The following is a 142,064-nucleotide window of genomic DNA, read 5'->3' on the forward strand; positions in this document are numbered from 1 at the left end:
ACTCCTTTAATCCCAGCACTCAGGAGTCAGAGGCAGCTGGATCTGTGAGTTCAAGGCCAGCCTGATCTACTGAGGAAGTTCCAGGACAGCCAGTGCTACATGGAGAAACCCTGTCTTGAAAAACAAAAACAAAACAAAAAATAATGGTATAAGAAATTAAAAGTGAGCTTGTTTCAAAATGTCATATTACTAAATGTTCAATTACTATAAACATATCTTATTCTGAGAGATATCTCCACACTTATCACCTTAAAATAGAGACATAGTAAGCATTCAGATATGCCTGCTTTAAATTACCTTTTTTTATCCTGTAAACATATTGTGTTTGCGTTAGTCACCCCAGCTACTACTTGGAAGTTCAAATGATGTTAATTATTCCTTGAACTGTAATTTAACCTCTCCTAAGAGCAAGCATTGTTTCCACTGTTATTTGACCAGGGCTAGCCTAACATTTGGTAAGGAGTTCCCAAGCTTTCTTGAGTTACCAGTTTCAGTTAACTCTTGGAAACACTAGTTACTTTTAGTGGCTTTATTTTAGTAATATTCAAATCTGGATACATTTGAGGAGATAGAGTTAAAAATTTAAAAACCTGGCACATGCCTTTAATCCCAGCACTTGGGAGGCAGAGGCAGGTGGACTGCTGTGAGTTCAAGGCCAGCCTGGTCTACAAAGCAAGTCCAGGACAGCCAAGGCTACACAGAGAGACCCTGTCTCAAAACAAAAAACAAAAAATTTAAAAAAAAACACACACAAAGGCTAGCTTTACAAGTTACGTTTCAAATAGTAAATGAGGTATGTAATACACTGAGGTTAGTGTAGCAGCAATTGTTCAGAGGTCAGAGGTCAGCCCAGTAGTAGCATTGTTACTGACACTTTAAAAGCCAATGCCTTCCAAAGTGAGGCCTGAAATGAATCATACCTATTTGCACTTACAGAAAGGCCTTATTATTTGAAGTTAGGATGAGATATTTTCATCAGAGGGCTGGGGACACTGTGTGCTCAGGAGGCATGAACAAGGAGTTCAATAAAGGCCTCTGGTCCCCCCATTTCCCAGGACTAGAAAATAAAAACCAAACCAAACCAACCAAACAAAACAAAAACAAAAAACAAACAAACAAAAAAAAATCAGAAACCACCTTGAACTAATAAAGGATTAATGAAAAAGTAATATAACGGATACTGTCCAGGTAAAACTCGTGTAAAAAGTTACTTTAAAACCTTTAAACTGGCTGGGCTCGGTGGTGAACGCCTGTAATCCCAACACTGGGAAGGCAGAGGCAGAAGCAGAGGCAGGTGGATCTCTGAGTTCAAGGCCAGCCTGGTCTACAAAGCAAGTCCAGGTAGCCAGGCAGGGCTGTTACACAAAGAAACCTTGTCTCCAAAAAACAAAAACAACAACCCCCCCTCAAAAAAAAAAAAAAGCCTTTAATCCTAGCACTTGCAAGACAGAAGTGGGTGGATTTCTATGAGTTTTGAATAGTTCCAGGACTGTCTTTAAGTTATATTATTCTAAAAATACACCTAACAAAGGGCCCAGTATTAAAGTGAAAGTATAGCTTCTAAAACTCACTAGTATTTTAAAAATAACATGAAGCAGCCAGGCACAATGGACACACCTGTAATCCCAGCACTCAGGGAGGCAGAGGCAGGTAGATCTCGTGAGTTCAAGGCCAGCCTGGTTCACAAGGTGAGTCCAGGACAGCCAAGGCTACACAGAGAAACCCTGTCTTGGAAAAAAAAAAAAAAGCAAATTTTTGTGTTAGGAAGATACTGATATATGTCTGTGTTGTTAAAACTGCATTTTCAAATCAAGTACTAAACGTCTCCCAAGTTCCTCTTTTTTAAAGGTATTCTTTAAAGATTTATTTATTATGTATACTGTGCTCTTAACCTCTGAGCCATCTCTCCAGCCTCCGTCTCAAGTTCCTCTTAAAGAAACTTCTAAATGTAATTCCATTACAAACTAAAAACCAAATGGCTCAGCAAGTAAAGGCACTTGCTACCAACCTGAAAACCTGAATTCAGCCCTGGGGACACACACGGTGAGGAGAACCACTCACCTAAGTTGTCCATCCCCTCTCCCACCCCCAAAATAAACCCCAAATATGTTAAAAAAATTTTTTTGAATGGTAGTGATTTGAAACAGGTATTGCAAACGCTCCAAGATCTTCAAATAAGAAAAGGAACCACCTTCCCCAGTAGAGACAACTGCCAAACATTCAGGTTCTTACAGAGCCCGCCCTGAGCGCAGACAGTTGAGCTCTTTATAGGAAATGAAAACAGGCTTGACTAGACTGGGACTCAACATTAAATCACGTTAAACTTGCCTTTGGGCTCTTGTTTTAGGAACCCGCACCTCACAAAGTGCAGGTTTCCATACCCCCTTTGGCTATGACAACTAGATGCTGTCTTTTTTTTCACTCTAGAGAAAAACTATTTTACACAGGACTCTGCAATACTCTCATACTTTCCTGCAGCTAGGTTTGTTGTTGTTTTAAGCTTAAAGACTAAAGCCAGGTGTAGGAGTTTAGATTCACTTAAAGACCCCCATCGGGTTTCTCCATGCTAAAGGCAGGGAGTAGTTTACCAAGACTCTTCACCCTTTAAGTTGTTGGTGATTCGAGGCAGGAGCTTCATTCGAGACTTAGAGAAAATTGGATTAGATAAATTTCACACCATACTGACTTCTCAAAGACTATGAGTGAAACATGGGAAGAAAAAATTGAAAACTCCAGACGCAATTTTGAGATCAATTTCAGCTTTACTTTAAGTTCGCATTTAAGTGTTTACAGAATATACCTGTCTTTAAAATTACTGCAATGTTTACTTTAATCTCAAAGTACTACATAAAAATAAACAACTCCAGCTTCTCTGGATCGTAGTGTAACCACGCTTCCCAAGGACAGGTGTGCAAACATCAGGTTTCTCATTTCCAGCAAACCGCCACGTGCAAACTAAGCTTAACCAAAAAAACCCCACGCTCAAATCAGCAATCAATATAAGAGAAACCTCATTTTCCCCCAAATCAAACTTTAGAACCAACCTTTTATAACTAAACTAAGTTGTTGCACCTTTCCTTTCATTATGTATGCACCACGCTAAAGACTTCCAACAATAGATCTTACTTGGCACAAGGAATCTCAAAGAAACCAAAACAAAAGGGAGAAAAAGGAAAAAAGAAAGAAAAGAAAAGAAAGGAAAAGAGGTTTACGCGGACTCCAGGGCAAGCCTAGTCCACTTCCTCGATGGTGGGTCCTCCGGAGGAGCCGCCACCGCCGCCGCCGCCAGGACCGCCTTGGTAAAGCTTGCTGATGATTGGGTTGCACACTTTCTCCAGCTCTCTCTGCTTGTGTTCGTATTCATCTTTTTCTGCCATCTGGTTTCGGTCAAGCCAGTTGATCACTTCCTGGCACTTGTCGAGAATCTTGTTTTTGTCCTGCTCGCTAATCTTGCCCCTCAGTTTCTCGTCTTCCACGGTCTGCTTGATGTTGTAGGTATAGGACTCGACCGCGTTTTTGGCTGCCACGCGATCGCGATTCGCCTCGTCTTCCGATTTGTAACGCTCTGCCTCCTGCACCATACGGTCAATGTCGTCCTTGCTCAGACGACCCTTGTCGTTGGTGATAGTGATTTTATTCTCTTTCCCGGTGCTCTTGTCGGCAGCAGTGACGTTGAGGATGCCGTTGGCATCGATGTCGAAGGTGACCTCGATCTGGGGGACCCCACGGGGTGCTGGGGGAATCCCAGTCAGGTCGAACTTGCCCAAGAGGTTATTGTCCTTGGTCATGGCCCGTTCGCCCTCATACACTTGCACCAGCACGCTGCTCTGGTTGTCTGAGTAGGTAGTGAAGGTCTGCGTCTGTTTGGTGGGGATCGTGGTGTTTCTCTTGATGAGTGGGGTCATGACACCGCCAGCTGTTTCGATGCCAAGCGACAATGGCGTCACGTCGAGTAACAGCAGATCCTGCACGTTCTCCGACTTGTCGCCGATGAGGATAGCCGCCTGCACAGCGGCGCCATAGGCCACAGCCTCGTCGGGATTGATGCTCTTGTTCAGCTCCTTGCCGTTGAAGAAATCCTGCAGGAGCTTCTGGATCTTGGGGATGCGGGTGGACCCGCCCACCAGCACTATCTCCTGGATCTGGCCTTTATCTAGCTTGGCATCCCGCAGTGCCTTTTCCACCGGCTCCAGGGTCCCTCGGAAGAGATCGGCGTTGAGCTCCTCGAAGCGGGCGCGGGTGATGGACGTATAGAAATCCACGCCCTCGTAGAGCGAGTCGATCTCGATGCTGGCCTGCGTGGACGAGCTCAGGGTGCGCTTGGCGCGCTCGCAGGCGGTGCGCAGCCGGCGCACGGCGCGCTTGTTGGGCCCGATGTCCTTCTTGTGTTTCCGCTTGAACTCCTCCGCCAGGTGGCTGACCATACGGTTGTCGAAGTCTTCGCCACCCAGGTGGGTGTCCCCGGCCGTGGACTTCACCTCAAAGATGCCGTCCTCAATGGTCAGGATGGACACATCGAAGGTGCCACCGCCCAGGTCAAAGATGAGCACGTTCTTCTCGCCACCCGCGCAGCCCTTCTTATCCAGGCCGTAGGCGATGGCCGCTGCCGTGGGCTCGTTGATGATGCGCAATACATTGAGGCCCGTGATGGTGCCCGCGTCCTTGGTGGCCTGGCGCTGCGAGTCGTTGAAATAGGCCGGGACAGTGATGACCGCGCTCTGCACTTTGCCCCCCAGGTAGGCTTCGGCGATCTCTTTCATCTTCGTGAGGACCATGGAGGAAATCTCCTCCGGGAAGAAGGTCTTCATCTCCCCTTTATATTCCACCTGCACTTTGGGCTTCCCACCCTCGCTCACCACTCGGAAGGGCCAGTGCTTCATGTCTGACTGCACCGTGGCGTCCTCGAACTTTCGTCCGATCAGCCTCTTGGCGTCGAAGATGGTATTGGTGGGGTTCATGGCCACTTGGTTCTTGGCCGCGTCGCCGATGAGGCGCTCGGTGTCAGTGAAAGCCACGTAGCTGGGGGTGGTTCGGTTACCCTGGTCGTTGGCGATGATCTCCACCTTGCCATGTTGGAAGACCCCCACGCACGAGTAGGTGGTGCCCAGGTCGATGCCGATAGCCGGGCCGCGGGCGGACATCCTGACTGAAGAACACAGGCAAAAGCGACGTTAAGACCAGAGAGTCCGGAGAGGCAATCCGGGACCTCACCCAACGGTCGCCTCACACAACTCCCCACGAGCGCGACTCGGTCTCCGGGATCCCTCTGCTGGCCTCCTGGTTCTTATAGTCGCCCCAGAGCCAATCCGCCCCTCCCCCGCCCCGCACCCCCCTCCCCGGGACCGCCCGCTCCAACCCGTCCAGCGCCCCCACAGGCTTGCCTGGTCGGAGTGACCAGCCGGTGATCCAACAGATAGCTAGTTGGGCGAGGGGCGGGACTCTGGCCCGGGACAGGGAGACCGAGGGGCGGCCGTTATGCAAATGAACCCCGCCCAGGGCCTCCAGCCGCTTTGGGGCGTTAGGCTCGCGCCTAGGGAGCCTGGGTATAAGCCCCCTTTCCCGCTTGCTTTGTCTTTTCTAAAGTGTGATTCGTTAACATCTTTCAGATTGGCAGGTCACATACCCAATGAGTAACGCAGAGGCCGAGGGCGGCGGGGCGGAGCGGAGCGGGGCGGGGCGGGGCACACGGAAGGGAAGCTGGCCTCTCGAAAGGTCTAAGCACGGTTCGGTGCCAGGTTCCGCCTCTGACCCAGCTCCTGGGGAGCGAATTCTTTCTGGGGCGGTTGCATGGAATAAAGAACGGCTGGGATGGGCTCTCGTCTTCCCCGCCCCTGCCGTTTCAGCATTGGGGACCGGGGCTGGCCACGGGGCGTGGGGGGGGGTGTCTGTGAAGTTGGGTAGTTGCGAGGTTTTCCTCGCGCGTCTTGGGTGGGGGTGCGCGGCGAGGGGAGCCTGTGCCGTGCTTACCCGGGAGGCCGGAGGCTTCCCGCGCTGCGCGAGAGGTCACGGCCCCGCTGTCCGGCCTTCGCCCAAGCTTCTCCCTCCTTCTCCCTCTGCTTTACTTGTTTTTGTTTTTTGTTTTTTTTGTTTTTTTTTTGTTTTGTTTTGTTTTGTTTTTCCTTTCAAGCGTCCTAATCGGCAGTTTTGACTTCTGGGCCATACAGTGAAATAAACCAGTGTCACCCTCTGACTCCCATCCCCGCACACGTGAACCTTTTAGGAGCTAGTCACTTTGCGGCCGAGCTCAGCTGGATGAGATTGTCTTTTTCCCTACGAAGAAGTTAGGTTGGCAGCGCAGACGTGTGAGAGGAGGTAGCTGAAAAAGGCTCTTGTTTAGCCGGGATATGAGAATAATTCTGGAAAGTGCTCTAGCACCAGCGGGTGGGCAGAAGCTGACTCTTGTAAAAAGACTCCTGGGGGAAACCGGAGACTGTAATATAGAGCCACAGCCTCACCTTAGGGATGGGAAGCTGAGGACAGTCTTCGCCGGTAAACTTTGACAGGTGCCTACTATGACATGAAAAGAAAAAAAGGAAATGGTGGCTCCTTAGGCTATTGTGTGAGAAGGGGGTGATCATAATTCGAAACAATTTCTGGGAGAAGGTCCAGTGAGAACACAGGGCAGGCAGGGGCACACACAGCCCCAGGGAGAATGTCAGAGTGCATTCCTGAGGAGGTGACTGCCTAACTTCTGCCCAGAAGTATAAGAAAGGAATTCTTCTTTTTTTTTTTAATATTTTTTAAATTTACCTTTATTTATGTGCATTGGTGTTTTGCTTGCATGTATGTTTATATGAGAATGTCAGATCTTAGAGTTATAAACACTTGTTAGCTGCCATGTGGGTGCTAGGATTTGAACCTGGGTCCTTTGGAAGAGTGGTTAAGAGTGCTCTTAACCACTGAGTCATCTCTCTAGCCCCAAGAAAGGAATTGTTTGTTTGTTTGTTTGTTTGTTTTTCGAGACATGGTCTCTCTGTGTTAGCCTTGGCTATCCTGGACTCGCTTTGTAGATCAGGCTGGCCTCGAACTCACAGCGATCCACCCGCCTCTGCCTCCCAAGTGCTGGGATTAAAGGCGTGAGCCACCATGCCCGGCTAAGAAAGGAATTCTTTATCCACGTTGAGGTGTTGGAGTGCGGGCAGCGACGAGCGCAGATGAGTTCGTAACTGAAGCCTGGGTCAGGATATGGCCTTCAGTTTTTCGTGCTGTTGGGATTGTTTGTCTTCGAAGCTTCAGGAAAGAACCACCCGTTTGAAATTGGCTAGTAAGTTTTTGCGTGAGACAGTAACGGAGAATTTTTGTGTGTGAGAAACACAAAAGCTGTCTGTATCCAAAAGGTAATGTTGACAGAATTCTATAAAAATTTTAACAGATTAAAAAAAATTTTTTTTCCAACTGTGGTGGTGGGGTGTGTGCAATGTGGTCCAAAAGCCTGCGGAGGCTGGCGTTGTTGGAGCCCCTAGAGGTGGGGTGCTCCTCAGCTGCCTGACACAGGTGCCAGAAATTGAACCCCAGTCCTCTGGTAGAGCAGTAAGTGCTCTTAACCAGCTGGAGAGAGTCATCTCTCCAGTTCAGAATTCTATAAAATTTAATCAGGAAAATTTACAGATTCTTTTAAGGTTTTTTAGTATAATTTATTTAGACTACATCTGAATTGTTATCCCCTCGCTTGGATCTTCCCATTCCCACCCTCCCTTCCTCTCCCGCCCTCTTCCCCTGCCCGAGACCTCTGACAGAAGACAACGTCTTTCCCCATCATAGGACCACAGCCTATTAGGTCTCATCCGGATAGCCTGCTTCCCCTTCCTCTGTGTGCCTTCGGGCCTCCCCACCAAGAGAAAGTGATGGAACTGGGGGCTCTAGAGTTTATGACAGAGGCGGTCCCTGCTCTTCCCACAACCAGAGAAAATGAGCTGACCATTGGCTAGATCTGGACAGGGGGGGTCTTAGGGTTGCTGCATGCATTGCCTTTGCTTGGTACATCTTTTTCCCCCCCTATTCTTATTTGTAGTTTTTAAAATACACTTTCCCTTACCAACTACAATTCTCTATTTTCTCTGAAAGAAATTGAAGAAATGTTTGCAATAGGAAAAGAAAAGATCAGCCCAGGCACGGTGGTATATGCTTATATACCAAGCAGGTGGCGTGGGGGAGGGGGGAAGAGGGGGAGGGAGAGGATGGTGCTGAAGAGACAGCTCAGCAGTTGAGTACTAAGTGGTATTGCAGGGCCCTGGGTTCAGTTCCCAGCGCACACATGGTAGCTCACAACCACCGTTTACTCCAGTTCTAGGGAATGTTACCCTTTTCTGATGTCCTTGAGCTCTTGTGCTCAAGGGTACATAACTCACAAAGACAAACACACATATACATAAAATAAACGTTAGGCAAGCACATGGTACACATACATGCAGACAAAACACCTTTATTGTATTCTTATTATAAATAATATATTTTTAAAGGAATCTGGAGAGATTCTCAGCAAGTATGAGGACTTGCTCTTGTAGAGGACCAGGGTTTGCTTCGCAGCATCCACCGGGGCCTACCAACCACCTGTTCCTTCAATTCTAAAGGATCCAGCGCCCTCTTCTGGCCTCTGACAACACTGCACTTTCCGTAGACCTTAAGCAAAACAAGACTGAGTGCTGTCAGGCCCAAACCCCTCCCGTCCAGAGACCCTCAGAGCCTCAAAGGAAGAGGTTCATTTGTGAAGTAACCATGTCCTATCTATGCAGTCATTGCAGACAAAACTTGCAGCCTTCCATCACAATCATCTTTGACAATTTTCTGAGATGTGTGTGTGTGGGGGGGAGGGGGTTGTATGTTTGTTTTGTTGAAACAAGGTTTCTCTGTGTAACCCTAGCAGACCTGTAAACCACACAGGCTTTGAATTATACCTGCGTTTTTATTGGCTATATTTTTCTGCTTTCACTTTTCACCTGATAAATTGATGTTTACGTTTCATACTGTACGGGTACCTTGAACCTTCCCCATAGAGATACAGTAGCAGCACTTTTATGTGAAGCTTCTTCAGCCATAGAACACTGGCATATATCCCTCTTGTTGATATCTTTTACCTTTCCCTTGTTTGTATTATGCTTTAAAACACATTTTTCCTTTTTGATCATTATAATTCAGAATTCATTAAAAACTCAGTTCAGGTGGGTGCATTGGCACACACCTAATCTCAGCACTGAGGACAAAGAAGCAGGAAGATTACTGTATAGTGAGTTCCAGGCCAGCATGAGCTATAGATTGAAACAGCAAACCCAAAGTAAATACACAATTAAAACCACAGTCCATTATAAATTATTACATCAACAGTGTTCTGACATATATATGTGCCAGTGCCACAGAGGCCACAGAGGGCACTGGGTCTCCTGAAGCTGGGATGAGTAGTAGTCACAGGCTAGTGGAGGGAACTGAATCATATCTTCTGGAAATGAAGTCTGCAAATGCTCTGAACTGCTGAGCCATCTTTCCAGCCCTGTTTCCAAGAGTCTCAGTGACACAGCAAATACTCCTTGATATAATTAAGTGAAAATGAAGATACTCGACATCTGTATGCTTTTTACCTTTTTATTCTTTGTGTGTGTGTGTGTGTTTGCACTCATGCCAGTGTGCCACCATACACGCACCTGAATGCATGCCCATTCATTTGCACAAGTCAGAGAACGGTGAAAACTGTCTTTCTCTAGCACTCCCCTCCACTCCTTCGAGACAGGCTGTCTTGCTGAAGCTTTTGGTTGTTTGTGCAGGCTAGAAGCCAGCGAGTCCCAAAACTGTCCCTCTGTGACACCTATCCAGAGCTGGAGTTACAGCTGTGTGCGCTGTGCACCCATCCTGTTATATGCGTGCTGAGATCTGAGCAAATCTCTGGGACTTTTTTATGTTTTTCTTCTATTTGCCTTTGAGGTTTTTTTTTTTTTTTTTAGACTCTGTGTTTCTCTGTGTAGCCCTGGCTGTCTTGGAAGTAGCTCTGTAGACCAGGCTGTCCTCGAACTCAGGGATCCACTTGCCTGTTTCCCAACTGCTGGGATTAAAGGTGTGTGGCACCACTGCCAGCAAACTGTGGTATTCTTGATTATACAGCAACTGTTCTTAACCAATGGACTATCTTACTAGCTCCAACTTTTGTATCTTATTCTATTAGTAGAATAATTCTATATATATGAAAACTATACCAGACTTTAGATGGCAGGGTTACTAGTAATTTTATTTTTATTATGTTTTTACAATGACCTTTTTTTATTATTATTATTTTCTTTCTTTCTTTTTTTTTTTTTTAAAACAGGGTCTTACGTAGCCTGGGCTGACTTCAAAGAAGACCTCAAACTCCTGATTCTCTTGCCTTACCTCCCAAGTGCTAAGACTATAAGCATGTGCCAACATGCCCAGTTTATTCATATAACGATCAAATTCGGGCCTTCATGGATGCTAGGCAAGCTCTCTGTCAATGAAACTACCTCCCCAGCACCCACAGTTGATTTTTAAAATGCCAATTAACATTTGACTGAAACAAAATTCATCAGTCCCATTGCTTACATATAAACTAGTACTGATTTCCAACAGGTAAAATCTCTGACTACCAGATCATACATACATACTAGTCTGTTTTAAAAATATTTTTCAATCCAAAGACTAAATTGTCATAGCTTGGTCAAAGAATCAAAAGCTTAAAAAAAAAAAAAAAGTCAAGAGCTTTAACATACCGTAAACACTTTTCAGTTAATCCCCAGTACGCAGAGGAGTTTCTGTAACACAGTAGGAATTCCTAGCCTGGTGGGCTTTGGTTTTTGCCTTGGTGTTGGGGACTGAACCCAAGGTTTCAGTCACACAAAGCATGTAATGCCCCTAATCTCTGGGCTACATCCCCAGCCCATTCATTGTTTATTACATACTACCCAAGGCACAGTATTTCAATCCCAAAACAACTTCATGTTCCTCCCGGGTAAGAAGGAAATCCTCTTACATGGTTCTGTATTAAATAACATTGCAGAGGCTAACAGTTGAGACAGGTCCACATCTGAAAGCATCTGCACTAGACATCTAGAGCCAACATGAGTCTAAGTCGGTGTGTGCATGAGTGTATCCATGTGTGTACACCAGTGTTAGCTGGTAGTAGTGGACAAACCTAAATTGTCCTGAGCCCTTTTAATCCTACCAGGTATAACTTTCCTTAGGGTTGGGATTGCTTTGAATAGGCCTGAAGAGAGAGAGAAAAAATGAGCAACAGCTTCTAATTTGAGGATAGCTAAGCAGATTGGAGTTCAACTAATGTTTATATTTAAGGTCTCTAATAATAGTACCATTTTGTAATTCTCTGAAGTGCTTCCACCTTGTGACAGGGTCTTACTACTTGGCACTGGCTGGCCTTAATCCTCCTGTCCCAAGTGTGCTTGGTGGTGGTGGTGGTGTTTTCCCCCCTCACACATATTTACTGTGTGAGCACACATGCACATGTGTCCTGATGCATACGGACATCAGAGGACAACTTGAGAGAGTTGGTGTTCACAGTTCTGGGCGGCAAACTCAGGTCTTCAAGCATGCTAGCAAGTGCCTTAATCTGCCTAAAGTGCCTGATCTTAAAATCGTTCTCCAGTTCCCTCTCCCTAGAGAGAGAAGAAAATCACCACTTGTTTTCTTTACCTCTTAAAAATGTTGTCTTGTTTGGTATGTTGATGTAAACCTGTAATTCCAGAACTCTGAAGGCAGAGGCAGGAAGACCACCACCAGTTTAGGGCAGCCTGGGCTACAGAGTGAGACCCTGTCTCAAAAAACAACCAACCAACCCAACCACAACAACAACAACCCAACAAAACAAAGCTTAGTGTTTTTTATTATTTATTTTATGTGTACAAATGCTCTATCTGCATGTACATCTGCATGCCAGAAGAGGGTACCAGATCTCATTATAGATGTTGTGAGCCACCATGTGATTGCTGGGAATTGAACTCAGGACCTCTGGAAGAGCAGCTAGTGCTCTTAACTATTGGGCCATCTCTCCAGGCCTGAAGCTTACTGTTACGTTACAACTAAACTGAAGATACATAGGAAGATGGGCTAGGAGACGGGCATGTCCCGAGTGAACAGCTAAGACCTGTACCCAGGAGAGATGCTTTCCAAGAGCGGGAGAGAGATGACAGGAAGCTGCAGGCAATTTGCACTGAATCATGTTACTTGGGGGACAGTCTTAAACAATTTAGCAAAGTGAGGCTGCCCTTGGAAGGGACAAGCAGATCAAACGCTCCATTGTTGTCAGCACATAAAAAATCCCTTACCTGAAAATAAGCAAAGCAAATTATACCAGATAAGTTATTTCTTTGAATAGTAAGCTATTTTGAGTAAGTAAGTCTCTGAAAAAGCTAATACTCTCATCTAATTTTTATATGTAATTATTTTGTTTCAGGAATAAACCTAATTTGTTTCCATAATTGCCACGAAACAGTATTCTTAAATCATTCTTCTGTATTAAAAACAAGCAAACAAACAAACAAACAAAAACCGGATTCACAATAAAATTTTAGCTATTTTCTTCCGGCCACACATGACCACCTCTGATGACACCAGAGGAAGGGAGGAGTTGGTAACTTATCCGACTAATTGTGCTTTAAAACAATCAGGTTGCAAAACAATGCGATACAAATGAAAGTAATATGCAGACAGTTTAACTTCTGAATGTAGAGGAGGAAATTTTATTAGGTAAAAGCAATAGATTTTGAAATATTAACAAAAAATAACTATGTAATCCAAAAATTCCATTTAAAATTAACATACAGAAAATAATCACATTATAATATGCACTTATGCCACTTGTAATTATTGTAATTCTTTACACTTGTAGTTAGTACAGTCAAAAATTCAAACCACTTTTTAAAAAAGTAAATCTAGTGTGATAAAAAAAATGTAGTCAAAAATTGTTTAATCACTTCCACCTTGATCTGGTTTCTTTAATTACTGGGAGGTTTTCTGTTTTCTATGTATTTTTAGAAGCCTGCAGTTCTGTATGCTTATGTTCCCCAAAGAGACTAACTCTGGTGGGTGTTTAAACTCTAACATCTGTCCAGACTTTTTGTCTTAAAGCAGTGATATATTTGGAATGTTTTGTCTGTTTGAGATAGGGTCTCATGTAGCCGAGGCTGGCTTTGAATTCCCTCTATAGCCAAGGCTGGCCTTGAACCTTTCTTGACCCTCCCGAGTCCACCTCCCAAGGGCTAAGATTACAAGCATACATCTCCAAGCCTGGCTTCCATCGTTGGACTCTTTGGTGGATTTCTCTTTTCTTTTCTCCTCTATCCCCATTATCCACAATGGCGGATTCTTTCTATGATTTTTCAGCCAGCTAGTTTCTAGAATGAGTATTCAAGTTATTACTAACTTAAAGTTAGGATTTTCTTCTTTTTTTAATTAAAAAAATTTTTTAAAAAAAGACAAGGTCTCATTGTATAGCCTTGGCTAGCCTGGAACTCATTTCATAGACCAAGATGGCACTGAATTTTTTTTTTTTTTTTTGGTCTTTTGAGACAGGGTTTCTCTGTGTAGCCTTGGCTGTCCTGGACTCGCTCTGTAGACCAGGCTGGCCTCGAACTCACAGCGATCCGCCTGCCTCTGCCTCCCGAGTGCTGGGATTAAAGGCGTGCACCACCACCAGTAGTCTAGCATGCCCGGCTCAGCACTGAATTTATAGAGATCAGCCTACCTCTCCCAAGTACTGGGACTAAAGGTGTGCGCCAATCACACTTTTCATGTCTCAAGACAGGTTTCTTTGTGTAATGTATTAAAATATTTGAAAAAAATTGCATAAACCAAAGTAAGAACTTAACCATTTGATATTACATACACACAAAAACAAAGAAGCCGTAAGGAATCAGCCACATAGTTACAAAAAGTAAAAGGAAGTATATTCACAATAAGGAGATAATACGGGTACAAGATTCATACAGTTAAAGAGTGATGTGCAGCAAAGCATTGGTAGTCACAGCCAGACTCAAATCTCACTACATAATCTCCTCAGGAAAGGTTTTTATAAACACATTATCATTTCATTTAGTACTTTGTCTTGAAATGTGATGAGCATGGCAGAATACACTGATTCTGAGATTAACACATGTATTCTACATTGTGGATTCACATTGATAAGTTCAGAAGATGGTGTAATGTATGATTAGTGAGGATCTACCACTACTATTCATAAACAAGTGTGTGACTGGTAGAGTGAGGAAACAGGGGGGCTAGTGTTACATTTCTGTAACAGCTACATTATCTGGTCTTGGATTTCCTTTTTCTGTACCCATTTCTTTTTACTTATACTCTACAGATATTTTTAGTACCCTTTTAAATTGCTTAACTACATTTCATAATATATAAGCTATAATTCTGGTTATTTTTAGTTTAGAATGGTATGTGTCTATGGCAATATGCAATTATCTCCCATTATAATTTATGTACAGTAGTCTAGCAAGCCCTTTATTCTAGAAGGGAACTGTGACAATACATGGCATAAAGTTTCATTTTAGTGTAGCTTTGATCACTGATATCACATGACTTTTACAGTCACTTTTCTTTAGCAGATTTTCCATAAGTACTAGGAGAGTCACCGTGAATCAGTTTTGTTACAACAAAGTGATTCCAAAGTGATCTTTATTGAGTTTCCTTGGATCTTTGCCACTGGAACTTTGGGGATGATGATGTTTGTCAGGAAGACAGAAAAGATGGTGCCACATCAGAGTGATTTCCTGGGTCTGCACTTAAAGATTATCTGTTGTAGAATGATTCTTCCCCATGTCCTCTCCATATTCAGATCTGTCACTTCTCCAGAGGCTTAGAAAGCCCTATTGCACCACTGCCACACAGAAAAAGACAAAACTCAAGAAAAATAGTACCACAAGTCAGCTGCTCTACAAGACAACATTATGGTTCTTAGGTCAGAATATTTTAGCTTTGGCACAGAGTAGGGACAAGAGAACAGCTCCTAGAACTTGAATTTACTTCTCAAATGTATACCTTTCAAGTATAAATGTTTTTTTTGTTTTTGTTTTGTTGTTGTTTGTTTGCCTGGCTTTTCGAGACAGGGTTTCTCTGTGTAGTCTTGGCTGTCCTGGACTCGCTTTGTAGGCCAGGCTGGCCTTGAACTCACAGTGATCCACCTGCCTCTGCCTCCCGAGTGCTGGGATTGAAGACATATAAAGTATTATTACTGGCATAATTCTTCAAATACAAGCACCCTTTGTTTTTATTACTCATATGATTTAAGGAATGGGTCGGTACACAAGTGCAGCATAAAATGGGATGTCAGACAAGTGAGAGTGCGGAGGGGAAGTGCTTCCCTTCAAGTAAATAGTTGACAGTGTGTTGGTTAACGACAAATGCCTGACTGACATACAGATGTGAATTTAAGTTCATGCTTGCTTTAGTCTTCAGCCATCACACAAACACTACTTTCTTCAAATATTAAGTGTACACTCTGCAAAATGAAAACCAAGTACAAATACAGCCAGGAATAGTCCTTGGTCTGTAACTCTACTAACTGTCCTCCTGATACTGGGCAGAGTGATATTTTCACAGGAATGTTTTGCCCTAATACTTATAGCCTAAAAAAAAAAAAAAATCCCTTAAAATATTCCCCCATTAGGGAACAAAGCATTTGGAGGAAAAGGTGATTTTCTTTCTCTTTTCTTTTTCTTTCTTTCTTTTTTTTTTTTTTTTTTTTTTGTTGTTGTTGTTGTTTTCGAGACAGGGTTTCTCTGTGTAGCCTTGGCTGTCCTGGACTCCCTTTGTAGACCAGGCTGGCCTCGAACTCAGAGATCCGTCTGCTTCTCCCTCACGATGCTGGGATTAAAGGCATGTGCCACCACTGCCCAATTTAAAGGCAATTTTCATAATCTGAGTGCTTAAATTTGTGTCACCAGAAACAGCACTGCGGCTGTGCACGCATGCTTGTGTCCGAGCACTGCGGCTGTGCACGCATGCTTGTGTCCGAGCACTGCGGCTGTGCACGCATGCTTGTGTACGAGCACTGCGGCTGTGCACGCATGCTTGTGTCCGAGCACTTGGGAAGTGGAGGCAGTAGGATCAGGAGTTCAGGCCTCTGTCTTGATAGAGTGAACAAACAAGTATAAACTACTGATTTAAAGAGAATAAAAACAACATTCTTCTAAGCATGGCTTAAAGGTTGTATAAACTCTAGTCCTTTTTCAAATAGGTCATTATAGCCTATTATGCTTTTTTTTTTTTTTTTGAGATAGGGTTTTTCTATGTAGCTCTGGCTGACCTTGAACTCAGAGATCCTCCTGCCTCTGCCTCCCAAGTGTGGAAATTAAAGGCACGTTGCTACCATGACCAATTTTTTTGTTTTTTTGTTTTTTAATGCATTTCCTCACCTTCCTCAGGTGCTAGTCTTTCCTATGCTTTTGTACTTAGCACACTGACACATTCGAATGAAACCAAGCACTGATCTGTGTGGGCTTTGACACAAAGAAAATCATTACAAATTGCTTCAGTGATTTTGTTCTCCTGGATACAAGAAAGTTAAAGACTTAAACTCAATACTAACTTCAGTTATGTATATTCGTACATATGAATGCTAGTACTAAATTGGTTCAAAATTAGTACAGATTTATAAGTTGGTACTGTTCTTTGGTTAATTTCTATTTACTAATTGTCACTGATAGACACAAACATGAAAACCCTTGTTTTTGCCTTTGCCAGCATATAAACATAGAAAGAGCTAAATTTCATGTTTTTATTGAGACTATACTCATTACCAAGTAATATGTCCTAGGATTTGACAGAGAGCAGTGACGAGTGAGCTGACTAAATAGTACATTGGCACCAGTCACAGAACCTTCTCCAGTCTTCTTTTACTTTTAAAATGTCATTAACATATGGTAGCTAAGTTATTAAAGTGGGGTGTTTAGCATAGAATCTGCCAAACATTAAATAATAGCTGCCTGTTGTTCTCCTTAAAGCATCATTTAACGTGTGTGTATGTGTGTGTGTGTGTATGTGTGTGTGTGTGTATGTGTGTGTGTATGTGTGTGTGTGTGTGTATGTGTGTGTGTATGTGTGTGTGTGTATGTGTATGTGTGTGTGTGTGTATGTGTGTGTATGTGTGTATGTGTGTGTGTGTGTGTATGTGTGTGTGTATGTGTGTGTGTGTGTGTGTGTGTGTGTGTGTGTGTGTAGTGCTGCTAGGGTGAGTAGTTGTGAAGCTGTCACTTGCTGGGTTCCTGGGTCATCTTTCACTTCTGTAAGTAAGACTGCCTTTGAGGAGCTTGCCTAGAATTCTAGATATTTTTATAAATGGGATTAGGCATTGTAAGAGTAACCAATTTTTGTTTTTAAGCAGGTTCCTTTAGCAAAGCAACCAAACTATACCAATGGGGGTGGGAAATGTTTGCTGGCCAAAGAAATGAGTTTCTTATCCACATCTACTGAGGCAAAAGGAGGAAACTGGTTATTCTGTTATTTTGCCTTTTTTTTCTTGGGGAGATATGCTCAAGCAATCTGATTTCAACTCATTAGCTCTGTAACCAATGAGGAAATAGAGGTTGGTGGAGAGATCAAAACACAAAGAACAGGAACAGTGGACGGAAGGGAAGGGAAGCCCCAGACACAGACATGTACAATCTGAATCCAAACTGACTTTCATCTGATTACTGGATTTTAAGTTTAAATGAAGCAAAAATCAAAACACTGCTCAGTGTTTCATATTTACGTCTAAACCAACACTGTGAATAGCTCATTCAAATCAAGTTTGCTTTCTACTCTCACAGTCTCACCAGGGGTTGTCCCTTAGGTGCCCACTGCTACCAGCCACCTTACCAGGCATCGGAGATGACAGATGACCAAGCACAGCCGCACATGATCTTTCTATGTGGCTTATGCTGAAAAGGCACTTCTTTGTAGATGGAACAGATCTTCATTATTAAGGAAAAGAATGCGGCCCAAATCAAAGATTAAGCTCAAGTCCCAGGTCTAATGTATACTCTATGTATAGTTTAGGAGATGTTAGTTTGTCTCTTAATCTTTGTGGAAAATCAGTATACTTACCTCAAAGGGGATAAGGCTTAATTAAAAGTGTGTGTGCAAAACACCTGAGGCTAGAGTGCTGAAGGAACATATGCTGGGACTACTATAGACAGGCTATGGCCGTCCTAATCTGGGATGTAATGTCAAATCCTTAGTTTCCTAGGGCATGCAGGAGCACACCTAGTTTATTAAGCCTCAGCCACCAAGCACTAAGGACAGGACTCTACAGATAAGCTCCCCTCAGTTTCCACTATTCTGCAATCTAGTTCATGGACGAGAACTGGCGTTTTATCATTGGGAAGCACTTATACAGAAAAAGAGAATGGCGAACAAAGTTGAGGAACTCATCAAAACAGATGTTGCGGTGAGGGGGGAGGTGGGGGAGGCTTTTTCTCTCTCTCTCTTTTTTTTTTTTAAACAGGGTTTCTCTTTGTGTGGCTGTGGTTGTCTCTATAGACCAGGCTGGCCCAAAGATCTGTTTGTTTGTTTTTTTCTTTTCTTTTTTCTTTTTTTTGGTTGGTTTTTCTAGACAGGGTTTCTCTGTGTAGCCTTGGCTGTCGTGGACTCGCTTTGTAGATCAGGCTGGTCTCAAGTCTTCTTTTCTTTTTTTATAGAATATTTATTTATTATTTATATAGTATTTTGCCTGCAAATGTACAGAAGAGGGCACCAGATCTCATTATAGATGGTTGTGAGCCACCATGTGGTTGCTGGGCATTGAACTCTGGACCTTCGGAAGAGCAGTCAGTCTTCTTAACCTCTGAGCCATCTCTCTCCAGCCCTAGTCGTCTTTTTAAAAAAAAAGCACTTTTGACAGGTTATCACCTGGACCAGGCTGGCCTTGAGGTTTGTTTTTGTTTTTTGAGACAGGGTTTCTCTGTGTAGCCTTGACTGTCCTGGACTCACTTTGTAGACCAGGCTATCCTTGAGCTCACAGAGCCTATCTCTGTCTCCTGACTACTGGGATTACAGGCGTGTGCCACCGTGCCCAGCCTTGAGTTAATGCTCCCGGCTCAACTTCCCAAATGCTGGGTTTACACATGTGGCATCATATCCAGCTCTTAAGATATGATAAATCCAATTCAAATTAGCTACATGTACATGTACACACTCAGGTCTTCTTCTTTCGGTGCTGATATATCTTTTGTTAACAATGATAGGCTTTACTTTTCAATATTCAACTATTACACTAGTTCTTAGGAAAATTTTTCAGAGATCTAGTAAATACAGAGTTTCAAGCACATCTTTGGCATGCTCACAATCACTATCCCATTGGGTGTTTCAGTTACAGTAAGATTAGCCTAATCAAATGACTTAAAGCCTACAACTCCCACGTAGTGATTTATGCTCAAATTTATATCATGCTCTTTATTTTCTGAGACAGGTTTCTCTGTGTAACCCTGGCTGTCCCCCTGCCTAGGCTCATGCTCCTATTTTTGCTTCATTCGTTTTCAAGCCCATTATTCTTGTCTTAATAAGCTGTCCTTATTAGCAACGTTCATTTTTCCGAGACAGGGTCTAACTATGTAAAAACCAGCATAGCCCAGAACTCAAGTGGTAGCCCTGAACCCAGCCTAGCTGCTTGCATCCTGGGACTACAGGTATAAACGACCAGTTTAAATCTGCCAGCACAGCACCCTTCTGTAATCCTTCCTTCTAATTTGATTTTTGCTTAGAGTCAAACTGTTTATTACTTTATATTCAAACACTAAACCATGTTTCCCATGTGGGTCATTTCTCTGAAAATTTTCACTTTAAAAATATGAGAAATTAGCCAGGCGTGCTGGTGCACGCTTTTAATCCCAGCACTCGGGAGGCAGAGGCAGGTGGATCTCTTTAAGTTTGAAGCCAGCACGGTCTATAAAGAGTCTAGGACAGCCAAGATAACACAGAGAAACCCTGTCTCGGAAAAACAAAACAAAAACAAACCCACAAAACCTAAAAACAAAAAACCATGAGAAATTGGACTGGAGAAGATGGGTCAGAGGTTAAGAACACTGACTGCTCTTCCAGAGGTCCTGAGTTCAATTCCCAGCAACCACATGGTGGCTCACAACCATCTGTAATGTGATCTGATGCCTGCAGGCATAGATGTGGGCAGAGCACTATATACATAATAAATAGATAAAACTGTGTGTGCAAAAACCCCTGAGTATATAGAGTGCAGAAGGAACAGATGCCGGGACTACAGAGAGCCCTGCTATGGTCAGGCTATGGGCTTCCTAATCTGGGATGTAAATGTCAAATTCTTAGTTTTCTAGCAAGTGCGCTAACACATCTTGTTTACAGCCTCAGCAACCAAGCACTAAGGACAGATATGATCCCGTCAGTTTCCACTATTCTGCAATCTAGCTAAGAAATGAACTGGGTATGGTGGTGTACTACTGTAATCCCAGCATTCCCAAAGGTGGCTAAAGAACAGACTTCCATTCCAACCTTTAGGCTACCAAGCAAGACCCTGCCTCAAACAAACAAACAAACAAACAAACCCAAAGAACCTGAGAGAAGACCAGAAGCTGAATACTTTAGCTCACATCTGTAATTCCTGATGGGAGGCTGAGGCAGAGGACAGCATTATCGTGGGGCCAGCCTGGGTTAGGCAATGAGTCACAAACCCTGCCTGGGCTGCAAGGGAAAAAGGTTAAAACAAGTTGAGTCCTAGTCCTCTGCTGCTTTGCTTTTACTTTATAAAGTTCTGAGGTCCAGTCTTTATGAAATAATTTTGGATCCATGTAGTAGTGTTGCCCTTGTTAGAAACAGATTATTTCTCCAGGATTTTTCCTGTTTCCAAAAGGGAAAACTCCAGTACACGGCTCAGGGGCAGAACAGCTGCCCAGCATGTTGAGGCTCTGCGCTTGATCTGGAGGACCAGGAGGGCAAATCCAATTAGGGTGTTCACTGTTACTAAGAAATTCCCAAAAGGGCCCTTCAAACAAAAACTGTATCACTAACAGTGGGAAAAGGACACCCCTCTAATTTCCCTTTTCCTATTCAGATCTGGAAATCTGGATCCTAAAAGTGTGACTAGCAAAGCAGAAGCAGCAGGCAGGGCCCAGCCCTGAGTCAGTGCAGCAGCAACACCAGAGGGGGCAGCGCCTTCCAGCCCCAGCCCAGGCAGCAAGGCGAGAGGGAGGGAGGGAGGGAGGGAGGGAGGGAGGGAGGGAGGGAGGGAGGGAGGGGAACCGGTGATGCTTTTCATCCCCCTTAATTTTACTAGCTAAGCACCTTTACCTGAACCCTGTCTTGTTAAAGAAAATTGTACCTTGTACATTCTGTGCTACCCTGTAGCTTAATTCCCCCCAAAACATGTATACTATATAGTATGAAATAGAAACCATCATCAAACATGGCTTTTTGAAACAGCATCACAGTTGGGTAAAGTTATGTTTATATATTTGCTTATTTGTTAGTTAGCAGATGCTAAAACACTGCATTAAATCTCTCTTCTTCACAAGGGGATTCCTTCTTCAAAGAGGGGAACTATTTAGAAAATGCCTTTAACTGTGGGAAAGCCTTTGCTACAGAAATTGATAGGAAGTGACCCCAAAGGAAGTGAGGTCCCCTCGGACACTACAGAATCTGAACATTTCATTTCAACTCACGTTCTCTCTTTGATGTCTAGTTTTGTTAGAGAACATCTATTTATCAGGCTCTCATTAATAATCTAGAAATACATTTTATGTTTCATTTTCAGTTTTAAATACTTGTTGAATGATTACACCCAAGACTTTTCTAGCCTCTTCTGTTAACCATGTGAGCACTGAAAAACAATTCTCAAGATCTCTTTTGTGCCTCTTCTCGGGTCACGTCCCAGCTCTGTCCTGGCTCCCGAGCTATCCTGTCGAACACTTGAACACACGCCCAGAGAGCTCCAGGCTCACACTGCGCTCTAGGACTGTCACCTAACCCTGCACTAGCCAACTCGGCTCTCAGTTCTCTGGGCAACTGGTGCTTTTATGCAAACAGCATGTGAAAAGATGATTTGCATAGCCTAAAAATATCATGAGAGCAAAAAAGAGCCATGCTTTTAAACTGCTGTCCACAATCAAAGCCGTACTTTTAAATATAGACGCTAACTGAAATCCCTTTCAGTATAAGAAGGGTGTTCAAGTAATTCACATTAAAAGGCATTCTATTCGGCAGATATGTTTATTGGTGGGTTATTTTCCCAGTGTTTTAGTTCACATGTAATTGGCATAGGATAGACCCTGTCAACATCAACTAACAACAGGATAACTTTACCTGGAAAGTTATAAGCTGTTTCTACTTATATGCTGTGATTACTTTCTAGTCCTCAAGTCTTGTGTCTTTTACAGAAAATGACATAGAGCATAGCAAATAAACTGCAATTTGCCACAACACATTTCCTCCAAATCTTATTGTAAAACGCAACACACTTTTGTGCACTCTACTTTTATAGAACAACCAGATTTATAATTGATTTCTTTATTTTATTAGAATTATCAATATACATGGCAGCTTTTTCAAATCTCAGTTCCAAAGTAATTTTAAAAATGAAAAATCATTTTTCTTTAGATGTCATATTCCTAAAAAGCTATTAAATTCTATTTATAAACAAAATAATTGATAAGCTAACACACTTTAGAAATCAGAATATTTTTAAATTAAAATATTTTAATGAATACAAGATGTCTTTTTAATTAACTATCATAGTTAAATTCATTATCACAAAACAAAATGGCTTATCCCCACTAATTTTTCAAGTGAGGGAAAGTCATTGGGATTTACACTTAATATAAGTTTAAAATGTGATTATTAAATGATAATATTTTATCAATTATAGGAAATGTTCATTTATAGGAATTTCCTTAGGTCCATCAATCTCAGGCCAAGCTTGAGCCCATGTCGACCTTAAAGGTCAGATTCAGTGCACCTCACTTGCCTAATAAGTTTGTCAATTTAAGAATATAGATTTCATTGATAAGGGAGAACAAACCATAGATACCCCACTATACAACTGACAAAAGGCCAAAGCCCCCCAAACACCCACCACCACAAAAAGAAAAAAAAAAAGCTAAAAATGAATAGGAATAGTTTTAAATAGTTACTAAAAAATTCTTTAAAAATTTAAGCAGGAATGGTCAATGATCCTGGGTTTAAAATATCATAGGATAACCTTAAGATGAAAGTACATAGAAATAGTGAAGTCATTACCTTATTGATTAAAAAAAAACCCCAAAACTAGTTTAATAGTTATTGAAGGGATAACAGCCACTTATAGTCTACATTGAAAAGTAATTTTAATGTAGTTAAGAAAACTAGGAACAAAGAATGTTCTCAAAAGCAACAAAAATGATAAACACTTAATGCCTAGATATACTTAAGGTCCTAAACAAAATGTTAAAAAGTAAAAGGGCCTTGAAAAAAATTTCAACACTTCTTATAAAATCAGTTTCTAAATAGCTCATATCCTTTTGCTTTGGTGTTCTGCCTAGCAACTAAACATCCCGCACAGTAGAAAACCCCTCAGGTTCTTTTCAAATGCTTGGCATTATAATGTGATCTCATATCTTTCCTCAAATTAAACTTTGCTCCACATATTCCACACGTATACAGGTGAACATCCATATGCTGCTCCAATTGTTCGTTATTGGGGAATATCTGGAAGCAGACCTGGCATATCGTCTCACCAGCAGACAGATGAGAAATCATATGCCGTACATGGTCATGTTTTCGGAAGTTTCCTTGATCACAAATGGAACAGACATACCTGGCCATGCCTTTGTGCATGTCATTGTGCAGGCGCAACTGCCGCTCTCTTAAAAACTGCTTTCCACATGTCTGACAGACAAACTGCTTCTCCTTAGTATGAACAGTATAGTGTTCTCTCAGATGACACCGCTGATAAAATCCCTTTCCACACAGATTACAGAAATGTTTCCGTCTGTGATCTCTTTCATTTTCTTCCATGATGGCACTCTTAAACATTTCTTGGTCTAGGCAGCTAGACATATGTTCAACCACTAAATTTTCAGTTTCGAAGCGCTGGCCACAATTAGGACATCGAAAGGGACAGGCAGAGTGTTTAAATAACTGTTTCTTCTGGATGCTGTTAATTTGGTAATGATTGTCCCTGAAGTCATCTAGCATGTCCACAAACATGTCTCTGATCTCAGACTGCTCATCGGCGTTCTCTTCCATGTCCATCTTCTCGTCCGCGGTCCCCAGCCCATTCAGTGTCAGGTCCTGAGGCTCTCCGCATCTCTGAGCGTGTTCCTGAAGCTGCCTGCCCTTAACAAGTATCTGTCCACACTTGCCACACGCACAGATGTTTTCGATGTGTTTGGCTAAGTAATGGGATGACAGGTCCTCCTCGGTTATCGTGAGTCCGCACAACTCACAGGAAGCATTTTCAGTGTCCTCTTGTATGGGGCTGCTGTTGTTAGCGGGCCTCATGTTCTCTAAACCGCCTCTTTCATCCACGCCTATGGACATGCGGGGTTTTAGGGTTTTCCTACCAGTTTTCTTAATGCCGACATCTTCCTCAACATAGTATCTATAGAACGGCTCTTCAGGTTCGTCTTCTAACTCGTCATTGTCGGTGGATTCATTGCAGTCCTTGTCAGTAACTTTAATGATGTTAAAGTCTTTCATCTCATCCGTAGGAATATCTTCTGGCTCCATCTTGATAATAATTCTTTTCGTCTCAGCAGCTCTACTTTTTTCTTCGCCAGCTATTCCAGGCTCCACTGTGCCTTTTCTGCTTCCAGTGGTCGAAGCTGAATCATCAGGTGCCTGGCCGGCGTCTTCTCTGTACTTGTCTGTCTGTGCAGAGAACGCTTTAGAAGAATCCTTCCCACCATGCTCGGCTTTGACGTTACTATCTTTCCCATCTCTAGTATCTACCACCCGGTGGTACGCTCTGGCTGTGCTTTGGTACGAGTGTCTGTTAGTACAGGTCAGCACGTGCTCGTCCAGCAGCTTTTCACAGCTGAAGCCAAATCCACAACTGTCACAGGTAAAACTCCGTCCAAAGCGCCGGGACACGCGTTCTTTCGGAGCAGATAATTTGGACACAGAACTTTTTTTACACACATCAAACAGTGGCTCAGGAAAGTTGGCTAACTGTAAAGACTCTTCATCCGGCTCTCTGTTGTGTGGTGTGTTCACCGTTGAGCTGGGCTCTGCACACCACCTGTTGGCCTCGCTGCCATTTCGAGCCACTGTGTCTTCATACATTCTTACCCCGAAGATCATCTTGCTGTTTTGTTGGCTGGAAGCAGAAGACGAACATTTTGAACTGGAACAGTCCGAGTCCTGTATGTCTTCTAAGCAGTCGGGGACATTGTACAGCTGTAGGTAGTTCATCGCCACCTTGAACTGCTCAAAACTGGAAGGAGCGGTCATAATCTTTCCTAAATACATGAACTGCAAAATGAGATCAAAACACTCAGCGCTTATTTTCATGTTGCTGAGATTCAGCTGTGCAGTACTGTGCTGATGGTTCATGAAAAACATCCTAAAATAGGAGCTGCAGGCAGCCAAGACGGCTTTGTGTGCTTGGAAGTAAATGTCGTCGATAGCGATGCAGCAGTCGCAGAGGAAGCCCCACTCTCTTTGGTTGTTTAGCTGCTGGAGGACATAGCTGCTGTGACTGGGCTTGGCCATCTTCTGTTGATCAGACCTACGTGACACAAAAACATGACAGCCAGGTTTCATAAACACACTGAGAAAAGGGATACTTTTAGCACGATTTTTGACTTACATAATTTTGCTATTACAATCAATCATCTTTTACATTTGAAGATGAAAACACCTAACCATTTATTCAGTCTTCTCATTGAACAAAAGGCATCAAAAGCAAAGCCCTTAATATTTTTTAAGTTAAAAACCAAACCCAAGCTAGTTCACTGGTGGAGTGCTTGTCTGAGACAGCAAGAGGGCCAGGGTCTGACACACCTGCTCTCAGGAGTCAGAGGCAACCAGGTCTATATAGTTCAGGTCAGCCAAGGCTACTTAGTTATACTTTGAATCAATCAATCAATCAATCAATCAGGAAGCATGAGGACCCCCCCCCAGAAACCAGATGTTTAAAAAGATGGGCATGGGGCAGACCCATGAGGCTGACAGGCAGCCCACATAGGCAAAAAGTAGCTCTAAAACTTTTCTAGTAGTATTCAAGAGAATACCAAGTACGTTTATTTCTCTTTGCTTTTATCTTTCTTCACAGATCAACTCTGGCTCACATACCTGCTGGTCCATGAAACCCGCTATATACAGGCACATACTGCCCCCTATTTCCCTACCTAAACGCTAACAGATTGGGGGTGGGGGGGGAGATGCTGACTGTGAAATAAATGGAGAAGCTACTGTATCTCCTGGAAGCCAAGTCAAGTGTTTCAAGAAGGTAATAAATTTCAAACCTGTGTCTTGGATGTCCACAACTAAGCTGAGGACATGCCTAAGTACAAAAGCAATGTATGTTCAAAGACATCATTCATGTTGTCGATAAGAGCTAACTACACTAAGGTTAATTTACTAGCCTTTAAGATATATTGATAAAGAAGCCTGGAGAGATGGCAGAGCAGCTAAGAGCACTTGTTACTCTTTACATCACAACCAGATTTACATAAAACAAATCTACACAATAATACGACGGAATGCAAAAAGTAAGAAAGTACACACGTTGACCCATGCCCATTTTAGGTCACTAGTCATTCCCCTGTAGGATTCACAGAAACTTTTAATGAAAAAATAAAGAGACGGAAGCAAAAAGGACCAAAAGTTCTGAAAAAGGCTTCCTGGCATTAACCGGTGGGAACGGAAACAAACCTAGTGATGCCAACACAGAGCAGAGAAGAAGCTGCGTGAGGCAGTGCAGCTCAGCAGGCAGAGCCGAGTCCTGCCCTCCCATCCTGCACTATCCTCCCATCCTCCCATCCTGCAACCTGCTTACTATCACTTGCCCCAGTATTAAGGTGGGAATAACAATGACTTACATACAAAACACAAGGGACCACAAAGCTAACGTGTAAAATGTGATGTGATAATTAGCGGAAATAATACTGGCTGCGGTAGTAACGGTGGCGATGCTTGTTGAAGCACAGGAGGCAAGTCTAACTAGATAACTTCAAGTTTCCTTCCAAGTAAAAGCCAAATGACAGAGTCAAAAATTCCCCTTCTAGGGAAGCAGGCTATTCAGATGAGACCTGAAAGGCTGTGGTCATAAGGTGGGGGAGGAGGTCCCCTTCTGCCAGAGGTCTAGGGGAGGGGAAAGGGTGAAAAGTGTGGGGGGGGGGGGAGAAAGGGAAGATACAAGTGAGGAGATAACAATCAGGGTGTAATCTGAATAAATTATTTAAAAATAAAAAAACAAGTAAATGCTACTCCCATCTTAAAGAAACAAACAAAAATTCCTCGTCTTTTTTTTTTTTTTTTTTTTTTTTTTTTGCAGGGGGAGTAGGAGTTTCAAGACAGAGTTTCTCTGTGTAGTCTTGACTGTCTTGGACTCACTTTGTAGATCAGGCTGGTCTCAAACTCACAGAGCTCCACCTGCCTCTGCCTCCTGAATGCTGGGATTAAAGGCATGCACCACCATGCTGGGCCTAAAATTCCCCTTCTTAGCTTTAAAAAAAAAAAAAAAGTCAGCTACTAACCAAAATGAATATAAACAAACAGAAAGCCAACTACATACATATGAGGCTATAATCAGTATTCAATTAGCTACAATTCACATACTCTATGTTAACCTAAACAAGCACCACTACAATTAATACAGCACATTTATTCATTCAATAAATCAGTAACTGGAACCGGTACTGAGACCAGCAGAGGTGTCCCAAGGCCCAAGGACACAAGGAGTTTTCTTCTCTAGATTATGGGTTCCGCTCAGCATGTAATCAGGAAGAGCCTGCACTACAGAAGGCAGCTGGCTGTGGTGGATGCAAACCCTGTGTGTCTGGCATTCCTGCCTTCCCTCCCTACTGTGAGACACATAAAGTTGCCGGGTGTGGTGGCGCATTCCTTAAATTCTAGCACTTGAGAGGCAGAGACAGGAGGATCCCTGAGTTTTAGGCTAGCCCAGTCGAAACAGTTCCAGGACAGCCAGGGTTCCTCAGGGAAACGCTGTCTCAACCCCACTCCACTCCCTCCCTTCAAATTGTATAAACCATTTACTTTTGGTTGGTTAGTTTTTTTGTTTTGTTTGCTTGGTTTTTTGAGACAGGCTTTCTCTGTGTAGCCTTGATTGTCCTGGACTCGCTTTGTAGACCAGGCTGGCTCAAACTCACAACTACCTGCCTCTGCCTCTGCCTCTGGAGTGCTGGGATTAAAGGCGTATGCCACCAAGCCTGGCAAACCATCTACCTTGATTAAATACCTCCATTCAAATTCCAAAAAGGTTGCTTTCCTTTCATTTTCTTATGTATAACATAAACAATATTGGGGCTGGTGAGATGGCTCAGTGGCTCAGAACACGTGCTTTTGCAGAGAACCTGGGTTCCATTTCTATTACTCGCATGGTGGTGCACAGCTGCTTGTCTGTAACTCTAGTTCCAGGGGAGCTGAGGATCAGACCTCAGTAGGCACATGGTGTACAAACATACATAAAGGGAAAACACTCATGCACACAAATAGTAAAATAAATCTAAAAGAAACGTTCCTGGGTGTGACTCTAATCCCAGCCCTGGGAGGCAGATGGGGAGATCCCTGAGTTCCACACAAGCCTGGTCTACTTGGTGAATTCCAGGCCAGTCAAGGCTACACAATGAGATCCTGTTTTGTGTGTCGAAACAAACAAAAATGTCACCAAAATTTAGTAAACTTTATATTATGTAGCTTATTAGGAGGTTTATTTACATGAAGAGTCCTTCCATTTCACCTGTGATTAAAATCTGTGACTGTATTTGTTTGTGTTACCAGCTCTCACTGGAAGAACACGTTTATCACAGCTGGTAGCTGGGCTGGGACAGAAAGTAAAACCCTCAACTTGGATCCAAATGTCTGACACCCAGGTCAGTACTCCAATGATAAAGAGGCAGCGATCTTATACTACACTTGAACATTGCTTTGAAAATGTTTGCCAGCTTATTTTAAAAGTAAAAAATGGTCACGAAACACATCAACTGTATTAAGCAATTCAGACAGCCATAAACCTAGAGCATAGATTTTTAGCCTAAGTCTGAGAGTCTTATTTTATATAAAAAGCAAACATCTAGGACCATTAAACACTCTATCAGGATACAGTTAGCGGCGGTAAGCAAGGTCCTGGGACTACAGACAAGGACTCCTTTACCTCCTAGGGCACTGGCTAGTGGTCTTCTGTGAAGACCATCAACTAAGTACTGGAGTTCAGGTGCCTAAGTGCCGAGCCTTATCTGAACGATAGCTGTAATGTAGTTTTATCTATCTTTATCGATATGCTCCCTAAGTAAGGATACTAAGGAAGTGCTTTTGGTTTTTTTTTTTGTTGTTGTTGTTTTTTAAATTTTCGAGACAGGGTCTCTCTGTGTAGCCTTGGCTGTCCTGGAGTCACTTTGTAGACCAGGCTGGCCTCGAACTCAGAGCGATCTGCCTGCCTCTACCTCCTGAGTGCTGGAATTACAGATGTGCGCCACCACGCCCAGCTTTTTTTTTTTTTCAAAGACAGGGACTAAGGTAGCCTAGGCTGGCCTCAAAGTCAATTTGTAGTAGAGAATGACCTCGAACTTCTGATCCTCCTCCCTCTACCTCCCAAGCCCCGGAATTACAGGTCTGCATCCCCATGCCTGGTCTACTAAGTGCTTGGGACAGAACCCTGGGCTTCCTGCATGCTAGGTCAGCACTCTTGTCAACACATTATAGGAAATTTTTACTATAAAGCATAGTAAAATTTAAGGAATGATTTTTCTCTATGGCTAAATCTCTTATATGGCAAATAAGCTTTTGCCTGATTACATTAGGGTCTGTAAATATGTACATAAAGCACTGGTAACATGCACCTTTAATCTCAACAGTTCCATACTGCAGAGCTATAAAGGGACAGAGACAGTTGTGGGAATAATCAGTTGCAGAGATTCCTCAAGATAAAGGTTTTACTTTGAGCCATTTAAGTGACAAATGCAAAAAACAAAACAAAACAAAAAAAACAAAAAACAAAAAAAAACCCCTAGGCATTCTGGCTATTAAATTCAGTACTTAGTACAGGAAGTTCTGAATTTATAATTGGATAATGTTCCAAAACTTATTTTTAAGTTATTTGGAGCCTGCAACACACATTCCCATAGAAACAATGCTATAAATGGTGGCTCAGTTTTGTGCTCACACCCAAAAGTCTGTTTGAGCATCATGTGTCCTGATGCTGTTAGTGCCGCGCGTGTTGTTAGCACTCACTGGTCTAAGGAGCAGGGTGGTACAGTAATGACCTCTATACGGGGCCCTCAAGGACAGGGACAATACTTAAAGGCCTTTGTGTTCCTGTACCCAGCACAGTCTTCCCACATGGCTGGCACTTAGCACGTGTTTGTTAAGTGAAACAGAAAAGAAAAAAAAAATGTCCTGGAAACTGGCACTGCTAGGCATGGGTACCAGTTCTACCCGCTCAGTAGCTCCCAGGGAGCCTTTCCACCCTTGAGTCCCACCCCCTTCTCAACTATCCCACTCAGCCAAGCGCTCTTGCATAAACCAGCAACGACAATGCTGTTGGCAATCCAACCTTCAAGTTAATGTCATCTTACTGAATACAATTTATAAAATTTCATGAAAAATCAAGCTCGACTTACTACTTTGCAGATCAGAAAGCAAACTGAGGCTCTAAGGCAGTGGTTCACAAACCTTCCTAACGCCGCGACCCTATAATACAGTTGATGCTGTGGCCAACCCGCCCCCAACCACGAAAGTCTTTCCATTGCTACTTCCCAGGTGTAATTTTGCTATGTTAATGAATCGTAAATACCCGGATGTGCAGAGTATCTGTGACCCCTGTGAAAGGGCGAGGGTCACGGGGTGAGAAAACTGCTCTAAGAGGTAAGTTCAGTCACATCTAGTTTCAGCGGCTGCCAGTGTAAGACCTAGGTCTCCATCCTAGCCAGGCTCTTCCCATAACTAAGAGCGCTTGTGACAGTGCCACCTGACTTCTCCTCATCAATAAGCCTCGCCCAATGCAGGGACTGCTGCTCTTTTGTGGCTTGTGGCTTGTCTGTTTCTGTTCCCCTGGTCAAGCCAACAGCTGTCGCTTCTAAAGTATGCTGATCTGCCGTCCACCATTTTAACCTCTTATATGCTGTGAAACTGGACAAAAAAAACTCAGTGACACCATCTACATCATTTAATCTTTTGAGGACCTGGGCAACCCAACTACTTTCTTTGGCTTCATGGCAGGACAATGGATAATAATTGCTATGAGCCATTTCTGTAGCTCAACTGGATTCCAGGTCTAGAAAAGGAATCCATCTACACAGAAGGCAGAGGGAAGAAAATGGAGTTTTGAACTGTTTCTTCTGGTACAAAAGGCAAGGTATTTATACCTCCATTTTAATCCTCTATCTGAGAGGCAGTACCGCCACTCGCTGAACACCAGAGGGCACTGTAGGCACCTTTGACCTACAAGCCACAGCAGAGAGCTGGTCCCCTCAGCATATGGTGTTTGTATTGTCAGGGTTTGTTTTGTACGACTTTTACTTATTCCAAAGTACCTGCCTTGTGCACTCACACTGCTATGATAGTGAGCAACTCCAATCGAAGGCAGCCGTCAGCTTGGTCTTTATTTTAGAAGGTAAGTAATGAGTAAAAGCTGCGACCGCCCTGCCAGGGGAGCTCCCCACACTGATTACTCATTTCCCTGCCTTCAGCAGAGCCTGGAAGTTGAATAACGTAAACCGTTTCCAGCTCGGCAGCCCCAGCAGTTTCTGTTTAGTTCTAACCAAAAACGGAGAAAACACCAAAAGTTCCTTGGAGAAAGGGTCTAACTATGTAGATTAGTCTGGCCTCCAAGAAATCAGCCTGCCTCTGCATGGGCCAGCCAGGAAAACTTCAAATTTGTATCTAATTAAAATAAATGAAAACCAATAAGAAGAATCAGTTTAAAAAAAAAGTATCCATTCTAAACACAATTCCATTATTAAATCTCTTAAGATTCCACACCTCCCCCATCACAAAACACTTGGAACCATTTTTGGGGAATCCTTTCTGACCCAGGATGAGGCAGGCACCTCTCTTCTGAACTGTAAAAGCCTGTACTTGAACCTCAGGGGGACAAATGGCAGATGATCTAAACTGGAGGTTGTACGAGTCAGTCACTCTTGGTTTACGGTATGTTCCTTGAGATCAACGTGTCACATTAGTCATTATCACAACCCCTGGCCTCTAGTAGTTGCTTGACATTTAATCGGTTTTTCAAGGAATAAATGTTGAAGTGGGCAAGATTTTTTTCTTATGGCTGTCACTGAAACTCATACAGTTGTTGACAACTCATAGGGTCCTTTCCACACATTAGCTAGCAGATTCTCACAACATCCTGACCCTGAGATAGGTCTTAAACTATCCTTATTTGTTTACTTATTTTGTTAGTTAGTTTTTCAAGACAGGGTTTCTCTATGTGGCCTTTGGCTGTCCTGTATTCACTTTGTAGACAAGGCTGGGCTCGAACTCACAGAGATCCGCCTGCCTCCTTATTTTGTGATGAAGAAAACAGGTGTTAACTACTCATCGTGTAAACAGAAGCTGGGGCTCACACTCTTAACTCTTGATTCAAAATGCAGCGTTTCAGTTTCTGGGATCCACACAGACCTTTCTGGGTATGATTATTAAGTGCCCCACCCCCACCCCCTGGAACACTCTAAGCCTCCCACAGTCACATTTTCCACCATTGTAAAAGCCCCCATCGTTCCTGCACTATCTTATCTAGCAGGCAGGCAGAACGCACCCTCCACCCCTATCTGCCTTTCCATCTGCTGGCCACCCGTGCCCACCACCACCGGCGGCAAGTTCACGTGGCAAGAAGCTCTTCAGTTCTTAAAAATGACAACATGCATCTCACATGAAACCGAAAGAAAATATAATTAGTTATTTTTCTTTTTGACAGGGTCTCACTGTGTAGCTGGCCTTGAACCCACAGAAATCTACTTGTCTCTGCCTTCTGAGTGTTGGGATTAAAGTCATGCACCATGCACCCCCCCACACCCTCCCATCCTTTGATTTTTTTTAATACCCAGCATTATATTTTGTAGTGCTGAACCTAGGGCCCCAGGCATCATAGGCATGCACTCCACCACTAAGTTATATCTTCAGCCTTCAAATAAGATTTTGAGAACAATTTATATTCACATAGCAGTGTTTTTAAAAAAGTATGTCCTCAACACCCTCAAGTGACTGTGATTAAATCTGTATGTGCTGTTTGAGCTTTATTAGAAAACTAACTTCGCAGCTCATCCTTCTTTAAATCAGCAGGCTAAGTCACTCTGTAACGACAACAGAACAAAATATCAAGGTACTCAGAAACTTAAAGAGTTAAAGATGCTCAGTGTTATTGCTGGGCGTGCTGGTTCACACCTTTAATCCCAGCACTGGGGAGGAGGAGGCAGAGGCAGGCAGATCTCTGTGAGTTAGATAAACCAGCCTGGTCTACAAAGCGAGTAATCCAGGACAGCCACGGCTACACAGAAAAACCCTGTCTCGAAAAACCAAAAGATGCTCAATGTGGGCAAAATTCAGGCCAGAGTCCTCGCCCCCCCCCCCCACTGTCACTCCTTCCCATGCCAGCACTTAAAACAACAGTGTCATTAATGCCCATTGTCCTTCTAATTTCCTTCCTATCATCCAATTTTTCTTGCAGCTTTGGATGCTGATCACAAGGAACCCACACCATCACAAAAGGCTCAGGGATATCTTGGCCCTGGTCTTTGTGGCCAGTGTATCCACTCATTTTCAGTGGGAAACCAGAAAACTCTCTCTACACAGGAAGGGCTTATTTTAATGAGCTTAGTTTGCATAAAGCAATCAGATAATGGGCTGCAACATTTGCAAAAGGCTAGAAAAAGCCGGCCAAGGTAAACTTCATGAGGACTACTCTAAAACGGCAGCCCTACTAAACATAAAAATTTTCAGGTTACTAAATTACAGAATATGACATCAGCTCAATGCAAAAAAACCCTCTCTTTCCCTCTACCTGGCAATTCTCAAGGAGTTATGAAATGCACCAGCCTAGAACAGGGACAGGCCAGGGTGAGGTGCACACCACAAGATGCTCAGATGTTTTTAAACAAGGAATTGATTGTTCACAGTGATTATCTCTGTAGTACAGGTTGAATTTTTATAAAGAGCACACACTTTTATCATTGAAAAGGCATTTCCACCTTGAGGGAAAACCGACATAAATAACTTAACTAGGCTCACATAAAAACATATGAATGAACAGCAAAGCATTCCCCTGTTTTATTACCTGAGACACTGCCACAAGAAACTATCAAAAAATACTAGAGTCCAAAGTGAACTTTAAGCAGATGTTTTACATATTTAATGTCCCCCATGACAACAAACTACAGCCTCAATGTACTTTTTTGCATTTTGGGGGTCTTGCATTTTGGGGGTGGGGGGAGGGATGGAGACAGGGCTTCTCTTGTAGTCCTGGACTCGCTTTGTAGACCAGCCCAGCCTGGAACTTACAGAGATCTGTCTGCCTCTGCCTCCCGAGTGCTGGGATCAAAGGTGTGCCCTACCATACCCCAATTACTTTTTTTTTTTTTTTTGTATTTCTAATACAAAATTTTTGGGTGTCCCTCCCTTTTAGGCAATGGTCTAGACCGAGTTCTGGCCAGAGAAGAACAGCCTTTTAAAAAAAGGAAAAAAAAAATAGAAAGAAAAAAGTCAGCAACGTTTTTTTCCTGAATGGTGTTGCAAGGAACACTGGACACTCTGAAAAAGGCCCATAACTGTACCAGAAACGGACAAAAGTGGAGAATGAGGAAGCAGATGGTACATTCTGCAGCTACCACGAAATCAAAACACAAGGTCATGAGCAGGCTTGGCAGCAGACGCCTTTACTCCTAGCACTGTGGACACAGAGATGGGCACATCTCTTAAGTGTTCGAGGCCAAGCCTGGCCTAGAGTTGTAGGTTAGCCAATCAGGGTTACATAGTGAGACCGATTCACAAAAACAAAAAACCCACAAGGTCAAAAGCCTGGTGTGGCGGCACAGCCTGTTATTGCAGGCAGGACTGAACCGAACAGTAAGAGCCTAGCTCTAGAAAACAAAACCAAACCCACCCATCATGGTGGCGCACGCCTTTACTCCCACACTGGGGGGCACAGTTGGGTGGATCTCAGCATTTAAGGCCAACCCCATCTACAGTGAGTTCCAGGATATCCAGGAACTCTGTCTTGAAACACACACACACACACACACACACACACACACACACACACACACACACACACACACACACGGTCAAGAAGCTGTGCTCACGCCCTGGCTAAAACTGGCTTCTCTTTTCTGCCAGTGATGCCCCACACTGGTGCAAACAGCGGGCATTATGTTGGAAACTGGAAGGACGGCTCAACCAGCTTTTGCTGAGCATCATGAATACCGAGAGGCTTTTGTTTTACTTTTTATTTCTAATTAAGGGGGGGGGGTATGTGCACATGAGGGCAGTTGCCCTAGAGTCCAGAGGACAGTATAGCCGTCCTCTGGAACTGAAGTTACTGATTGGTATGGGTGCTGGGAGTCAAACTCAGTTCCTCTAGAAGGAAAGCAAGTGCCCTTAACCATGAGACTCTTCAGCCTCCAGTTTTGCCTTTTGGGGGGGAAAAAAGTGTCTTGCTATGTAGGCCAGGGCCAGGTTAGCCTGAAACTCCTGGTCCAGCCTCTGGGCTCTAAGTGCTGGGATTATACTCACGCACAACCACACCCTGTAAAACTTTGTATATGAAGAAAGCATGTACTTAAAGCGAATGTAAGTGGCTGTAACACAACACTCTATCTCGGAATTTCTACTTACTAACCTTTGGAAAGGCATTTCGCCCTGTCTACTCTAGTTCCATCTATTTCTTCAAGAGGAAGAAACCCCATGTGGCTCCTAATGCCACTCAGTATGACTGAGACTTCAGGAGATAACCACAGCAACGGATTCAAAAGGGAAGTTTTACGGTTCTGGGCAACCGACCAGACATCCATCTTTAAGGCTTCAGCCTCCAGCACTTCCACTCTCCCCATTTCCCCGGATCACATCCATTTGAAGTGACAAAATTCCAGAGAATCTCTTTTTTATACCCTTTAAAAAAAAAAGCCACGGTTGCCTTTAAGCTGCCATAAGAACTACATCGTTTCCCCAAATCTGCTTCAAGGTGCTTCAAACTTCGGCTCAAGAAATTAATTTTAAGTGGTTTTGGAGAGCTTCAGAACACAAACCAGGTGTGGAGGCTCACGCCTAATCACAGAGGAATTTAAGATTTCCTGAGGCAAGAATATTATGTCCTAGTGATCCTGGGCTACCTAGCAAGACCTTGTTTCAAAAATGTAAAAAAAAAAAAAAAAAAGCTTGGAACGCTTTGTGGATTCCAGTGTCAAAGGGAAAAATGTTGCCGCAGCGATGCATACTGTACGGAAATACATTCTGACCAGTGGAGAATCTATGTGTACCTTCACAGGGACACTAGATGTAGGAACATGATTACACACACATACAATACTCTGTCCCCAGAAAACAAGGACTTTCATTAACCTGTTCCCGAAGCGTCCGAGTTGGAAAATGTCTTGTCAACCCCTCCGATCACGTGGACGGGTGGCTCAGGTGGAAAGGGAGCCTGGGAGCGGCGGCTGAGCTCAGACCCACGCCTGCACGCTTCAGCCGCAAGGACTCTCGACCGCCACCACCCAACTCACACGCTCACCGCCTCTACCAGAACTTCTACTGGTTAAGCGCCCACCACTGGAGGGAAAAAAAAAAAAAGGCACTTTCTCCTCAGGACTCGGGGAGGAAAAAAAAAATCTCATACGCGGAAAAAAGATCCCCAAACCCACGAGACCTACCACTTTGGACCCGAACAAAAAGCGTGTGTGCGGACGAGAGGGGGTGGGAAAGAGCGAAGCAGGAATCCGCGCGGCCCAGCCGCCTCCTCCCTCGGAGCGCGCCCAAGTCTGCGGCCTCCGGCTCCGGGACGCTCCCCTCCCACCGGCCGCCCAAGCGCAGCTGGAAGTTAGCGAAGCGCGCTTTGGGCCCGTCAATCAAGCGCAGCCTCCCGCCTCCCTCTCCCCTCCCCCCCCCCTCCACACAAAATAAAATAAAGGGAAAAGAAGTAATTTGGGAAGTCGTCTGAAGAGGGGCTTTCGTCCCAGATCCGGGGAGGCCACGCGCACCGGAGCCGGCACCGAGCAAGCGGCTCAGCAGTCCCCCGCCACCGGCTCCTCGTCGCGCGCTCTCCACGCTCCGGCTCCCCGCACCGGTCGACACCGCGGCGGCCACGCACTCTGCCAGGCCCATGGCCCGGCCCCGATCAAAGTTGCGCAAATAGCCCCGACGACTGGCAGATACTCACCGGGCGCTGTGGGACGCGCGGCTGCGGAGGTTTTAGGGAGTTTTAAGGCTTGCGGGGCCGCGGGGAAGGCGGGCGGAGGCGAGGGGCCGCCGGCTGCAGTTGACGGCGCGCGGTGCTCGGCTGGGCTGCGCCGAGACACTCCGGCTCTGCCAGGGACTGCGCTGCAACAAAGGACTTCCGCTGCCGCACAGCCGCGCCTGCCGCACCGCACTGAGCCGGCCCCGCTTACGCGGCGACTCCGGGTCTGCCCACCAGTTCGCCGCGGCGTCCGCCAGCCTTCCCCTCCCTCTCGCCCGCCCACCCACTCCGCCGCTGGCGGCTAGGGGCACCCGCGGTCGCCTGTTGGTTGCAACAAGTTTCTGCGTCGGGGCGAGGAGGCTGGCACTGCCCGCAGCGCGGGCGCCCGGGCGGCGGCTTGGGCAGCACTCTAGCCCCTCTCCCCTGGGGTCCGCTTAGCCCTCCTCCTGTTTGCACAGCTGGACACCACTGGGAGCTTCCCGACTCCCCCTCCCCCGGCCCCCCAGCTGGATGCTGCTCGCCCTCTGCCCAGATGTCAGACCCCTGCCCCGCAGGGTCCCGCAGTTAGGCCCGCCCTCGCGCTCCACCCTGGACGCTTTGGGGACGCTGACACACTGGTCCCGTCCCGCCTAAAGCTTGTCCGCTCGGGGTCATCCGTTCCCCGTGCCCTCTCGCCCCTCCTCGCGTGGGCCCGTCCGCCTCTGGCCTGAGTCACTTCCCCCGCCATACCCCGCCCGGTCCTCGTCCCTCCCTGGCTCCCGCCGCGTAGGGCTGCCTGCCCCGCGCCCTTATCCCCCTGCCACCCTATACGCGGGAGCATCCTTGCCCGTCCCCACCCTGGGCCGAGGGGGGCACTCGTGCTTTTGCACACGCGGGGAGGGGGGTGGGAAAGTCCCGGGTCACGCGGAGGCGTGTGGGGAGCCTGTGACGCTCAAGCTTGTCCCCACACTTCCGCCTCCAGTCACGACTGGGGACCGTGGCACAAGCGCTCGAAGCGCGGGGCCGACCCCCGCCTGGCCACTCGGGCAGGCGCGCACGTACGCAGGCACGCACGCAGGCACGCACACCACCAGCTCGGGTGCTGCCGGCTCCCCTAGCAGCCCCGTCACGTGGGCCGGGCGCGGGAAGCCGCGCGAGAGCAGCCCGCCGGGTGCGTGAGCGGGCCGCTGCCGCGTGCTGTGCGCCGCGCGGGAGCCCGCCCCTCCCGCACGGAGAAGCCCGCCCGCCGCCGCGGCGGAGTCTGGGTAAGCAACGCGGCCCTGCCCCTGTGGGCTGCTCCGGGCTCAGTCCCTCCCGCCGCGAGCCGCCCGGGCGGCGGCTGCAGCTGCACCGGTCGCGGGACAGATGCAAGTAGCTGGGGAGAGGGGTGTTTTTTTGGTCCGTTGGAGATGTCAGTCAGGGCCCAGGAGGAAATTGGCAACGGCGAGCGAGTGCTGGGCGCGCGGTGCCCGGAGCCGTCCTTGGCCGTGGGCCGCCGGGGCCTATCGCGGGCGGGATGGCGCGCGAGGGCGCCGCACAGCCTTGGATCCCGTCCCGATGCTGACCCGGCTCAGAAGCCCCAATCCGCCTGTGGCAGCTAGGACCCGGGCGGCCGCGCCAGGCCTACGACTCTAGCTAGTGGGCGGGTATCCAGATCAGGCTTCGCTGTCGCCACTTGTCCCTTTCCCCATTCCAATTTGTGAGTACCCAGTTTTTAGGGCAAGTAGCCCCCAACCCTAATAATTCTTTTTTTCTCCCACGGATTTTATCTTAGCCAGATGGTTTTTCTTTTTGAATTCTGCCTACATCTTATCACTGTCTCCCTAGCACTCATTTGGAGAAATCAAGCCGTTATCAGTTGCTTAGGCAACGCACAGCGCTGTACCTGGAACCCGATAGCAGCCAGTGTTGTGTTCTGTAAATTAACTCCCATATCCCTGGAGCAAGTCCTTTCAAAGCTACAGAGCTGTTGATTGACAGGATTAAAGTACATCTTAGAATCTGGGTTTCCAGAGCCGAAAAGGACCTTTAGGTAACATCAAGTTCATCCCGCTCCCTCATTTCACAGATGACACCCAGCCGAAGGAGCATAGTGTGTCTTGATCAGGATTCTGCGTGTTTCGTAGTTCGGCTTTAGGGCTGCAGACACTTTTGCCACGGAACTCGATATTGTGCCAGTTCATCCTGCTTGGTGCAGTGTATCCACCAGAAGTGATGACACTTGGCTTACAGGACTTCTGGGGTTGATTGAGAAGTCAGTGGTGGCCATTGTGATGGCTCTAGGGAGTAGTAGAGAGGGCAGTGTTTCTGGGTGAGCACAGTGTATTTTGGGGCCAAAAGCTCACTTCCCTTTCCACACCCCCAAACACCTGGTCAGCCTTGTACTTGCAGGGCGAGGCATTGGCCCATTTCTCTTTTGTTTTAGAGACTTAGAGCCTGGCTATTATAGTTCAGGGTAGTGTAGAACTAGAGATGGGTCTCACATCAGGTTCCTCGGCGCAGGGACCACGGGTGTGTGCCACCTTGTCTGCCCACTTGTTTCCTCTTTAGGCTTAGGCATCATTCCTTTAGCAACCTAGATATGTTTTAGTTTAAGAGTAAACCCCCACTAGCCAACAGTGGGATAGACATGAAATAGTTCAGATGGCTAGGATGCAGTCAGGATGCAGGGAAAGGTCAGGGGTGGTCAGCAAGAAGTGCCCCTCCACACACATTTGTTCTCAGTACTGTAATAAGCATCTCCTTTTTGTTTGTTTGCTTAGCTCCAAAGAGTTTCCGCTCAGGTCTGGTTGCTTAGTTTTATGTGCTGGCCTTCCCCAGCTGTTCTCATAGGTGAAGTCCCTAAAAAGGTAGTATGGTCTCCTTGTTGCAAATATGTTTTAAGCCTGCAGAAATACACCAGAGAGATACCTGACTGTGGCGATGAGATAGTTAGTGTACAGAGGAATGTAGGCCTAGATCACTCATCTTCCGGGTCCAGCCGGTGCTCTCTCGCACATTCTATCTTGCTCCCAAGTCAAGCCGGGAAGGGGATGAGAGAGTTGCCTGTGGCTGATTTATTGGCGCCTGTGGTTGCCCGGAGAGGCAAGGCAGGACTTTCAGCTGCCCTCTATGCCTTACAAAGTGGAGCTGTGTACTTCCACCCTATCTCCTGAGGGGAATGCAAAGGAGCCAGACTGTCTAGCTGAGGAGGAGGGGCCCAAGTGGCTTGGCAGTAAAGCATCCTGACCGTGGCTGCGCTGCTGGGAAGCGTTGCATAATGCCTTCCCTACCACTGACCCGAAGTGATTTATTCCTCACAAGCTGTAGGTGGTGTTTGACCAGCGTGTCCATTTTTGAAGAAACAGGAGTTGGAGGGCTGTACCATTGCAGAGTTCCCTTAGAAAAGCCGTACAGGTGCTCTTGATGACTGGTAAAGGACCGCACCACTTCCTGTGCCCCTTTCTGCTTATTTATTCCACAGAGCATGTGAGCCTCAGTGCTTTGAGAGATGGCCAAAAAGAAAGTCCTGCTGCAGTTGATAGTTAGCCCGGCTGTGGAGTTAGATCCTCTCCTTTCCACCTCATGCCATCACTTAGGGCTCCTCAGCCAAATGTTTTCCTTCAGGCTGGCGAGATGGTTCATCAGTTAAGAGCTCTTACGTGCTTGTAGACGGCCCAGGTTTGGTTCCCAGCACCCATGTGGTGGTTAACAACTTTCTGTAACTCCAGTTCCCGGGGATCTGATTTCCTCCTGCTTGTCACAGGCCCCTGCACCCATATGTACCTGAAGTCATGCAAGTACACACATACAATGTGTTTTGCCAGGCATGGTAGCACACACCTTTTTGTTTTTCGAGACAGGGTTTCTCTGTGTGGCCCTGGCTGTCCTGGACTCACTTTGTAGACCAGGCTGGCTCCGAACTCAAAGAGATCTGCCTGCCTCTGCCTCCCTGAGTGCTGGAATTAAAGGTGTGCCGCACAATGTCCGGCTTGCTTATATTCCTTAAACTACCAAAGTTTTTAGTTTAAAGTCACATTTATAGTAATTGTTGATATTTGTCTATAATCAATACAATTCTTTGGATATGTATGAAATAGTTTTCTTTTTTCTTTTTTTTCTTTCTTTTTTCTCCCCCCCCCTCCCCCAGACATGGTTTCTCTGTGTAGCTTTGGCTGTCCTAGTCTCGCTTTGTAGACCGGACTGGCCTTGAGCTCACAGTGATTTTCCTGCTTCTGCCTCCCGAGTGCTGGAATTAAAGGCGTGGGCCACCATGCCTGACAGTTTTAGTTTTCTTACTTAGTATATGTGCATCTGCCTGTGTATATGGATACTACAGATGTGCGGTACCATGGGGAGAAAAGAGTTGCAAGTGGTTGTGAGTTGCCTAATGTGGGTGCTGGGAACTGAACCCACGTCCTCAGCAGGAGCAGTGATGCTCTAACTGGTGAACCATCTCTTCAGCCCCTTGAAATCACTTTATAAACAAGTATAAACTTGTTCCATGTACTTAGTTTGTACTAATGCAGAGTCATTGTAATCTAGAAAGTAAATCAGGTTTTGTAGTCTGTAAAATACCAAGTGCCCTGTTAAGAGTGTGAAATGTTCTTTTGGGCTGCCTTAGGCTTTTGTTGTTGTTTCCATTTTGTTTTGTAAGCTGTCTCTGCCTCCCAAGTGCTGGGATTAAAGGTGTCTGTTAGAGTCTCCTGGGAAGTTCTTTTTGGTTTTGTTAAAAAAAAAAAAGAAGAAGAACAAGAAGAAGGCCTTCAGGGTCAGAGAGTCCATGTGCTTGAGCTGAGCTGAGCTGTGAGATGGCTCAGCAGGTGACAGTGTTTGCCAGGTGAGCCAGATGACAGGTCCTTAGAACCCCTACGAAAGGAAAGAAGTGATTCTGTAAAGTTGTGATCCGATATCACGTACGTGCTGTAGCATATGTGGATTTGTACTCACACAGATCATACACACACAATAAAGGTTTTTACGTTTGTGTGTGTGTTTAGCCTGCATGTAAAGTCTGTACCATGTGTGTATAATGCCCATGGAAGCCATAAGGCAGCATTGAATCTCATGGGGCTGGAGTTGTGGACCATTAGCTGCCATTTAAATGTTGGAAATCAAACCCAGGTCCTCTTTAAAAGCAGCCAGTGCTGAGCCATCTCTCTGACCCCAATAATACAGGTTTATTATTTATTTTCAAAATTGAGTGCTTAGGGGACAACTTTGAGATCAATTCTTCTACTGCCTTGTGGGATATGGGGACTGGACACAGGTCATCAGGTTTATGTACAAAAGCCTCCATCCACTGAGCTGTCTCCAGTCAAAGTCCCAGAGCTCAGCCCTTTCTGTAGGTTACTCTGTGGGCGGGACTTGAGCATCCTTCCAGCTCTGCATAGCCTGTACTGTGCAGTCAGTGATAGGTTCCACTGTTCCAGGAGGAAGTTATGTCTGTAAGCATTCATTCTTGCTGGGATCCCACCATTCAGGAGTGTGAGGCAAGAGAACATGGAGTTCAAGGTCAGCCTGGGCTAGTAGTAAACTCCAGGTCAGTGCAGGGCGTGTAGTGAGGCCTTGTCTCACAAATAAAACCAGATAAGTGCATTCATCCCTTAGACAATCAAACGTCACACATCCACAGTCCTCTAAAAATGACTACCATTTTACACATACCAAGTTACAGTCGCCGTAGAAAGCCTTTTGTCACATAGCACTAGAGGTTTTTTTAACCTTTGTATTTATAGCGATGAGTAAGTAGCTCAAAAAAGCTTGACCTTCCTCTGCCAACTTTCCTATCTTTTAATGATAATTGATTATAAAGTCAGTTACAGATTGCTACAGTGTGAGAGAATGAAGACCTGCGTAGTCTAGGGCGTCCCACCGCTGCTGGTCTCAGAGTGCAGTCCAGCCCAGGAGATTTTCCTAAAAAGTCTAAGGCACTGACTATCCTGCTAACTGAATTATAAAGTAGTGTAAACTGGTTTTTATCTAGTTTGAACTAATCTACTACAATCTAGAAAGTACTAAGGCTTTTATAGTCTCCTAGCTGTCAGCACTGAGCCTGTTGTTGTAAACATTACTTTGGGGTGAGGTGTGATGCTTGAATGGGGAGGGTTGGGGTGAATATGATAAAAAATACCTTGTACGCATATATGAAATTCTCAAAAAATAAAATGTTAAAAATACTAATTTGTTAATAAAAAATTTTTAAAGTTTTAAAACTCTTTGCTTCCTAAAATAAATAATAAAGGGTAAATTATTTTTCTGCAGCCTATTTTACCTTTTTTTTTTTTTTTTTTTTTTTAAGCTAAGCCCAGGCCAGATAGCCTTGAACTCATTGTGCATAGCCCTGGCTACCGTTGAGTTTGCAGCAATCCTCCTACTCTAGCAAGTACTGAGACTACAAGCGTGTAAGGCCGTGTTTGACTTTCTACAAGATTTTAGTTTTGTTGTTGTTTTTTAAAGACTTATTTATGTGTTATAATGTATACAGTGTTCTGTCTACATATACACCCGCAGGCCAGAAGAGAGGATCAGATCACATTACAGATGGTTGTGAACCACCAAGTGGTTGTTGGGAATTGAACTCAGGACCCTTGGAAAAGCAGGTGGCGCTCTTTACCATTAAGCTATCTCTCCAGCCCCTGTTTTTTTGTTTTGTTTTGTTTTTGTTTTTTAAAATTACTTTGGTATGTGGGTGCTTGCCTGCATGTATGTCTTGTCGTACATGTATGACTGAAAATTGAGTTGGCAGTAGGGTTAGCAGTAGATGGTTCTGTTTCTATGCTTTGGTGGCTGAGACAGGGGTAACTTTATTGCTGGAAGGAAAAAAAAGGGCAAAACACAGACCAAGCAAAGTGAGGGGCTATCCAAGAAATGGTATATTGGGGTGATGTATACATACTGATTTTGTTTGTTAGGGGTTTTTTGTTTGTTTGTTTGTTTTTTGAGACAAGGTTTCTCTGTGTAGTCTTGGCTGTCCTGGAACTCATTAAATAGACCAGGCTGGCCTCAGAGAGCCTCCTATCTCTGCCTCCCAAGGGCTGGGATTAAAGGTGTGTGCCACCCCCACCTGGTTTATACTCTGATTCTTGTCACCGCTGAACTGGACATCTTTACAGCAGCCTCCAAACAGCTTACCTAGGGCCAGAAACCATGGATTTCAGTTGCTGCCTGTGATTGAGGGGGTAGAACTTGGGAGTGTTAAGTTCAGCCAGCTTAACTATAAAAACAAAAAACATCACTCTTTGGAGGAATGGTACTAAATCCAGAGTCTCTTACGTTAATCATATTTTATTTTAGTGTATGAGTTCTTTATATATGTGTGTGTGTGCGCACACCCTGTGTATGCCTGGTGTTTATGGGATCCAGAAGAGGAAGAGGACACCCAATTTCCTGGAACTAGAGTTAGAGAAGGTTATGGGTCGCCCTGTGGGTGCTGGGAACTGAACCCAAGTCTTTTACAGGAGCAGTAAGTTCTTCAGTCACCAAGCCATCTCTCTAGTCCCTACTCAGAGATCTTAGGATACAGATGACTAGACATGAGGGGAAAAAATGAAGACCCCACAATGATACAAAAGTTAGTAGTTCAAAGATATAAGATAAGGTTGTAAAGCCAGGCACGGTGGTGCAAGCCTCTAGCCCCAGCACTGGGGAGGCAGAGGCAGGAGGATTGCTATCAGTTCGAGGCCAACCTGGTCTAGAGTCCGGGACAGCCAAGGCTACATGGAGAAATCTTGTCTTCAAAAACAAAAACAAAAATGGTTGTAAGCAGCCGGGCGTGGTGGCGCATGCCTTTAATCCCAGCACTCGGGAGGCAGAGGCAGGCGGATCCCTGTGAGTTCGAGGCCAGCCTGGTCTACAAAGCGAGTCCAGGACAGCCAAGGCTACACAGAGAGACCCTGTCTTGAAAAACCACAAAAAAAAAAAAAAAAAAAAAAAAAAAAGGAATGGCACCAAAGCCTAAGAGGGCATGGCTGCCGGCTTGTGATTCAGCGCCTTCCTGAGAAATTCTGGCATAGATAAAGGAAGGGTTACATGCTTGGAGAAAAGTGAAGCAAGAATTGAACAAATTTTCAACCTGACCAGAAAAGATCTGGAATCTCATGGAGTGGGTTTAACCAATTAGAAAAGACAGGCATCAGTGACTTCAAAGGATACGTTAGTGGGAACTAAAGTAGAAAGAAGCTCTTGTGTATGGCGGTTCCTTACACAGTTCAATCCTCTTAGTAGTTCAGGTACCCTTTCCCTTTCCATGTGGACTGACTGCAGAGCTGTGAGTTAAATGCTCAGACAGCCATCCTCGGTCATCTCTGCGGTTGCAAAGAGATCCAGCTAACTCCCAGGTTTTCTTGAGCTTGCCTTTGGCTCTCAGAGGGCTCGCTTCTGCCCAGAGCTCCTCCTTGGAGCTACAGCGCCTCAGTGCCCCACCTCCCCTGACTCTGCTTGCCTTATGTTGTCTATTCTGAACGGTCCCTTTAGTCAGAAAGCTTGCCTTAGCCATCCATTCCCTGCACTTGTGGGAGTCACATGCCCTCCTCTCACAAGATTCTTGCCTTTTCCTCACCTCCTTTGCCTCCCAGCTCAGTTCTGGTGTTTTCCTGTTTTGTTTTTGTTAATTGTATCTTTTCTGTCTTGCAAGTTTCGATAGTGGAGAATGAATCAGGGTGCTTATGCATGCAGGACAAGTCTTCTACCATCATCTAAACTCTTTAAGAAAATATTTTTAAGCTGGGTGCGGTGGTGCATGCCTGGGGAGGCAGAGGCAGGAGGATTGCTGTGAGTTTGAGGCCAGTTGGTCTACAGAATGAGGCTACACAGAGAACCTCCCTGTCCCTGGCATGCCCCCCCCCCCTCCGCAGGCACACACACAATTTTTTTCTTTTTTGACACAAGGTCTAAATTTCCCAAATTGGTCTTAAGCTTATGCTCTATCTCAGGATTTGTGACATGAGTTCCTTGGCATCCAGGGTAGCTTTGATTACAGCATCGCCTGTGCCACCAGGCCCACCTCATACTTAGCTTGTTAATTTTTTTTCCTCTTAATTTGGTTTCACCGTATAGCTCTATACGAATTTAGAAACTTCAGTCCTGTCATTTCAAAGGCCTCCTCCCTCTGCCTCTGCTCCTTCTAGAGCAGTCTTTACTCATCACCAAACATTTCTACTTCCTTTTCCTGGAGTAGACACTTTGAACTCACTGAAACCTGCCCTACTGAGCCAGTTCCTGTGGCTAGCTCTGGTGTTTTACCTTTTTTATCAACACCCAGAACATGGCAGTTACACTGAAAATAAGTGGCATTGTCTAGTAACCCAACCTGGAGTTCTGAGACTCACCTTTAACATGCAGTCTGTGGTTCACTGCATCCGGTCTGCTGCCAAGCTGTGCCGGTTCTGTGTGGTACAGCTCTTGTGTTCTCCCTTTATTCCCACCGCCATTGCATGGTTTCTAGTGGGCTCTTTGACTGACAGACCTAGTGATGGTATGGTCTAGTACTTACTGAACACTTACTATGGACGCCACTGTCAAATTTATATACCCTTTTGTCCCCCCACCCTACATTCTCATAATACTCTCAGCCTATGTAGTTCAGGCTGGCTTTGTGTTCCAGACCTTTCTGCCTCAGTCTCCTGAGTGCTTACAGGTGTGTGTCACCATGTCTGTCTTCCTATGATACCTTCAGGAAAATACTGCCATCATCCATATTCTGTAAGTGAAACTGAGGCCCAGAGAAGTGAATGTCCTGTCAAGATTATAAAGCTAGTTAGTGGCAGAGCTGAAATTCTTCAAGTAGTTGGGTTTCATAGTCCACGCTTTCAGTTCTATACTTTTCTCCCTGCCACAGAATAAGTAACAGACAGCACTGTTCCCACACAAGCATCTTACATAGCTCTTTTCAAACAGTGTTGGGGTGCCTTCAAGTACAACTGTGGCATACTTTGTATCCTCAGTGAACTGGGCCTGGTATTTTCTTCTGTTTACTCTTTTTCCCCCTGCCTCTTTATACCAGATTGAATTCTTCTGACATCAAAATATGCACACCCCTTTCAGTAATGTTACTCAGTTTTATCTCTGTCTGCCTGTTGAAGTAAGACCAGGTTGAATGTCTTACTTTCACTGTCTTCTCCGTACTTATCTCCAGCCATTCTGGTGACACTTTAACATTTTCAATTTGTAATATAATTATTATTTTGTGTTTTATCTTCTTGCTTAGCCTTATACTTGATTTTAGCATTTGTGTCTTTTTTTTTTTTTTTGTAGCTTAGTACGACATACTTTTTATGTGTGTGTTTCAATGAGTTATCTGCTGAGGAAGTGAAATTTTTAACTGTTACTCAGCCCATTAACCACAAGACCTTTGTATTGTAGCTTTGTGTGTGCCATTTTTCATGTCTGTAAGGTTTAATAGCTGGTTATGCCAATAGACCATATATATAGGAAAACCTGGTGAAAATACCTATGATCCAAGAATTTGGTGAAGTTTTTTGTGAAGCATTTTTTTTAACAGCTGATTGAGATATTCCACTTTGAGCCATTTTATTGACTTTAAAGTGTCTTTGTATGCTGAAACTTCAGATACAGGGCTTAAAAACAAAAACAAAAAATACTCCTTGCTGGCATGGTGGCACATTCCAGCACTCAGGGAGGCAGAGTCAGGCGGATCACAATGCAGACAAGCCTGGTCTATAAAATTGAGTCCAGGACAGCTAAGGCTACACAGAGAAATTTGAAAACAACAACAAATTAAAAAACAAACAAACAAACAACTTGTAAATTGATGTTTTAGAACCAAATGTGGTGATTGTAAGTAGTAACTTTTGGTCAAAACAACCTCTCTGAGTAAGACCTACAGTTTACAGTTTTATTTCAAAGGATAGGCTAAAGTTTCTGTAGCTTCTGCTTAATTATTTCGGTGATACTGAAAGTTTTGTTTTGTTGTATGAAATGAGGGAAGGCCAGCAAGATGGCTCAGTATCCAAAGGCATTTGCTGTCCAGGTCTGATGGCTTGGGCATGAGCCCTGAGCCCACACAGCAGAGAGAGCACCAGCGCCCACAGCACTGTGCTCTGACCTTCATACACACACCCTGGCTGCATGCCCACACACATGCAGAGTAATAGTAACAATATACACACCCTGGCTGCAGAGTAATAGTAATAATAGCAAGTTTTTAAGTGGGATGACTTAGCAGTAAAGCTGCTTACCGCCAAGCCTGACAGCCTAAATTTGAACCCCTGGACCTTTGTGGTAGAATTATAGAACTGTGACACTTCTGCAAGTTGTCATCTTATCTCTGCACATGCCCCATGACATTTTTGTGTACACACACACACACACACACACACACACACACACACACACACTGTAGCTTACTTAGTGTTTGCGTATGTGCATGAGTGGCGTGGAGGCCAGAAGCTGTAGGTAGAGGCATTTAGTAAGACACCTGGTGTGTGATGTCAGTGCTGGGATCTGAAATCTGCTCTTCACAGTTGAGCAAGACGCACTCTTAACTGCTGAGCCACCTCACCAGCCCTATGATAATGTTTTAAATGTAAGTAAGATGATGGAGAGTTGGGGTTTTGTTTTACTGGAGGCTGAATGGAGACATTAGTAAATAAGTATGGAATAAGAGTAATACATGAGGGCTCTGGGGAGCTCACGTAGCAATTAAGAACATCTGTTACTCTTGCAGAAGACCTGGGTTTGCTTTCCATCACCCACACAATAACTTAGAACCATTTTTAACTCCAGTTCCATATAATTAATGGCAACACCTTCTTTCCTCTGCCCTTCCCCCACCCTACCCCCGTTTTGTTCTTTTGAGACAGGGTTTCTCTCTGTGTAACCTGTCCTGGACTCACTTTGTAGACCAAGCTGGCCTCAAACTCACAGAGATCTGCCTTCTGCCTCCTGAGTGCTGGGATTAAAGGCATATGACACCACGCCTTGCTTCTTCTGGCCTTTGTTGGCACTGCATGCATGTTGTGCACAGACATAAATGCATGCAAAACACCCATCCATACACATTTTTAAAAATTCTTTTAAAAAATGTATTCACTCAGGAGGCAGAGGCAGGCAGATCTCTGTGAGTTCAAGGCCAGCCTGGTCTACAAAGAGTGTTCCAGGACAGCCAGGGCTATCACACAGAGAAACCCTGTCTTGAAAAAAAAAAAAAAAAAGCCAGGCGGTGGTGGTGCACGCCTTTATTCCCAGCACAGAGACAGGCGGATTGCTGTGAGTTCGAAGCCAGCCTGGTCCACAAAGTGGGTCAAGGCAACACAGAGAAATCCTGTCTCGAAAAAAACCCCAACAAAACAAAAAATGTATTTATTTATCACATATACAGTGTTCTGCCTGCATGTGTGCCTGCACACCAGAAGAGGGCACCAGATCTCATTATAGATGGTTGTGAGCCACCACGTGGTTGCTGGGAATTGAACTAAGGAGCTCTGGAAGAACAGCCAGTCCACTTAATCTCTAAGCCATCTATCTCTTCAGCCCTCCACATAAAAATTTCTTAAAGTGAGTGAGATCACTTGTCCTGCTCTTGCAGAGAACCCGTGTTTGATTCCTAGCACCAACACAAAGTGACTCCCAGTGACCTGTAACTCCATCTTCTGGGGATCTAACATCTGCACTCATGTCCAGTGTCCACACACAGACACATGATGGGGGGGGGGCTTTCTTAAAGTAGTATCTGAGTATAGAGTTAAAAGAATCAAGTTACGGAGTTCCTGAAGTTAATTATTTGAAAAATAAAACTTGTAAATAATACTACCCTTCAGTCAAGGGTATAGTCCTACATAGGAGGAATATAATGATATAAATAAGAAAGTGAAAACACTGAAGTCAGGATGGTTGTTGTATTTAGAAGCAAGGTAGGTAGAGGGTGAAATGAGGAACATGCCAAGGAGTTTCTACCATGTGTGTAATGGTTATTTCCTGTGTTGGCAGTGGGGGGTAGGCTTATTTTTTATTTCTTTTTTCTTTTTTGGTTTTTTGAGACAGGATTTCTCTGTGTAGCCTTGACTGTCCTGGAACTCACTCTGTAGACTGACCAGGCTGGCCTCAAACTTGAAGAGACCCGCCTGCCTCTGCCTCTCGAGTGCTGGGATTTTTTTTTTTTTTTTTTTTTTGGTTTTTCGAGACAGGGTTTCTCTGTGTCTATCCTGGACTTGCTTTGTAGACCAGGCTGGCCTTGAACTCACAGTGATCCATGTGCCTCTGCCTCCTGAGTGCTGGGATTAAAGGCGTGGGGCCACCACACCTGGCTCCTTTATGTAGTATTATACTGTTTTTTTCTTCTTATAAATACATTTTAGAAATTATGTTGTACCAATATATATATTTTAATAAAAACAGGTCCTTTTGTCAGCAGTAATATTATTGTCATTATGTTATATTTTGAACTTCATTTGCTAATACATATATTGCTTTTGTTGTATAGCATCTGCTAACCAATAGGAAATCCAAATTTTCCCTAATTCCTATTTGCAAATATTCCTAAAGCTTCCCGTGGAGGTTTTTATCTGTGGCCCTTCTCTGTGTCCCTCTAGTTTGTGAGTCATGTTCCTTTTTAGGGAATATGGGGAGGAAGAATTGGGCTTTGGAGCTGGGGTTTGACCCCTCTGTTTCTGCCCCTTACTAGTGGTGTGGTCTTGGGTGTTTGTCATGCAGTCCTTAGTCTGTAAAGGGAACTTAGTATTCCTTTGCTTGTGAAGTTAAAGTGCCTAACACATAGGAAGCACTGTGAAGTATTTTTATTGTCTTATTGATTGCTCACCTGTCTGCTACTCTAATCTCCTGAAGGTTAGCTCTACCCTCCACCACTGACCTCCTTAGACCTTCGTCTGTCTGGTTACCAAAGAAGCCTCATTGTCATTTTCAAAATCTGCTCTTTCAAAGGATGTCCTCAGCGCTACCCACTGAACTTCAGTTGCCTTCTCCCCAAAGCACCATGGCTGTTTGCGTGGCTAGAGCAGAGCTGGTGGTGAAATATAGCCTCCCCGCTGCCTGAGACTGACTTCCTGTGTCCTTGTTGTTCATGGTCACGTCGTCTGTCTTGACCACGACTGGCTTGCATATCCTCATGCAGGATTTCCCCCTTGAGGCTCATGTGCCATGTTTCCCTTTTCTTTTCTTGGAGAATCTGTATCCAGGTGTGTGTGAGATCAGGGTGTAGATTTTTTCTTGTGAGCTCCCAGGCCCCATGTAAATCTGGGTATGCATGGCTTGACATCTGTGACTGCTAAGACCCACAAATATTTTATGACAACCAGGAGGTCAGTGTCTCCTAAATGCCAGAGGATCTCTGAAGAAAGTGGCAGTTCTAGTCCAGGTAGGATGCCCAGCAGCTGGAGAGATGGCTTAGGCTCACAGCCAGGTAGGATGCCCAGCAGCTGGAGAGATGGCTTAGGCTCACAGCCAGGTAGGATGCCCATCAGCTGGAGAGACAGCTTAGGCTCACAGCCAGGTAGGATGCCCTGTTGTTCCCACTTAAAACTAACATTTGAGTGGCACTTTCCATTACAACCTGGTTTTCGCTTAAGCTATCTCAGTCTGAGCCACACATCACTATCTCACTCCTTCTCCGCAGTTCAGAAGCAGCGTTAGCGACACGATCACGAGATGCTGTGGCGCTCAGCAGCAGGGTGCTTGCCTGCTGTAGATGACGCCTTGGGCTCATCTCTAGAACCATAAGCAAAGTAACTGTGGGGCTTGCCTGGCATGTGCAAGGCCCTAGGTTTGGTCAAATACGTGCGTACACACACACACACACACACACACACACACACACACACACACACACACACATAAAAGGTTGAACATTTCTTTACTCATGTATTACTCATACAAATTACCTTCTTCCTTGGTTAAAGAAAAAAAAGACTATCTTACTGTTCAGTAGAGTTTATTTCAGTTGTCGTAATTTAGGGCCTTAATGTTAGATAGGGAGTGAAGTTAACAGTGCTAATCTCATATAAAGTTAGGCTTTAAGCCAGGTGGTGGCGCACGCCTTTAATTCCAGCACTTGGGAGGCAGAGGCAGGTGAAACTCTGTGAGTTTGAGGCCAGCCTGATCTACAAAGCGAGTCCAGGACAGCCAAGGCTGCACAGAGAAACCCTGTCTCAAAAAACAAAAAACAAAAAACAAAAAAAACAAAAAAAATTAGGCTTTAATGTTCTAGTTTTGTGTGAATTGTAACTGGTTTTGTGTATAAGTGTGTGTGTGTCTGTGTGTGTATACATACGTACATATGTATGTGTATATGTGTATATAAATATCTATATATCCCAAACATATGTATATTTATGTTGGTTTTTCTCAGAGCCGCAATGGATACTGCTAGCCATAGCCTTGTCCTTCTGCAGCAGCTGAACATGCAGCGAGAATTTGGTTTTCTGTGTGACTGCACAGTTGCTATAGGGGATGTTTACTTCAAAGCCCACAGAGCAGTACTAGCTGCTTTTTCTAACTATTTCAAGATGATATTTATTCACCAAACAAGGTAAGAATGTGCTTTTGTAAATGAGAATTTTTATATTGTGATATATATGCCTTACAGTATCATTTAAGGCAGTGGTTTCTCAACCTTCCTAATGCTGAGGCCCTTTAATACAGCTCCTCATGTCATGGTAACCTCCAATGATAAAATTTTGTTGCTACTTCATAATTCATTTTGTTACTGTTATGAATTGTTACGTAAATATCTGATGTGCAAGACATCTGATAGTCGACTCCTGTGAAAGGATTGTTTGACCCTCTCTCAAAACAAGTCATAACTCATAGGTTGAGACCCACTGGCTTAAGGGATTATTATGGGGTTACCCTAACACAAATTTTTACTTATAATAACATTTATGTATTGTTATTAAATTCAGTACATGATATCCATGGTAGAACATACTAATGAAGACAAGTGTAACTAAAATTGATTAAAGGATTAGTCCCATCAGGTGTGGTGGTACACTCCTTTAATCTTTTTTTTTTTTTAAGATGTATTTATTTATCAAGTATATATTAAGTGTTTTGCCTGCATGTACATGTGCATGCCAGAAGAGGGCACCAGATCTCATTATAGATGGTTGTGAGCCACCACGTGGTTGCTGGGAATTGAACTCAGTATCTTTGGAAGAATAGTCAGTGCTCTTAAGCTCAGAGCCATCTCTCCAGCCCCACACTCCTTTAATCTTAGGCAATCTTAGGCAAATACATCTCTGAGTTTAAGGCCAGCTTGCCTATGAGATTCTGTCTCAAAAGAATACTACCAGGCTGGAAAGATGGCTCAGTGCTTAAGAGCACTGACTGCTCTTCTAGAGGTCCTGAGTTCAACTCCCAGCAACCACGTGGTGGCTCACAACCATCTGTAATGTGATCAGATGCCCTCTTCTGGTCTGTGGGTGTACATGCAGGCAACACGTTGTATACATAATAAACAAACAAATAAATCTATCTAAAATAAAAGAATCTATCAACAAAAAGGCTTAGCCAATTCCCAAGCATCAAGTCCTATAATGTAAATTACACTGTTGTCCTGGTGTAGAGAAAAGGCAACTGAGCCTGAGTTGTTAGAGGGCCCGTCCAGGATTAAACAGCTGACTGGTTGGGCTGACTGTAACCCTGTCTGAAGCTGCACACCAGGTGGCTGCTTTCTGGTGTAGCAACATTTCAGTGCCAGTTCTGCCATCACATGCTTCACATCACCAGTCAGAGATTGTTTGTTCCACTTTTTTTTAAAAAAATTCTTTTGCATTTTTTGAATTCAGGTAGTATGGAGATTCAAATTCTGAGCTCTGGAAAAAGATTAATTTTAGTCTAGGTTTAGTTCCTTCTAGAATAGTCCTTATGTATTTATTTGTTTATTTATAAATTTTGAGATAGAGTTTCACTAAATTGCCCAGGTTGGCCTTGAACTCACTCTGTAGCCCAGGAGGACCTTGAACTTGTGATCTTTCTGCCTCAGCCTTCTGAGTAGCTAGAATTATAGGTATATGCTGCCAGGCTTGGTTCCACATATGTTGGGGGGAGGTTGTTTTGTTTCTTTTAAAAGATCTTACATGAGATTAAGATGTCAAACCTTAATTATATATATATATTTTTTTTTAATTCTTCAATCATTTAAATATTTCCTAAGTATGTATATGTCAGAGTTCAAGCCAGACCATAGTTAAAAGTAAGTTATATACTTTGTCTTCCAGAAATCTATAGTATGATAGGAAATTAAATGTAAATCTAGTAATTGACTTTTTTGTGTTCGTCACTTTCTGTTGCTGCAACAAAATGCCTTAAAAAACAAGGATTTGTTTTTTGGCTTGCGGTCTTAGGCTTTTGTCCACTTGTGGCTGGCTGGCTCCATTGCTTTTAAGATTGTGGGGAGGCAGAGATACCATGAAAGAAGGGCATAACAGAAAAGCTGCCTATTTCATAGTAGGCAGGAAGAAAGCAGGAACAGTGTAGACAGGTCAGGAACAAGATAGATAGCCCCGGAAGGCGTGATCTTAGTGACTCTTCTTCCACCGTGGCCCCATCTCCTAGTTTCCACCACCTCCGAACGATGCATCACATTGTGATTCCATGAGTGGACTAACACACCGCTGAAGCCAGAGTCCTTCTAACCCGATCCCTTCCCCAAAGCCCATCAGCTAGCTACCAAGGTGTTAATGCCTGAGCCTCCAGGGCACAGGTCACATTCAACCCTCAACACTCAGTTCTCACATCTGTTAAATGCTAGACTAGTACAGGCTCCTTTTGTGTTAAAAGATTAGATGGATCAGTAACATTAAAATGTTTAGAACAGAGCTGTGTAGTATTGTGCTGACATCAGAGTGTGTTCACAGTAGAAGAGTTCTAACAGACCTGCTGTGAGACGTCTGTAATAGACCTTACAAATTAGAAAAATCAAGAGTGGCCAGCTGGTGGTGGTGCACACCTTTAATCCCAGCACTTGGGAGGCAGAGGCAGGCAGGCAGTTTGAGGCTAGCTTGGTCTACAGAGTGACTTCCAGGACAGCCAGGGCTACACAGACAAATCCTGTCTTGAAAAACCAAAAAAGGGGCTGGAGAGATGGCTCAGCGGTTAAGAGCACTGTCTGTTCTTCTTAAGGTCCTGAGTTCAATTCCCAGCAACCACATGGTGGCTCACAACCATCTACAATGAGATCTGGTGTCCTCTTCTGGTGTGTAGGAATACATGCAGGCAGAATATTACATACATAATAAATAAATCTTAAAAAAAAAGAAAGAAAAGTCAAGAGTCCTTCAGGTGTTGCAGAAGAGTATAAGGAGGCATACTTCAGTAGGAGAGGAAATGACGTGGATCAAGGTTTGCTAACTAATGCTTGTAATTGCAGCATTTTAGGTACGGAGACAAGAGGATCACTGTGAGTTTAAGGCCAGCCTGGGCTATACTGCAAGTGCTAGGCCTGGACTACATATTAAAACCCTGTCTCAAAAAAACAATATGAAACAAAAATGGTATAAAACACTTATAGATATGATCATTCCGACAACAGAGCAGATAAAGTGACTAGAAAATATGACACTCACGGTAAGAAGATGGAGTTGGGGCTGGAGAGAGAGATGGCGCAGTGGTTAAGAGCACTGGCTGCTCTTCCAGAGGTCCTGAGTTCAATTCCTAGCAACCACATGGTGGCTCATAACCATCTATACTGAGATCTGGTGCCCTCTTTTGGCCTGCAGACAGAACACTGTATACATAATAAATCTTTAAAACAACAAAAAAAGGCCAGGCATGGTGGCGCACGCCTTTAATCCCAGCACTTGGGAGGCAGAGGCGGGCGGATCGCTGTGAGTTCGAGGCCAGCCTGGTCTACAAAGTGAGTCCAGGACAGGCAAGGCTAACACAGAGAGACCCTGTCTTGAAAAATCAAAAAACAAAAACAAAAACAAACAAAACAAACAAACAAAAAACAACAAAAAAAGAAGACAGAGTTGGCGTGCAGACAGGTAATGGGAAGCCTTGTCTGCTGGAGGCCTTTCCTGTGATGTGACACTGTAGACAACAAAAGCTATCTCCCCCTCAGTCTCCTCTGAGCTGTGAGTTTTTTGGCTTCTGTAGCATCTGTTATTAGCCAGGTGCTAGCTAAACATAGGCATTGTGAAGGTGAGGCCCACCCTGTTTGAATTTGTATTGATCAGCCAAACACCTTCAGGTAATAGAATTTTGAATTCACACTCCAAAAATGCTTGTCCCAGGACATGCTAGTGAATAGACAGGGCAGAGCAAAGAAAGCGAAACCTGAGTGAGGAAGCAAGGTTCTCAGGATTAAGGACTAGAGAAACTAGGTCACCAATATGCTGACTCCCAGGGAAACTGAGTCCATCGGATGCTGTCCACTGTTTCTTTTTCTTTATTTTGTAAAATATTTATTTATTTATTTTACATGTATGAGAGCTATATCTGCAGGTCACCTGCAGTCCAGATAAAGGCATCAGATCCCAGTATAGATGGCTGTGAGCCACCATGTGGTTGCTGGGAATTGAACTTAGGACCTCTGGTAGAGCAGACAGTGCTCTTAACCACTGAGCCATCTCTCCAGCCCCATGTCTGCTGTTTCTTCATGGCATCATTTCCCTTTGACTTTCTACTCTAATTTTACAGAGATTTACTCTGTTATTTTATCTAGAAACCAATTGAGTTAGAAATTATTTTAATGCTTTAAAAAATTCTAAGGCTGGGCGTGGTGGTGCACACCTGTAATCCCAGCACTCAGGAGGCAGAGGCATGTGGACCTCTGTGAGTTCAAGGCCAGCCTGGTCTACAAAATGAGTCCAGGACAGCCAAGGCTATACAGAGAAACCCTGTCTCAGAAAAAATTTAAAAAAAATAAAAATAAAAATTCTACCTATCTTCATTTGTAATTTAAAGATTTAGAAGCCAAAATAAACAGCATCATTTACATATTAATTGTTAACAATTTCATTAGATTCCTTTAAAAATATAAATTTTTGGTTTAGTTTGCTTTGCTTTTGGTTGTTTGCCGTTGTCTTTGTTTTGAAGATTTATTCGTGTCTGTGAGTGTTTGCCTCTATGATGTGAGCTGTTACATGGGTGATGGATACTGAAGCCAGGTCCTCTGCCAGAGCAAGCGCTCTTAACCACTGAGCCACCTCTCTAGCTCCCTGGCTTTGCTTTTCTGAGATAGGGTCTCTCTATAATTACCAACTTAAAACATCCAACTAAATGGCAGTAATTAAATTCATAATGTTATACCTGCAGCTACATTGCACCTAGTAAGCAGTAACTCTCTATTCTCTTTCAGCCACCAGTAGCCAGCCATTATTTAACTGTAGGCTTCCTCCACCCCATACGTATCTGTCCCTGTCCCTTGTATATGGGTATTTGCCCTGCATGTATGCCTGTGCCCCACTTGCATGTTTGGTGCCCACTAAGCCAGAAGAGGGCATCAGGTCCCCTGGAACTGAAGTTACAGACAATTTGAACCACCATATAGGTGCTGGGAATCAAAACCAGGTCTTCTAGAAGAACAGCAAGTATTTTTAACCACGCAGCCATTTCTCTAGCCCAGTTCTATCTCTTTGAATATATTTCTCTTGTATATAGATATATATTTTTTTTTGAGAGAGGGTTTCTTTATCCCTGGCTGTCTATGAGTGCTGGGATTGAAGGCTTTGTTTTAGGTATTTCATGGACATGGTAACACACACCAGAACTTAATTGTTTTTTATGATAGAGTAACATACTGTTGTATTTACAGCCCCATTTTGTATATCTATTTTTTTTAAATTTTTCTTTCCTTGCCTTCCTTGCCTGCCTGCCTGCCTTTCTTCCTTCCTTCCTTCCTTCCTTCCTTCCTTGAGAGAGAGCAAGACAGACAGACAGAATTTGTAGCCCTGGCTGTTCTGGAACTTTCTACTTAGACTAAGCCAACCTCAAACTCAAAGAGATTGACCTACCTCTGCCTCCCAAATGCTGGGATTAAAGGCTGCAGCACAACACCTGGCTCCATTCATCTTTTGATGTATTTTTAGCTGTTTCCAGCTATTAGCTACTATAAATAATGCTATGGTGAAACCAGTATATAGGTATCCTTTTGAGTTTCTGTGTTTAGTTCTCTTCTTAATATATTGAATATAAAAGCAGAGCACCACCGGGCATGGTGGTGCATGCCTGTAATCCCAGCATTCAGGAAGGCAGAAGCAGGCAGATCTCTATGAGTTCAAGGCCAGCCTGGTCTACAAAGAGAGTCCAGGACAACCCAGGCTACACAGAAAAACCCTGTCTAGAAAAAAACAAAAGCAGAGCACCTATTTTAGTCAAAAAGTTTTGATCCTCTGGCACCTAGGACAGATCATATTGCTTAGGAATTGCTCAATGCTGAACTAATCGAAATGTCTGTCTGTATTTCTTGATGTTAGGCAATAGGTTGGATGCAGAAAGGCTTATTGATGGGCCTTAAGTGCAGTTAAAAGTCAAGGAGTGATTTTTTTTCTATTCTGTTTCATCAAGGCAGGTTGCCAGATTTAAACTTCTAAAGGAGAATTTGTTTTAACCTGAGATTGCTAGAAACCAAAAGGTTAACTAGGTTTATTTCATTTTGTGTGGTTTTGTTTTTGTTTTAACAGTGAATGCATAAAAATACAACCAACTGACATCCAGCCCGATATATTCAGCTACTTGTTGCATATTATGTACACAGGAAAAGGGCCAAAGCAGATTGTGGATCATAGCCGTTTGGAGGAAGGGATCCGGTTTCTTCATGCTGACTACCTTTCTCACATTGCAACTGAAATGAATCAAGTGTTCTCACCAGAGACTGTGCAGACCTCAAATTTGTATGGTATTCAGATTTCCACAGCCCAGAAAGCAACTGTCAAACAAGGGCTGGAGATCAAAGAAACTCCTCCCAGTAGCAGTGGAGACAGAGCCGCTATCCAAGGCGACCACCCTCAGCTGCAGCTCTCTCTTGCGATTGGGCTAGATGACGGCAATGCCGAGCAGCAGAGGGCCCATCCAGCTGCCCAGGCTCTGGAGGAGCACCAGAAGCCCCCAGTGTCCATCAAACAGGAGAGGTGTGACCCAGAATCTGTGAGCTCCCAAGGCCACTCCTCATCCTTGTCAGAGGTGACCAGCCCCACTTTTACAGAGAACAGTGTCAAAGTCCACTTATGCCATTACTGTGGGGAGCGTTTCGAATCCCGTGGTAACCTGAGACAGCACCTCCATACCCATGTGTCTGGATCTCTCCCATTTGGGGTCCCTGCTTCCATTTTGGAAAGTAATGACCTTGGTGAAGTGCATCCACTTAGTGACAGCATGGAGGCTCTAGAGTGCAGGAGGCTCAGCTCCTTCATTGTCAAGGAGAATGAGCAGCAGCAGCCACCACCTGAGCTCTCTAGCCGGGCTACCTCAGAGCCTTTACAGATCAGTCAAGTATCCTTGATCTCCAAAGACACAGAGCCAGTAGAGTTAAACTGTAATTTTTCTTTTTCAAGGAAAAGAAAAATCAGTTGTACCATCTGTGGTCATAAATTTCTTCGAAAGAGCCAGTTACTGGAACACATGTACACACATAAAGGTAAATCTTACAGATATAACAGATGCCACAGGTTTGGAAATTCACTGACCCAGAGGTTTCAGCAGTACTGTGATAGCTGGCCCGATGTCCCCTTAAAAAGTTCTCACTTGTCACAAGAACATTTAGACTCGCCTTGTGCCTTAGCGCCAGAGCTCACACAGGGGGGTGTGGACACCATCCTTGTTGAGTAACAACTTCTCCATCGTAATTTTATACCAATCTTGGAAAAGGTTTATATGCCAGTTTTAATCCATAAGTTAATCACCTCCTCACAGTTTTTTGACTTAAAATAATCTGTCCCTGGTTTTGAGGTTGTACATACTAGTTTTTATTATAAGACATGACTATTAAACATAACTTTCAAAGTATCCTATGAGCTTTTTCATAAATTAAATCATATTTGATAATCAGAAGTTAATGTAGAGCTTTAGAATGAATGCCTATTTATAACATCTCTTGTTTTTCCAGGTTGCAGAATCAGTAAAATGAGTGAACTTGAATATGATGCAGATGAGATCTGTTTTAAAGAATATTTTAGAGACTGGGAATGAAGCCCACCTGTAGAGTGCTTGCCTAGCATGGGAGGCCCTAGGTTCCGCCTCCAGCACACAACACATTTACACACAAACACACTTTAAACTGTCACTCTTGTCTTAAGTTTCATATGAATTATGTTCTTATGAAAATGATTTTTAAATATTTCTGCCATATAGGAAATCAGTTATTTTAATATAGAACTATATATATTGTAATGTATAAATAGTTTGTTTTAAGACATGGCTATACCAAATCACCATGAGTAGTTCTGTCTGTTTACTAGCATTCTAGCCTTTACTTAACATCAAGTATACCTCACTTTCAATAAAACTATTTCAACTAAAAGAAAGAACTAGAGAAGCCAGTGGTAAGGAAAGCTTGACTAGAGAAACCAGAACATACACATAAATAGAGCACAGAGGCAGGTCTGTGTGAGCTAACCCCCGTGCAGGTAGCCACATCCACAGTGTGTTCTTAGAGACCATAAGGACAGCTTCAGATTTTTATAACAAGAGGTTTGCCTAAGTTGAAAGAAGAAAATGATAAGATACAACTCATCTCTCTACCTTAATGTGGCAGAATTTTCAAGGCTGCCCAGGTGGATTTTAGTTTTCTAAGTCGCTTGTAAAGGTAACTGTACAGTGGTGTGGCTTTCATTTCTTCTGTTAGGAAAGCCAGTGAAGTGGGTTCACTCAGCCCAGGCTGGCAGCTCTCCTTTTGTGAATATATTCACTTCACTTTTATAGTGGTGACACTTAGAAATTTAAAACCCCAGGAAAATTGAAGTTTATGGACTAAGTGATAGATTTTCTGTACCTAAAAAAATAGTCCATCAAATTTTATTGTTTCTGAAGTGTTTAAACTTGAAGTTCTGTACTCAAGGATCACAAGGCAAGAAAGATTGTAGAGCAGCCTCCCTCTCTCCTCCTTATCCTAGAATAGATAAGTCTAAGCTCACAGACAGTTGAGGTGGGCCTGACACACACAAGAGTCTTGCTGTGTTACCAGGTTGGCTTTCAACTCCACAGCACAAGTGGTTTTCTGCTTCAGCTTCTCAAGTGCCCAAACCATGGCATGTGGGGCTAGCCTCAAACCTCACAGAAATCCTCCTGCCTCTGCCTCCCAGGTGCTGGGATTAAAGGCGTGTGCCCCTACTGCCTGAGCGGCACATGGGTTCTTACAGATGTACAAATACATCTATGTCTGTTGATGTTTAGATTATAGCCACAAGCAAAATGTCTGAGCTAGCCCCACCCCCATCCCCTGAGAGAATACCCCTGAAGATACTTCTTAAGAGGTTGACTACCACCAGGCATGGTGGTGTATGCCTTTAATCCCAGCATTTGTGAGGCAGAGACAGGTAGATTGCTGTGAGTTTGAGGCAAGCCTGGTCTACAAAGCAAGTCCAGGACAGCCAAGGCTACACAGAGAGACCCTGTCTCAAAAAAACAACAACAGAGAGAGAGACAGAGACAGAGAGAGAGATTGAGAGACTTTGACTGTCAGAGGGTCAGAGTATTCCAGCCAATTCTGAAACAAAAGGTGTTTTTTGGTTGTTGGGGTGTGTGTGTCCTGTAAACATTGAATTCAGGTTAAAACAAAGTAGTTTCAGAGAAGGTCATGCCCACCTCTAATCCCTGAATTTGTAAGGTTGTGAGTTCAAGGCCAGCCTGGTTTATACAGTGAGTTTAGGTCAGCTACATAGTGAGACCCTGTCTCAAACAAACAAAAAGTCACACATAGACACACACACACCAAAACAAAGTTTTTAGGTTTTTGAAACATTCTTACTATTTGGCCCAAGCTGGCCTTTACCTCACTACCCTCCTCCCTACATCCTTAGACTTCAGACTGGTAACTTTTGAGGACCAAGTGAAGAACCCTACTGGTCATTGTTCTAAGGTCATTGAATTTCTGATTTAGAGAATTAGCCTCTGGGATCAAGACAAATGTGTTTTGAGAGCAAAACCTAACTATGGTAGGATCGATTGGTTAAACAAGTGTGCTGCTGGCGGTGAGGGGTGTGTGCCACAATTACATATTATCTTAAACAATTCATCAAACCAATTACTTATACTATCTTCGATGACTTAATCTTACAGAAACACAAAAACTGATTTCATGTATTTCGGGCTATTTAGGATATATTCCCTACCTTTAATTTTTTGAGATATAATGTGGATCCCAGGCTGGCCTCACACTCACTACATAGCTGAAGATGGCCTTAAACTCCTGATCTGCCTGTCTCTACCTCCAAGCACTGGCGTTGTAGGGGCACTCTCCCCCACGCCCTAGCCGCCCAGCTCTCCCTAGCCGCCTCAGAGTAAAACTTTACAATTCTCATTTAAAACTTCAACTTTTCTATGATCTTCCCTGCTTACCAAGTCATTAGTCTCGCCCACAAGAAGCTCTTACATAGCTAAAGCGTGGGAGTAGAGTTGAGCTTCAGGGTAGGTGAGTGGGTATAGCAGCTCAAGACAGTCTGGAGAAGTGCTAAAAGAGTTTGCCAACAGCTGCTGGCCATGTCAGACACTGTGAAAGTGGAACTGTGTGTATGACACTCTCAAAGAGTTAATAAGATTATTAGTAAATAAAACGAAACCATACTTAAGAGTCTGGGGAGAGGTGGCTTCGTGAGCAAAGTGTTTGCTGTTCATGCTTTTGAACCTGAGGTAACGGTGAGGTACGGTGCCTGTAGCCCCAGTGCTGGTGGGGGAGCAGAGACAGGAAGATATCACGGGCTCTCAGGCCAGCCAGCCTTGCAGAACGAGCAAGCTGCAGGTTCAGTGAGACTTTGTTACAAAAAAATGAGGAAGAGAAGTGATTGAGGAAGACATCATGAGGCGGGCAGTGGTGGCACATGCCTTTAATCCCAGCACTGGGAGGCAGAGGCAGGCGAATCACCGAGTTGGAGGCCAGCCTGGTCATAGAACAATTCCAGGACAGCCAGGGCTACATGGGGGGTCGGGTGGGAGGGGGCGCATGTTATCAGTCTCTGGTGTCAAAACATGCCCACATGGGTGAGCACACCCTGAACACATACCCATCACACACAGAGAGTAAATAAATGGAACTCTGTGAGCCTTAAGAAGATGCTGGCCACTTGGTTCCCATTATGCTTAAGGTTCGCTTAGGACTAAGAACATCACCTGATTCCTGTTATTCCTAAAGTTCCTTTTAATACTGAGAACTAAAAAGACAGAATGCTGGTTCTTGCCCTTCCAACCCCAGCTGTCAGCAGACTAAGGCAGGAGTGTAAATTCAAGCCTAGCCTGGAGCTACATGGCAAGACCCTGTCTCAAGAGAAAAACAAAGCAGCAGCAACATAAAAGAGCAAAGTAAATTAATTTTTCTCAGTCCCTAGTAACAGTTCGTTTTAGGAAGTGAAGAAATGTTAGTTTCATTTTATAGAAAAAGTTCTCCAAGCCAGGTGTGGTGGCGCACACCTTTAATCCCAGTACTCAGGAAGCGGAGGCAAGTGGATCTCTGAGTTCAAGACCAGCCTGGTCTACAAATCGAGTCTAGGACAGTCAGGCTGTTACACAGAGATACTCTTATCTCAAAAAATTAAAAAAAAAAAAAGTTCCCCACATGTAATTTCTATAGGCATGTAGGTAGTAGGCCATTGTTTTGATTTTTTAAATATTTATTTATGTTATGTGTTAGGGTGTTGTGCCTGCATGTGTTTCTGTGCACAACATGCACACAGTCCCTATGGAGGCCAGAAGAGGACATCAGACTCTCTGGAACTAACGTCAGTGCCAGAACTGAACCCAGGTCCTCTGCATTAGCAGAAAGTGCCCTTAAGCACTGAGTCAACTCTTCAGCCTGTTTTGGGTTTTTGAGATGAGGTCTTACTACATGGCCCATGCTGGCCTCAAACTTGAAACAATCCTGTGTCCACCTCCTAAGTGCCTGGGGTGGCAGGCATGGACTGTTATGCCCACAGCCTGGGTAGTTTTGGTTTTGTTTGTTTGTTTGTTTGTTTAATGTACAGTATTCTGCCCACATGTGTGCCAGAAAAGGGCACCAGATCTCATTGTAGATGGTTGTGAGCCACCATGTGGTTGCTGGGAATTGAACTGAGGACCTTTGGAAGAGCAGACAGTGCTCTTAACCTCTGAGCCACCTCTACAGCCCTTGGTTTTGGTTTTAAAGACATGATTCTTCATTAGGGGGAAAAGGGTGTTCATATTGTAAACAGTTTTTCCAGGAAACACCTTCACTTTTTATCACATCTGCATAATGGAGCCTCCCCCCTCTCCCTCCCCCAAGCGATGTGGTTTGTGTAATGGTTGCCAAGTTGAATCATAAGTTGCCATATGTAGTTTGTTGCCAAATGTCGCCCTCTTGTGTTGAGGTAAGTAGTCTGCTGGGAAACATTTTGATGGCACGGGGAAACAAAAGCATCAATTCTTATTTGTGTATTAGGCAGATATTAAATAGGTCTTTTCCATTTGGGTCAGTGTTAAGTTTTCCCTTCTTTCTTGCATGTAGGCATTTTCTGGAGAAAAGTAGAGAGTATCTCAGCATTTGTTTTTAGTAGGAAAGCTCAGTACGTCAGTCTGCCTTAAAAAGTGTTGTTGCTTTTTAATACACACACACACACACACACACACACACACACACACACACAACTTTTGAGATGGTTACTTATCCTAGGGAAAGTGGATGTCCACAGCACCTACCTCACAGAGGTGTTGTGAAGCTTTGCTCTAAAATGGTGTTAGTGTGCCGATGAAAACCAACATGAGTAAACTGTTACATAACTAGCTCTATTTGATATTCCATCCTGTAGATTCTAGAACATGTTTGCAGCAGTCATGCACTACTTAATAGGCAATTTAATTGAGAAAACTAGTTTTTATGAAAACAGTCTGGAAATAGGAATGCTACTTGAGTTATTACTCTACTGAACTATTTCTCTCTACTTTTCACCAAAGAAAGTAGGATTTGGCATTGTTGGGAATAAAATACACCAATTTCAGCATTAATGAAACTTTCTCCAAATATGTTTTCATATAAGAAAAGGAACAGGGATGGAGAGATGGCTCAGAGGTTAAGAGCACTGGCTGCTCAGCCAGAGGTCCTGAGTTCAATTTCCAGCACCCACATGGTGGCTCACAACCATCTATAATGAGATCTGGTGCCTTCTTCTGGAGTGCAAGCACATGTGCAGGCAGAACACTGCATACATAATAAATAAATAAATCTTTAAAAAAAAGAAAGAAAGAAAATGAAAAGGATGCCAGGTGTGGCTGTCACACACCGTTAGTCCCAGCACTCAGGGAGGCTGGGGTGGGTGTATCTTTGAGCTCTACAAAGTGAGATTACACAAAGAAATCCTGTCTCAAAAAAACAAAAAGAAAAATTCCCATTGTTCCTTAGATGCAGATGATCTAAATAGTAAATAGGGACGAGAAATGGAATGAGGATAATCCAAAGGATCTCATCAATATTCTTCTGAAGTAAATCTGAAAAGGCTTTGAACACTGAAGGAAATACCTGTCAGTCGTGAAAGGAGAACAAGCTGGAGAGTGGACAGTGTCTGAAGCCTGTTTGCACAGGCAGATTCCTCATACTGAGATATGGATCCCTGAGCAGAGGAATATCTTGATGTTTTGTGGTGACTGCTAAAAGTAGGTCATATGGAGAATTTTTACAGTGTAACTTGTGTCTTTGAGTGTACTTAAATATGTCTGTGGTGTGTCAATAAGCTGTTAATTCCTGGGAGTGAATTCTGTAAATGCTTCTGTGCTCAACCATGCTTGTGCAATTGGTCTTTCTTTAATCTGTATGTCACACAGTCCTAAAACTGCATGTCTTAAATGCAAGCATCCCAGGCTGACTCATCCTAGATCGGAAGAGCCCCATGTGTTCCGGTGTGTGTGTGTTCACTTGGTTCCTTGGGCCCTCCTCCAGCACAGCTGCCATCAGCTTCTCAGTCACTTCCCCAGAGTAGGTCAGAACTGAAATTTCAAATACTTAAAAACAACTCAGGCCTGGCCTGGTGGCACACACCTCTGTCTGAACACAGGAAGCTGAAGCAGAGTTTACGGCCAGGCTGAGATGAGTCTTAAAAAACAAACAAACAAACAAACAAAAGGGGGCCTGGAGAGATGGCTCAGTGGCTGAGATCACTGGCCATTCTTCTTGAGGCCCAGACTTGTTCTTAACACCCATATCAGGCAGCTCACAACTACCTATAACTCTGACTCTGGGAGAATCCAACACCTCTGATCTCCAAAGCACCTGCACTCTGGAGTGTACACATACCCATGCATAGTTACACATAGTTAAAAATAAGCCTCAAACAAACCTAGGACATTCATACTAAAAAGGACCTAATGAAATCCTCATGTTATCAGGCATACATAGCAAATGTAGGACAATAGAAGGGTTATGCTTCCATGTGATGTGCTACAGATTGCTTCAGGAATGTTCTACAGAGTTTTGCATCCCAGTGTAAGTGGAAACTGGCTTTTGTCTGTTCTATGAATGTGACTTCATATTAGTGACAACAAAATACTAACTTGTAGAAATGATCTTACTTTATAGCATTTTATGCCAATATCACCTTTATTGGGATAAGTAGTCTCTGCTAGCTAATTTTAACACATTTTTTTAATGTCTGGTTTTCTTGTGTAAATATATGTAGACAATATGGGATCCTGGTGCCAGTGAAGGCCAGAAGAGGGTGTCTGGCCTAGAAATGGAGTTACAGGTAGCTATGAGCCACTATATGTTTGCTGGAAACTGAATTCCAGACTTGTGTAAGAGCAGAGGTTGCTCTTAACCACTGAGCCATCTCTCCAGCCCTGCTTACATTTTAAGGCATGATGCAAAAGGCATGAATGGACCCAATTCTTACCAACCAGAACCTGTGCCAAGAGAAAAGTGCTGTCCCAATCAAGAAAGTTCCAAGTGGAAAGGAAAGTCCTCTCTAGTCACTTCTCCAAGGCTTCTTGATCCACTTCTACTCTCTGCTTTACACTCTGTTCATCTGGTTCCAGCCACATGATCTCCAGCCGTGGTTCTTAATTAGTGTATATTAGGATCCCCAGAGGAGAAGAATAAGGAAGAGAGAGGCAGGTAGATATGTTACGTTGACTTATGGCCAGAGGGGTGTTACACACATGTAATCTAAGCATTTGGGAGGCAACAGAGAGAACGGCACCATGGGCCGGGTGTGGTGGTACACACCTTTAATCCTAGCACTGGAGGTGGGGTGGGGGGGGGGTGAGAGTGGGGGGAGTAGAGACAAGTGGATCACTGTGAGTTCGAGGCCAGCCTGGTCTACAAAGTGAGTCCAGGACAGCCAAGGCTACACAGAGAAACCTTGTCAAAAAACAAAAACAAACAAAAAACAAACCAACCAAAGATACAAACAAGAACAACAAAAAACAACAAAAACAAACAAACAAAACACCACCATGAGTTTGAGACAAGTCAGATCTACTTGGTGCCAAGCCAGTTAGAGCTACATAGTAAGCCCCTACTTAAAAAATATAGTAAGTATGACCTTGACTCATGCCTTTATGGAGACAGAGTTATGAAGAGCTGCACTCTGCAAGCTGAGTGCCAAGATACTGAGTGATGTAATTCTATTGTAAGTCCAAAGACAACATAACCAGAAGAGCTATTCGGATAAATTCCAGGCCAGAAGCTAGCAGGCCCAGAAAGAGCTGATGTTGAATTTTTGTTCAAAGTTAGGAAAAGATGGGTTTCTCAGGCAGGGGAAGGTCACCTTTCTGTCCAGGCCTTCAGCTGGTTAAATGAAGGCGGTCTATTTTACCCAATCTACTAGTTCTAATATTACTCCAATCGCAAAATGCCACCACCAAAGCCAGATGTGAAGGCTGACATACTGTATTTGCAGTAAATTAGACAAGTGAGATAATCACCAGCTTACAGAGAGACCAGCCCGAGCACAAAGACCTGTCTCAAAAACAAAACTAAACAAAAAGTCCCTTCACTCACACCCAGAATAGGGGATGGGAATGCAGCTCAGTAGACTGCTTGATTAGCACACACAAAGCCTTGAGTTCAATCCTGCAAAACAATGCATAAATAAAAATAGATGCTAAGCCAGGCGAGGTGTGGACAGCTTGTGAGGTAGAGGCTGGTGGATCTCTGTGAGTTTGAGCCTGGCCTGGTGTACAAAGGGAGTCCAGGACAGCCAGGGCTACACAGAAAAATGGTCTCAAAAAAACCCAAAAAACCCAAACCATCTCTCTATCTTACATATATATCCTATAGCTTAGTCAACACAAATTTAAATGACAGTAAAAACTGTCTTCACCATGTGGATAACTGGCAGTGTGGAGATGTTTGGGGTAATTTCCTGGATGGAGGGCATGATAAGGTTGTTACTGGCATCTAGTGAGTGAAGCCCACGAAGGTTGCTGAGCTGGAAGTGGTGGCACATGCCTGAAATCCCAGCACTTGGGAGGCAGAGGCAGGTGGATTGATGTGAGTTCAAGGTCAGCCTGGTCTACAAAGTGACTCCAAGAAAACCAAGGCTACACAGAGAAACCCTGTCTGGAAAAACAGAGAGGTTGCTGAACATGCCATAATAAAGAGTATCTCCCATTCCTATCCCACTTGAGATGTCTGTAGATTTGAGGTTGGCTAGCTATGATCTTTAAAACTTTAAATTTTGTGGTAGTGCATAAGGGCATAAAAGTTTGGGATTTTTATCTACCCATTTTGGAGTTAATATTGATCTAATGGAATGTCTGATGTATTTATTCCAAAGTCAATTCCATTTATATTATCCTTTGTCTCATCTTTTAGAAGTTTTTATTAAATTGTATGATTTAGAATCAGAGCTGCGGAAATGGTTTAGTAGGTAAAGTGCCACTTACACAAGCATCAGGACCTGAGTTTGTGTCCCCAGAACTCACATATAAAGCCCATGCTGTTACACATGCCTGTAACTACTGTATGTGCTGAAGATGGGAGGCCACAGGTGGACACGTGGGTTCCCGAAGTTCGTAGATCCAGTGAGAAACCTTGTCTGAAAACATAAAGATGGAGACTCATGTGCACTCACCCACCCACACTAACAAGAACAAACACTAGTAAAATAAAATCAGATATATTCATCAACAAACAGTTTAAAATTTAACATACTTTAAAAACAAAAGCCCAATCATCTAGTTCTGTAGCCCAGGCTAGCCTCAAACTCATAATCCTTTTACCTCAGCTTCCTGAGTTCTGGGATTATAGACACGGACTCTTGCTGCTACTTTTAGGTCAAGACAGCTTTGAAGCTGGGCGTGGTGGCACACACCTTTAATCCCAGCACTCAGGAGGCAGAGGCAGGTGGATTGCTGTGAGTTCGAGGCCAGCCTGGTCTACAAAAGTGAGTCCAGGATAGCCAGGACTGTTACACAGAGAAACCCTGCCTCAAAAACTAATAATTAATTAATTAATTAATTAATTAAAAAGACAGCTTTGAATCCATTAATAATGTTTAAGCAATTGTATCTCTAAAGTCCGGTAAAAGAAAAATAAGATTGTAGTTTATAGTTTGTGTAGATTTTAATTTGGCCAAAAGATGGCACCAGCGTGCCATTAAAAAAAAGTGTGTTCTACTCAGTTTTAGCATTACTCTTCAGTTCCTTTCCGTGCAGCTCCTTTGATGAGCTGCATTTGGATTGTTCCTTTCCTTACAATCAGTTTGGTGTTAGGTAATAGCGTCATGACATCCCTCTGTGCATCTGACTTGAAAGAAATACATCAGAGAACAGCATACTTATGACTGTACTATTGAATAGGTCTGAAGATTTTTGCAAACCATTAAGTGTTAAGGATATGGGGTTTTCTTATTCCAATGACATTGTCCCTTCTAATGATATATCAAACTCAGTTAGTGTTTCACCTGAGAGCTAAATAGAGACATTTTTAAAAAAAATCCTACCTTGCTTGGTCATTTTTATAATTCTTTTATTGGCATATATTCATTGTACTTAGTGTTGGGTTTCATAAAGTCAATTTCAAGTATATCTCATGTGCTTTAATCTTAGTCAACCCCCTCCCATTTTCTCCCCTTAGTTCTTTCCTTCCCTCACCCACATGGCTTCCCCAGTCTTCCTTTTAAGGTTTTTTTGGGGGTGCGGTGGGTTTCGAGACAGGGTTTCTATGTGTCACCTTGGCTATCCTGGACTCACTCTGTAGACCAGGCTGGCCTCAAACTCACAGAGATCCTCCTGCCTCTGCTTCCTGAGTGCTGGGATTACTGCTTGTGCCACCATGCCTGGCTTGTTTTTATTAATTAATTAATTAATTAACTAATTAATTAATTAATTTTTGAAGCAAGGTCTCTCAGTCATGTAGCTCTGGCTATTCTGGAATTCAATATGTAGACCAGCCTGGCTTCAAACTCACAAAGGTCTGTGCACCTCTGCCTCCCAGGTGCTGACATTAAAGGCATGTACCACCATGCCCAGCTCTCCCTTCTTTTTTATGTCACATGTATATATGTATAAGGCAGGAAATAAGTGCACCCACCTCATTTTTCTTAGTACAATCTCCAGTTACATCCATTTTCTAGCCAATGACTGTTTCATGAATGGAAGTTCATTGTGTCTGTATACCACGTTTTCTTTATTGATGGATACCTAGGCCATTGTGAATTGTGTAACAAGCATGGATGTGGAGATATCTCTGTAGCATGCCGATGCAGAATTGTGCAGGTATATACCCATAAGTGCTACAGCTAGGAAACAATACTAAGAATTGATGAGTGGGGTTGCATGAGATTTAAAAGCTACCCGGCCCAGGCATAGTGTTTCACCCCTTTAATCTCAACACTTGGGGGGCAGAGGCAGGAAGAACTATGAGTTCGAGGCCAGCCTGGTCTACAGAGTGAGGTCCAGGATAGCCAGGGCTACACAGAGAAACCCTGTCTCAGAAACACAGAAGGAAAAGGAGAGGAAGGGGAAAGGAAGGAGAAAAAGAGGAGGAGGAGCTCCTGTAGCCAAGGAAAAGAGTAAATGGCAGCCTACGGACAGGAGAAGACCTTTACTGGCTGTGCATCTGACAGGATTGCTATCCAGAATATAGAAAGATCTAAAAAAGCTAAACAGACACAAAACAAAAACAAGCAATCCAGTCACTAAGTGGGCTAGAAGAATAAACAGCCAGTGTTCAGAAGGTGAAGCACCAATGGCGAGTAAACATTAAAGTGTGCTCAGCATCCTTAGCCACCACTGAGGCACAGATTAAAGCCACACTAAGACAAAAGGAAGCCGCGTGGACTGCAGTGGATGCACAGATTGGCAGAGCCATTGGATGGCAGAGCCATTGGAAATCAGCACGGAGCTTGCTCAAGCTAGCTCCTAGCTTTCACCTTGCTTCCCTTTCCTCACATTTATTGCCTACACTGTCAGCTCTTAGCCTTTCAAAACTACAGTTCCTGCCAACTGCAAGGATGCTCTTAGATTCCCTCCTTCCTTGCTTCCAAAGGTTGAAGTTTCAGTACAGCGGAATCTTCTTTAAAAATGACCTGATTTTCTCTCAGATAAATTGTCTCCCAGTATTTACACACTGTTAAGCCTTTTTCAGCTGATTTGGTGATATTGTATCAAAATAACAGAAATGAAGTATCCCTCAAGCTGTCAATCTCATGGCGTCCCCTCCTGCCAAACCCCTGAAGGAATGGCAGTGCTATAGGAGGATTCTTGTGTAGTCTTGTATATTATCTGGGGGGTAGAAACCCAGACAGGGAAGGAGGCCTGAGCAGCCAGGTGGCCCACACCTCCATGCTTATCTGCTATTCGACTTGCAGGAAGGCCCAGGGTGAAGGTCCGGGTGCCTCACAGGCCATTGAGGAAGGGAAACCTGTGAATCCAACTCTGCCAGGCAAAGCTGTATAGAGTCCAAATCCTGTGTAGATTAAAGTCTAGGGACAAGGGAAACTTCTTTGCACACCAAAGACTTGGGGAGGGGGAAACGACTCAAAACTCTTCTTACTAGGCTAATTTTGCACCTCCATCACCCTCTCACCCCCTACAAGGCTGCAGTCTCAGCTGCCCTCAGAAAGTGGCTCCTGATTAGCTTACTTTGGCAGTTTCTCTTGAGCCACCAATCCTCCTGTCTCCATGCCTCCAGAGTGCAAGGACTGCAAGTGGGTACCACCAAACCCAGATACACACACACACACACACACACACACACACACACACACACACACACACACACACCCTCATACCCTCATGCAGTGCTGAGCATTAAACCCAGGGTCTTGCACACTCCAGGCCACACTTCAACAGTCCTTCCTGCTCCCTGCTCCCCTTTCAGTCAGTGTTTTAAACTGGGATGAAAAAGCAAGTTTCAAAAAAAAAAAAAAAGTAAGTACAAAAAAGGTAAGTAAGAAAAGTGAGTAGGGAAACCTAACCTTCAGCACCTGTGTGGATGCATCATGCTCAGATGGCTGCACTCAGAGCCACAACAATGGCCAGAGACGATACTCACTTCCACTTGGGGAACAAAGCTCATCCACGAACGCGTTTGAGATTAGCTGTGCAGCTGTGCAGTGGGGTATGCCAGCCGTGCTTTCTCCTGGCATTTTGTTGCTTATTAATTCGTTAGTGGGTGCAGGGTGTGTCAACTGGTTCGCCTAAATTTAAACACAGGTTAAAAAAACTTAAATTAGCCAGGTGTGGTGGTGCATGCCTTTAATCCCAGCACTCAGGAAGCAGAGGCTGGCGGATCTCTGTGAGTTGGAGGCCAGCCTGGTCAACAAAGTGAGTCCAGGACAGTCAAGGCTACATAGAGAAACCCTGTCTCAGAAAAAAAAAATTAATTTGGATTTTCACAAATAGCAAGTTTTACTATCATAGGAAATGATATAAAAGTAAACATACTCAGGTAGTGCAGCCAGGCACGATGGTACATATCTGTAATCCCAGCACTCAGGGAGGCAGAGGCAGGGGGATCTCTGAGTTTGGAGGCCTGCCTGGTCTACATAGCAAGTCCAGGGCAGCCAAGGCTACACAGAGAAACCCTGTCTTGAAAAGCAAAATAAATAAAATACTCAGATAGTATCTTCGAGATTATTTGTTTGTTTGTTTGTTTGTTTGTTTTTGTTTGTTTTAAAGGGTCTCTCGGTATCCCTGGCTCTTCTGGAACTGTTGTATAGACCAGGCTGACCTCAAACTCAGAGATTCTCTTGCCTCTGCCTGGGATTAAAGACAAGCGTCAACACACTAGGCCGGCTAATTGTGATTGCCAACAGACTGTAGAGGCACCTAGGGGACAAGCCTCGAGGAATGTCTGGGAGAGATAGTCTGATTCAAATTACTTGAGTGGAAAGACTCACTCTAACCCAGGCAGCACTGGTCCATGAGCAGGGGTCCTGTACTGCACGGATAGAAGAAAATGAGCTGAGCCCCCCTGCCCTCCCCCCCCCCCCCCCCCGTTCATCCTTCCTGGCCCCCTGTGGAGCCAGTGTGACCAGATGCCTGAAGAAGCCTGCGCCTTACTTCCCTACAGTGATGGACTGTACCCTCCAGCCATGAGCGAAAAGACATCCTCTCTTGGATTGTTTCTCCAAGTATTTTGTCACAGCAGCAAGAAAACAAATGCAGTATGTAAATCTAAGACTTAAAATGGGGGGCCTAGGAAAATGGCAGAGCACTTAAGAGCACTGTCTGCTCTTCCGAAAGACCTGGGTTCAACTCCCAGCACCCACCCAGCAGCTCACAACTGCCTGTAACTCCAGTTCCAAGGGATCTGACACCCTCACACCAACTCACATAAACATTTTAAAAACGGAATAAATTATATTTTTAAAGAAGATTTAAAACGTAGGGCTGGGGTGGTAGGTCAGTTTGTAGAATGTGTACTTTAGCACGCATACATAAAGGCCTGGTGGGATCCCGGCACCCCACAAATGGTGTGACGGCACATACCTATAACCCCAGCATTTTTGAAGTGGGAGCACGGGCATGAGGAGTTCGCGCTGGAGAGACGGCTCGGTTGTTAAGAGCCCTTGTTACACTTGCAGAGCACCTGGCTTCAGTGCCCAGCACTCACACTGGAAGCTTACAACCATCTGTAATGCCAGCTCTCGGGGATCTGACAGCCTCTTCTCGTCTCCACAAGCACCAGGCATGCAGGTGACGCACATGCATGCAGGCAAAACACTCACACATAAAGTAATAATGAAACAAAATGGTAGATTTTGCTACCTGGGAATTATGCCTGACATAATTTACAGACCAGGATAGAAAAAATTGGAAGTTTAATGAGTCCAAATATTTAATCCTTTAGGTATAATGATAGTCAAAATATTAAGGGATTAGGGGGAAGTCTAGAAAATTGAGGAGAATTCTGAGTAAGATTCCTCTGAAATCAGGGCTCACTGCTGCCTATGTGCCGTAGTTGGTAGAGAGCTCATGCCTGGTTGGCTAACTCCACCTGAACCAAGCAGTGGCCATTTGTCCTAGCATTCTGTCTTCGCAGGGCTGCCTTTGGGCACTCCAATGTCCAACAGGCTAGAGACACTCTGGTTTGGGACAGTCTCTTTTAGGGATGTGACATTCTTGGTGATTAAAGCCCTTGTTCTGCGCACAGTTCCACATAGAGCCCATCCCTTGACCTTGTCTGTTGCCAGGCAGGTTGCATTAGTCATCAGAACGATTAACAACGTGGCCCACCGATGACCATACTGACCAAACCTTCCTGTCACCACACAAAAGTAGAGATGTCAGCGCAAGAATTTGGTAGTGAAGGATTAGACTGCAGGTTTTGAGGGCTAGAGTCCAAGGTGGACACGTGCAAATTCACAATTTGAAGTCTAGTATCTCCTCCCCTTGAAAAAAAATATATTTGTGCAGTTGCAAATGACTGCATCTACTTCAGTGTCCTCCTGTGCTCTGAAGCACCCAGGAAAGCAGAAATGGAAGGCTCTGGCATGTAAAAGGGAAAAGCGCACGAGAAGCTTAATCTCACCCACCAATTGCATGGTCACGAAGGTCAGGCTGCTGGGAATGTGGTGCAGTGGCAGAGCACGTGTCTAGCAAGCACAAGGCTCTGGGTTCGATTCCCAACATGGTTACAAATCTAACCTTCTCCCTCCTCTATGTTCCCTGGCACAGATGATGACCATGTATCTACAGAACTTCAAAAGCCCTTGTGCAAGGTGTCCTTGCTCCCACCTGACTCCTTGAATTTATCCCTTAAGAGCCAGGTGAATGTCAAAGCTGAAAGTCCTATTTCAGTTTAGCCACAAAACAAAGGATGCAGAATCTTGCTAGCACCAGGTAGGTAACGGCTTTGCCCCACTCTGATTGGCTGGCATTTACAGAGTCCTTGCTAAGGCTGGCAATCCCAGCCCCTCCCTTCCTGAAGCCGACTTGGCTGAAGATTTTCTGTGCAGTGCGCACATATATTTACTTTGTCCCCTACCTCATGAATTAAGTCCTCAGGAAACCAAAGCAAGATGGGGACAGAGGACTTTAGACTTCAGGGTTGCAGGTGAGTCTGTAAGGAATTAACACACTTGGTGATGAGTACAGTCTGTAATTTTGGTTTCACTAAGCGCTACGCTGAGTGACATGCTTATAATCCTAGCACTCATGATGTATAGGCAGAGGCAGGAAGATCTCAAATTTGGGAACAGCCTGAGTGACACAGACCTTGTCTCAAATTACAAAAAATAACTTTTTTAAAGTTCTTAACAGCCAGGTGTGGTGGCACACATATAGCAGTACTGTGTCACGAGCCTCCCACAGTCAAAGTTCAAATGGCATCAAATTCAGACCTGCTTGCTCTTGTAGTTTTTCCAGTTGAGTCTGCATTTCTCTGCTGGACGTGGGCTTTTTTTTTCCCCCCGAGACAGGGTTTCTCTATGTAGCATTGGCTGTCCTAGACTCTCTTTGGAGACCAGGCTGGCCTCGAACTCACAGCAATGCACCTGCCTCCCAAGTCCTGGGATTAAAGGCCTGTGTCACCATGCACAGCTGGAGGTGTACTTCTTTCCGTCTGTGTTGGAATGTCTGTCCAGTCCCCAGCAGAGTGGAACTTTCTGTAGAACTAACTTTTCTCATCAGTGTGATCTTTACAGTTTTAGGAAATAAACATAATTTACCATATCCCTTTTTAAAGACACAGACAAATGAGCGAATATAACATTTATTCTGTATTAGTACATAAATTAAGTCAGCTTGAAAACTTTTTCTCTACAGAGTATTATTTCTTTAATATCAGCCTTTGATTCACAGTAATACTAATTTTAATGACAATACAAAATGATACTCTTACTTTTATAATGGCCCATCCAGTTAACATTTCTACAGCCAACAACTGACACATGAGGCCTTGCCCAGGCCTATTTCTGCACCTGGTCACAAGTCAGAATTGGATACACTGTTTATGTCCAGATTGCCTGTGTATGTAGGTCTCAGCTTCTTCATTCTAAACAAATTCACCCCTTATTTGGCACTTAACTTTTTGCAGTGGCTCTGCCTTATGCCCTGCTCTGGCTCCTGTTGCCACCTCCTATACACACACACACACACACACACACACACACACACACACACACACACACACGCCCTGCCCAGGATGACCTGTGGGAAGCCTTTTATCCAGGTATTTGACAGGAGCTAACACACTGAATCTAAATCTGGGCAGCCATACTTATTACATACATACATATTAGAATGTAGATGCATTCTAATAAATTTTTGTCACCAAGGATCATTTCAAAAAATTCTTTTTTAAAATGTGCAGTAAAATGCAGAATGGATTAAAAATTTCAATTCGATATAAGAAACTTTGAGACATGGTAAAACAGGAATTCAAACCTAAAGAACTCTACAACTTAACTGAAGATATTTTTAAAAATGCAAAAACGGCAGGCAGAAAAGCCAAATCCTCATGTATTTAGTATTTGTATTAAACTCGAAAGTAGACTTCAGTGAAGCTGCCTGAAGAGCCTTTTCAAACAACAGGGTTTGAAAGTGTAACAATCATTTTAAAATGCTGCCACCACCCCCTAAAAACTCTCAACTATATACATATTTGAAAAAAAAAAATAAGGCACCTGAAAGCCAGACATTTGCAGACGAAGTGTGGGCTGCAGAGGCACAGGCAAGGCTGAGCCAGGGCTCTCTCACAGGCCACACCGCTAATGAAGGGCTCGCCCAATAGATTGGTGAGACCGCGTCGTCATCTCTCAGAAATAAAGCCGTGTCTAAGACTCCACTAAACAGTAGACTAATTAAGATCATCACCTTCTTCATGCTGTCAAGCCCGTTGCCTGGGAGGAAGATTATGCAGACAGCTTTTCTGAAGAGCTCCATTTGTGCCACATGCTTATTATTCTTGGAGGTGGAGGGGGTGGCAGGGCGCATGATTTCTGTTGGAAAGTTCTTTTGTTTTCCGCTACCTTTACTTAAATGTTACTGGGTACTATTTTTAATATCATAAAAGGTGCTTTGAAAAAAATGTTAAGTGAATAGTGACACACTCGCACACACGCGCACACACACACACACACACACACACACACACACACACACACAATGGAGGTAAGTGCTCATATTCTCAGTGTTGTAAGAAGTGGGGTGAATAATACTAGACTCCTAAGAGGGTGAAGATAATACACTGAGAAAATCATCAAGTATCTGATTGACGCCCCCAGCCTTAGAAAATTCTGAGTTCAAAAAAGAAATTTGATCTTAGCTAATAAATGTTCATTAAAGGCAGATTTCAGTTAAAATTAATGTGAGTGCCATAGGTTGATGTCTTTAAACTGGTCAGTTAAAGGCCAAAAGGGTGTAAATGGAGTCTGACTTTTTCTAAATGCTTTGCATTGAAGGTCAAACTGCTTGAAATTCATCCCATTGTAATAAACTATTTTATGGTAGACTTCTAAGCCATATCTATGGTTCCTGCTTATTTTTATAACAACAGAACAGTTTGGATCATCTTAAAATTCACTATAATTTGGCCATGTAGCAGACACATCAGGTTACAACCCATTAATGAATTTCCGCATTCTGTTTATGATGGACCGAAGTAACTCCATTTTGCTTAAAACTTTCATTGCTGTATTTAGGGGACATCCTCTTGAACTCCGGATCTAGAAAAACCCACAAAGATACACTTGGCACAGAGATATAGAATAACCAATCAGCTGGAAAATAAAGTACTAAAAATGTAAACGCTCCCCCAGATTTCTCAAGAGTTCTTCCTTAGAAGTTAATTATTTGTGGTTTGACATCGGACTAGTACCAGACAAATATCAATTAGTTCAAGAAATAATCAATAGGATACCTGCCAAACTAAAAGCCCACCTTCTTGCTCTCTCACTTGCCACAATCTATAAAACGTTCTTTCCTTCTTGCATTTGGGACTCGCACCTGATCCGCTGTGTCGGTGATGTGTAGGGCCAGCTTACGCTGAATGATTAATAAACAAGACCCTTGTGTGTTTACATACATATTGGCTCCTAGTCTCACAACTAAAAGAGTCCGGCACAACATTTACAGATGGAAGTTCTGTTTATTTAAGTCCTCAGAAAAGCCAGAGACATCATTTAAGGATGAAGAATATATTTTCCTATAAAAATAGTCTATCATAATGCATTCTAACCAAAGGCGTGGTTGTCTAACAACAGTGTAGGGAACACACACACACATACACACACACACACACACCAAAACCTGAAACCTAGGGCTACTTTCTTACCCCCAAGATCACACATTTACTTTGTGCCTACTTTTCAAAATCCCCAAAATCAAAATACCTCCAATAGCTGCTAAGAGCTGTATATTTTATTGATTTTACTCATTCATAAGAAGTTATTAGAAACTGTAATACAAGTATAATAATGGAGCCAATATTATAGTAAATAGATAGAGGATTATTTAAAGTACTGAAAAGTGCACCAACTCTAATTAGGCTTTTAAAACTGTTCATTTTCAAACATATATGTGGTAGCTATGTATACAAGTCTACTAGCACCGTAGGCAGTGGGTTAAAGTACTCTTTCAAAAACGACTTAGCAGTGATTTTTGGTTTTACATCTAAAAGGAACACAAAAGAAATTTACTGAGGGGGGGGTCATGTGTTTTTATGTAGCTAAATTGAAAGATATCCCCATCACCCATTAAAAACATGAAGATGGGCAGGCCTAAAGAAAATATCATTTTCCAGCCAAGTATCTTACTAAACATTCACCATTTGGTTAAATTCCTTCTGTGCAAGATCACAATATGTATTTATAAAAAGAAAGTATAGGAAGAAGCAGTGTATACATATGCAATCCATAAACACAGTGTAGATGCACAGCAGATGAAAAACAGTGGTGCTTGCTGGGCAGTGGTGGTCTTTAATCCTCAGGAGGCAGTGGTGCTCATGCCTAAGGACGATGCTCTTCAACAGACATCATACCATCTGTACTGCATCTTTTGTAGCTAGTTGTAACAACATCACCTAATTTAGATAGTGGGGTGGGAGTGCTGTACAATATGGACCCTAATGCAGGGATAGGGAGTATGTTACAGTGTTACAGCTAGACACAATGAAAAACACTGGTGTTGAAAATCTAGGCTTTCCCATGATGGTTTTTTGTTGTTGTTGTTCTGTTTTGTTTTGTTCCCCCCCCCCCCACACACACACAGGATTTCTCTGTGTAGCCATGGCTGTCCTGGACTTGCTTTTATAGGCCAGTCTGGCCTCAACTCACAGTGATCCACCTGCCTCTGCTTCCTGAGTGCTAGGATTAAAGGTGTGCACCACCATGCCTTTGACTTTTAATTCAGTTGTACATATAGTTCATTTTTGGCCAAGAAGAACTATTTTCGGGCTGGAGAGATGGCTCAGCAGTTAAGAGCACTGTCTGCTCTTCCAAAGGTCCTGTGTTCAATTCCCCAGCAACCACATGGTGGCTCACATCTATAATGCGTTCTGGTGTGCAGGCATACATGTAGGCAGAACACTGTATGTGTATAAATAAATCTTAAAAAAAAAAGAAGAACTATTTTCACAAGAATATTATGGAGCTGGCTGTGGTGGTCCACACCTTTAATCCCAGCACTTGGGAGTTAGAGGCCAGCTTGGTCTATAAAGCGAGTCCAGGACAGCCAAGATAACACAGAAAAACCCTGTCTTGAAAAACTAAAAAAAGAAAAGGAAAAAGAATATTACGGTTTCCTGGGTCTTTAGGAATAGCTCTGGCCAGGTGGTAGTAGCACACACCTTTAAGGCAGAGGCAGTGGCAGAGGCAGTGGCAGAGGCAGGTAGATCTCTGTGAATTTGAGACCAGCTTGGTCTACAGAGTGAGTTCCAGGATAGCCAGGTATTACACAGAAACCCTGTCTTGAAAAAAGCAAAACCAAAAATAAAAAAATCCCTCTGCTAAGGGAATCCTTTGCCTTCTGGATAGAAAGCACTATTCCCCTTTTAAGTTCTCAACAGATGGGGCCACACACAGATGGGTATATACAGGTCTGCTGGGCAAGGAAGATGGAGAGAGAAAACAGACTCCCGGTTTCCGTGCTTTTATGCTTGTTGACTACTTGCCTGAAGGAACCTGTGAATGGCTTTTGTAAGGAACTTGTTCAGGACTAGAAACCAACTCGCCTAGTTCACCATTAGACACAACAGGAACACACACTGGCAAAGAAAAGCGAATGCAGCGGTCACCTATACACGGCGTTCCAGCGTTGTGACAGTAGAGACCAGGGGAGCAGCTAGCATACCAAGTGCTCAAGAAGTACTCTCACTTCGTCAAAGCTGCCATTTCTGCACCTCCCTGTATGTCACTTCATACTGTCATCTGGGCTGATACCCCCCTGTGCCCCCCCCCCATGCACCCCCATCCAGAACTGACTGTGTTTCAATGACAGAGTTTTATAAACTTCATTTATTCTTTAGCACTTCTGGGCTGGAATTGTATCTTTCGATTCCACAGAAGATAAGCCTCTAATTTATCACTGAGAGAGGAGAAGTGCCACAAACGTATAAAAGAATCCATCTTTTAAGGGGTTTCTCCCTCTTCCTGTGATCTGGAAGTGCAGTCACTGTACCAGGGCATTTATTTTGTCGTCCCCGGAAACCATTTCATTCACCAGCTGTTCTACAGACAGCTCGATAGCATTCTTGACGAGAGAAGAAGCTGTTTCTATTAAGAGTGTTTCATATTGCTCTGAAGTTCTCCCGTCGAAATCACCATCATTAGCAAAAACCCCTACTTGCTCATTTTCCATTGAAACTAGGAATTGCTTAGGGACGTTTTTAGATTTCTTAACATCAAATTCACTGATTTCAGTGTCTGTAATGATAATAGCTATTGGCTCCATCCTTTTGCTTTCTTCTGATCGGGGTTTCTCTGCATCAATTCCATTTTCTTTCAGATCTGGTGCCTGGCTTACTGTGGCTTCCTCTGCCTGGGACACTGTAGCTTCCTCTGCCTGACTAACCATAGCTGCCTCTACTTGGCTGACTGCAGCTTCCTCTACCTGGCTAACTGTAGCTTCCTCTGCCTGGCCGGCTGTACCTTCCTCTGCCTGGCCAATTGCAGCTTCCTCTGCCTGGCCGGCTGTAGCTTCCTCTGCCTGGCTGGCTGTAGCTTCCTCTGTCTGGGACACTGTAGCTTCCTCTGCCTGGCCGGCTGTAGTTTCCTCTGCCTGACTAACTATAGCTGCCTCTACTTGGCTGACTGTAGCTTCCTTTGCCTGGCCCACTACAGCTTCCTCTGCCTGGGACACTGTAGCTTCCTCTACCTGGCCAATTGCAGCTTCCTTTGCCTGGGCAACTGTAACTTCTTCTGCCTGGGACACTGTAGCTTCCTCTGTCTGGCTGACTGTAGCTTCCTCTACCTGGCCTACTGTAGCTTCCTCTGCCTGGGACACTGTAGCTTCCTCTGTCTGGCTGACTGTAGCTTCCTCTGCCTGGCCGGCTGTAGCTTCTTCCAGCTGGCTGACTATAGCTTTCTCTGCCTGGCCTACTATAACTTCCTCTGCCTGGCTGACTGTAGCTTCCTCTGCCTGGCCGGCTGTAGCTTCTTCCAGCTGGCTGACTATAGCTTTCTCTGCCTGGCCTACTATAACTTCCTCTGCCTGGCTGACTGTAGCTTCCTCTGCCTGTGCCACTGTAATTTCCTCGGCTTTGCTCAGTTTACCTTTCTCTGCTTGACTCAATATAGTTTCCTCTGCTTGGATGACGGTAGCTTCCTTTACTTGGCCCACTGTAGCTTCCTCTGCCTGGCTCAGAGCAATTTCTTCTGCTTTCTTTTCTTCAGCAGCATTCCCTCTACTCCTCTCATCTTTTGCACTTGGTGCACTCTCTTGGATGCTGGCACTGGGTTGTTCCACACCGCGCCAATGTATGGTTGCTGGTGAGGGAGGAGCCGCAGAAGCCACTGGCTGCGGGATGGCTGCTTCTGAGCTCTCAAGTAGATTTGCTTGCTGTGCTTGTACACGTGGCTTTTCCGTAATCACTTTAGTTTCCGTTTCCATCTGAATAGCAGAAGACTTGTTTTCTAATTCCAGTTCTACGGAAATCACCTTTTCTGCTGATGTGACACTGTTGCTTCCATGTGATTCTCGGCCCTCCTTACCATCCTCCGCCAACACACCTTCCTGTAGGCCCTGGGTGGACTTAGCCTGGATTGCCTGGTCAGCCAGCTGGGTCTGGGCTTTTATCTCCAAATCGTCAGCATCTCCCTGGACCCTGACGTAGCCTGAGTCTTCTGTGAGTTTGGAATGACGACTTCTTTTTGCCCCTCTTGAGAATCTTAGGCAAGGAATCTTAAGTCTGGATTTTGCCTTTTTTTCAGGAAGTGCTGCATCCTCAGGCTGCGCTTCAGGCTCAGATAACTTCGGCTTTTTTGAAGACTCAGACCTTTTCCTGCGTGTCACAAAGCGTTTGATGGAGGCCCAGGCTCCCGCTGGCTGCGGCTGAGGAGAAACCCCCGCTTCTGGGGGACACTTCTTTGTCACCTCAGCAGTCTCAGAACCAGCTTTGGGCTTCATCTTGTTTGCTTTCTTTCTTCTCTTGAAGCAAAGTGTGGCTGTTTTTCTCTCTTGTCTCTCTTCCTGAGGACTCACTGCTACTGGCCCCTTCTCATCCTTAGTTTCTATTTGAATCTCAGAAACCCTGGTCTCCTCCATTTTTACGGTGCACTCTTTCATTGTCTGGAAAGGTGTCTTCTCTCTTCCTCCTGAAGTCTTTGATGACAAAAATATCACACCAAGTCCAATGTCTCCCGGGCTGCTGCCCTGCTTTTACACTGCCCTTGTTTCTATGGCTTCTTCAGGATACAAATGCCTTGTTTATCTGTTGCTCATGATTTCGTCTTTTAATTTCCTCTTAGAGTGAGAACTCTTTCCTGGACAAAATTCTCCTTTATTCAAAGATCAACCTGATGAGAGAAAAGAGTGGGGTTTTATTTCACTGTGAGCCTATTATTTTATTTTGTTTGGCTTTTCAAGGCAAGGTTTCTCTCTGTAGCTCTGGTTGTCCTGGAACTCACTCTGTAGAGGAGGCTGGCCCTGAACTCAGAGCTCTGCCTGCCTGGGCCCCCCCCCTCCTCCCTGCAGTGCTGGGATTAAAGGTGTGTGCCATCATCACCCTGGGGAAACCTTTTTGTTTGTTTGTTTGTTTGTTTTGAGATAGGGCTTCTCTGTATAGCCTTGATGGTCCTGGACTCACTTTGTAGACCAGGCTAGCCTCGAACTCACATCAATCCACCTGCTTCTGCCTCCCAAGTACTGGGATTAAAGGTGTGCACCACCATACCCAGCTGAAACTTATTATTTTTAATATAAACTGTATCATATGGGGCATGTGTTACATGGAGGTACATACTAAAACAACTTACGGTTATAAATTGAAGCTTGTTTTTGCCTCATCAAGAAGATTTTAGTGTGAACCCGTTTTGTTCTCTTATTTTTGTTAACGCTTTGTTTGAAGTCACTCTGCAAGTGTGCCCTTAGTGGTCTCACCATGAATTGTTTATGGCCCCCACAAATTGAGTTTAGCAAATAACAAAGTACAAGGGAGGGCAGGGAGATAGAGAAGCCAGGCAACTTTCTCATCACGTACAGCCAAGAGCTGTGGTGCTGCTAGGGACTTGGGAGATGACGCAAGATTAACGAATGACAAAATTGAGCTCCCAAGTGGGCAATGGGGCTTGCAGAAAGCCTTAGGCTAGATGAGGACCTAGCCAGAGTTACAAGTAGAAATCTTGACTCTCCGCTGTTCTTTGCATTTTAACATAAGGTTTCTGTTCTAAAAATGGACATTCCATCAAGAAGGTGCTACTTTCCAAACATACTCTCAGAAAAACCCAGCACTTGCTGTCATTCTTTGCTCTTAAAGTCGTTGTGTAACTTTGACATCTTCACCGAAGTATTGGCTACTCTTACTTTCCCATTGCAACTGCTCACAGCTGGAGGTAAGTTAGTGACTGTAACAGCCAGCGTTTGGTTGCGCAACTCTTGTGTACAAGGCAGCGCTGAGCACTTTCTCATGCATCTCTAACCTGCACCCCAGCGTTCCAGAGTGAGGAGGCGGTGATATCTCCATCTGCAGCTAAGCAGCCTGCCTGAGACTACAGAGCTAGTCGGCGGCGACAGTGCTAAGGTTTAACCCAAGACTGCCTGCTTCTGAAGCTTGTGCTTTGAGGTCCATGGGAAAGTGAATTGCTTTAAGATGCTAATCTGAGGCTGGTTGTGGTGGTGCAGGAAGGAGTGTAATTCCAGCAAGTGGGAGGTAGAGGTAGGAGAATCAATCAAGGCCATCCACAGTTGTGTAGCGTAGTCGAGGCCAGCACTGGCTACGTGAGACTCTGTCTTAAGGTAGAAAAAAGTATAAAGCTAAGCTTTTGGCCTCGTATATAGCTCAATGACAGAGCATTAACCTAGTATGCCACAAGGTCCTGGATTTGATCCTTAGTGCCACCAACATCATCATCATCATCATTATCATCATCATCATTATCATCATCGTCGTCGTTGTCCACAGAATGACATGGCTTAAAGAATAGGGACCAGGAGTGATTAGCTAACAACAGCCCCATGAATTTTAGGTGATAGATGTCCTGAGTTAGGCAAAGGGGCTGCTTCCTTATTCTGGTTTCATGTACATTCCTCCCTGAGCTTTCCTTTGGGTATCAGCTCCTAATTCTCTGTAGAACCAAAACCCTGGAAAATCATTTCAAGATCTAAGGAAATAGTTTTTAAGGGTAAGTATTGTGCGTTTCATCTTTCTACACAGAAACATAAAATTCTAGAATAATGATGAAGCCAAAATAACATTTACTGTCTCTCTTTACATACTGTAATAGCACTAGAGCCCAGTCTTAATGGCTCCAAGTCTTCTTTCCCTGTGCTGTCAGTGCCTGATGCTCGAGCGAGCATTTCTTCTAAGCAGAGATGTGTGTATTGACAGAAGAAATATTCTAATGAGATCATATTCCGGGAAGTATCTGAAACTAACCCGAATGGCCTAGATGTTTGCACGAGAGGCTTCTTTTAATGTACATCACTGTCGGGATCAATGCCCCAACAAGTGTATTCGAGGCAGGGAAAGGATGCAGCCAGCAGGCGTTAAAACTTTGCAGAGTGTTAAGTCTGCAAATGATTTGCCTTTACCTTCGAGAGGAGCTCTATCGCCTTGGATCCTGGCAGAATCTCATGTCTAAGGCCACAGAAAACAACACCCTTTCCCCCTTGAGCAGCAAAGAGCAACCACTATCCAAACAGAGCAAAGAACCTTTCCCAGCCCCAGCACCAGACACAAACCACGAAGCTTCCTCCTGGAGGAAGGACTCTCCAGGCTTGACGCCCCTGTAGCAGGAGACAGAGCTCAGGATAAAGTGCTCAGAAAGGAAAATACCGGGGGCGTGGAACAGATAGCCTAGCTTCAAGCTATCTGCAGAATTATCATAGCTCGAAGCCGAAAACCACAGTACCCCCAAAAAGCCTTGAAGAAGGAAAAGGGTTAGGCAACCGGTGCCAAGGCACCAGCTGCACCGCGTGCGAAACGAGCGGGTGGCAGAACTGCCCAGGGTCACCCACCTGGAGACGCCTGAGGATCAGCGACCTTGCAGTCTCCGCTCCCTCGCTATCTGATGACCGGGACCCCCGGGTCTGTTGCTGTCACCAGGGGCTCAGCGCATTCATTCCTGATCCAGAGTCTCCACTTACCCAGATTGTCGCAGTCTCAGGGCAGCCCTGATGGCGAGGTCGAGGCGCACGGGCCCAAACAACTGGGAGCACCGGAGGCCGTGAAGCGCGCAGACCTCTGCAGAGGGACCGCAGCCGCGCGCCCCCTCCCCAGCGAGGAGAGAGACAGCTGGCCGCGCCAATACGCGTGGAGTACCGGGGCGGGACTACGGTCCGGGGCGGAGCCAACTCAGCCAGCCACCTGCCAGCCTACTGCCCCGCCGCCCAAAAGATCTCCATGCTCCCGCCCAGGACGCATCTCCGCGCAAAATGACATCAGGGTCTGGGGTAGAAGGACCACTAAGGCAGAGCAGGAGGACTGCAAGAAGAGGGCAGAGGACCCCTCATTTCCTAAGACTCATAGCCGCAAAAACCCTGTTTGAATTTATGTTCCCACCATAACCCCCCTCGAACATTAAAGGCAAAGTAGACAGCATATCTTTAAAGAAGGATTGACGGGGCTGGTAGGATGGTTCAGCTGAGAGCAGTTTGCACTTTCAGAGAGTCTGCTTCCAGAGGAGTAGAGTTCGAGTCCCAGTACCCACACCAGGCGGATCACAACCACCTGTAACCAGCTCGAGGGATCTCTTGCTTCTACAGGCAAAATATACTGACGTGCACATGCCTGCCTCCCCCAAAACTAAAATAAAATTAAAAAGTAAGATTCATAACCATATAGAGTCGTAGTGGGTCACTTGGAGAAAAAAAAAAAGACACTTTATTTTGAGACGGGATCTCACTGTATAGTCTGGATGAACGACCTGGACCTTATTATGTAGACTAGGCTGGCATTGAACTCACAGAGATCCGCCCACCACTGCCTCAAGAGCCACACCTGACTAGAGAGAACATCATGTGTAAGGTAAGAAACAGAAACAACTTTGCCAAAGAGGACCCCAGACCTATAGAGGCCAAGCTGAGATCAGTGGGAGCATAGGGTACACTGTGACAGGCGAGGAGCTCACAGAACACCGCCCGTCTGACATCTCACATGAGAAGCGCAGGTGGATTGCAGTTTTCTTCAGGTCGTTCCTTGGGCTCTGCTCACATTGCTCCCGTAAAGTGGGGATGGAGATGAGGGCCCCCACCACAGGAGCGTGCCAGTTCAGGTGAAAAACAGTGCACAAGTACATCTCTGTGCACACAAGGTGTGGCTTCCTCAGCTCAGGGCCGGTACTTTGGGGCATTTCTGAGAACTGAGGTCCTATAAATTACATCTCAGCCTCCTCCAGTGCTCTTCCTAGCACGGAGCTCAGGAGCTCCGGTAATGTGGAGGAACGGGTTCTCCCCCACCTCCTTCTCCCCCCTCCCCTCCACCCCCACCTCCTTCTCTCCTGAGTGGACCATGATCTCTGGGAGAGCCAAGCTCAGATGTCCATTTGGGGATAGTTTTTCTAGGAATATATTTTGCCTTCCTAAGATTCTTTAGTCTAGATTTACTCCACCAAGTCTTTTTACATGTGTATTTCAAAAATGTTTGAAACCAAGTGTCTCTGCCTTACTATGGTAGAGCTAGGCAGAGACAGTCAATGATGTATCAAATGTTTGCAGCAGGGGGAACCACAGTAAAACACCTCAGTTACATTGTAACTGTACCTGCATGTCTACCAATCTTGATAAGGAATAACAGAAAACAGATCTGATTCTATGTTATCTGTTGATTTAAAAGTTAGTGATAGAAATTATCAAATAGGAACTCTAGATTCTAATTAGGCTGCAATTAAGGCATTCAATTAGGGGCCTGAAGAGATGGCTCAGTGGTTAAGAGCACTGGCTTCTCTTCCAGAGGACTCAGGTTCAACTCCCAGCACCCACATAGCAGCTTACAACTCTCTGTAACTCCTGTACTAGGGGATCCCACTCCCTGACATAAGCAGCCAAAACACCAATGTATATGAAATAAAAATAAACAAATTATTAAGAAAAAGAATGGGCCAGAGAGATGTCTCAGTGGTTAAGAGCACTGACTGCTCTTCCAGAGGACCTGGGTTCAATTCCCAGCAACCACATTGCAGCTCACAGCTGTCTGTAACTCCAATATCTGACACCTTCACACAGACATATATGCAGGCAAAACACCAATGCACATAAAATAAATTATTTATTTATGTTTTGTTTTTGGAGACAGGGTTTCTCTGTGTTGCCTTGGCTGTCCTGGAGTCGCTTTGTAGACCAGGCTGGCATCGAACTCACACTGATCCATCTGCCTCTGCCTCCCGAGTGCTGGGATTAAAGGCGTGTGCCACCACCACCAGGCTATTTATTTATTTTTTAAAGATTTATTTATTTAGTGTATATGAGTGCTCTATCTGCATGTACACCTGCATGCCAGAAGAGGACATCAGATCCCATTATAGATGGTTGTGAGCCACCATGTAGGTGCTGGGAATTGAACTCAGGACTTCTGGAAGGACAGACAGTGCTCTTAACTGTTGAGCCATCTCTCCAGCCCCAAAATAATTGAGAGAGAGAGAGAGAGAGAGAGAGAGAGAGAGAGAGAGAGAGAGAGAGAGACGCTCTTCCTGATTTGCAGAGGACTGGAGTTCAATTCCCAGCACATTTCAGGCCACTCACTACTCACAACTGCCTTTAACTCCAGCTCCAGGGGACCCCTCTGCAGTCACTACACTTATGTGCACTCACATGCACGAATGCATGCACACACACGCCTGATCGAGGGGCTGAAGATGTAGGTGAGTTTGTAGAACGATTGCCTGGCTAACACAAAGCCTGGGGTTTGGACATGGTGAAAGAAGCCTGTGATCTCAGCACTTAGGAGGTAGAGAGAGTAGGATGAGACTTTCAAAGACATCGTGATGGACACACAGGGAGTCTAAGGCCAGCCTGGGCTACATGAAACTCCATCTCAAAAAACAAATGAATTGGATATATCTTTGGCCATCCAGCAAACACAGGTGTGTGAAGGTGTCTTAGCATCCCCACGGAGGCCATATGCTAACCCTGCAGTTTTGAATTCTACACAAGCTGGAAGAATCCTATGCTCCTCGAGCGGCAGAGGCCTTCAAACGCAGCAGACCTGGGAGTTGGCAGTCATTTTAGGAAAAGAAAAGGTCGACCCAGATGAGGATGGGATAACATAGCTATCTTATTAGCAAGCACCTGGAGCCAGGTGTGGGAGCTTAATCTCAGGACTTGAGTAGCTGAAACAGGAGGGTAGCAAGTCCCTAGCCAGGCTGTACTACATAGTAAGACGCACTTGGGAAAAAAAAAAAAGCATTGGGAAATGAGAGATGCAGGTGGAAGCCACAGCAAGAAAGAGCGGCTTAGAAACTTGTAGCTCAAAAACATATTTAAAAAAAGAAGAGGAAGAAGAAACTTGTAGCTCTCCTACTTGCTTGGCTCTTAAAAGTAAAGATGTTGAACAGAGTTGAAGGTAAGAGGTGGATTTAAGGGCCAGGTGGTGGAGGCGTTGCATGTCTGTATTCCTAGCACTTGGGAGGCAGAGGCAGAGGTAGAGGCAAGCAGATCTTTGTGAGTTCGAGGCCAGCCTGGTCCACAAAGTGAGTCCAGGATAGCCAAGGCTAACAGAGAAACCCTATCTTGGAAAAAGAGAGGTGGATTTATCTTATATTCTAAGGGAAAATAAAATTTATATGATCAATAACTTCTATCTCTCTCATGCACACACACACATGTACCAGGAGAGAGAGAGAGAGAGAGAGAGAGAGAGAGAGAGAGAGAGAGAGACAGAGAGAGAGAGAGACAGAGAGAGAGAGACAGAGACAGAGAGACAGAGACAGAGAGACAGAGACAGAGACAGACAGACAGAAAGACAGAGACAGACAAAGACAGAATATTACTATAAATAAAAATCTGCATTGTAGCTTTTCTTTAGCATATGAGTAGAACTCAATGCCAGATGTTTGAACAATGTACCCTGTACTTCATGCATGAAAAGAAAAGAAACCTGTCATTCCTAAACACTCTTAAGTGACAAGACTATTGAAGCCATTACTGTATTATTGCCTACTACTCCATTTGAATTACGTAATTAGGAAATGAGCTATAAATACCCCTCCAATCTGAGAAGGAACCACCCTCCTCACCAGCGTATTTTATTAATGCCACAGATACAGCATGCCAATAAAACAGCCTACATATATATCTGAACAGTACTGACTGGTTATACCACCTCTTCCACTCTGGTCCCCATCCACACAGTCCAGGCTTTTAGCTACCACAGCAGTCTCAACCCCCTAACAAGCCCCATGTTCTTGAGCCTTTCTCAGAATAAGCCTTCCTCAGCCCCTTTCTCTGGCACACCATCTAATGGCTCTAGGTCCGGGGTGTTTTGATCTATTCGTGGGCACCATGAGAGTGGCAGGGAGCCAACGCAAACCCAAGTGCCTTACTTGGCAGCCCATATATGCTTCTGTCACTCTTAAATTCTATACACAGCTTCAGTGTTACAGCATCGGAGGTGCAATCGGGAGGCACAGTCCGCTTCTCAGGGATCCTACCAACATGGAGAGGGGAGGACCAGAGCGGGAACCAATGACTCTGGGACTGCAGTTAGTCCCACGCTGAAAGCATGGTGACACTGACAGGTCCCCTGTGCACTGATGCTTCTCTAGGTATTTTAAACGTGTGGCTGCAGATACCTTATGCTTTTTTTTTTTTTAATTATGGAAATAGCCCCTGCAAGCTTGTACTTATGACACCTTTGAGCAAAAAGCCAAGAATCAGTTGCATAAAATCCTTGCCCATCAGGACGGCTCAGCAGCCACTGTGACCTCATTTCTTCCTGAAATTTCCATGCAGCTTAGTTACTTCTTCCTTCTGGAGTTAAGCAGAATGGACCCAGTTTTCTACCTCGTACAGTGTGGTCAAGGCTGCCTTCTAGGAACTTCTGAGAGACAGCAGAGAGCAGAGGCTTTGGCATAAGGTGACAGCAGGCACTACCAGCACTGGAATACTGAAATGCCTTTCTGAAAAAAGAGGCTATAAGCCTAATCAATTACAAGTCACCTACACATTTCCAAGCAGGCATCAGCTCTCGTTATGAAGCCAGAGGCTCCCCTTTGAGCAGTTTCACTCGCAGCAAATTAGCTATGGATGCTTGTACCAAGTTGCAAAGACACATAAGAATTTCCTATGCTTTCTGCTCATTACTATGTTATTTATTTACGTGTGTGTCTGTTGATCAAACCCAGGGCCTTATACATGCCAGGCAATCACTCCACCACTGAGTTATACCTGAAACCTTATGCTACATTATTTGTAATAGTAAAAACCATGGGGCTGGGGAAACGACTCAGCGGTTAAGAGTTTGTTGCTCTATGATGCAGACTGCAGTTAGGATTCCAGAACCCGTGTCAGGTGGCTCGCAAATGCCTGTGACTCCGTTCTAGGGGATCCAATGCCACTGGCTTCCATTGGCACCAGCTTGTTCTCCCACACTGATACATACATATAACTAAAATGTATTCTTCTGGTTTTTCCTTTTTTAAAGATGTGTGTGTGTGTGTATGTATGTATGTATGTATGTATGTATGTATGTATGTATATATGTATGTATAGAGTGCTCTGCTGCATGTATGTATGTATGTATGTATGTATGTATGTATGTATGTATATATGTATGTATAGAGTGCTCTGCCTGCATGTATACCTGCAGGCCAGAAGAAGGCATCAGATCTCATTATAGATGGTTGTGAGCCATCATGTGGTTGCTGGGAGTTGAACTCAGGACCTCTGGAAGAGCAGTCAGTGCTCTTAACCTCTGAGCCATCTCTCCAGCCCTTCTTTTTGCTTCCCCCCCCCCTCCCCAGACAAGGTTTCTCTGCATAGTCCTGGCTGTCCTAGAATTCACTCAGTAGACTGGGTTGGCCTCAAACTCAGAGACCCGCTTGCCTCTGCCTCTTAAGTGCTGGGACTAAAGATATGCACCAAAAATCTTAAAAAACAAAACAAAGCAACTAAAAACTAAAAACAAACAAACCCCATGCTTTTAAATCTATCCATTCTGGATGCAAAAGCAGGAGAAATTCTGTGAGTCAAAGCCAGCCAGGAATTCATAGTAACTCCAGTCAGAGTTACACAGTGAGACTCTGCCTCCAAAAAACAAAAAAGAAACTTTAGGGGCTGAAGAGACTCTCAGTGGTTAAAAGCACTTATTACTCTTCTAGAAGACCCAAGTTTGGTCTCAGCACCCAGACCAGGCAGCTCACAAACTCCTGTTAAGTCCCGCTCCAGGGGATTCTGCACTGTCTTTTAGCTTATACAAGCACCCACATATATGAAAATAAGATGAATTAAAAAAAATAATTTAAAAAGTGAACTTAATTTATTATTGCATTAGGGCTTTGTCATCTTAAATCTCTATTGATCCCCTCTCTCTCCACTATATTCATTTGTTTATTATTCTTCCCAGTACTGAGGATCAAAGTTTGGCAATATGGAGGAGGCCTGCATCCTTTAAGATGGTCTCTAAATCACTGTCTCATAAGACTAATCCCTCCCCATTTACAAACTGAATTTCCACCAAACCCTATCCCAGATGATATTCTACAGACTATTTTGAAACTTACTAGAAAGATGCTTTGTATCAGGACAGCAAATGAGTACTCCAATGGCCAGGCACTGTATGGAGCTTTGTACAGGACTTCTTTGACTTCAGAACCACTCAGGAGGAAGCAGCAGCAGTCCCTTTATTTACATAAACTGGGGACAGAGGGGTGTGAGGGGGCAGAGGGGTGTGAGGGGACAGAGAGGTGTATGAGGGGACAGATGGCAGGGTGAAGGGACAAATGGGAGGGTGAGGGGACAGGGAAGTGTGTGAGGGGCCAGAGGGGAGGGTGAAGGGACAGAGAAGTGAGGGGACAGATGGGAGGGTGAGGGGACAGATGGGAGGGTGAGGGGACAGAGAAGTGTGCGAGGGGACAGAGGGGAGGGTGAGGAGTCAGAGAGGTGAAGGGACAGAAAGGTGTGTGAGTCAACAGCTAAGTTCATGCTCATGACTTTAGCCATTTGCCTCCCAAAGTGCCGCCACTGTTTCTTCAGACCACAAAACTGCATTTTAACACTGCTGTGAAGCCATGGGATGAAACAGGACAAAAGCAAGGATGGCTGGGAAAAGAGCCCTGTCCACATCAGCAATATTTAGCTTTGGTTCTGGAGGATGCAGAATCTGGAAGGAGCCAATGCAGGAAGAGAGGAAAAACAGAAGACACCAGACAAACGAGAAGCAAGGACATTCTAGAAGTTTCAAACAAACAGAAACTCAAGTCATTCTGTGTGGAGAGGCAGAGCCCAGGTACTTAGTGGTACCCTTGCAAACATTTGTTAAGCTAAAGGAGCAGAAACAGCCGACTTAAAGCTGGCACTGTCATCCTTGAGACTTGAAATGGGATCAGCATAGATGTCTATCGCCAGAACGGATAATTAAAATGTGGTGCATATTCAAAATAGAATCTTATCCAGCCATGGAGAAAAACAAAACTAAGAAAATGGATTGTTATATTAAGTGAAGTGCCCCATGCTCAGAAGACAAATGCAGCTTATTCTCCGCTCTGTGCAGATTCTAGCCTCTGCCTGCTAAATATGTACACCTAGGTGGGAGTAAATAGGAGCAAAGGTCAAGAAACTAGAGAAGGGTTCATGGGAGAGGGGCAGGGATGACAACGGAACAGGATGGAAAAGGGAATGGCAAAGAATGGTTGGGGAAAATCAGCCAACATGAAGTGTATACAAAGCCACACACAGAAATCTGATATTTTAGGCTGCGCGTGGCACACACCTTTAATCCCAGCACTCGGGAGGCAGACACAGGTGGGCTGCTGCAAGTTCGAGGCCAGCCTGGTCTCAGGACAGCCTACACTACCAGAGAAACCCCATCTTGAAAACCAAACCAAACCAAAAAAAACCCAAACCCAAACCAAAACAACCCCCCAAAATAAACAAGCAAATGAGAAATTTGTTTTGTATACTAATTTAAAAAGTTACATATACACACACACTGGTAAAGCAAACAAACAGGCAGCAAACAAACAAAGCGCTAAGGCAATGATTCTAATGGGAATCCCAAAGATGTCAAGATAAGCATCATACAAGCAGCGCTTCCTCTGGGGAAGTCTGCCAGACAGGAAGGTATAAAATAGGAAAGTAAACATCTGTACCCCATTCCCACCCCCACCCTTTCAGGCCTCCTGAGTTATGAGTGCACCCCCACATCCCAGACAACAGATCACGAGGTGCCTCCTGCAGCTCGCTTCTTTAGTCCCCACCCCCACCCCCATGTGCCCATTGGATGATGGCAGCCATTTTACTCTTTTATCTAGGCTGGTCAATGTCGCAATTTACGTTTCAACACCAAGATAGCAAAATTATTCCATTTATTCTGTGGACTTTCACTAAGTAAATAGACATGATTTATGTTAATTTATACATGGTGCTGTGAACGAAGGCTGTAAAAGGCTTTAGGGGAACTCCCACTATTTCTGGTGCTCTTCAGGGCAGGGGCAGACTTCCTGCACACTTCCTCAGTGGGCCTGAACAGACACTGGCCAGACAAAGTAGCCTCTTGAAGATGGGTGACCTGGAAAGAAAAGCAGAATGAATGGATCAGTGTTTTCTCTAGGCACCATGGTTTTCCTCTTTGCTTCCACACGCCATCATTCTCCAGCTGCATCTCAAAACTGTCCACACTTACACCCTCCCCCCTGGGCAGGTCTTCCAGGGTCAACTTGAAGACAATCCACACATGATGGTTGTGTGAGTAAACACAGTGCCAGGAAAAGCAGGGAGCCGGAACATGTCCCTTGGCACATTCCCCCTCTGCAGGAAGTGTTTCTCTCCACCAGGCTGCTCTCATCTTAACCCTTATGGTTAGCATGAACACCACAACCTGTCACCTGGACCCTCACGTTCCTGGGCAGGCTTGCTTTTCTATTACTCTGCAACACCCCAGTCTCCCAGATCCCCCATCATCTGCACCCCCCACTAGATCTGAAACTCAGCCTTGTGCTCGTGTCAGATCCCCTTCACTACTTGTCCAAATCCAGTTCCCCTTTTCTTGGTCTACTTCCGCATTTTGCTGGAGTGTACGACACGGTTAAAATAACTTCCTAGGAGAAGCGGGGGTGGTGACCCTGAAAATACCTTGGCAGATTTGGCCAGGGGTAAACACAGGATGAAAGTTATCTTTCCCTCACACACTTGGGGACATTCCTCTGTCATCTAAAAGCTCCTTATCGCTGATAAGACAGCCACTCTGCTCCCTTCTCGGTCCATGGCTCTCGCTGCTACAGCAGAGGCAGGGTCCACAGCTCATTCTTCTACCGACAGGCTGTTTTTTTCTTCCTTGGAGAGGAATGCTGAGGACTTTCCTGCTTGACATTCTTGAGATCTGAATTGCATGTGTCACTGTGCCTAGTGCCCGGGGCCCCATTACAGAGGGTCTGAGAACTTCAGAAATGGTTGTTCTCTTCCTTGCTTTGAGGATTACCGACCGTGTCTCTGTGCGTGTATGGGTGTGCTTTCCTGGGGACTGAACGTGGCTCACACACAGGCTGAGTACGCGCTTCACCATCAATTACATGGCAGCCCAACACTTGCCTGTCTTTCTTTTTCCTTTCTTTCTTCTTCTTCTTTTTTTTTTTTAAGGTTTTCAAGGCAGGGTTTCTGTGTGTAGTCCTGGCTCTCCTGGAACTCACTCTGTAGACCATGCTGGCCTTGAACTTAAGAGATCCGCCTGCCTCCGCCTCACATAAAGGTGTGCACCACCATCGCCTAGCTTCTGTCTTTTCAAGGTATGCAGCGGCCTTTGGGCTGCTCCTGTGGGCCTCCATGGTGGCTAGGCTGTACCCTTCTCCCTGCACCGAGCCCTACCCTTCCAGACTGAAGGACAAATATTTTATTCATGATTATCTTTCCTGACTACCTCTTCTTAATGAAATCTGGAGAGAAAAATTTGGAAATCACTAGAATTTGAATGCTTGTAGATGCAGTTTGACCCTTAGAATTCATAAGCTACAAAGTGAAAAACATAAAAACAGACGTCTTGCAGGGCAGGAGAGATGGTAAAGGCATTTGCTACCAAGCTTGAAAACCCAGGATCCATGCTGTGGAAGAATATCAGCTCCTTTGACCTCAACACACCCCATGCACGCCTCCCTCCCCGGTGCTATGAAACAAGCAAACAAATACATGTGATTTAAAAATAAAAGCAAACAAGAAAACCCTCGCCCAGGAATAGCTCACCTGTTTAAAACAATCCATTCACCTGTTCCGTTTCAGGGTCCAAATCAATATCATAAAAACAGGGCCGGGTAGGGAGTCCAGGCATTGTACTCATCTAAGAGGTAAAACAGCATTACAAGTGAACTTAAGAGACCAGCAAGATGGCTCAGTGGGTAAAGGCGTTTGCTGCCAAGCCTGCCAACCTAAGTTTGATTGCTGGGACCCATGGGGTGGAAGGCTGGAATTAACTGCTACAAGACATCCTCTGAACTCTACTATCTCACTGTGGCGCATGTGCACACACTTTAATGAGCATTTACCTTCCCCATTGAACCTTGCAGCAGCCACAGAAGAAGACATAGTCATCAACAAATGGGGTGCATGTGTGTGTGTGTGTTACACATTAAAAGCCCAGTCATTGATCTTGATATGAAGCCAACAAGAGACCCTCAAGCCCCTCTTCCAGCCACAGGACAGGCCTCAGCCTGCTCTTACATGGAGCAGCTGTAGCTGACGTGGCAGGGGAGCACGGTCCCACCTGTGTCCTGCATTGGCAGGCACTGGAGAAGTGGAGGGGCACTGCCTCAGCTGTGCTTCACAAGACAAAAGGAAGGGGGCGCACACCCTGTAATTGCAGCACTGGGGAGGACAAGGCAGGACTGTTGAGAGTTTCAGAGCAGGCTGAGGCACACAGTGAGTTCAACACAAACCAGGGCTACCTAGCAAAACCATCTCTCAAAAGAGCTAAACAAAGCAGCCAAAAAGAGGCATAGCCCTGGTGTTGGTTTTGAACTTTTCCTTCAGTGGGTCTTGCAAAGAAGCCCATGTGATTTCTGGTGCAGCGACTTGGCATCACGATCCGCATCCTTTAACTCGGGCCAAGAAGGCATTTCTGTATACAGCCTGGATGGTCTCACGGTCTCTATTCTTACTGATTTCAGGGCTTTCCAAAGCTAATCTTGAAGCTTCTGTGCTATATTTGTGCTTGCTTCTTTTTTGAAGATTTGGCTCTGCCACTTATCTGCTTATTTGCACGGCTTGTAACTGAAAAATGTGGTATTGCCTAGATAATGAATATATACACACACACTCCAGACAAGACCCAGAAAGAAAGACAGCTTAGACTGAATTTCACTATAAAACTTCACTATAAAAATGTCATAAAATAGACGAGTCACTTTCTGTAACACAAAACATCAATATTTGAGAAGAGCCTAGTCTTGATGTCTGAGCACCAATCAGTACTCTCTGAGGCACAGTATATGGATTGGACAACTTGCTGCTGTGAAAGCATTCTGTAAGATGGAGAGAAAGGATGGGTGTAGGGACAAACCAGGGAAAGGGAAGAACCAGTCCTCAGAGGTAGAACAACCCAGCAGACAGCATTATGAGTGCAACGGATGGACACCACTGACCCAGATATGCATGTGTGTGCTGGCAGAAAATTCTGGAGATGATCTTAGAGTGGCATTGAGGAAGATTTTCAGTACTTTTACTTTTTCTCAAAGACAAAGAGATATCCCTGTAATCATGAGTCACTGATAAGCAGAAAAAAACAAGGGATGGCTTGTATACGTACATGCAAACCTAGATGTAAAACTCTGAAAAGCCATTCTATTCTAAAGCAGCACGCATGCTTGCACACACACACATGCATGCTTGCATGCACACACACGCATGCTCCCATGCACACCCTTGTGTGCTCAGCCACTGAGTTACATCCACAGACCCCAGGAATTAGAATGCAACTACTAAAAATAATTAAGATGACTTTCTTAGAAAACCTGAGATAGGCATTGTTACATACAGCCTAATTTGTGTTTTAATTACCGTGCCTAAGAGACCCATGAAACAAAAATGTCCCTAACCTGAGAGCCCCTTGCCCAAGGACAGAAACTTCCTGAGATGCTGGAGGCTGTTTTTTATCGGAGGCAGCAACCACGTCTATGTGCTTGATCACATGTAGGCGGAGGTTCTCAAGCAGCAAATATGTCAGGATGTGCTTGGCCCTCATTGAACCTGATGGGATATGTGGTGGCCTTATGGGGTTGCCTTTTTAAGTGCAAAATGTCACTTGTCACCACTTTTTGGAGGGCAGGGGTGGGGTGGAGACGACGACGGATGATGGCCCAGGAATCGACCTGGCAAGGGTCCATGATCCTAGTCATTATTAAATTAAAGCTTGTTTCAAATGTGGCACAAAATTATGGTAGTGGTCTTATTATCACCTGGTGGGATTAGCAGTATACTACTACTCTCTTCCTAGTCTGTTTTTCTGTTAATGTCCATATTTAAATCTATAATAAAACTTTTTCTTTAATAAACGATTAAAAAAAAAAAAGAGAGAGACAAAAGATTAAGCCAGCAGGCATGTTGGCATGTATTTGCAATTCTAGCCCTTGACAGACAAAGTGAGTCCAGGACAGCCACGGCTACACAGAGAAACCCTGTCTCGAAAAACCAAAAAAAAAAAAAAAAAAAGAAAAAGAAAATGACATACCTATACTTATTCAACATGGACACATTTTTTTTTTCCTCATAGCAATTTTGTTTTGGAAACTGAGTTCGAGATCCCCACCGCCCCCACCAAGACAAGGTCTCTCTGTGTAGCCTTGGCTGTCCTGGACTAGCTTTGTAGACCAGGCTGGCCTCGAACTCACAGTGATCCGCCTGCCTCTGCCTCCCGAGTGCTGGGATTAAAGGTGTGTGCCACCACGCCTCACTCAAATTAGAGATTTTTATTAAAGATGCTTTAATACATGCCTAAGCAAGAGGATTAAAAGGAAAAGGAGAGGCTAAGCCGAGAGAAAGGCACATGGGTGGTAGACTTCTCAAAGAGTACCAGCACGTAAGATGTACCCAGAAGTGGATACTGCGTCTCCTAGGGAGAGCTGGTTTTGTTTGAGACAGGGTCTCACTATGTAGCCCTGGCTGACCTGGAACCCACTATGTAGACCACGCTGGCCTCAAACTGGCAACAGCCTTCCTGCCTCTGCATCTTAGGTGCTGGGATTACAGGTGTGTGCCACACACCCAACTCCTTTTCTCAATGCCAAGACAACTGAATCAGTGGATGCTGAAGCCAGGTTCACCGAGAGCAGAGTGAATGCTGGCATCATCTGAGCCTGATTAGACTCATTCTGGATTCAATCAGGAGCAAAGTGCCCCTGGGAAAACAGTCTTATTAGTAGAAGCTGGTGTAGCTTTATTATCAAATGGTCCATATCAAGACCAGGATCAATCAGGATAGGCCCAATTACAACTTTCTCCTCGACTATGGCAACCTGGCACTTTGTGACAGTGTGAGTGACACCTTTGACAGGAGAAGCAATGAACGGGTTCCACTTACCGTTCCCACTAAAGGGTACAGAAAACCAGCCCCAACGCTGGCACGGATGTCCCGGATGGGCAGAACGAAGCCAGTGGGTACACCTTTTTGCTCTGGGTTGTGAGACAAGGACAAGTGTGTTTTGGCCATGCAGATGGGTAGATTCCCAAAGCCCTGGGAAGGGAAAAAGGGAATAGGGCTGAGACAAAGGAAACACTGACGATGCAACGAAGTTCATCTGGCCAGCACTAGCGTCAGGAGGCTCTGAGGAGGCTGCTTTCTGGAGTGGGGGAGTGTAGGTGGTCACAAGGCTGGGAGAGGTCAGGGTTTGGAGCTCAGGTACCTACCTGCTTTGTGTAGATTTCTGCTTTGTTCTGTGCTTCAGGGAGCAATTCAATGTCATCTGCCCCGTAGATCTTCTGGGCAATGATCCTGATTTTATCCTCAACTGGGAGCTGATACACAAAAGAGAAGGGGACTGTGACTGGACACACACAAGGACTCTCAGCAAGGACATTCCAAACCAGTGTGCCCCAAAGCGACACGATACAGTTTATGTGCCTCAGGTGTGTTGATAACAAGGTGGGTTTTTTGGTCATAAACATTTAACTCATTTGATTATTGGAGGTGGTGGGGATAAAACCCAGGGTCTCACATATTCTAGATAAACACTCTACCCCAAAGCCATGCCCCCAGCCCAGGGTTAGAGACATTTCCTTATCATTACAACAACAAACAAACACTAGTGGAGCAGTGGTGGCGGCACCAGCACTCAGGAGGCAGAGGCAGGTGGATCTCTGTGAGTTCAATGCAGGTTCCAGGACAGCCATGGTCACATAGAGAAACACTGTCTTGGAAACCAAAAGACAAAAACAAAACCCACCTTACTTATTTATTGCATGTATATAAGCACGTGGGCACGCATTTCCCATTGCTCCTGTGCGGGGACCAGAGGACAACTTACGGGAGTCAGTTCTCTCCTTCAATAACGTGGGCTCTGGTGGTTAAACTCAGCACGTCAGGTTTGCCTTTACGTGATGAGCTATCTTGCCATCCCAGAACCATTTAATATAAAGTTCCAGGTTTGGCTAAGTGGAAAACATCTCACAGATGTAAAGTTATTGTCTATATATACATATAGATATGCAGATGTACACACATATATGCAAACACTATACTTATTGGGCTTTCTCCTCCTTAGCAATTGAGGCTAACTGAATATATTGGGTAGATTTTGAAAAGAGCAACATTCTGCCCATAAAATGCAAACTTTACTTTTTTACTAAAAAGTGGCCATTTCTGAGGGAGCTTTATAAAATGGACACTTTCAGTAGCGGCTTGCAAAAAATGCAGATGACGCTCACATGCATCTTATAATTGGAGCTTGTTAAATGCCAAGGCACATTTAGCGCTTTGGAAGTAAAACCACTTTGGTTGTGGGGTGATTTAAGACTCGCAGACGCCGAATAATACAAAACGTGGCAGCCTCCTGTTTGCCAGAACTGAGACAGGAGAAATGGGTTATAAAACCCTTGTTCTTTCGCTTTTTCAGGTCACCTGCTAGCCCTCAGGGTCTGGGGCTCCTGACTGTGGAGAGTGGCTTGGAGAGGGGCCCTACAAGTACTTTTCATTTGTGGGCATTTGTATTTATGGCATTTTCTAGGAGGGTGACTATTTGACGACATTTCAAACCCATTTACAAAACCAAAGCTCAACAGGCAAATGTCATTATCAACAGAAGTGTTGCTTGTGTGTGCATGCGTATGTTCACATGCTCAGAGAACAGAGGAAGCCTCTGTATCTTCCAATATCTTTCCTCCTTCCCTCCTCACCTTGTTTCTTTGAGTCAGGGTGTCTCTCATGAACCTGCAGCTCATTGCTTTGGCTACACTGACTGACAATTCTAGACATGCGCACGTCTGCAGCACCGGGGCTCCGTGTGCATGTCACCATGCCTGGCTCTGCTGTGGTGTTGGGGATCTGAACTCAGGTCCTCAGGGTTGTGTGGCAGATGCTTTAGACACTGAGCCATCTATTCCAGGCTCCACCCTTTTTGGTGGCCATTTCCCAAAGTTTCTGATTGTCTTTGAAATACCAAGCCCAAAAGTAGCCTCGGGAAGACAAGCAGAATGACCTGGGGGTACATATCCCAAAACATAGGAAACACAGCCTTCTCTGAGCTAGCTGCAGTGTGTCACGGGACAGATGCAATCCACCTGACTCAGAGATGGAGACCATGACAAAGCTTGTGGAAGCGCTGTGGTTTTGGCACCTGGGTTTCTCTGAACTTGAGTTAATAGCTCACTAGGAAGTGTGCTCGGGAGCACTCTTCTTTGTTCTATTCTTGAGAAGTGGTCAGAAAAATTTCCAGAGCCAGACATAGCCTGTCCCTTGTCAATTTCTTACTACACTAGGCTGAGGCCCTAGGGAAAGGCTTCCATGCTATGCGTTACATGGCTGGCTCCACCCGCAAAGGGGCATACATAATGTAAGCTTTGCAAAGTTAGGGGGTAAGGTCATCTGTATTTGCAAGACAGATGTCCTGAGCTCAGAGTCCAGGTTGTGGTTGGGGTGACTCACTCTTAAGGGAATCAGACTCACAAGGTAAATGCTACTAACTATACACAAGCCCCACACTGCGGCATTTTTACACAGACTTCATTCTGTCTCTCTTCTGTTTGCACAGGGCAAGTAACCCACCTCAAGGTCATAGAGGAGCTGGAAATTGCTGGGGGCTTGTGATGCTCTCTGGACAGCCTGAGCCAGGGCTAAGGCTCCCTGGCCCCCCTCTGCCCAGTGGGTGCATTTGACAGCATCGAAAGCCCCGTGTTCTCTGGAGAGGCGGCCAATGAGGTCCAGTTCGGCGTCTGTATCTGTCCTGTACAGGAAGGCTTTGTGTTAAAGGATGGAAGATGGCTGGGGAGGGGACAATAGGTCTTGCTTATGCTACTAAAGCCCATTTGGATTGCCACCTGGAAAAATAGACACTACTTAATCCTGCCTGCTTTTAAGCTCAGCTCTATAACCAACTAGTTGGGAGACCTTTGGCCAGTTACTTCATCTGTACTTACTTGGCTCCCATAAGGACAAAATGGAAAAAAAAAATCACAGCAGTGTTGCCCTGGGATATTATGACGCTTAGATGGCAATGCGTGTAAAGCATCTGGAACATTCCCAGCACACCACTGGGTATCAGTAAATACTACCTTTAGAAATTGCTGCTTCCCATTCCCCTGCCGTGAGTGCATTATTGGGAAACCCTAAACAGGGCTAAAGTGCCAAACAACCCACACAGCTCTTGCATGAACACTGCTAGCCCAATGCACTCAACTCTCTCAGCATAACATCCCACCTGACCCCAACGAATAAAGAAACACTGCAGGCTATGTTCTTCTGTTAGCCCAAAAGACCTTGGGGCAACTGAAAAGAACATTTCTTGTCAAGCTTGTGCCTTCCTCCCATTGCTCAGTAGAGGAGACCTGCCCCCCCCCCCCCCCCGAAGCAATTCTGATTTCCGGACCTCAGTGGTGAGGGAGTGAGTCTGCTGTGACATATATGGTGCCTGCCACGTCACCGGCTAAACCACAAGCAGTAACCAACATCAGTACACGAAGAACAAAATGAAGTTAAAAGCGACACTGCACAACTCGCTACGGGAGCTATTTTCTGGCTCTTTCTACGTTCCTCCTTTCAATGTACTTTGCACTTACTTGAATGCGTTCATGGCCACGACTACAGGCACTCCAAACATTCTAGCATTTTCTATTTGTTTCCTCAAGTTACTGAAGCCCTTTTCAACTAGGTCCAAGTCCTGTAAAACAGAAAAAAACCTGTAAGGTCAAAGCAAGCGGACTTGAAACAGCCATCGCCTCCTTTTAAGACAGAGACTGTCCCCTGGCATGGCAAGCACACCTGTAATCCCAGCACTCAGAAGGCTGAGCTGGAGGATAGAGAAGCCAAGATTCGCCCAGGTATACAGTGAATCCTTGTCTCAAATGAATGGATGGATGGATGGATGGATGGATGGATGGATGGATGGAAAGTGTGTTTTTGAGCCAGAAGACATCCACAGTGAGAGAGAGCAAGATGGGCCAACTGGAGGGCACATTTCACAATGCTGCTGACAGAGGAAGGAAAAGGGACTCCTGTCTCTAGTACAGGAGCAAAGCCATGCTATCTCTCAGTACCTTGAAACCATTATGGGGTATGGAACACCATTATGCAACCTAGTAATGGCTGCTTTGTCATTTGAAGGGGATGAGTTTGATGCCTCTAAATTAGATCTACAAGGCTGGGCGTGGTGGTGCACACCTTTAATCCCAGCACTTGGGAAGCAGAGGCAAGAGAATTGTTGTGAGTTCAAGGGCAGCCTGGTCTACAAAGTAAGTCTAGGACAGCCAAGGTTACATAGAGAAACTCTGTCTGGTAAAACAAAAAACAAACAAACAAAAAAATCAGATCTACAACTTGTGACAACTTGTAACAGCATCAAATTAACTCCTATGTTGCAAAACAGTGAGATTCCTGAGCACTGAGCAAACCATTTGCTCACAAGACAGAAGCCAGCATAGGACTGGAGCCCAAAAGGACATTTAATGAACTCAGCCATGAGCCGTCCCAAGGCTAACAAAATAAGGCAAATACTATTTAAACCCCAGTACCAGGCTGCACTGACAGCTCAGTGGTTAAGAGTACTCCTTCCTGTTCTTCTACAGGAAATGAGTCTGGATTCAGTACCCAAGTCAGGCAGCTCACAACAGCCGGTACCTCTAGCTCTAAGGCACATCTTCTTCTTCAGGGTTATTTTTAAATGATACTTATTTGTTTGTCTCTGTGTGAGTGCCCTCTGGCCTGTGTCATGGCATGAGTGTGGAGGTCAAAGGTCACTTTGCAGGGGTTGGTTCTCTCCTTCTACCAGGCATGTCCCAAAAATGTAACTAGCTAGATCCAGGTGGATGGACATAGGGTCTCATGTTGCCCAGGCTCGCCTCACACTTGCTGTATCTTCAAGGAGGACTTGGATTTCTCATTCTACTGCATCCACTTTGCAGGTGTCCCTCACTTCCTTGTGTGCTTGACTGGCCTTGTGCAGCAGCAAGGACTAAACCTGAAGATTTCTATGTGCTTGGCAATCATACTAGCAACTGAGAGACTTCCCTAGTCATGAGAATTGTACTAATTGTTAAAGGAATTCCATTTCTTTTACATTCTTTTTTTTTGCTTTGCTTTGTTTTTGTTTTTTGAGACAGGGTTTCTGTGTGGCCTTGGCTATCCTGGATTCGCATTGTAGACCAGGCTGGCCTCGAACACACAGCCATCTGCCAGCCTCTGCTTCCCAAGTGCTGGGATTACAGGCATGCACCACCACATCGGCTTCTTTTACATTCTTATAGTGTCTATTTTTTTTTCTTTTTTCTGAGACAGGGTTTCTCTGTGTAGCCTTGGCTGTCCTGGACTCGTTTTGTAGACCAGGCTGGCCTATAACTCACAGAGATCTGCCTGCCTCTGCTTCTGGGATTAAAGGCTTGTGCCACCACGCCTGACTAATTTTCTTTATGTAAAGAAAGGGCATATCCAGGGCTACACAGAGAAACACTGTCTCAAAAAACCAAACCAAAAACAAGGAAGGACAAATCATTTAAAATGCACCTAAGCGGATAGGGCTTCCCGGTAATATGCATGAGACCCTGGGTCTGATCCCAGCACCAAATCAACAACAACAATAACAACCCATCAAGACAAAACAACCAAAACCTGTCATTTCAAAGTATCAGTATTTTTAAAAGTAAAAAATATGGCCAGGTGTAGTGGCACACACCTTTAATTTCAGCACTCAGAAAGAAGAGGCAAGAGTGTGCATCTGTGAGCGCTACAGAGTAAGTTCCAGGTCACTGTAAAGTGAGACCACATGAAGAAAAACCAATAAATGGATAAAAACATAGTTGTCTTCATAGTAACACGGTGGAACATAAGGGAAACCTAGGACTGTTACTTCTTGGTGTTTAGATGCCTAAAACAGCAGGGAAAGTGAAGGCCAAAGGCAGAAAACAAGCAGGATTTCACAACCACTGCTTCGGATTCCCCCCCTAATTTAACTGTAATCTGATGGTCTAAAGAGCACTCTAATTGTTTTTACCTCTAGTCACATAAAAAGCAATTAATACATAAGTCCGATTGAGAACAGTTTTTAAATAAGTTGAAGTTCTTAAATGAAGACACCAGCTGGGCCAGTTCGGGGCAGTCACTGTAATTAGACACGGGAAAGGCTGTGGGGTAGCAGGAGGGCCAGAGCTGTGAATTCCCCTCCCACGCATGAATCACACAGATGACCATAAAAGGCAAATCACATGCAGAAGACAGGCAGACTCAAGGAACCAACCATCTTTTTTTTTTTCCAGTCAATTTTGCAAACTTCATTTGGGGGTTGCACGCTGACCCTGTACTGACTGTGACGGAAGAGTGTCCAAAAGGCAACATTGAATCAGCAGTGACAGTGGATGACCCTGCATCTTATCTCAGGGCCTGTCTGTTATGTAACCACTCACCGTGGCCCTGGGGATGTTTCTTTGATGGTAAATGATATCAGTGTGAAGAAGGAAGAAAAAAAGAAAAAAAGAAAAAAAAAAAAAAAGGAGCCCAGAACTGTTCTTTGAGCTCTTGCCCAATCCACTTATGGGACATGTGCCTCCAAACTCAACCAGGGCATGTAGTGGCTCTATCTCAGTGTCTTGGTTTGCAGAGACAAAGGCTATTTCTAGCGCTCTCTTCTTGCTTGGTTTGAATGGTATTTAGGACTTATTCAATGCAGGAAAAACAACTAAGGAAAGAAATGTCCATCAGTCTAGGGCTGGGCTGCTTCTCCCCACCCCCTTCCTCCTCTTCCTCCTCCAGGGTTTCTCTGTGTAGCCCTGGCTGTCCTGGACTCACTTTGTAGACCAGGCTGGCCTTGAACTCTCCTCTCCCTCCCAAGATGTGCATCACCACGGGGTGGGGGGGCTTCTTACCTCCAGCACTACTGTCATTTTTATTAATGGGGGTGGGGGTGCCCTACAACACCCTCAGCTGTTTAACAACCATCCCTGGCTTCTACATATCAGATGCCAGCAACGCTCCGGAAGTAGTTGTAACAATCTCAAAGGAGTCTCTCTAGCTGGGTATGGGGTGCATACTTCTAATCCCAGCACTTAAGGGGCTAGAGTAACAAATAGTAACAAGCGCCGGGATACAGCTGTGCTCCCTTGGAGTGAAACTGCCTACTACTGTTCTAGGGCATGGCTTCCTGACATTCTTCGTGGCCAGATCTCCTCAGTGCTTTTTTTCTTTTTCTGTTTTTCTGAGACAGGGATCCTCTGTGTAACAGCCCTCCCTCGCTGTCCTTAGACTCACAGAGATTCACCCGTCTCTGCCTCCCCAGTGCTAGGACTAAAGGCCTGTGCCACCAAGCCCAGCGGATTTCCAGTGCGCTTTAGGCTTTGCCTTCTACATCCCAAGGAACAGCCCTGGGTGGGACTGACTGGCCCCCCTCCATTGTTTTCCAGATTAAGACATGCTGATTTGGGGTGTGGTTTTCTAGGACAAGTGCTAAGAAATAATTGTGGTTACCTCTTCTGTGTAAGCCTTGGGAAGAGGCAGTCCAGCAGTGACCTGGAAGAAAGGAGACAAAATCAGGAGGGCTTCCTATATAAACAGGCTTAAAGTGAATCTTAAGAGTGACAAGCAAGTCTCTTCTTGGTAGCCTGCTATCCTTCCTCTGAGTGCCACCAAGAAGAGACTTGATACCCTATGAGCATATACAGGGGGAGGAAGTCCCCCTCAGTCACAGTCATAGGGGAGAGGAGTAAGGGGAAAATGGGAGAGAGGGAGGAATGGGAGGACACAAGGGAGGGGATAACCATTGAGATGTAATATGAATAAATTAATTAAAAAAAAAAAAGAGTGACAAGCAAGTGGCTGCATGCTTCAGAGAACAATCAGCAGCAGGGTGAAGCTGTTTCCTGCCTGCAGGACTTGGAGTCACGGCACCAGGACTGCTGTGAGCGGTCAGGTGGTTCTTTGTGGTGTGGCGTGAGGGAGGGACAGATGGAGGAAGGGCCAAGGTAGACAGGACTATGCTTGTGGCTGGACAGTGATGTCCGTGATGAAGCACACACCAGTGGGATGAAGTAACAGTGAACGTGGAGGAAAAGCCGGCCACCAGCGCGGGAGTCTAAGGCCACGCCTGTAAAAGACCACTGCCACTCGTGCCCTGGCGGGAGGGATGGGGACTGAGCTGTGACGTGGGAACAACAGTCAAGGATACACAGAGAAACCCTGTCTTGAAACCCACCCACTCCCATAAAGAACGGCACAATCGAGTCACAAAAAATGACCCTCCCCCACATCTTTATTGTGTTTGTCAGTTTAAGGCTTCGTGGAGACTCACTCATGGCTGTCTCTGGTCACGTGCAAGTGTGCCGGTGGCTGAGATGGAACACTGGCTAGCCTGAGAACAGTTCCTCGCAGAAAGGGGTGTGCTAGACTGGGAAAGTCTACTCAGGGGCAACTAGCCTAAGGGCTGAGAGAGGCAATGGTGTCTTCACAGTGGTGTTAGGAACCTAAGCCTTCCAGGGGGCCCAAGGCCAAACTATCTCTCTAAGGGAGCCTTCACTTTCTCCCAGAGCAGACAATGATCTCTCCAAAGGTTACACGTCATGTGACAGCACAAGGTCACCTGCAGAAGAGAATCCACTGTCTCTACTGAACCAGACACAGCAGAGACAGGAAAAATGGACAAATACTTTGTTTCAGAAACTATAGTAGCTTTTCATTTTAAAAAAGTTGAGGGTTTTGGGGTTTTTTTGTTTGTTTGTTTGTTTGTTTTTGAGACAGAGATTCCCTGTGTAGCCTTGGCTGTCCTGGACTCACTTTGTAGACGAGGCTGGTCTTGAACTCAGATCCACCTGCCTCTGCGTCCCTGAATACTGTGATTACGGGCGTGCACCACCACGCCCAACCCATTTTAAAAGATTTTTTTTAATGGTAACGTGTTATCCATCAATATTAAGAAGGAAAATTGGATTTGGATTTATAAGTAACAGATTAACATGGAGTGTCAGCAGGGCCAAGCACAAGCCCTTAGGGGGGGTTACTTAGGTAGGTAAGTCACAAAGTCAGCTTAGGTCCCCTTAAATGCTGTAAGGGGACTGTCCCCAAGGGTGAGGTGACCGGTACATGGCCACCCTGGCTTTGGCACCCTATCTAGTAAGACGTTAAATAAGAGCAGTGGAATACAGGCAGACCCAGGGACAAGTCATGAAATTCTCTCCAGGTGTCTGGAATGTTCCTGATAACCACCATCCCCGTCCTTGGTCCTCACCGTGGGGCCACCCCCGTGCATCTTAAGAGCCCTGACGGTGGCAACAAGAACTACCACGTGCGGCCTGAGACCAGAGTACCGGCACTTGATGTTGAAGAACTTTTCCATTCCAATGTCCGCCCCGAATCCTGCTTCCGTCACTGTCAGGCAGATAAGAAACTGTCAGATCACCACTGCCCCTCTGTGATGTAAAATAACACACAGCCACCCACTGGGGAGGCACAAGGGCTCACCCACAAGGGCTCACCCACAAGGACTCACCCACGAAGCCTTCAGGGCCAACAAGCTTGAGTGCAATCCGGTCGGCAATGATGGAGGAATTCCCATGTGCAATGTTGGCAAAAGGTCCAGCATGGACGAACACTGGCGTGCCCTGTGGAGACCGTGAGATCGTAAGCAGATGCCAACCTGGCTTCACAATGGGGGTCACATTAGGCAAAGGGCTGGGATTGAGCTGGAATCTGAAAAAGACTTCCAGGAGGAAAAATACCAAGCCACCCCTTTTCCGTGGCAGTGCTGGGAATCAAACCCAGGGCATCTTATATCACCAGGTAAATGCTCTGCCACTGACCCATAAAATCAAGTAAAGATAGTGACAAGCAGTAGAAAAGGTGTCTATGGGAACTTGGAGACCTGAGTTCAAATCCCAAAGCCCAAGTAAAAGTGTCGGGAGACACTCCAAAGTTGTCCCCTGACTTCCACGTGCATGCTGTGGCACACACAATGCTCCCATAACTGATTTTAAGGAATCTTTCAAAAAAAGGCGTCTGATTCCTCAAGGGGAGTCTGCTTTATAACCTCTTGGCTCTGAGGAGAGGAAGTGAACTCTGGGCTCCGGGAGTGACCACCGCTCACCTCTAAGGTCTGCATGAGATTGGGCTTGATTGCATCCTTCATCAGCACCGTCAGCGCTCCACTCACACCCTGCAAGGCAAGCCAGTGAAGCATCAGCTCGCGCTAGGAGAGAGCCAATCTCTTGAAACCAAAACTCAGCGCTCCGGGGCCTGTCATCCATTTTAACCATCGTGGAGCAATTAGTATTTCCACCCAATCTCAGCCATTCAGCTTTACCCCTCATTTTTCCTGGCTGTACTAGGAAGCCACCAGCGATCTGAGCAGGGAGAGGAAATGGAATGAAAATGGAATTCTCAGGCAATTTCTGAAGAAGCGTGCGGCGCTGGAAACAAGTACCCCAATCAAGCTCCGCTGCTGGCTGATGTGGGGTATCCATTCAGACCAGTTTAGCGTAGACGCATTAGCTCCAAGAGCAGTGAGTTATTTATAACTCTGGTATCCGAGCAGAAATGGGTATACATCAAATTCAATGTATGTTTCCCAAAGCTGAAGCAAAAATACTAGCCAGAAGTCTAATTCCAAGTGCTAAATCCAGCTCCCCCTTTAAAGGTATCTAATCATTGCTGAGCAAACCAGTGGCAAGTAAAACCAAGCCATGGTTCTTATTTATACTCAACACTAATGTGCTTCTAAAATTAAGGTTTGGGTGTTAGAATTTAAAACACATATTATTAACTGTGAAAACAAAGCTAATTATTTTTCTTCCTTTACTAGATTGCTCTGCCATTAACACCAACTATACTGGTGGTGTGTGTTGATACAAATAAGCCTTTAAAAAATTTGATCTAAAGCAGGTATGATGGTGCATGCTTATAATCCAGTGGGTTCTCAACCTGTGGGTCATGAAGCCTTTGGCAAACATCTATCTCTAAAAATATTTACGATTCATAACAGGAGCAAAATAATAGTTATAAAGTAGCAACAAAAATAATTTAATGGTTGGGGGCGTCACTACAATGTGAGGAGCTGTTATAAAAGGGTTGCAGTATCAGGAGGTTGAGAATCACTTATAATTCCGGGACTCAGGGGGCTAAACTATGAGGATTGTTAGTGACTTGGGACTAGCCTGGGCTACATGATGAGTTCCAAGCAAGCTTGAGTTTGGTTGAGACCTTGTCTGGAAAAAGATGGTTTTTTTTTCCTTTAAGAATTTTTATTTCAAACTTTATATAATGTACATATGGAGTTGGGCACAATGGTGCACACCTTTAATCTCAGCACTTGGAGGTGGAGGCAGACAGATCTCTGTGAGGTCCTGGCCAGCCAGGGTACATAGAGTTCCAGGACAGCCGGAGATACATAGATAGACCCTGTCTAAAGAAACACCACCACCAAACACCAAACACCAAAACAGAAAGAGATTGAACTGGAAGACCATCAGCCAAATTGGCCAATGGGTCCTTCCAGGCCAGGTGTCATGGGGGAGCACTGAGGGTGACACCAGACACTTGGATGCTAGGTGTTTCATACAAACTGTAGCCACAGTTTACTCAGGAAGGTATTTGCAGGATGACGGCATCACTCAAGTCCCCTGACACTCGTGTCCCATTCCAAGGGCCCAGCACCATTACGATCATTTGCTATGAGGAACTTGAAAACTATGAATAAATTTCATAATTTTTGCAATGATCAAAGTCACCCAATGAGTTCACTGGGGCATTTTAAATAGATTGTAACCTTTGTTTTCCATAATCACGGAGAGAGAGACCCCAGGATGCTAGACCCCAGGCCACGTCACTTACCAGATCTTCACAGCTGATGGGCTCTCCTTTCTTACTGGATGCCACCACCATTTTGCCCAGTCTCTCTCTCATGTCTTCCAGAGAACTGGTGAGAGCCAGGACTGCCATGATCTCACTGGCCACAGAGATATCAAACTGGGCCTGTGAGCAAAGTGACAAGGACAAATTATAGGAGGCATCCCTTTTGGCTTTGCCAAATAGCTAACAAGGACGAGATAGAACTAACTAACTAATCGTCCAACAGTGAGCATCTGTAATCGTTCAGGGGCCTTGAGTAATTACTTATTAAAAATCAACATTCTAGGGGGTTGTAACACAGGAACAGAGCACTTGCCTAGTGTGCACGAAGCCCTGGCTTTGAACGCCAGCACCTCATAAAACTGGTGCGGCAGTACATGTTTGTACTCTCAGCACATGGAGGATCAGAGCTAAAAGTCATCTTCTGCTATATTAAGGTTGAGATCAGCCTGAGCTATACAATGTGCTTCCCCCCAAAAAGGCTGTGGCGTGACCAACAAGCTTGGAGTATTGTTTACAGTTTCCCTAACACAAAAGGGACAACACAGGTACTCTTACACTGTAGATGGATACTGCTGCCAAAGGGCCACAGAAGAGGAACAATCAGAATTAATTTACATGCAAGAATATTCACTCGGGGGTTCTCCACCTCCAGGATAGAATGCTGGCAGAAAACCACACAGGTGACACATGGAGTTATTGCAAAAGCTGTCAGGAGTGCTCGGCGCCACACCCACTCACTTCCATTTTAATAAGGGAGAAGGCAGAACAACACCTGCTGGTGTGGTCGGAGAGGAAGGGACGGAGGAGGACGGGGGCTGCCAGAGCTAGTTCCCACGGAGCGATTACTGGAGAGGAACAGTTACCGTGCGTGTGTGGCCTTTCTCTGTTGGAGACTGTCCAATTGTGATCTTCCTCAGGAATCTGTCGTTGGTGTCCAACACTACGGTGGGAAGGGAGGGCAGGGACAGTTTTTAAGAAAAGGTACGTGAATAAAGGGGCGGGGATATAGTCATCCAATGGCCGGACACTCTAGCATTGGGTAGGTCTTAGGTTGATCTCAAGCACCACTGAAAGAGAGAGAGAGGGAGAGAGGGAGGAAGAGAAGTAACACAAAGCTATGGCATACACTTGTAATGCCAGTACCTAAGGCCGAGGCGGGACAATCATACATTTAAAGCTTTCCTAGGTTAGATAGCATGAACCCTTTTTTTTTTCTTCTTTTTCTTCTTCTGAGACAGAAGAAAGTGTACCCTTGGCTATTCTGGACTTGCTTTGTAGACCAGGTTGGCCTTGAACTCACAGCGATCCACCTGCCTCTGCCTCTCAAGTGCTGGGATAAAAGGCATGTGGCACCACTCCCAGCTCGAATGAGAGCCTATATTTAAAGTAAATAAATAATTCTCCCAGAGGAGTAGGGATAATAAAGCTAAAGGGAGCAGCAGAGTTGTGTATATTTGTTTGTTTGTTTATTGTTATTTTTGAGACAGGGTCTTTCTCTATTATGTAGCTCTGGATGTCCTGAAACTCACTACATAGACCAGACTGGCCTCGAACTCAGAGACCCACCTGCCTCTGACTCTTGAGCGCTGAGATTAAAAGCATGCACCACCACGTCCAGCTTAGCAACAGACTTTTAAAACAAATTTAACTTAATGATGGTCTATTAATACTTGATTTCAAAACGGACGACAAAACTAAAATATATGTAAGAAACACAGCCACCCACCAGAAATGTAGAGGGATGGCACTTAACGCAAAGGAATGTGGAGTGGTTGTGCTTCATTCCTTCTAAAGAATTCAAACAATAATGGAATCTGGACTCTACTTCAAAGCACTTTCTACATTAGTAGAAAAACAGAGCCACCCAGTTATGAAAAGGCTAAGGTGTGCACTGTTCTGTGGGGTGATACCCACACAAGAGCCATCAACTCAGACCAGGTCACAGGCCCGGCCTCTCCTCAGCACATTCTCCAGTGATGACAGAATATATACACACTTGTATAAGCTCAGGTAAGCTGGGAAGATCAACTACCTGCCAGTTCAAACCTCACTTCCCAGGACTAGCTACTGCTCACTGTACAGAATCCAAGACAAAACATCTCATCTTTGTATCTTTGCCATGGATTCATGGCACAAAGCTCCCTTGGAACGTTAAAGGGACAGAGAGCCTCAAGAAGAGTATGGTCACCAACAAGGACAAGTAATTGGCAATGGAACTGACACCCCCCCACCCCCCATGGATTGAAGAATAGAGGTGAAAACCTATAAAAATCATCATCATCATCATCATCACCACCATCAACATCACCAGTTGTATAAAACAATGAGTTTCCAGGCTGGTTAACATATGAAGGCTCAGGGAGGGTGATGTGTATAGATCTTATGTAGGTCTCCAACAGGCTCTTCCCTAATTGCTTCCTTTGTAACAAGCCAATAAACACCAGGAAAGAAAAAGTAGCCAAGTGTGGCGCCTCATGCAAGGCAGAGAATCAAGAGTTCAAAGTCAGTGTAGGCTACATAGTAAGGCTCTCTCTACACATGAACCCCCTCCCAACCACACACATCCATGCTAAAGTATATGATTAAACAATGTATTAAATTCTTATTAAAAATGGTGAGCTTATTCCTTCTAAGAACACTGCAGTGGGGGTCTGGAGAGATGGCCTGGTGGTTTAGAGCATTTACTGTACTTGCAGAGGACTGGGGTTCAGTTCCCAATAGCCATATGGTACCTCACAACCATTCATAGGAACTCAGTTCCAGGGGCTACCATGCTTTCTCCCAATTTCCTTGGGCACCAGGCTCGGACATGGTGCTCATCCATGCGTACAGGTAAAATACCCATACACATGATAAATAAATAAATACATCTAAGAAACGGAAAATGTTGCGGCATTTACTTAAAGCTATTGAGGCAAGAGGAGAAATACCAGTATGGTTTGGGTATTAGGAATGTCATTTTGGAGCAATGGAGACAGCTCAGAGGTTAGGAATGTTGGCTGCTCTTCCAGAGGCCCCGGGCTCCAGACCAGGCACGGAGCTCACAGTCTGCACTCTAGCTCCAGGGTATCTGATGCCCTCTGCTGGTTCCTACGAGTGCATGGACATAGATGAAGGGAGACACTCATACACATTAAAAAAAAAAAAGTCTAAAAAATGTATTTTTTAATGGCATTTAAATTAGGCTAGGTGGGAGCTGGAGAGATGGCTCAGAGATTAAGAACACTGTCTATTCCTTCAAAGGTCCTGAGTTCAATTCCCAGCATCCACATGGAGGCTCACAACCATCTATAATGAGATCTGGTGTCTTCTGGAGTACAGGCAGTATATGTGGGCATAATATTGTATATGTAATAAATAAATACATGTAAGAAAGAAAGAAAGCAGGCTGAGGCCGGGCAGGGCGGAACACGCCTTTAACCCCAGCACTCGGAAGGCAGAGGCATCTCTGTGAGTGGAGGCCAGCCTGGTCTACAAAGTAAGTCCAGGACAGCCAGAGCCAGAGCTCTGTGTAACAGAGAAACCCTATCTCAAAAAACCGAAAACCAAAACCAGTAAGTAAGTAAGTAAGTAAATAAATAAATAAATAAGGCCAGGATGGTGGCCCACACTTGTAATTCAGTATTTGGAAGGTGGAGGCAGGAGGGCTAGTTCAAAGTCAACCTTGGCTACATAGAGAACTCAAGATCAGCCTGGGCCACATGATCAAAACAAACACCAAAAACTCCAAACAAACAGGACATTGACAGTTATTGTGTCAATAAAACAAGAAAAACATTGGTAAATTGGCCTTCGGGTGCATTCTGCATGGCTATGTGAAAATTTCTTCTCTGCAGTGAAGGAGATGGATAAAAAACAAAACCTCAAGCCACGCTAATTGTACACAGAGAAAATCAACATATGGTGGTGAAGTCAGGCAAACGTCTAAAATGCTGGAGGCTGGTGAGTGCGTTACAAGAGGAGTTAATAAAATGCGAGGCGATTAGCAGGAGGAAGAGACAGATATATGAAAAATCAAGTCACCGGTGCCAGAGAGTTCTCAGAATAAAAAGCACACATGATTCAAGTGATTAAACATCATTTTCCCACTTCATGACACCAAAACTTTCTGCATAAAATTGAAACTTTAAAAATGTTATTTTTGGTTTCTGCATGAATTTCCTTGAAACCATCATTTCAATCAACACTGAACAGACAGTAAGACATTCAGCCGGTCCCACAAAGGGGCATCTACATTTACGTAGCAGCTAAGGCTGCCAAGCAGAACGAAGAACAGGACCAGAATGGATAGCATCCTGACCCACAAACACCCTGGGTGGCGGGAGGTGGCATGGGGGTAGGGGGGAGGCGGTTACCAAAGTACAGGGGTGCTGGCAGCCCGTGTTGGGTACATACCTCTCTGCCACGTTATGGTTTCTGGATCAATATCCAGTCTTGCAAATCTGTTGATCTCGTCATCCGTCAGGGTGGTAGGGTCAGTCTTTTCGATGCCCAGCCTCTGAAAAGACAGCAAGTTAAAACGTAGAATAAGAAAAGAGCTAGCACTTACTTGGGAGGCAGAGGCAGACAGATCTCTGAGTTTGAGGCAGTCTGGTCTGGTCTGCATAGTGTGTTCCCAGACAGCTAGGGCTACACAGTCAGACCCTGTCTCAACCAAACCAAACCAAACCAAACCAAACCAAACCTAAGATGAGCACTCATTCGGTCATCTATTTCCTGATTATAGATGTGATGACACCAGTTGCTTCAAGGCCCTGCTGCCTCAACTTCCCCCACTACGATAGAATATACTTTGAACTGTAAGCGAATACAATTTTTCTCCCTTATACAAACAAACAAATGGACAAAACAGGGAAGCATACTTCGTATTTAGGTGACTTTTATCGTGAGGTAGGGTCTCCATTAGGAAGTAAGGACCGTGAATACAGCCGGTGGAGTAACCGGTGGATGTCAGCCTCTTAAGTCCAGAAAGGAAAATGGTGATGTGAGCCCCTGGCTAGGCCTAGAGGCTGTCCCTTGTCCCCACGTGGTATGTGTGCCTTCAGAGACTTCCCTCAACCAAGCCGAAAACAGCCCCAACCAACAAGTACCACAATGTATTTCTGGAGTCATCACATATATTAAAATGAAAAGCAATGTGCAAAGCTCTAAAAACCAGACTGCTGAGAAACCCATGGAACCCAGTTGAAGTCAAATTTTAGGAAAGGCAAAAATGTGTAGTAATCAATTAAAAAAAAATCAACTCAAACTCTTTAACATGCTTTTACATGACTTGAAATGTTTGCCAACTTCTTACTGCTCTAAAAAGACACAAAAAAGGATTTTTCTTTTCTTCCTTACAGAAGTTAAATACTTTTAAATTTTATTCAGTGTCTACACGGGTCACTTCTCAGTGAGCCCCAACAAGACCCACTCGGCCCACAGTTCTTTTCTTTTTGAGACAGGGTTCCTCTGTGTAGCCCTGTAAGCCAGACTGGCCTTGAACTCAGAGATCCACCTGCCTCTGCCTCCCGAGGGCTGGCATTAAAGGTGTGCACCACCACAGTCCTTTTCTTATATGTGAGACTAGGCAAAGCTCAGATGCCCCGCGACCCTAGAACTTAACACTGAACGGACCACAAAGCCACCGTCACCTGCTGACAGCCTGATTCTGAAGGTAGTGGTCAATCCCAGCTGTCAGTCTGATGAGGTCTAGAGTCTCTCCTGGGAGACGGGTCCCTCCCTGGGCATGCCCACGGGGGAATTTATCATGAATAGGTGAAAAGAGGTGGGTAGATGCTCCCACTCACTGCAGATGACACTCTGCCGTGTACAAAAGGGAAAAAGTGCACTGAGCAAGCCTGCGCAGCTCTCTCTGCTTCTGGAGGAGACAATGTGACCAGCTGCCTTCCCCTTCCCTTGCTGTGACTGGGCCACCGAGAAGGGCTCTAATATCCAACTGTGAGCCAAAATAGAGCTTTCTCTCTTCCTTTGCTTTTGTCTGTTTTTTTTTTTTTAAATCATAGCAACAGCAAGAGTAACTAAGGCAGTAACCCACTTTTGACTGTGCACTATGAGCGGATTATGAAAACACTATGGAGCTGAGCCTGGTGGCACATGCCTTTAATCCCAGCACACGGGAGGCAGAGGCAGGTGGATCACTGTGAGTTCCAGGACAGCCAGGGGTATACAGTGAGACAGTGAGACCACCATCTCTGTTCTTTCTGTCTGCCTCCCTGTCTCTCTGTCTGTCTGTCTGTCTGTCTGTCTGTCTCTCTCTCTCTCTCTCTCACACACACACACACACACACACACACAAATAAACAACAACAAAACACTATGCAGTGGAGATTGCCTGGGAGGGAGGGTCAGGAACCCAGGCTCTACTTTGATTCCTGGCACTGGGCAAATCCCTCTCTCTCTCACTCTTTTTTTTTTTTTTTTTTTTTTTTTTGGTTTTTCGAGACAGGGTTTCTCTGTGTAGCCTTGGCTGCCCTGGACTCACTTTGTAGACCAGGCTGGCCTTGAACTCACAGTGATCCGCCTGCCTCTGCCTCCAGAGTGCTGGGATTAAAGGCATGCGCCACCGCGCCCGGCTAGGCAAATCTCTTGATTTAAAATCTTTGAGCAAACTGTCCCCTCTCCCTACTGACAGCAAGTTCCTTTAGGAAAGGGAGGGTAACAGGTCATCTGCTCCTCCCATGGTTCCCCACCAAGCCACAGGATATGGCTTTGTCGTGATGGAGTAACACTTGATGTGCCAGATGCACAGGTTTCTGGGGAGGCATAAAAACAAGCCAAGGAACATCAAACTGCTTGAAAGCCAGCTAGTGTTTTCTTAGTGGACAACAAAAACAACAACAAAGAACCGTGATAAAAAAATTATCAACAGAACTGTACATAGAGCAACATGCAAACAACACATCTGGGTAAAGGAAATTCCACGGTTACTCTTGTGGCATCAAAATACAGAGTGGCTCAGGGCTGCGTGGAAGGCTCAAAGGTTAAGGACTCTTGCGGGTCTTGCAGAGGTGCCAGGTTCGGGTCCCAGCACCCACATGGGAGCTCATGACTGTCTGTGACTCCAGTTCCAGCGGGACCTGATACTCTTTCCTGGCCTCTGAGAGTACCAGGTACACACCCACATACATTACATAAAAATTAAACAAAACAACCAAAAAAAACCCAACCCCACCAAGTTTCAGGATTTGGAGGTGAAGCTCAGGAGGGGGATTAGTAAGTCTGAGACCCTGGATTCAACCCTGAGTACCACAGGAAAAGTCAGGTGGCAAAAAAATTAAACATAAAGTGACTAGAGCTGTTGATAAAAAGTACACCCCATTCAGTGAGTGCTTACATGTACGTACACACACACACACACACACACACACACACACACACACACACACATACTCACTTTCCCCTTACTTCTGTACAATTACTTCTGAGCACCCCTGGGCTGTTCCTCTCTAGTCACACCCTCCCCTTGACTCATGACTCTTGGCGCAGTCTGATGCTCCTCACTGAGGCTGCCACACAGACGGAAGCACAGCCTAGGGCCCTCAGAAACCGGCTTCTTTTATTCAACATGCGGCCGCTGGGAGTCAAGCAAGTTGCTGTGAGCATCAGCAGCTCATTTCTTTTTACTGCACAGATGCAGCACAATTTGTTTAGCCATTCATCCATTGAAGATTTCTCTCACTTTGGGGAGATTATTAATAGAGTCATTAAGACATTCATGTACAGGCTTTTGTGTGAACACCAATTTTCATTTTTCATGTTAAAAAAAAAATCAAAGAGTGGGATTTCTAGGTCGTGTGGTAAAATGTGCTCACTGATGATATAGGTTTGGGTAGACTATGCACACCTACAATCCCAGCACTCCTACAGCGAGCTGAGAGGACACAGGAGGATGATACACCGCACAGCAGCAGAAACAAGGCTGTGAACCTGCTGCACCAAAGGCAAGATATAACTCCCAAAAGTTGTCCTCTAACCTCTCCATGCTGCTGGGACCCACAGGCACCTACATTTAATGCACATAGATTAATATTTTTAAATGGCTGCATAATATGCTGTAGAAATTCAAATAAGGCACAGAAGTCACCGGTACTCCAAGAGTCCCTTATCTACGCAGGGCACTTATTATTAAGCTCATTTTATAGAAGCCTGAATCAAGAGGCGGCCCACAAAGAAAGTTTGTTCAAGATGCCAGGGCTGGCATATGTCCAGAAGCTGCATGTCTCTACGATGCCATCCCCTCCTCTCATGATAAAAAGCATCCGTCCTATCTGTTCTCCGCTGAGGGCAGACTGTCAGCACTCTATTTATTATAGGGCCAATCAGATATTTTATAAAGAACTGAGGGGGAAACCCCTACCACTCGCCCTTGCTGCCTTTTGCAATTTTCTTACAGTATCAACAACCAAGAAGGAAAAAGCTTACCCGCAACCTTCGGATTTGGATGTCAGAGAACTTTCTTACTCCATTTACTGAAGGTACCAAACGATTAAAGAGAGCCTTAAAGAAAGGGAAGAAAACAGCTTTAGGTGAGGGTCCCTATGTCACGGCACTTGCATTCACACACACACACACACACACACACACACACACACACACACACACACACACACACACACCTCTGCATCCTACCTTGTCTGTCTGGGTCAGCTCATGAAATATCCGAGCGTCGATGGCAGCAGCCACGAGGTTGTTAGCTGCAGTGATAGCGTGGATGTCACCAGTGAGGTGGAGATTAAACTACAAAAAAGCAGAAGCCACAGCAGTCTCTAGCAGATCTGTCTTTCCAGCCTGCACCCTCCCATCCCCCCACACCCACACCCACCGACCTCATTCTCTACACTGCCAGCAGTAGCATTGGGAACTGGCTGAAGCTCACCAGTGGGGGCTTCTCTAAGAAAAGAAAATGCCTGAAACCAGGCAGGTAGCCCATGCCTGTCACCCTGGCCCTCAGGAGGCTGAGAGAGGACTGCCACCAGTCAAAGGCCAGCCTGAGCTACATAGCGAATACCAGATTTTGTCTGGTATCTGTCCCTTGAAACAACTCCTCCCGAGGAAAGAATTATCAGGTCTCCATAAGTATCTCAAGAGCAGAGCACGCTCCCCACTGCTGAGGTCAACAGAGGCTGTGCAAGCAAGAAGGAGCATGACCAGCTGCTTCCCTCTGGGTCCCTACACTGCTCCCGAGTCACCAGGACTCTGGTGCTCCTGGAGATGGTACAGCACGTGTTGACTTGGTCAAAATGATTGTTCTCACTGAAAGGCAGACCCTGAGACCAAACTGTTGTCAAAAGCCTACAGAGAAACATGTTTCTGTTTAATGTGTTGCTCCTGCCAAGACTGCCCACGAAGCATTCTAAAAGCACCTCATCTCATCTCCTCCAGGGCTGCCTTACCTCTTCCATAGGAATGACCTGGGAATAGCCACCTCCTGCAGCGCCACCTAGGGGACAGACCAAGGGCGGGGACTCAGGTTAACTTGCTTCTCTGCGAATTGGAATACGAAGAGCAACCCCATTTTCCTAACTACTAAGAGCATTGTTTGTTTGTTTACTTTCTCCCATCACTTGGACAGATGTGAGCAGGTGTTTTCTAATTTTCTTTATCACACTAAAAACTTGATCACGCTCAGGCTGAATAGTCTCTCAGTTGAAATCTGAGTGCAAATGACAAAACCATGAACACACACACACACACACACACACACACACACACACACACCCCTACTCATTATCTTTAGAAGTAGGTTCCCTGCGACTCCTAACATGTGACCCAGGTGACAGTTGCATAAAGGCAAGCCTGTTTCACTTCCTACACTTACAAAGTTACTCTAGCTCCCAAAAAAAGGAATCTGGGAAGGTACACACCCAACCCAGAGCCATCAACGCTTCCAGAACAGAAGTCATAGATCAGAGAACAGCTGAGCTGGAGTCCTGTGGCCAGTGTGGTTAACAAAAGGCCGCTCAGATGTCCAGAGCGCCCTAACATCGCTTAGGGTAAATGTCAGCGTGATAAACAGCGTTGACTTCTGCGAGGAAGAGACCACGCAGAGGGAGAGTCCACAGGAGGAAAAGAGAGCAATTGGTTCTCATAGCAGGATAAAAGAAAAGGCTCGTGTAGTCAAAGGGGGGTTAGTACCACAAGCTCAGAGGCGGGGCCCAGTGGCTCATACACATAATTCCAGTACCTAGGAGGCAGGAAGATGGCATACTGGCCAGCCTGGGCTACACAGTGAGCTCTAGGCCAGCCTGAACTACCTGGAAAGAAGCAAGTCAGAGCTGGGGGGGAGGGGAGGGGTGATGAGAGCATTCGAATCAATTACTGGAACAAGCAGAACAGGATAGCTTGTCCCAGCAAATGAAAAAGCTACCTCTGAGAACATACTATAATCAAAATAGGTTCAAGTAAAAGAATACATTTTGAAAGTAGAAGAAAAAGAGTCTAGGAAAACAAAGAGGAGAAATGGGAGGGGAGTGAAAAAATGAGAAAAGGAAGGGCACAGGGCTTGGGGTGTGGCAGTGCGTATGTGTGAAAGCGTCTTTATGTAGCGTAGCACCACGTACAATCAATATGTACAATGAAAGCTAAAATAGAAACTTGTTTGAGTGTGTAGCTCGGTGGCAGCATTCACCTAGTGTGTACGATGCTCCCAATTTATCTCTAACCCATGTATGTAAAATAAATAATGAATACAATCAATAAGTAATGTTTTTAAAAAAGAGAGAAAGAGTATTATTACAGAACCATAGTTGTCAAACTTAGGAGGTTAAACATGGTCGCCGAGCCAGTGTTCCCACCTAATTAAAAGTGTTGTGTGTCGTGGCTTAGAGCCTGAAATAGGTGTGGGACAAGGGTTGCTGTGGTCTGAGTTATAGTGGTTCCCAACTTTCCTAACGCTGTGACCCTTTAATACAGCTCCTCATGTTGTGATGGCCTCTAGCCATCAAATTATTTCCCTGCTACTGTATAATTGCAATTTTGCTACTGTTATAAATCATAATGTATCTGATATGCCACCTCAAAAGGGTGGTATTTTCTAACCCTCTATCAATCAATAAAAGACACAGACACTGTTGTATTTTAGAATAGCTTTGGCTCACCTGGGGCGCGGCAGATGCTGCCTCCTAAGCTACCTTCCTTTATCTCCCAGCCTCTATCCCATGCCATCTGCTTCAAGTAATTTCTATTTGAGCCACCTCCCATCCATAATCCATAAATACGCGCTAATGTTTTCCATCTCTCCCATCCACATCGATCGGGCCATGTGCTCTCTCCCTAACCCATCGCAGTGGTCCTGCTCCTCCTCCGGTGCCTGTCCTTCCTTCCTTCTTTCTCCCAAGACCCTTTTCTCCCCAAACCCGATAACCTTTGCCATGCTCTTACCTTCCTCTGGCCCTGCCCGGGTATTGGCTTTTCTTTATCAGTCATACAGAGAGGCAAGGTTAAACAGCAATGCTTGGGGTACGTGACAGTCTTCCCGTAAACAGTAAGAATCTCGAGGGGCAAGCAATTAACAAACAGGAAGCACCAGACCACGCTGCAACATGGCGCCTTTAACCAAGTTCCCAGTAAAGTCCCATTGCTGCTGTCATACAAGGTGATGACATCATCCCATGTGAGAGGAGAGAGTGGCGTACACACAAAGGGATTAGCACTATACCCAGCACAAAGCATACAATAGACGAATGCAGGCTTTTCCTTTGTCCAACAGAGAGACCTCTGGGGGCATGGGGGGAGGGGAGGAGGGGCTGGTCTGCTTCAGTGTAAAGCCTGGACCAGTAGCTGTGACTTCCTTTACTGTGACAGTGGAGTGAATATCAGTGCCCTTTGAACTCCATTGGACACATCCCCAAGAACGCGTATGTCAAAAGTGACACGGCTTGAGGTAACAACAAAAGCCTCCCTCAAATGCATCACGATACAAATGTCTGAAGCAAATATCCCAGCTATCTATAAACACGCTGAAGCCCCCATAAGCATCCATGGGAAAAGCCGGCGTGGGGGGGACTAAAGAAAGGCAGGGCAGGCAGGTCCCTCTGGCCACAAGTACCTTTTATTCCAAAGGTGGGGCCCTGGGAAGGCTGCCGCACACAGGCGAAAACATTCTGGTGCAGGTGGGCGCCGAGGGCTTGCACCAGCCCGATTGTGGTGGTGCTCTTCCCTTCTCCCAGGGGTGTTGGAGTTATTCTTCAAGAAAGCAAAAGACAGTCACTTTCACTGCACACTCTAGAGATCAATGGCTACTCTAAATAACAGGAACAAGGGACTAGAGAGACGGCCCAGTGGCTAGGGGCACTTGCTGCTCTCGGAGGACCGAGTTCAAATCCCAGAGCCCACGTATATAACAAGCCACCTAAGCTTGCAGCTCAGAGCACTGGCTGTTTTTCCAAAGGTCCTGAGTTCAATTCCCAGAAACCACATGGTGGCAATGACCATCTATAATGAGATCTGGTGCCCTCTTCTGGCCTGCAGGTGTACATGCATTCAAAACACTGGCACTTAATAAATCTTTAAAAAAAAAAAAAGCCTTGAGAGATCTTTTCTAAGAATCCTAATTGTAATTTTCAAAAACATTAAGAACAAAAAATGGGGTCTACCATATGGCTCCATAGTCTCAAAGATTTACCCTAAGCTCCATCTAGAACTTATATAAAGGTGGCATGAAAGAACCAACTACAAAATTGTCCTTCCAGTCCCACACTTGCAGCCCTACATGCATGTATCACTTATGTACACAATAATAAATACAATTTTAAAGAACTTTAGCTCTACTCACTATAAGAAATATAGCTGGCACTTCAGCATGATATCCCATGATTTTATGTCTTTAAAAAAAAATTTACGGGAAGAAAATTTTTTTTACAGCGGGGCGGTGGTGGCCCACGCCTTTAATCCCAGCACTTGGGAGGCAGAGGCAAGGCGGATCACTGTGAGTTCGAGGCCAGCCTGGTCTACAAAGCAAGTCTAGGATACTCAAGGCTACACAAAGAAACTCTGCCTTGGAAAACCAAAATAAATAAATAAATAAATAATTTACATTAATTTTTATTTTATGTGTATGGGGGGGTGGGTTTGCCTGGAGGTGCACTACGGAGGCCAGAAGAGGGCATCAGATTCCTCAGGACTGGAGTTAGAGACAGCTGTGAGCCATCACTCAGGTGCTGGGAATCAAACCTGGGGCTTCTGGAAAAGCAGCCAGTGCTCTTAATCACTGAGCCATCCCCTCAGCCCTCTCCCTCCCTTTGAAAAATACTTGTTTTTATTTTATGTGTATGAGTGTTTTGCCTGCGTGCATGTTAAGTGCACCACATGCGTGCCCAGTGCCCACAGAGGCCAGACAAGGCCATCAGAACCCCTGGAATCAATCTCCTGGGGTCTGTGGGCACCCACACTCACATAAATTAAAAATAAGACCTTAAGATGATGACAACAACAACAACAACAACAACAACAACAACAACAAAAGACTGAGCTAATACACCTGTGCAAACGCCGCTACTGGTGCTAATGGGGTGCCTGAATGTGAAGGCTCTGGCGGCAACCAGACATACGTACCCGGTCACCACCACGTATTTCCCGTCGGGCTGGTGCTTCAGGCGGTCCAGTGCTGACAGCAAGACTTTGGCCTTTGTTTCCCCGTATAATTCCACCTCCTCTGTGAGGAGGCCAATTTCTCGGGCCAGGTTACCTATGAGCTTCGGTTTGCAAGACCGTGATATAGCAATGTCACTTTAAAAACACAAGGGCGGGGGTCAGTCTTTAGCCGCTGCATTTAATTAGTCACATGCTAGTAACACCCTCTGTTCACCCCAACCACCGGCGCTGTCAGCAGCAGCACACATGGGCCCGCGGTACCTGGCAGTTAAACCCTAACCAGCCACAAAGCTCCGACCGAGAACACTTCCATCTCACCTCGGGACAGGCGTCTGGAGGCTCAGCTTGTTATACTGAATTGTCCACTTTCCCGGCTTAAAGGTCTGCAGGAAACGCTGTGCGCTCTCCACTGTGCTCTGGGGGAAGTGACAGGAACGGAGGGAGAAGAGGTGAGCAGTTTAACTCCACACGTCAGTTCCTAGCGCTGGTGGCTACAGTTCTGTCCAACTGAAACCTCAGCTGGATGTACATGAGGAGGCGGCGCGCTTTAAGGCCGTTGTCTCCCCCACACCAGCAGGTGTGTAGCCGGTCGGTGGATTTCTACTGCAGTTCTAAGTTCCAAAGAAGGGCGCTGCCTCTGCTACTAGTATGAGATAGCATTTCTTTGTTCTCTTGCTCTTCTTTCTTCAATCTGTGCCTAACTTCCGGTAGGAAGGTCTTTAGAACAATCACAGAACTGTCTACACCGTACCTGCATCAGCATGGCCACAGTCATGGGTCCCACCCCACCGGGGACAGGCGTGATAAAGCTCGCCCTCTCCTTGGCCTCGTTGTATGCCACATCACCCACAACTTTCCTTCCATTTGGTTTTGTATCATCTGGGTCAGAAGAGAGAGAGAGACAGAGAAAAAAAAAAATCAAAGTCTCAGAGTCACAATAATGTCGGCCACCCCCAACTTCAGTGATTAATTACGATGGTTTGGTTCCCCATCCCACAAAAGATCTATGTAAAATTTAAGAGTGCATTACTCCTGTATGGCTTGAGTGTCTACTTCCCCCACACGTGTGCTAGATAGATGGCAGGTGTTCCCTGTTTTTTAGGGGGGAAAATTATATTAACTGAAAAACCTCATAATATGTGAAAGTGGCAAGAAAAGAAAATTAAAACAATTTAAAAATAAATAAAATAAGCACTTTTGAAAAGGGGCTTTTCAGATCCCAGAGAATACTTTTGTAGTCCCTCCGGTGATAAACAAAATGTTTCTTATTCTTAAAACTGACGACCTTTTAAAATGTTAATTTGCCAAGGCCTACAAAGGACATTTTTTTTTTTTTAGGTACACAAAGCTCCAACTATGTCACAGCTGCCAGATACGGTTTCTACAGCAACTGTCAGCAGTTAGTGAGCTCCAGACAGGAGCCGGAGGAACAATTCAACAGCCGGTTCCAAAGGCTGAGCAGTTACTTAAATGCTTGCTCAAGGCAAAGAATATAATTGCACTTCCCTTAAAAGGACCAGAGGCACAAATCTCATCGGCAAAGAAGAGCTATTCAAGGGAACAGACTCGGTGATACACCATTGCGCACTCACACAAAGCACATCCTACACTCTGATCGGGTGCACTTCCGGGAGATGCTGGGGGACGGGCCTAGACCTTGAAACATTAAAGTTCCCGGGGAAGATCCGGTAGAATCTTAGCCACATTGCCAGTTCTCTTTGGGCATGTCGCTACATCAAAGAGGAAGTTTTCAGATGCAGCCAAAACCAAAACCAAAACAACCCAGAACCAAGAGGCTGTGTCTCTAGGATGAGCCCTTTCGCTAAGTGTCCTCTGCCCATTGGAGGCTCCGCATTGAACAAAACTGCAAAGGCCTGACACACAGCTGCTCAGAATGTTGAGGTTACTGAAGAGGATAAAGTGGCAAAACAGTCTCGGTGGAGTCCTCAGAGCCACTTCAGAATGCCAAGGGGGCGGGAAGGAGAGGTCAGAGAACAAAAGCTGGGCTATGCAAACCTCACAGCCCCGGTCAGGTCCCCAGAACCTGTGTGAGAAGCTGGATGCACCTGTAATCCAGGGATACAGGAGGGCAGCATACACACCCCAAACACCAGAGGGCTGACTTATTAATTACCTGCTGACCCAAGGACCCGAGCCTCACAGACACTGTGTGCTCAGCAGGGAAAGCGACCACTTATCAGCCTGGTTATCCTTTCCTAGCCCGAGACTTTCTTTCAATGGAAAGTTCTAAGCATGAAATTCAGCTGAGTTTGGCTCTGACATTTAGTTTGGAGACTACTAACTAATTACAGAGGCCAGTACAGAAGCTATTATCCTGGGTGAGTAGAGACTGGGTCTGGGTGTGATGGGGAACTCTGTCCTTTCTTTTCATATCCCTTCTAAATAAAACATTAGCACTTCTCAAATTATCTTTACTGGTAAACCAAGCGGGGAACATCACATTCACCAGTTCTGGCCAATACTCTGCTCACTCCACTGGATTCCTAAAAAATATTCTTTTGAGGTGACTGGAGATGTGGCTCAGTGGTGAAGCATTTGCCCAGAATGTGCAAAGTCCTGAGTTTGATTCCTGGGCACTGCAAATCAAAATTTAAAAACAACTGGAAAAATATATACATTAATGTGCATTAATTCATTCCTAATCTGTAAAGTGATTTATTCCTTTTTATCTATCTATCTCTCAGCTTTTTTTTTTTCTTTCTTTGGAGACAGGGTTTCTCTATGTAGCCTTGGCTGTCCTGGAATTCCCTCTGTAGATCAGGCTGGCCTCAGACTCACAGAGATTCACCTGCCTCTGCCTCCTGAGTGCTGAGATTAAAGGTGTGTGCCACCACTGCACAGCTCAATTTTTATTTTTCTAGTAAGATAAAGCCCAGAGTCTTGTGCAAGCTAAGCTGTTCTACCACTGAGACTCAAGCAAACAATTTAAAAAATATAAACTAAGAAGTAGCCTAGGGATAGACTAGATTGCTTCATCAAATGAAGATATTCAAAGATCACTCTTTGGGTCTTGAAGCCTACCTCTGGCGTGTAACCACATGATTCTACCATTCCCGTCCAGCCTTACTGGTATTTATGTGCCTATATGCCTAGGGCCAGTGAAAATATGGATGACCACCCATAGTGTTTTCATCTCTACATGAGAAATCAATATTTATGCCAAAGTTTCAGACACATCTAAATCTTGACCCATGTTCTCAAACATCGTTTCATTTTATTATTTCCAATAAATAAATACATATCTCCTTTACCCTGAGCTAATAAGGATTGATTGGATCCAGGGTTTGGTACAGCTAGGCAACTCTACCACTGAGCTGCACTCCCTTTTCTTTTCTATCTCATGTCTTTTTTTTTTTTTTTTAATGCCCATAGTAGTTTATGATCCAGAGATGAGGGGATGTGAGCCAACTGAGCTTAATGTCACATTGCAAGTGTTCACAGTGGGGAGATGCAGGGAGCAACTTCTTCCACACCCGTTAGATAATTACACCCAGAAAATGAGCGATCAATTATGACCTACTGTCTTAAAAGCGAGGCCGAGTGGGAGGGAGGTTAGAAACGGTGAGAACTTGACAGTGACTAATGCTCCTGGCAGCTCACTGTCTGCATTTTAAACTTCAGATGGGAAGGGAGAAAAAAAAAAAAAAAAGAAAGAAAGAAAGAAATCCTTGCTGCAACAGCTCAACAGAGCTAGTGTCAGAAGGCAGCGCGGAGACTCTGAGAGTTGACTGTGGAGCCCCCAAGGGGCATAAGACACACCCAAAAGGCCAAGTTCTGTGGGACTGGAGCTAGGGAGAGAAGGATTCTCAGGAGACAAAGATCATGGCAGGATGAGCAGGATCAGATATGGTTTAGGAAGAACTGGCATGGAGGAACTGAAGAAGCTATTTCGAGTCCAAATTCAGAGAAGTGTGATTGCTGCTGCAGGTCAATGGGAGAGCACTTGCCTGCCGTGCACAAGGCCCTGGGCTTGATTCCCACAACCATAAAAACGAATGAATGAATAAATGATAAATAGCTAAGAGGAGTTCATAACTGGGCCATACTCTGTCATGGAGCCTAAGGCCTGCCATAGTGTTCAATGCACAGAAGTAGCTACTAAATTAGTAACTGTTTTTATATATATATACACAGTATAGATGATACATACATGCATGCTATTCTTGAAGATTACTTTTGAAAGAACAACCTGCTGTACAGACAAGAGATGGCTCAGTGGGTAAAACACTCACCACCAAATTTAATGGCATAAGTTCAAATCCAGTAAGTGGAGGTTACCAAGAGACTAACAGGCAAGTAGTTGGTTGGCATGGAAACAGGCAACAAAGTGATGATAGTTCCTGTCCCAGGTAGGAAGAAGTGGGACAGAGAGAGAAGGATGGCACAAGAGTTCATCAAGCCACTCAAGATGGCAAACAATTTAAAATGCATTAACTGCCCAAGCGTGGTGATGTACGCCTTTAATCCTAGTACCTTGGAGGCAAAGGCAGGCAGATCTCTGGGAGTTCGGGGCCAGCCTGATCTATACGAGTTCCAGGCCAGCCAGGACTAAAGTGAGACTGTGCCTCAAAAACAAACAAACAAACAAACAAACAAACAACCCCATTGACTATTTAGGGGTTTTCCACTTAACATTTTTGGCCCCAGTTGACCATGAGTAACTGAAACCAGGGGAAGCAAGATCATAATAAGGAAAGAATAGTGTTAAAATAAAGGTGACAGCTCTATACAGATGAAGGTAGAAGAGAAGCCAGGTGAGGTCCTGCACATCTGTAATCCCACACTCAAGAGCCTGGTCCAGGACAGTCTTGTATCCAAGGCCAGGATTGGCTACAGGAAGGGATCTCGTCTCAAACAAGCAAGCAAGCATTGATGTGCCTGCGCCTCTTCCACTCTCTCTGCACTAAGTCAACTCCAGTAGGACACTGGAGAGTCATACCTCTGACCCCAGAGAGGACAGCCCACAAACGACAGTTCCTCACCCACTAACAAAGCCAGGCACTTGATAGAAAGGAGTTGAGGCTCTCTCCCCAGCACCACTCACCTGGGACATAGTTGATGCCACAGTCTATGACCACAGCCCCAGGCTTGATCCACTCCCCTTTCACCATCTCAGGCTGTCCCGTCGCAACCACCAGAATGTCTCCTTTATTTACCTAGGGAAGGGAAGGGAGCCAGACTTCAGAAGTTAAATAATCCAACACACACACATGCGCACTCACACACGCATATACACAGATGTGCACACACATACAAACGCGTGCGCACACATGTACACGCACACACGCATATACAGAAAGGCAAAAAATCCTGAGCTGTGGTATTAAATTTTTAGTCATCAACAACACTTTCAGGGATACTGGGTAAAGCCTCAAATGCAAACCACAGAGCTCCTGTTGGCCCATCCACCCCGTGCTCAATTCTATACCCACCAGAAGCCCCCTGTCGCTAGGTGTTTTCCCTAACAAGAAAGCCAATGGGGCTGGAAGGAGCACAGGTTTGGAGCCACTGACTCAGGACAACACTTCTGGTGACGTAACCCTCTTTTATGGAATGCAAGTGCTACCACCTTCACCACGGAACAGTTTGAGACTATTAAAGAGGGGGGATGCCAGGCCCGTATCTTGTTCTCTGCCCCCACACACAACTATGCTGCCAACAGGGATACAGCCACGTGAACATGTGTGTACTCAAAAATCCAAGGTAAGGATCAAGAACACGCTGCTGGGGCTAAGGATGGAGCTCAGCGGTAAAACACTGCCTACTATAAGGGGTTCAGCCCCAGCACTGCAACTATAACAGCAATAACAAGAATGAAATAACAGAACAGATGAAGCTGTCCACTGCTCAACCTCTCCTGGAGCACCTCCACCCCAAGGCCAACAATACTGTCATGCCTGGGAGGTTTGTACATGACGTAATTCCACTGTACTGCTAAACCCTGTCTGACACAGGGCGTACTAGTGTAGGAAGTATATGGTCAGAACGTCAGAAAGATCTGGATAACTCTTAGCAACTTTGTGATTTGAATGTGTTCCTTCCTCTTCAAGAACGAGACAAGAAACAAAGCACAGTTGCTAGAGTTAAGTGAAATGCACGCACGCACGCACGCAGGCAGACAGGCACGCACGCACGCACGCACGCAGGCAAGCACACCAGCCGCCTACTCTACCCTGGACCTCCTACCTCCTTGTCCAGATGGGCAGTCTTGGAGTGGCAGGTGGTCACCGTGGCATTGTTCCATAGAAGCAGGTCGTGCATGGGAGCACCAACTATTTTACTCCGCCCAACCACGACCGCGTGCCTTCCGGCAATCTGCATCCCTGGAAGAGAAGCTGGCACGCATCAGAAATGGGGAAACAGCAGCTGTCCTTCACACGCCACCCGAATGGAAAACAGAGGCGCAGTGCACAGAAGCAGATTCTTTGCAAACGGAAATCCTAAGATCGCTCCTTTGCCGATCACATTCTCAGTAGCAGCCTCAGACTGGGACTTCCGCACTGTCCTTCCTGCAGTGGGGTCTGGAGATCTGCTTAGGCCAAGATCTGTTCACTGAGTCATAGGGAGTGGGAAGAGATCCTACACTTAAAAAAAGAAATCTCGACATACAGCTAACAGCCATATGGATGTAGTTATCAGATTAAACTACATGGGCAAAACAGTCATGAAAACTATGGCGTATGGAATAGGGTCAGAGCAAAGGAGGAAATTAGATTACTATCAATAAGGCTTTCCAAATTCGGTGAGCTGTTTCTCATCCAAAGTTCTCTCTGGCTTAGGGCCTGAAGCACAGGGTTATTTGCAGAGAAGTGACAAGGAGAACTGTGACAGGAAAGCCTTTTAGCTGACTCAGCACCTATGCTTCTGACACTGTATCAACACCCCCTAACTCCCGCCCCGGGCTAGGGACCAAATCCAAGGCCTCACACGGGCTAGGCCTGGGCTCCTCCACTGAACGACACCCTGAAGCTTGTTTTCATTTTGAGACGCTAAGTTGCCTGGGCTGCGCGTGAACACTCTCTACAGCTCAGGCGGGCCTTGAACTCATGGTCCTGCCTCAGCCACCACCAGGCCCAGCCTACTAATGTGCTTTTTAGAGGTGAAACCTGATGTCCCACAGAGGTGACAAGTGCTCTGTTTCACCCCATGGCCTATGACATGCAGTCCATGCGTGTCCGGCGTGAGGACGGAGCAGGGTTGGGGCTTCACGGTGCTATCAGGAGGGGCCTGAAAAGGAGCTGCCCACACAGAAGGAAGCAGAGCAGTTGGGAGAACTCTGCCCGGCAGCTCAACCCACCCCATCAAGGCTGAAAAGCTCTGAACCCTTGCTTGAGACAGCTTGAGATTTCAATAATACCCTCTCGCTTACCCCCTTCCCCTTTCCCCTATGCCTGTAACTGAGGAGGACCTCCTCCCCCTGTATATGCTCATAGAGTATCAAGTCTCTTCTTGGTAGCCTGCTAACCTTTTCGAGGCAAGTTCTTACATAGTCCAGGATGGCCTCAAGTTAATCAATTTCACCAGAAGGCCAGGGCTTGGAGGATGTTAACAGCATGGCTATTTATAGAAGATTTGAAGTCCTCACAGTTTGAACCGATTAGCAAGAACAGTGCCGCGCTGGAGGTGTGGCTCAGCTGTAAAGCAGCTGACTAGCCTGCTGGAGCCCCTGGGTTTCATCCTCAGCACTGTCAGTCAGTCAATCAATCAATCAATCAATCAATCAATGGATGATAGCTTATTGTACTACTTAGGACTCAGCAAAGATCTGAAGCTACCTTAAGGCAACAGAAGCTTCATCTTTGAGACACTGGGGAGCCACAGGTGTAGTAGCTCATGGGGTTCATTTCTAGAAAGCCGTAATAATCATTGGCTAAACACACTGAAGAATATCAACTGTACGTTGGAACTGTCATAGCTGCGCCAAGGTTTCTGGCTTGACCTTTGCTGGCCAACAACAGACAACTTTCATTGCTGACACAGGCTAAACGCCTCAACTTGAAGCTTCTGACCTACTTCTTCCTAACAGGACTTGCTTCCTTGCAGAGAAGAATCTCTGATAAAAGTATTCATAACGAAACTAAAACACGAAGGTGCCTGCTATGTAACAAAGTGACTAGGGTGACTGTTCGTGAGATCCGTTCCAGCCATCGGCCTGGTCTTGGAATCACAGTAGACCTGGTGCTGGTCCCAGGGACAGGGACCCACCACTTTGCTCACTTTTGTATGACAGATCTGAATTCTTCTTGCCCCTTAGGATTCCCACCCTCACCCAAAACAAATCGCTCTCAATGCACATCACCCTGGGTTCAAATCTTGGTTCTGTTATCTCTTGGACAAAAGTTATCTCTCTGGTCTTTTGTCTGCTTGCTTATTTTTGCTTTTAGTGCAGGGGGCTGAGTCTCTCAGTCCTTGGTTCGAGGCAAGTTCTTTTTATTTCTTTTTCTTTTAATTCATTCATATTACATCTCAATTGTTATCCCATCCCTTGTATCCTCCCATTTCTCCCTCCTGCTTTCCCCCTACTCCCCTCCCTTATGACTGTGACTGAGGGGGACCTCCCCCCCCCTGTATGCTCATAGAGTATCAAGTCTCTTCTTGGTAGCCTGCTATCCTTCTCAAGGCAAGTTTTTACATAGCCCAGGATAGCCTCAAATTCATGATCCTTCTGCCTCTGCCTTCCAAGTACTGGGACTGTGGGTGTTTTTGCAAGTACACCGGTCCTGAGCCTGTTTTCTGTTAAACATGTTAAACAACAGCATGTATACTCTAAAAGCTGGGGAGAAAACCAAGCACCTTCTTCAGTGTTTTATTTGTTTGTTTGTTTTGTTTTTTTGTTTTTCTGTGAATTGCGACCACTTCCCTACAGCCCACCTCCTTCGCACTGCTGCATAACTAGAAGGCTCTTTCTTGGGAAACGGCGCCTTCCCGTTGCTGGTTTTGCTCATCCTCACCTGTTTCTTTGATGAGTTCCAAGCACCCTTTGGGCGTGCACGGAATGAAGCAGTCACTTAGGTCGCCTCTGGCAAGTTTCCCAGCGTTGATGCTAGTCAACCTAAACCAAAGTTGTCAAATTAAGGCAGAAGGAAGGAGGCCTCTGTCCTTCAGAAACAAAAGTGCTATGTTTCCAGAACAGAAGCACCGTCTACACAAACCCGGTGGGCAGCACTCACCCATCCACGTCCTTCTCAGGTGCGATGGCGTTGATGACTGCTTCCGTGTTAATGGGATTCTCTGAATCTAAAGGTAGCTGCACTATGAACCCATGCACGGTGGAGTCCTCATTCAAGGAGATGACATGCTTTAACACCTAGAAGTGGCGCCACATTTAATGTGTATGTTTCACAGATGCTGAAGGGGGGAACGTGAGGGCTGTGAGGAAAGAACCTGGAGATCTCCTGGCCCCTAAGGTTCAGCCAAAGCAAGCAGGCAGGGAGGCACCTCACCAGGCTCACTCATGCTCTCACCTCAGACTCCGTCGACGTTCTCGGTAATTTAATGTGAGTGGCTTTGATCCCAATCTGCAGAAACAGACACAAGAAACAGCCAAATGCTAAGAGAGACTGAGACCTGGGCCCTATTCCCTGCCAGGACTATGACTAAAACAAAGGACTGTCCGGCGCCATCTGGCCTCCGCGCGCGGAGAAGAATCCGCCCACCCTGTCATTCACTTGTTACTATCGCACTCAACACCATTCCACGTCCACTCACCTGGCTCTCTGGGGAGAAAACCATCAAGCACACAGGGGAAATCCGGCTGTGCTAGGACACCTGACTCTGACCTGCCCAGTGGTTAAATTACAGCCTGCTGGCGGCAGTTAGCTTGGTGGGGAGGGGCACACGGGGCAAGGGGTTACCAACAGTCCCTTGGCGGGGTCGTGAGGAAGGATGCCAGCCTTGGTACTTGGGGCTTTACCTCTTCAGCAGCCTTCAGCTTCACATTTATATAAAGATTGGAATCATCCCTGTTGCCAACCTAGAATAATAAACAGATGCAAGTCAGACAGTTAGGGAAAGGCAGAGTGTACGGAGAAACTTCTGCAATTAATCAGACAGGAAAAGGCAAAGTGTACGGAGAAACTTCTGCAACTTTAGTTTGGATAAAATGAATATTTGAGTCATGTTACTATTAATGAAAAGAACTTTTATGGAAGACAAAGGAAGCTGGGGGGTGGGAGCAGGGCTGAGGGTGCAGACTCTGTACCCTCTAACTTGGTTCCCACAAGCCATTGACAATGCCAAAAGAAAGAAGCAATGATATGACCCTGTAATTTCAAGCTACTCAGAAGGCTGAAAGACAGTTGCTTAAACCCACCAGACAATGGCCAGCCTAGGCAACAAGGATAACCCATCCTTAAAAACAAACACAAACAAAAAGATATGTGGCTGTTACTGCTCCGGAGGTGCACTGTAAACAAGGCAAGGGAGCTCCAGGCCACCCTAAATGTGAGATTACTTCAAATAGGACAGCGACTGAAATTGAGAAATTATCCGTAGTCCAGAAAGACACAGAGAGGCAGAAGTACCCAAGGCACGGTCCACCCACTCTCCTACCCACAGAGGCAGTGGGAAATGCTCACCTTCAGCCATACTGTAGTGAAATCAGTAAGACAGGAAGCCGGGCTAGCTTATTCAGAACAGACATGGGGGGGAGGGACCCAGGGCCCACCTCATAGCAGTCAGTGTGGGAGCCATTATACCCTTTGACCCCTGACCCAACTATAACATATAAGTGACCACGCTTGCAGTTCTTCATTGCAGTCAGTTATCTGTAAAAATTTATGTCACAAATATTCTCCCATGCTCTGGTCAACATCTCTTTGCAGTAAGTTTTGCTTCTTTACACACTGTAGAGGGCAAAGTGCTGATTAAGTGAAGACCTCAGCACACAGGCCAGGCTGAAGGAGGCTGGCCTTCGTAACAGCATCTCCAGAACTTTCTGTGTGGACAGTCTGATGGTGCCCTGGGCTCTCAGGAATATGGCCTGAATCTCAGCTCTGGGTTGTTTGGCTCTCAGCTTTGCTGACTAATTTGAACTTCCAAGGAAGTAGGAGAGTCCTATTGAGGAACCTGCATGCTGGACACTAGGTAAATGCTAAGCCTGCAATACACCCCTGGTTCTAAGCCTCTCAGAGAGGAGCTGGTTATATAATCAATGATAGACTAGATGCAAGAATGTTTAAAGAACATTAAATTCTTGACTGGCAGTCAAGTGCGTGGGTGGTAGACCAGTTCTCCAGAATGCATCTTAATCCCAGTATGATTTATCAAGAATGTTACTTAAGCATTTCATCCCAAGTGCTAATCTCTTCCTGCAAAGGGGCTGTGCCTCATACCATCAGAAAACCCAAAAAGAGACAAAAATAAGCCAGATGTGGTAGCACACACCTGTAATCCTAGCACTTGGAAGGCTGAGGTAGGAGGGAGACTGATAGAAGTTTGAGACTAATTTGGGTCTCATGTAGCCCAAACTGGCCTAGAATCTTAAAAAAAAAAACAAAAAGTGTGTGTATGTGTGTTTGTGTGTGAGCACACACACGCGCACGCATGTGCGCTCTATCTGCATGTATACCTGCATGCCAGAAGAAGACATCAAATCCCATGTAGATGGTTCTGAGCCACCATTTGGGTGCTGGCAATCAAACTCAGGACCGCTGAAAGCAGTGCCCTTAACAGTTGGGCCATCTCTCCAGGAGCCCCACCCCCTTTTAAATTTATTTATTCATGTATTTTATGTATATGAGGGTTCTGCCTTTATACATATTAGAAGGGAATCAGATCCATTATAGATAGTTGCTGGGAACTGAACTTAGGAACTCTGGAAGAGCAGGCAAGTGCTACTAACTGCTGAGACATCTCTCCAGCCCCTAGCATCTTTTATGTAGCCAAGGCTAGCCCTGATCCTCCTGCCTCTGCCTCCCACATGGTAGGATTATAAACCCTGGTTCAGCTCCTTTGCAAACACTTTTTATAATAGGCCAGACAGAGTGTATGTTAAAGTTTGTTTTTTCTTCTCTCTTTCAGACAGGGTCTCGCTGTGTAGTCCTGGCTGGCCTAGGACTTGCTATGTAAACCAGGCTGGCTTTGAACTCACAGACATCTGCCTGTCTCTGCCTCTCAAGCACTGGGATTAAAAACATGCAATATTAAACCATGGAACACACAGTTGTAGTCCCAGCATTTTTGAGGTGGCTGCAGAGTTCAAGGACGGTCTTGGCTGCACAGTAGGTTCAATGTCAGCTTCTGTGACGTGAAACCTTGTCTCAAAGCAAAAGCAAAGAAACAAACAACAAAACCCAACCACCACTACCAACAACAAAACCCAAAAAACCTACCAGCTTCTTCCTTTAGAATATACCAAATGGCAGATGACACTGATGCAACCAGAGGACTGGGTGGGTGGGTGGGGGCTGGGTGCCCAGGCTTGGGATCTCAGCCATCCATCTTAGAGGCCAATTTGAGGCCCCAGGGGTCATGGAGGTAAAACTGGAGACAATGAGTGGATCCCCTTCACTAAGCTGGTCCACCTGGTTAAGGACACGGAGATCAAGTCCCCGAATGAGATCTAGCTGTTCTCTCTGCCTATCAAGGGACCTGTTGTGATCACTGATATTTTCTTGGGAGCATCCCTAAATACGGGCTACAACAGTCATGTTGGCCTTGGTGTTAGTGTTTGAAGGAGGTAACCTGTGCCATCCAAGGGGCCATCATCTTGGCCAAACATTCCATCCTCCCTCTGCAGACAGGTTACTGTAGGGACAGGATTGGCAAGCCCCTCCTGGTGCCATGCAAGGTGACAGCCACCGTGGCTCTGTGCCTCATCCCTGCCCACAGAGGCCATGGCATGATCTCTGTTCCTGTCCCCAAGAAGTTGCTTCCACAGCCAGTGTTGATGATGCTACACATCAGCCAGAAGCTGCACTCCGACCCTGGAAAACTTTGCCAGGACCACCTTGAAAGCCATCTCTAAGAGCTACAGCTAACTGGCCCCCAACTTCTGCAAAAAGACTGTGTTCACCATGTCTCTCCAGGAGGAATTCACTCATCATCTTGTGTAAATTCACACCAGAGCCTTCACTGAGGGGACCCAGGCTTCATAAGGGTTTTTACACCAGAAAGTGAGGGAAGTCTGAGATGAAGATGAAGAGGAAGGAAGGAAGGAAGAAAGGAAGGAAGGAAGGAAGGAAGGAAACAAAAAAGCAAACTTGGACCAGATCATGATTATCTGCAGTTTGTTTTTCGAGTCTGGGCTGAATTCACAGCTGCGCACCACCCCTGGCTGCATGGATGTTCTTTAAGAGAATGCTAATGAGCTTGAGATCCTGCAGCCTGCTGACCTGCTAAGCAGAACATTCTGGATGTGAGGAGACTGCTGCCGGTAAAAGCCAAGATGACCTCTGGCTATTGTTATAGCTCCATCTGTTATCCATCTTGTATCTGACTTCCTCACAACCTTTAGATACAACTCTAGAAATAAGCTTGAGTTTAGCCTCCATTAATCCTAAAAGTAAAAAAATGGCACAGACAATATCCAAGTAGATCCCCTTGCTCTGGGCTAGCTCACCAACCTGATCGCGCCATCTATGTGCTTTGTAAACATGCTGGCTGATCATTCAGATTATCTAAATCCATATTTTCTGACCTATCATGGCCGCTTGTAATTGGCTCAGAATAACTGCTTTGTTATTTCCTTAAGCAGAGTTGATTTTTATGGTGACAAATGAGAAAAACAAGCAGGTTTTGGAAACAGTGCTTGGCTGGGATGCCATACTCATCCTTTCTGACTGGCTTTGGGCAAGACTACAAGATGTTTGGGCATCAATTACTGTTGGGACAGTTTTTGTCTTATAGGGGTTACAATTGGTACAATCACGAATATAAACAGAACCTCTGAACCACAATAAACACTTAGCTATGCAAGTAGTACTGCCATTTCATCAGTAAATAGGGAGTGTGTCTGGGTGGGTTAGGATGAGATTTGTATTTTATTTTTGGTTGTGAGCCTAGCCTTTAACGGCTGAGCCATCTCTCCAGCCCAAGATTTGTATTTTAATGAGTGCTTTCTGCTGGAGAGATGATTCAGAGGTTAAGAGCACTGGCTGCTCTTTCAGAAGAACCTAGGTTTGATTCCCAGTACCCATATGTCAGCTCACAATCAGCTGTAAACTCTAGTTCTGGGGGACTTAATGAACGGTCTCTCTGGCCTACATGATGGCAGGTATGCATGTAGTGCACAGACATATATGTAGGCTCATTCATACACTTAAAAAAAAAAAGATGGAGATGTTTAAACTAGAAACAGAAAACCAGTGAGCCATCACAGGGGTGACCCAGAGTGGGAAGAACACGGAACAGATTCCAAGATCCAAGAAGCAGATTCCACAGGACAACAGCTCCTTGGGAATGAGATTTTGTCTCATTTTGGAGACAGTGTCTGACTCAGGAACAGTCTGGCCTTGAACTCCTCGTCCTCAGGCCTCCAATTCCCCAGGGCTGGCATTACAGGCGTGTACTACACAGGTTTTGAAAAGAGGTCACCTTAGACCTCTGGCATGGGTGTGAAGAAGACATCAAAATCTCAGGGCAGAAAAGATAAGAGGTCCCAAGGAAAAGCTGGGACGGCAATATTTTATGTAGCCTCACAGCCAAAGAGCAAGCCTGGGGTACCCACACCATTGTTTTATTGTTAAGAGACACAAACAGCAGAAATTGCTTAGACTACAGTAGACACTTGCAAAAATCAGTAATTTGAAGTCAATTTTAAAAAAATTAACACTAAGAAAAAGTTTGGTTAAGAGAATTTAAGCTGGGTATCGTGGCAGGCAGCGGCTATCCCATCACTAGGGTAGTAGAAACAGAAGGATCTGCAGTTAGGGCCATCCTTGGCTACATAATGAACAAAGGGTCGGTCTGAGCTTCATAAGAACCTTCCAAAACAAAAACATACACCAAAGGAGGAGGAGGAGGAAGAAACCACAACAATGGAAAGAGCTTAGCTGGTTTTCTTTACAATTCTACAATCATGCACGCTTCACAAAACAGAGGAGCTTGGTTTTGCCGACAGAAAAAGGCTATAGAAAGCAGTACATTTCAAAGTTACTTTCTCTCGAGAGTGGCAGGCAGGGCCAGGGCGTAAGAACTACAGAAAAGAACAGATTGGGCAACGGCAGGCTACAACCGAAACTGTCCTGTCTGGGCAATTTGGCTGCTTTTTCCCTCAGGTCAGATAAATAGCTCAGTGGCATTGAACATTAGCATGACTGACTCCATTTTGACCTCTCACTGAATTTCAGAATGCAGTGAAATAGCTCAGCCCAATGATTTACAGAAACAAATTTCATTTTTCTTTTTCTCATTTTTTTTTTTCTCCTTAACTGAGGATAAACCCAGGGCCTGGTGCATGCTGGGAAAGTGCTCTACCACTGAGCTACACCTTCAGCAGGGAGTCACAGTTCTTGCCTATGAATGTCTTTCTTCCCACAACAAACAATTAAGACCAGCCAAGAAGGAGGAGCCAGCCCCCAAATGTACCGGGTATACACCCACCACACAAATCTTTGGTTCGTAGTTATGTGAGGAAAGGTTTAAAAAAAAAAAAGCCACCCCAGCTTGGAGCAGAAGCAGGCAGAGCCACAGCCTTCTATATGGACCTTTCTGCTCTGCTCAGGCTGTTTAGACACACAGCAGCATGGGCTGGGCTGGGGGGGGGGGGGGGAGGCGGTGTGCAACTACCACTCATTCTGAAATTTTTGATACATAAGGAAGAGAAGCTTAGCTAGAGACTAAATGGCAGATGTGCAGACAGGCACGAGGGAATGTGGGACAAGGAAGCTGGTGATTCTGAAGGAGAATTCAAATGGAAAGCTATTTCTGCCACCCAAATCAACCAACCCTTCAGATGCCCATCTGTACATCTGCCCAAGCAGATCGCTGCCTCCTAGTGGAGGAATCGTGAGATCAGGGAGAAAACCAGACAGAGACCAGAGTTTGGCAATATCCCCCCCACCCCCCACATGAAGGATAGAAAAGGATGGAAAAGCTCAGTATATGCCTCTAATCCCAGCACTTGGGGCTGAGGCATGAGGGCTAGCCAGGCTAGCCAGACATACATAGTAAGACCCTGTCTGAAAATATAAATGAATGAGTGAATGAAAGCAAGCAAAAGAAATTACACTGAAGTACATTAATGTACAAACATGATGA

General features: G+C 45.1%; 5 protein-coding genes and 1 long non-coding RNA gene across 13 annotated transcripts in view; 2 read left to right on the forward strand and 4 right to left on the reverse strand.

Annotated features, from left to right (window-relative positions):
* Positions 1-2,742: 2,742 nt before the first annotated feature.
* HSPA2 (heat shock protein family A (Hsp70) member 2) lies at positions 2,743-5,536 on the reverse strand. Its single transcript, XM_084791624.1, has 2 exons — positions 5,382-5,536; positions 2,743-5,146 (listed from the first exon to the last, which is right to left on the reverse strand). The coding sequence occupies exon 2, from the start codon at positions 5,139-5,141 to the stop codon at positions 3,231-3,233; it is 1,911 nt and encodes a 636-aa protein (XP_084647750.1). The 5' UTR covers positions 5,142-5,146; positions 5,382-5,536; the 3' UTR covers positions 2,743-3,230.
* Positions 5,537-12,663: 7,127 nt separating this feature from the next.
* ZBTB1 (zinc finger and BTB domain containing 1) lies at positions 12,664-37,725 on the reverse strand. 3 transcript variants are annotated; one of them, XM_084791623.1, is made up of 3 exons: positions 37,496-37,725; positions 23,759-25,672; positions 12,664-14,839 (listed from the first exon to the last, which is right to left on the reverse strand). In XM_084791623.1, the coding sequence occupies exons 2-3, from the start codon at positions 25,654-25,656 to the stop codon at positions 14,803-14,805; spliced, it is 1,935 nt and encodes a 644-aa protein (XP_084647749.1). In that variant the 5' UTR covers positions 25,657-25,672; positions 37,496-37,725; the 3' UTR covers positions 12,664-14,802. The 3 variants fall into 3 exon arrangements, with proteins under 3 accessions (XP_084647749.1, XP_084647747.1, XP_084647748.1); XM_084791621.1 differs by lacking the exon at positions 12,664-14,839 and having other exon boundaries at positions 22,645-25,672; XM_084791622.1 differs by lacking the exons at positions 12,664-14,839; positions 37,496-37,725 and adding an exon at positions 36,990-37,165 and having other exon boundaries at positions 22,645-25,672.
* LOC311602956 lies at positions 14,846-22,726 on the forward strand. The gene is made up of 2 exons (XR_014780903.1): positions 14,846-17,035; positions 17,182-22,726. It is a non-coding gene; the product is annotated as an uncharacterized lncRNA (long non-coding RNA).
* A 758-nt stretch (positions 37,726-38,483) lies between the features above and the next one.
* On the forward strand, positions 38,484-66,323 carry ZBTB25 (zinc finger and BTB domain containing 25). Of its 4 annotated transcripts, XM_084791635.1 has the most exons (4): positions 38,776-39,191; positions 43,773-43,875; positions 52,794-52,973; positions 59,071-66,323. In XM_084791635.1, the coding sequence occupies exons 3-4, from the start codon at positions 52,801-52,803 to the stop codon at positions 60,212-60,214; spliced, it is 1,317 nt and encodes a 438-aa protein (XP_084647761.1). In that variant the 5' UTR covers positions 38,776-39,191; positions 43,773-43,875; positions 52,794-52,800; the 3' UTR covers positions 60,215-66,323. The 4 variants fall into 4 exon arrangements, with proteins under 4 accessions (XP_084647758.1, XP_084647759.1, XP_084647761.1 ...); XM_084791632.1 differs by lacking the exons at positions 38,776-39,191; positions 43,773-43,875 and adding an exon at positions 38,484-38,757; XM_084791633.1 differs by lacking the exon at positions 43,773-43,875 and having other exon boundaries at positions 38,767-38,859.
* A 10,653-nt stretch (positions 66,324-76,976) lies between these two features.
* On the reverse strand, positions 76,977-86,890 carry AKAP5 (A-kinase anchoring protein 5). 3 transcript variants are annotated; one of them, XM_084791767.1, is made up of 3 exons: positions 86,603-86,890; positions 82,544-83,943; positions 76,977-82,375 (listed from the first exon to the last, which is right to left on the reverse strand). In XM_084791767.1, the coding sequence occupies exons 2-3, from the start codon at positions 83,711-83,713 to the stop codon at positions 81,599-81,601; spliced, it is 1,947 nt and encodes a 648-aa protein (XP_084647893.1). In that variant the 5' UTR covers positions 83,714-83,943; positions 86,603-86,890; the 3' UTR covers positions 76,977-81,598. The 3 variants fall into 3 exon arrangements, with proteins under 3 accessions (XP_084647893.1, XP_084647891.1, XP_084647892.1); XM_084791765.1 differs by having other exon boundaries at positions 76,977-83,943; positions 86,603-86,888; XM_084791766.1 differs by having other exon boundaries at positions 76,977-83,943; positions 86,732-86,886.
* An 8,196-nt stretch (positions 86,891-95,086) lies between these two features.
* MTHFD1 (methylenetetrahydrofolate dehydrogenase, cyclohydrolase and formyltetrahydrofolate synthetase 1) overlaps positions 95,087-142,064 on the reverse strand; it is a 61,724-nt gene continuing 14,746 nt past the window's right edge. Inside the window, exons 3-28 of the mRNA XM_084791620.1 lie at positions 135,778-135,837; positions 135,329-135,382; positions 135,035-135,171; positions 134,816-134,916; positions 132,051-132,187; positions 130,909-131,020; positions 126,595-126,722; positions 126,162-126,259; positions 125,805-125,978; positions 124,300-124,436; positions 121,646-121,692; positions 120,882-120,989; positions 120,675-120,749; positions 116,646-116,748; positions 113,114-113,190; positions 112,230-112,370; positions 110,488-110,556; positions 109,894-110,005; positions 109,633-109,772; positions 107,880-107,921; positions 103,988-104,088; positions 102,978-103,155; positions 100,625-100,732; positions 100,299-100,451; positions 96,971-97,064; positions 95,087-95,306 (exon numbers count right to left, since the gene is read on the reverse strand). Coding sequence (XP_084647746.1) covers positions 96,975-97,064; positions 100,299-100,451; positions 100,625-100,732; positions 102,978-103,155; positions 103,988-104,088; positions 107,880-107,921; positions 109,633-109,772; positions 109,894-110,005; positions 110,488-110,556; positions 112,230-112,370; positions 113,114-113,190; positions 116,646-116,748; positions 120,675-120,749; positions 120,882-120,989; positions 121,646-121,692; positions 124,300-124,436; positions 125,805-125,978; positions 126,162-126,259; positions 126,595-126,722; positions 130,909-131,020; positions 132,051-132,187; positions 134,816-134,916; positions 135,035-135,171; positions 135,329-135,382; positions 135,778-135,837 — 2,682 coding nt within the window. The 3' untranslated portion in view covers positions 95,087-95,306; positions 96,971-96,974. The remainder of the gene's footprint in view (positions 95,307-96,970; positions 97,065-100,298; positions 100,452-100,624; positions 100,733-102,977; positions 103,156-103,987; positions 104,089-107,879; positions 107,922-109,632; positions 109,773-109,893; positions 110,006-110,487; positions 110,557-112,229; positions 112,371-113,113; positions 113,191-116,645; positions 116,749-120,674; positions 120,750-120,881; positions 120,990-121,645; positions 121,693-124,299; positions 124,437-125,804; positions 125,979-126,161; positions 126,260-126,594; positions 126,723-130,908; positions 131,021-132,050; positions 132,188-134,815; positions 134,917-135,034; positions 135,172-135,328; positions 135,383-135,777; positions 135,838-142,064) is intronic.

This window comes from Acomys minous (genome assembly GCF_964271855.1).
Source record: "Acomys minous genome assembly, chromosome: 8".
Taxonomy (NCBI): Eukaryota; Metazoa; Chordata; class Mammalia; order Rodentia; family Muridae; genus Acomys; species Acomys minous.

Bases quoted from the DNA above. Each gene is read 5' to 3' on its own strand.
- ZBTB1 (XM_084791621.1), bottom strand. From the start codon at position 25,656: ATGGCCAAGCCCAGTCACAGCAGCTATGTCCTCCAGCAGCTAAACAAC.
- HSPA2 (XM_084791624.1), bottom strand. From the start codon at position 5,141: ATGTCCGCCCGCGGCCCGGCTATCGGCATCGACCTGGGCACCACCTAC.
- ZBTB25 (XM_084791632.1), top strand. From the start codon at position 52,801: ATGGATACTGCTAGCCATAGCCTTGTCCTTCTGCAGCAGCTGAACATG. The intron at 52,974-59,070 runs GTAAGAATGTGC...TTGTTTTAACAG, and splicing joins ATATTTATTCACCAAACAAG to TGAATGCATAAAAATACAAC.
- AKAP5 (XM_084791765.1), bottom strand. From the start codon at position 83,713: ATGAAAGAGTGCACCGTAAAAATGGAGGAGACCAGGGTTTCTGAGATT.